The 141,775-nt window shown below is 46.4% G+C and overlaps 5 protein-coding genes across 5 annotated transcripts in view; all 5 read left to right on the forward strand.

The window, feature by feature from the left end:
- The first annotated feature begins 3,006 nt into the window (after positions 1-3,006).
- Positions 3,007-30,717, forward strand: SLC26A9 (solute carrier family 26 member 9). The gene is made up of 20 exons (XM_074936061.1): positions 3,007-3,131; positions 5,150-5,289; positions 5,909-6,019; positions 6,342-6,517; positions 7,437-7,601; positions 9,147-9,299; positions 10,629-10,711; positions 12,749-12,896; positions 14,693-14,806; positions 15,917-15,994; positions 17,347-17,442; positions 20,504-20,610; positions 21,290-21,359; positions 22,255-22,347; positions 23,522-23,641; positions 24,571-24,888; positions 25,404-25,458; positions 26,733-26,878; positions 29,571-29,648; positions 30,670-30,717. Exons 1-20 carry the CDS (start codon positions 3,007-3,009, stop codon positions 30,715-30,717), a joined length of 2,424 nt encoding a protein of 807 aa, XP_074792162.1.
- Positions 30,718-34,893: 4,176 nt separating this feature from the next.
- PM20D1 (peptidase M20 domain containing 1) lies at positions 34,894-51,384 on the forward strand. The gene is made up of 13 exons (XM_074936477.1): positions 34,894-35,092; positions 37,655-37,741; positions 38,403-38,635; positions 39,478-39,564; positions 40,332-40,465; positions 42,419-42,538; positions 43,432-43,507; positions 43,805-43,866; positions 44,174-44,252; positions 45,578-45,649; positions 47,126-47,294; positions 48,033-48,132; positions 48,997-51,384. Exons 1-13 carry the CDS (start codon positions 34,894-34,896, stop codon positions 49,124-49,126), a joined length of 1,548 nt encoding a protein of 515 aa, XP_074792578.1. The 3' UTR covers positions 49,127-51,384.
- A 17,713-nt stretch (positions 51,385-69,097) lies between these two features.
- On the forward strand, positions 69,098-99,529 carry SLC41A1 (solute carrier family 41 member 1). The gene is made up of 11 exons (XM_074936082.1): positions 69,098-69,187; positions 72,418-73,844; positions 83,402-83,509; positions 89,439-89,510; positions 89,836-89,980; positions 90,063-90,209; positions 90,867-91,014; positions 92,095-92,174; positions 93,096-93,230; positions 94,434-94,582; positions 97,205-99,529. Exons 2-11 carry the CDS (start codon positions 73,461-73,463, stop codon positions 97,388-97,390), a joined length of 1,554 nt encoding a protein of 517 aa, XP_074792183.1. The 5' UTR covers positions 69,098-69,187; positions 72,418-73,460; the 3' UTR covers positions 97,391-99,529.
- A 4,442-nt stretch (positions 99,530-103,971) lies between these two features.
- On the forward strand, positions 103,972-119,866 carry RAB29 (RAB29, member RAS oncogene family). Its single transcript, XM_074936131.1, has 5 exons — positions 103,972-105,432; positions 110,002-110,073; positions 112,386-112,567; positions 115,340-115,461; positions 116,540-119,866. Exons 1-5 carry the CDS (start codon positions 105,309-105,311, stop codon positions 116,655-116,657), a joined length of 618 nt encoding a protein of 205 aa, XP_074792232.1. The 5' UTR covers positions 103,972-105,308; the 3' UTR covers positions 116,658-119,866.
- A 3,045-nt stretch (positions 119,867-122,911) lies between these two features.
- The window catches only part of NUCKS1 (nuclear casein kinase and cyclin dependent kinase substrate 1), a 20,332-nt gene continuing 1,468 nt past the window's right edge, over positions 122,912-141,775 (forward strand). The window contains exons 1-7 of the mRNA XM_074936275.1: positions 122,912-123,097; positions 133,741-133,790; positions 134,745-134,850; positions 138,194-138,249; positions 138,714-138,863; positions 139,932-140,084; positions 140,604-140,753. Of these exons, the coding sequence (XP_074792376.1) occupies positions 123,081-123,097; positions 133,741-133,790; positions 134,745-134,850; positions 138,194-138,249; positions 138,714-138,863; positions 139,932-140,084; positions 140,604-140,753 (682 nt within the window). The 5' untranslated portion in view covers positions 122,912-123,080. The remainder of the gene's footprint in view (positions 123,098-133,740; positions 133,791-134,744; positions 134,851-138,193; positions 138,250-138,713; positions 138,864-139,931; positions 140,085-140,603; positions 140,754-141,775) is intronic.

Raw genomic sequence — 141,775 nt, forward strand, 5'->3', positions numbered from 1 at the left:
ACCCCATGTCTTCAGCTGGATCTAGTATCCTCCGCTTCCCATCCCAGACTGGTGTGTAGTGCTGATGTGCTCTGCTGAACTGCTGCCATCTTCTGCCCTGCATTTCAGTGGTCCATGTAGCAATCCTCATATACAGCCTCTAAAGCACCTCGCAGACTCTAATGATTCCCTTTTCCTGACTAGCTTTTTCCCCAGGCCATGTGCCCTTGTGTTCAGGTATTTTAGGAAGTGTCTCTCCGGATCTGTGGCCTGGATATCACATTGTTTTTATCCACCTCAAGACATGCCCAGACAGAGATTTTTCTCCTGGCCTGTCAGACAGCAATCCCAGTCCTACCACCCTGATTCACCCAGATTGCTCCCTTTTGCAGTCACACGAGATAATCTAGTTCCGTTCTGAACCCAGACTGGGCTACAATGCAGAAAATACACAGAAAGTACAAATAGCCAGATTCATCCACTGACTTCAGTGGGCTACCCCGGGGATGAATTGGGCCCAAAACATTTAACATTAACTGCATCACTCCCAGACCGAGGGTATGTCTACACTGCAAGTCAAGCTGTGATTGGGCTAGCGGTATCGGTGCTGGCGTGGCTGAAAATTACCAGCGTAGATGTGGCGGCATGAGATTCAGAGCAGGCTAGCAATGCGATCACGTGCCCAAGTTCCCCGGCGTATTTGTACAGCCCATGCTGCCATGTCTCCACTGCTAATTTAGTGAAAGCTAGAGCAGGTATGACAGGTTTCAGAGTAGCAGCTGTGTTAGTCTGTATCCACAAAAAGAACAGGAGGACTTGTGGCACCTTAGAGATGAACAAATTTATTAGAGCATAAGCTTTCGTGGGCTACAGCCCACTTCATCGGATGCATAGAATGGAACATACAGTAAGAAGATATATATATACATACAGAGAAGGTGGAAGTTGCCACACAAACTGTGAGAGGCGAGCAGGTATGTCTAACCAAGCTGCGATCACGCCTCAGATTGCAGTGCTGACAATATACTCAATGCAGCCAGCACATAGCTTTTCCTCTGGAAACCTTTATTCCTTCTCTCTGACCACCCTCTTCCCCCAGGCTTTCTCCGAGGATGGGCTCAATGTCATGTCGGCCTTTGTCTACACAGGGAAATTGACTGGAAGAGCTATTGTAGCAGTTCCTTGTTGCCTGCATGGCCCTATTTTCAGACGTTTTGCTTCCTGCCACCCCAGACAACATGGAAGATGCCACTTTGGAGCAAAAAATGGCGTTCTCCAGGCAGCGTGACCTTGCACACACCGTACGTGTGAGGTTATGCTGTGCAGAGCAAAATGGTGTCCTCCACACACTCAGGATAGTCGCAACTGCATCCGTTGATTGCATGACCCTCCGAGGTGTCACGACCCATCGTATGAGAACCCCTGAGATATTTCTATCATTGCTCTATTCTGGAATTGAGTGATTTTTATTCTGGAACCGAGTATTCTTATCGGGAGCTAGTCTGGAACAATTTTTTCAGCTATTAATATTCTGTTCAATTTCCCCATGCAAACAAGGCCTTAATCCTAGTTTACACTGGAAGCTCTGGATATTCCTAGGACCAGTAGAAAACAATTTCGAGACAGACATAAGGAGAATTTGTTATTCAAGTACTCCCAGAATTTTGGATGTAAAATGGCACTTGGTTCTAAACTAAAACGCAGCCAATGCACTACCCTAAACCAGTTTGGATTTAGCTGTTACACAGATGGGTCAACTCCAGAACCTTCTATTTGATTTCCTCTAAAATTTAGAGTTCTGGTAAAACAGGATCTGGATAAAAACCTACTCTGGTTTCGGTTCCATAAGGCCAAAATATCCACTGTCAAGGTTTTGCACAATCAAAACCTGACCCTCTTGTGCCCAATCTCTTGAAACAAAGATCTGGGTGTAAATCTACGTGGCTACATTGACGTCAATGGAGCTATAGCCGAGATTCTGCAGAATTCACACCTTTCAGCGATGTGCAGTTAATTTCTTGATAACTATTCCCTGAAATCCCAGTTGCTTTCCCGTCCTCGATGTGTGTGATGGGCAATGACTTTCTTAAATAAATGCCAGACAAAAATAATTATCCACATCCTTGTTTCAAATGTATGCATTCCCCCTCCTCACCCTCAGACTCATCAGCTCATAATGGTTCTCCCCTCTCCTCTGGTGGCTTTGTTTACACTAAAGTGAGCCATGGGGAGTTTATTATCTTCCCCTGGCGACACCTACATATTGCATAGGGCTGGTCAAACAGGACTGTTCGGCATCATTTTCATACAAATAGGTCAACAACTGTTACATCTCTGTGTGAGAGAAAATTGTTCCCAGCTTCTGGCAGGAATCAAGTATTACCCCACAGCTCTGAGCAGGACAGAATAGCAACTCTAAATGCAAATATGAAACACCAAGGGTGTTATGTTTGTAGATGAATTAATGAGGCGCTGTAGCTGGAACCTCTTGGATGAAAGCTGCTCCGTACCGGTAATGTTAATATTTCCCACTGCACAGTGCTTCACAGACATGCTAATTAATCCTCCCAACAGTGCTATGATGTATCACTAACCCCATTTTATGCATCGTGAAACTGAGGCAGGGAAAGATCAGGTGACTTTCCCAAGCCCAAACAGTAAGTCATTGGCAGAGCCAAGATTAGAACTGTACTTCCTGACACCCAGTCCTGTGCACATTCCTTTAGACCACATTGCCTCGCTTATGAGTTTCACTATAAAACAGGTGACAAAAATCCATTTAGTTCAAGAGGTGGTGACCCAGCCTGGAAACAGACAATCCCTTGCTCCAGAAGCCTGCTTGTGAAGTGGAAAGAAGACATTTCGGAGACAGAATACTCCAGAGGAAATCCTAAATGCCTGGATGAAGGGGGCTAGACCAAGTCTCTCTTCTTCTTCTCCTAAAACTTCACTTGGTGGCCAGATCTGCTCACGCTGATTCCTTTCTTCTCCTTTGTCTTATCTCGGAAGGATCTGAAGGACACCGAGATGAACCAAGCCCGACCTCGCTATGTTGTCGACCGGGCTGCGTATTCTGTCAACTTCTTCGATGAAGAGTTTGAGAAGAAAAAGAGAAGTTATCCACTTGGGGAAAAAGTCAAGAACCTTTTCAGGTAATGTGGAATGCTACTGCGTCTCGTTCGGAGCCTGTTGCCAGGTCAGATTTGGCTCAGCAGTGCGGTGTTTGAGGGGGTGGAGAGAGGGGAAGGAGAGAATGCGAACCCTGAGATCAATACAACATTTCCATTAAAAAAAATTCCAGGGGAAACATGTTTTTAAGCAAATAAATGGTCTCCTGTGGCATTTTACAACCTGGGCATTGTAGCATGGGGGAAGCAATGACAACCTGTTAGCAATTTTCTAGTCAATTTCATAATTAGTAGAGAGATTGTTTTCAAAAGCATGAAGGGCAGTAGGCAACCAGCTGCCCCTGAAGCAGCCCACGACCCTGGAGGTTTGATTCACACACACACAAAGGCTCTATCATTCAGCTCTGGCTGCATAAAAGAACCTTGAAATAATCAGAAATGGCCCCTTGAAAATACCCCCACGTGTATGGGGGCTCCTCAGCTGGCATAGACCTAGTGTAAGGGCTCTGCCCCTGCCCTGTTATCAGCTCCCAGCATAAGGAGCAAATCAGAGGCAAGGCTGGAGTGCACGGCATTATGGCTAGTCTTTGCTTCCTGGGGTCTAGCATAGGCCAGCCTTAAGGCTGCTTTCACTTACATTGGGTGCAGGGCCCTGCCTCAGAATATGGGGAGTGCAAAATTGGCTTAAAGCCACTTTAACACTCTTCCAACATGTATAGAGTCCTGGCCCTGCCCTCAGGACAGCAATGGACTAACTGAGAGTCAGGCCCAGCAAGCTAATAGCTAACTGAGCACAGATATTCGGAGTGGAAAGATTTCTGTGCTCTGAAATCAAGATGGGCAGCTGTTTGAGGTGCTCTCTGGGCTTTGGATAGGTGAAGCCATAGGCTAGAGAGCCTTTGTTAAACTCAACACATTGATGCCTCTGAGGCTGTGGCTGTTCCCATGTTGACTTTAGTTTTGGGTGGCATCCAGGTGCTTTTTAAGTGGAGAGAGTTTTTCAATAAGCCCCAGGAATAACTGCTCTCTCTCTCACTTCGCCGAAGTACAGAACAGCACCACCCCAGGGAGAAAACGCAATCACAGCCGCTGGAGATTAATACATCTGAGATAACCAGCGCTGAGTAATGAATATATATTTGATTGGGTTTGCACTGTAATTGAAAGGTAAATGGAGTTTATGGTTTTCACTTCAAATGAATCAGTCTGCAGTCAGAAATGAAGGCAGCCTGGCTGTGCTCAGAAGAATGCTTTTGCTTTGCATTTATATAGAAAGCATCTTTCACCCAAGTATCTCAAAGGGCTTTGCAGACATTAACTGAGGAAGCCTGTGCATGTGTTGTTAGATCCATAGGACTGATAGGTAAGCTGAGCTTCACTGACATGCTTAAAGCCTTATAATGAGTCAGTGGCAGAAAGGAGAACAGAACCTAGAGAAACCCTGTGTAGAGAAACCCTGAAAGTCCTATGTTCTAACCCACTGAAGAAAGAAACTGCCTGAGATCCCTGAACAGTTCAGGGGATGTAGATATAAGATCTTACTTTAATTTCAAAGCGGATATGTGTCTAAATCCCTGTGATTGCTTTGGAAACTTCACCTGCTCTTTCTAAAGTAGAAACCCTGTCCAACCATGCATTCTAGGGTAATATACAAATCCTAGAGATCCACTTCCCTTTTCCAACATGTGTGATGTTCAGCCTATGCTAATAACCAGGGGCATGGTTGTCCACTGAATGCATCCAATGAAGTGAGCTGTAGCTCACAAAAGCGTATGCTCAAATAAATTTGTTAGTCTTGAAGGTGCCACAAGTCCTCCTTTTCTTTTAGTGTGAAACATGCGCAGAATGCTGCCACATCAGACTGGTGATGCTTCTCACACCCAGGTTGGTTTTGTATCTGCTCCACACTAGTGTAAATGGCTTCCCAAGGCAAGAGGCAATGAAAATCAGGACCATTGTCCTTTGCATAGGAAACCTCGTAGTGAAGGGAAATGCTTCTTATCGGGACCCTCCTTCCTTACTTGTGTTCATTTCCTCTCTAGATGTTCATCATCCAGGTTCAAAGTCATCATCTACAGTCTGTTTCCAATACTCGTTTGGCTCCCTAAATATAAAATTAAAGACTACATTGTGCCCGATGTCCTTGGGGGAATCAGTGCGGGGACCATTCAAGTGCCACAAGGTGAGACCAGGTTTCCTTTCCCCAGTGGGGGTTAGGAAGTAACTTCCCCCCATGAGCAGCTGGGAGGAGAGAACATTCCCACCTTGCTCCAATTAAAGTTCGGACACGCTGTCGATGGCTGATTTTATCCCCTTCCTGGGGTTTGGCTTTATTAGTAACAACAGAACATAAACCCTCAGCCAAAGCTTTCTCCTCAAAGCTGGCTCGTCCTGGTTTTCCCTGCAGGGCCCCCCTGGCTCTGCCCCTAGTTGCCTCTCGCCAGAGGGTCACATCTCATATCCTGGGAGAGTTAACACGCTGCATTTACCACAAAGACCCCGCAGCACTGACCCAGCAGCTTTGTGCAGATTTTTAACTTCTGCTAACAGGATGAGTCGCTACTAGAAGAGTCGTGCACCCCTATGAAGGCTCATAGACCCTGCTGCCTTGGTGCAGTAGCCCACTCCATAAATGTCCCGTATGGGTTTTCTTGCATCTTCCCCTGGAGCATTTAGTACATTGCCAAAGACAGGCTGCCGAACTCGCTGGGCCACTGTTCTGTGCCAGGAGGGGAATTCCCAGGGCCCGCAGCTGTAACTGAGATGGAAGATCTGAAGTCAATTTCACTTGCATTTTTCAGGGATGGCCTTTGCACTGCTTGCCAATCTGCCTCCCATCAATGGACTCTACTCCTCCTTCTTCCCTTTGATACCCTACTTCATCCTAGGTGGCGTCCACCAGATGGTCCCAGGTAAGTTCCCCTTTTTAGTTCTGAAATTTGAATGTCTGTACATTCCAACTACGTTCATTGCCCGAGGGCACATCCTCCAGCTGTACCATATCTCCTGACAGGGCGCTGTTTTACCAAGCCTCCTCTCTGGTGCATTAGTCAATGTCCTGGATCCCTGGTGCCTGCTGTATAGCACTGCGCCATGCACTGATAAACCACTGCCGTGTTCTGCTACAGAACTGACTGCATTGCAGTGGTGGGTGATTCCCAATTTACGTTAACGCTTTTCAGGATGGGATGCTTTGTATACATGTAAGTCACCTGTTACTGTTTTGTCCTGTAGGCACCTTTGCTGTCATCAGCATTATCGTTGGGAGCGTCTGCCATGATCTGGCTCCTGAGTCCGATTTCGAATACTTTAACCATACCACCAATGAGATAAACATCAACAACACAGCCATGGAGGCAGCCAGATTGGAGATTTCCGCCACATTAGCTTGTCTGACAGCCATCATACAAGTAAGGACATCTTGGCACTAACGCTGCAGTGTCCACTGTCTGAGCTAAGCCTAACCCTACCCCTTGTATGAGGTTGGATTTTGTCATTTGTACACCCTCAAGGAAAGGATGGCAGTGCCAGCAGGTGCAACAATTGGGACTGTTTCCCAGTAGGTGATACCTGGAAACAAAAGGTTTGGAAGGGTCCTGTGGTCCTGGCTCCCACTTCAGAAACACTGGACCTCAGACACTATAGTGATTCCTACACTATAATAGGGATCTGGATAGATGGACCCATCCTATATTAAAGTTTCTGAACAAGAAAGAGACACATTGAGGTCTCTGTTCTTTTTCCATGATCAGCAGCTCATAGCAATTGCAGGTGTGTTTTTACTCCAAAGACACTTTCATGGGAGCACATGGGGTAGTAGAAAATTAAGCACGTGGCAATGCCCATAGCAGGCATGGTGTGTGCTAGACACATGGTCTGTATTTCCTCTGCCTGTGTTCAGAAAGGGTGTCTTGCTCATGGTGCAGGGCTGGGGGGAGGATGCAGTTGCCAAGGTGGTGCAAGGCTCACCCTGTGCACTCTCCCAATCCTGTGTGCAGAGCTAGTCACTGGTTAGAGCACTCGCCAGGTGACACTAGCGGACCCTAGGGAACAAAATGGCATCCCAGCCACACTTCCCCAGCCTCTATGTTGGCTCTTTGCCACCAGAGAATGCTCCCAGCCTGGCATGACTCTCCTGGGGCTAGTTAGGCTGGCTCTGTGTCCAGACCGCCCCAGTGCCCGGTGCCAAGTGGCTGCCCTGCACTGCAGGGGCCAGCCTGGCACACGCAGCAGTTCTCCATTAATGATCTCTGTGATGGCCCCTGCGGACAGGGTCTGGGCTGTTTCTAGTACGTTTACACTGTGATGCATGTGTCCGTCCATCCTTAGATCTGTCTGGGATTCGTGCAGTTTGGCTTCGTTGCCATCTACCTCTCGGAATCCTTCATCCGGGGCTTCATGACTGCAGCAGGGCTCCAGATCCTCATCTCGGTGCTCAAATATGTCTTTGGCTTGACGATCACAGCCTACACTGGGCCCTTGGCCATCGTTTATGTAAGTGAGCTCGCTGGGGTAGGGGCCTTCTCTCCACACCTCGGCCCAGGGGCTAGCATGCTGCAGACACTGCGTCGGCAAATACATGGGGACATTACTTAATGAATCCTAAATCAAATGAGCAGAGGGCTGAGAGGGTGTAAGCCCATGGCAGTCTGCTCCATTCCCAGCACTCTCAGCTTGTACCCAGGGTGCCTTGTGCCACTACTGTAATAAATAAAGCCACAATCAGACCTGAGCCCTGATAGTTTTTAATTATTACCATTGATGGGTCTTGAGGGAGTTTTGGAAGGAATATTAGCCCTCCTGCTTCAGGGCATGAGCCAGTCTCTAGCTGTTAGAGGTCAGGGGGAAACTACCTGTGGGTGCAGGTTATCCCATAAATATGACCTCTTGTGCCTTCCTTTGATCTATCTGGTATTGGCCACTGTCAGAGATCGGACACTGAACTAGATGGTCCCCTGGTCTGGTCCAGTCTGGCAGTTCCTCCGAGACAAGGTTCGGTTCATTGAAGGCAACACTGCTGGATTGACCTTAGCCTGTTTAGGTTTGGAATCACAGAATCAGCTTAGTCAGCAGAGAGTCGGGCATGTCAGAGCGTCCCTGGGGCCAATGCAGGAAAATCCAAACCTGCAATCCCTAGAGACGCCGCTTGATTTTTAGTATTCCAATGAACACAGGTATTCTGTTTGGGTTTAAACATTTCCCAGCATTCTTTGCAAGTCAGGCACTGCAGTACTGAGGAAGTGGATGAGAATTAGGGACTAGAAAAAAAAAAAGAGACCCATAGGGCTTGATCCACATTTCATCCCCCTCTGATTAAGGCAATGGAGTGACAATGGCATAAGACTGCTATGAGAGGGGAATCCAGCCCTGGTGAGCCTATTTTTGCTGTTCCAGATGAGCAAAACAACACAAAAAAGGATGCAATCGGCACTAACGATGAAAAACAAATGAGCGTTTTTCGATTGCTTTGAGTTTCAATAATCAAAGATGTAATTAGAGGCATGGGTAAGGGCACTGAATGTTTTTAAATATATAGGGCCAGATCCTCAACGGCTATGAATGGGGTAGCTGCATTGAAATCAGTGGAGATGTGCTTCTTTTCGCAAACTGAGGAGATGGCCCTGCCCCTCTATGGAGCTGATCCATAGTCCTTTCCATTGACTTCAGTGGGTCCTATGCACCTGGAAGTTTGGCTGCTTAACTGAAGTAGCCAGACACAGAAGCAGGCTGTCTTGGGATTTCTGGTGCTTGTTTCATTTCCCGGTGCCTGTTTCATATGCTCAGAGCAGGGGTGCTGGAACAATTTGTACAGTGTGGGTCCGGAGAGCCATTGAACCAAACTATGATGGAAACCACTTCAAACCAGAGGGTGCAGGAGCATCCCCCTGGCACCGCTAGTTCCAGCACCTGTGGCTCAGAGATGTCCATGGGGAGGCCAGAGTGGGCTGGGAGGGCGGGGTGTTCTCTGCTTTGCCCACTGGAATTTCAAGTAGCCCTTCTCAACATTTTGCCGACTGCTGTCCCTTCTCCCCCCTCTAGACATTTATTGATATTTGCAAAAATCTCCCCAAGACCAACGTGGCCTCCTTGATCTTCGCCCTGATCAGCACTGTGCTCCTGATTATTGTGAAAGAGCTCAATATGAAATACATGAAGAAGATCCGGGTGCCCATCCCCATGGAGATCGTCATAGTAAGTGACACCCGAGTTCCGTCGTCCTCTGTCCATTAGAGAGGAAACGACCATTCCCTGAAAGAGCCTTTTCCCCTCATCTCTTCCCAGCCTTTGCAGGAAGGTGCATCTTTAGGACAGGCAGAGGAAGGGCCTAGATTCCAAAGCACCCTTGCTTTGACACCTGTTGAGGCATGATGTCGGACTCAGGACACCTGCATGGCTTGGATGCTTGGGGAAGCAGGAGGCACTGGCAGCGTCACTCTAATTAGAGTTTTTGGTTTTGGTTCAGGTGGGGCTCACACCACTGAGCCCAATGCACCAGTGCCTGCTTCACATGGTCATTTACACCAGGACAAAGTGGGTGTAGAGCACTACACTTCTGATTTGGTTGCATTTTACACCTACCCTGCGCTCACTTTGCCCAGCTGCACAATTCAAGGGCAACGGGAAATCAGGGCCCCTGAGTTTGGTTTCAGTTTCAGAAATGCAGCAGCTCCCAAACCTCAGAGAGAAGCTGCTGACCCCACTGAATTTCATGTCAGAATGAGGGTTGGGCCTGAGTCAGAACATTTGGCTCAGGGACCCCCAAATCCCAGGCGTGTGTGTGATGGATTTAGTTATCCAGTTGTGGTTCACCTCTAAATGAAACCATGACAAACTATACATCTCCCCAGCCCACACAGAGCCACAGCGGGCTAGGTTCATATTTGCAGAGGCCTTGCCAGATGTATTCCTGCTGTGAGCTCTCTCTAAACCATATACGGGCTAAGTCTCCCCACAGACCATGTGTAGAATGGCCACAAGCTTCCATGAGGGAGCGAGTGTTACTGAGATTTTAGGACAGGAAACTAGGGGTCAGGAACCTTGGGTTCTATTCCTCACACTATCCCAGCTCGCTGCTATTACAGGGCTCTGTGTCAGTTCTCCAAAATGGGGATGACGTGACTGATCAACCTTGTCCTGTGTGACTCCAATAATACTCATCAACGGCTTGGATAACCTGTGATGAAAGGGGATAGGGAAGCCCAAGTATTTTTATATCCTCAGGAGGAGGAGAACCCCCCAAACCTTTGTTTCTTCCTCGTATATTGGACTGTCAGTGCGTTCCCTTTAATGTCTATGGGGGGAAACTGATCTGTGACATAAATGGACATAACTCCCATTGAAGCAGATGGACGTTTCTCCCCCTTGATCCAGGGCTGAATTTGGCTTTACAGGCCTCGTTCTCAGCTGTAGTAGGCATTAGCCACTATCTCACCATCCTTCACAGCTAGGTCAGTGCAACGCTGCATATGGATCTGACAATGCTGCTTCCACTTACGGCTCCTTCACTCTCTGTGATTTCAGGTCATAGTAGCTACTGCGGTGTCCGGCTGCTTGAACATGCCTGAGAAATACAACATGCCAATCGTTGGGAAGATTAAGATGGGGTAAGTGCGCGTGCGGGCCTGATTCCATTTCCAAGTGCTGATTCTCTCTGGACCAGTGATAGTCCCCTACCCACCCATGCTGCAATCTGGGAAACAACCCCCACAGGAGTGAGGGATAACGAAGGACACTGACTGCCGAAATGGAGAACTCAGTGAAAGGGACACCATTTTATTACTGCCTTCATCTCTTCCTCTCCCCAAATCTGACCCTCGCCCCGTTTATTGAGGTTCCTCCGTAGCTCTCCCTGAGCGATTGCCTGTCCCCAGCAAAACCTATGCCCCTAACAAACAGCCTCATGCAGAAGGGCACCACTGGGCACTACAAGCGGGTAGAGAGGGGTTCCACTGTGGCTCAGGTTCTGCACAAGGCAGGAGCTGAATGTCTCCAGTGGGGTATGTACAGTGACCGCACGAAACTTGGGTTCGCTTCCCAGCTCTACCCAGCCTCCCTGAGTGAGCTTGGGCAAATCATTTGATCTTTCCAGGCCTTGGTTTCCCATCTGTGAAATGTAAAATCGTCCCTTCCTTTGTCCGTCTTATACTTTGTGTCTGTACAGCACCCAACACAATGGGGACACAGCTTCTGCTGGGGCCACTAGGCGTTACCATAATAAAAGTTACTTGTAACAAGTCACAACAACAACAGCAGGGAGCGATTGGTAGCCAAAGAGGGCACTAATTTGCCTGAGCATTTGTCAATCCTCTTACAATATCCTAGGATAAGGACTAACCCCAGGCTGTAGCAATTGTCCTGCAGCGCTGCACTCAGATACCATTGTGCTGGGTGAGGCATAAGAACCAAAATAGAACAGAATCTAGGGCAGGTTGGAGTGGAAAATGTCTCCTAATCCTTCTTTCTTTACCTGAGTCAATGCATTAGTGGATTATAAAGAGCAGCATATAATTACCAAGCTATAATTGTGTAAAGCATACAATACTGCGCTGCACAATCTTATAATTACAAGGGACACACAGCACCAATCGTGTGTCAAAATAATAAACAAGGCTAGAGCCGGGATGGTATCTAGGATATTATTCTGCACGTGCAAAGCACAGTAAATTCTGTAAGCCTGGGGATCACACTGGCACTAGTGTTCTTTGTTGACATATATGCCATTTAGGTTCAACTGAAATGTTGTGTTTCAATTATTATATCAGCGAGACAAGGTGGGAGGTAATATCTTTTCTTGGACCAACTTCTGTTGGTGAGAGAGACAAGCTTTTGAGGCACACCGCTCCTTTTTCTTCAGTCCTGAAGCAGAGCTCTGTGTAACCTTAAAGGCTTGTCTCTCTCTCTCCAACAGAAGTTGGACCAAGAAAAAATATGACCTCACCCACCTTGTCTCTCTAATATCCTGGGACCAACACAGCTACAACACTGCATATTGTACTATATCGTATAAAATAAAAGTCAAAATGGAAAAGTTGTTTCAAAATGCGAAAGTCAAAACATTGTTTCAACCTTATCAAAACAGATCGTGCTGATCTTTTTTCAAAATGAAATTTCATCGAAATTGTCTCATTTCTGTGAAATGTTTTGATTTAGTCAAATTTTCTGACTCTTCCACTGGAAAATTTTTTTCTAATTCTTTGGTGTTGGTGATGCAGTTCCTGGCACTCCTCTCTTGGTCGGTTCTGAGCCAATGGCTCTGCTCGGCACTAGAGGGGGCTGTGTGGCTTGGAGGTGCAATCTTTCAGATTATAGATAGAGCAAAAGATGTGGTCACTTGGGGTCATTTAAAATCCTCTGGCACTTTTTGCAAAAGCCCAGCAACCTGACCAAATCCATGCTGGAGTCCACTGACCTAAATTTCCCCCGCAGTTTCATTTGGATATGTCATTCTTCACTCGTCTTCCTGAACAGCTGTGCAGTGCTGCTGTGCACCATTAAACAGCTGCTGTGTTCCTCCCAGAGGTGGCTGCATTTTAGTAGTGGGTGAAGTGAATCCTGTATATATAAAGCCAAATCCTGGTCCACAGGCTCCATCTCTAAACACCTGTGTCCTGACAGCTTTCTCCTCTATTCTTTGGCTGCAGCTTCCCAGTCCCCACACTCCCACTGGTGAGCAAGTGGAAAGATATGATTGGCACAGCTTTCTCACTTGCCATTGTGGGCTATGTGATCAACCTGGCCATGGGACGGACCCTGGGAACCAAACATGGCTATGACGTAGACCCCAACCAGGTAACCTTTATTTAAAAGGATATAGTCAAGATGCTGCTGGGTATAATGGATGTGAAAGTGGAAGCCTATTCAATAAGTTGGGAGCTTTAAAACACACTCTGTTTCTTTGAAATTTGTGTCTTTCTCTCCTGCGCTCAAACTTGCCTAGTGGTAGGGTTGCTCATGAGTCTGGGGCTCAGTGCCCTGGTTTGTTGTTGTCGGTAGATTATCTGTGCGCTAGAGGGAGATTGTACAGGACTGGGGGGAGTTTGGGGTGCGATCCCCTGCTTTGCTTTCCCTCCACAGCAGCCCCACCTCTCTCTTTCCTTCTGCCCAACTGACCGCATTGGGAGGCCTCCTTTCCCAGGCACTCTAACATCCGTGCTCCCTGCTCTGCTCGAGACCCATGCAAGGAAACAGTTGCACATGCTACCGAAGGCAGACCCCTGATCAGCTCTCTGTTCCGGCCGTGCGTTTCAGGCAGAGTGCAAAGGAGGGGAAGATTATGCCTGTCTGACTCATGCAGAAGGCACCCTTGTAAAGATTTTAGGGCATTTGGGATTCCAAACGTTTTTTTTATTCCTCGTTTTCCCTCCTTTTTAAAATGCCTCTGCAGCTGGTCGGAGACACAAATTAAGGCAGGATCTTTGGGAACTGGGTCCAGCTATCAGCCTCAGTGCAGGACTGAATCATCCAGAAGTGGTGAAACAGCTGGGAAAGGGACCTAGGCAGACCAATGACACCAGAGGAATGGGGTTTGACATGGAAAGGAGGACCAGCAACCTCAGTCTGTAGCACAATAAAAGAAAATGTCTTTAAGATACTGTTTTAGTGGTACCTCAAACCCATCAGGCTAAAAAATACATATAGATTGAATAGGGATCAAAGTTGGGGAAACTTCAGTGAAAGAGGAGATGTTATATATATACGGTGCACGTGTCCAGTCGTTAGAGAGTACTGGGATGCAAGCTGGCTCTCTGTTACCAAATGAACCTTTGGTAATTCTCCTAGGGCTTCCCAGCACAAATGGTTAAATGAGAGGGAATGAAGAATTAATCTCTCATCTGCTAATAGCTGCTTGGCTGCTGAGGCCTCCCTTGGAAAGGGAAAAATAGCCCAACCGTAGAGGAATGGTTCAAAAACTATGGGAGGTTGTGGTTATGGAAACACATCAATTACGTACGTAGGAAACAGACAGAGGACAGATAGATACTTAGATATTTGGTTACCTTTTATTCAATATTCAAAGTACATCCACCTGCAAAAAAACACTAGCACCTGTCCAGTTTTTTGAGTATTAATAAAATCGCTAGAGACGACACGTTATAGGTGTTGTAATGATGCTCACTCTGTAATGTGGTAACACCCTGTGAAACAGAAAAATCTGATGAATATACCCCTGTATAATGTCTCTTTCAACAAAAGCTAATGGCTATGATGATCGTTTTGTTTCTGATGTTTGCTTGGCAAGGATTTGCCAACTTGTTAAAACTTCCTAAAGACATAGTTTTTAAAGAGAAATCCAGCTGGTCTCTTGTTGCCAGGCACTGGCTGGAGTTGATGTGTCATCATGGGCATAACTTAGGGAATCCAGCGATGCCTCTGGGATGAGAAGGAGCAATCCTCTAGGTGAGGATGGCGGGTGGGGAGGAGGGGCAGGAATGAAGCTGTGTGCAGGGCGGAGCTAAGAGGAGGAGAATCCCTGTGACCTACTTCTCTCACCTTCCTTTAATTGTTGCTAGAAGAAACTAAGGGAGCCGGCAAAAGAGTGATGCTTCCTTCCTCCTCTGACAAACACCTTCCTCTTCTCTCCACAGGAAATGCTTGCCCTGGGCTGCAGTAACTTCTTTGGATCCTTTTTCAAAATCCATGTGATCTGTTGTGCTCTGTCTGTAACCCTAGCTGTGGACGGGGCTGGAGGAAAATCTCAGGTTATTACTTTCTTCTTCCTGGTGCCAAATTTCGCACTAGCAACCCTGATGACACCTCCACAATTAACGTATAGACCCCCACAGAGGGGGCACCTGAATGTGTCGGGTGGAGCCATTCTCTGCTAAAATTCAGAGCCAGAGATTCAGACTTCACTGTTGCTAATCCAGAGTAACTCCACTGACTTTAACAAAGTCACTCCAGATTGACACTGAGAGCAGAATTTGAACCTGAAGGCTGTTTTTCTGAGGGCCTAGCTGGCTCACATGATTAATGATAATCATAGACCTGTTACTCCCCAGAGTGCCAGCTGGAATCCAGACTGGGTCTCTACCTCACGGGAAGTTGTTACCATCTGATGGATGTCTCCAATGGCCTCTGTATGGGATGAGTTTGGTGAATCTCAACCCATTTTCCAGTGAGCAAGGGTCTACATCACTAAAACTACACTCCTGATTGGCTGCCGTGATGACAGACTCAGCAGAGAGGTCAAGGACACAGGGGCCACCGAGACGGAGCTTCTCTCTCTCCCACAGAGGGGGGTCCCTCCTGGTCAGGGTTGGGGCACATTCGTGCTGGCACTTTTGCTGCCCATACTGTGTAGCAAGCACCTGTTGATCTTGAAGGTTGTTCAGTGCAGGCAGCTCCCTGGGACTGCACTGGGCATTGTGGGTGCTCAGCACCTCCCAGGATCAGGCAGAAGAGAAGCACTTTGTTTCCAGTGCTGCTAATCCAGGAGATTTCACTCATACTAAATGCATTCAGTTTGAAAGCTCTTCTTCTCCATGCCAGCAGTTTCACTATTTAGCTGTTTTTGTTTCATCTGGCACCAACAGCAGTAACTTTTAATGGGGGCTTGTCACAGGGACAAGTCATGGGCAAAAGCACAGAGCTCAAGTGAACTGAGGGGCAGAGAGATTAGGTATCACGCCCCAGCCCTCACTGCGAATCAGTGGCAGGACTAAGATAATACCCCAGAATCCTGAGCTCCATCCCACTGCTCAAGCCATTAGATCTGTAATTGCTCCACTTAATTGGTCCCCAGTTTAAGGAATCACATAAGGTTTAAAAATGCCAGGTTACCTCTGTAATTATTCTTTTTGTTTCCTCAGATGGCAAGTTTCTTTGTAGCACTGGTGGTTATGATAACCATGCTGGCTTTGGGAATCTACCTCGACCCCCTTCCAAAGGTAAAACCACAAGCAACCAGGAGGGCCATGGAGGGTGGGGGGAATGTAAGTAGGGACACTGGGGTATAGGTCAACCCTCTGTTCTGGACTGCTCCATTTCCTGTGTCATCTATGTCCAGTCAAACCAGGTCAGCCTTCCTTGCTGTTTGTAAATCAAAGAGCAATCCCATGAAGCTGCAAGTAGCTCTAATAAACAACACTCCCCTCCCCACTCCTCTTCCCCATCCCATGAAACTCACTTGATCTGGGGTTTTCTCAAAACCAGGTCCACTGAGTGAATCTGGATCAAGTGTCAAGAGAATCTGAGCTAATTCCTGGTTTCAGCACAAATACGAGTGAAAGGCTTGGAGTGAACTTGAAGTTTAGAAATTGGGTTTATTAAAACTTGAAACCCAGAGGGAGCAAAGTGATGGGATTGGGACAGTGCTTAATTTGTGCCAGGGCTTGCCAGGGTTGAGCCCCGGCACCTCTAGGCTGGGCAGTTCATAGCCCCGGCACCTCTGGGCTTGCTGCATTAGTTATGAATGTAAAAAATTGTTTGAGCCCTGGCACCTCTTTCATTACAAATTAAGCACTGAGTTCAGGGAAGTATTAGACAATGCTGTCTTTTTCTTCCTGTCATTTTGACTTCATTTTATTCATAGGGCATCCCCCACCTGGACATACATAATGTCAAAATGACATTTTGACATTATGTATGTCCAGGTGGGGGATGCCCTATGAATAAATTATTTACTATTGTAATATTGTGATTATTTAGTAAGTAAGTATGGGCTGTGAAATCTGGCCCAAAGTTCCCCAGGCCTCTGGGGTTTTGGATTCAGAGTGTTGGTTTGGTCCATTTATTTAGACTGAAGCCAAGCTGCTCCAGTGTTGGGTGTGTTCAGAACAAGGTATTTGGATCAGGACTGTCTCTAATAATAATGACACTTTGTTGGTGTTAATTATTTATGATTATTGGTACTACAATAGCACCTACCAGCCCTAATCATGTACTGGGCTTCCCCTGTGCTCGGCGCTGTACAAACACAGAACAAAAAGATGGTCCCTGTCCTCTGCATAAAGCCCAGGTAAACTGAGCCACCCCATAGCATAGTTTCATAGTGTGAAGGCGCCACATCCACACTGATTCTCAGCAGGCAAAAGGGAACTGGTGGGGATAAAATAAATTATTTTGGATCCAGATTCAGCCATGATCTTTGTTAGCTTCACCACCCATTGCTAAACCCTCATCCCTGCCCCCTCGGAAATTGGCAGCCAGACCTGAGAGCAGGCGATATTTGCAACAAGCAGTTTTCCCTTGAGCAAGAACACTTTCATGTGTCCTGTCTTGGATACCGTCTCCTTGGCAGGCTGTGCTGGGAGCCCTGATAGCAGTCAACCTGAAAAACTCCCTCAAGCAGCTGGCTGACCCCTTCTACCTGTGGAAGAAAAGCAAGCTGGACTGTGTGAGTACCCCACCGCGAGAGACCTGGGGGAGAAGGAGCAGAATCTGATTACGTTTTTCAGTGGGGGTGAAACTCACGCCTGCGTGGTGGGGGCAGCCCAAGACATAGGCACCACCACTTGAGCACTCAAAGCAGGGCTTAAATAGGATTTAAGAAGCGCATCGGCCTCACGCTGGCCCCATGCAGAAGGGTGAGTTTCACCCTATAAGCACAATAATGCCTACGACTCAGTGCTAGTCAGCGTTTAGCTTGATGATCCCAAGTAAGGTGCAATGTAAAATGTGTCTGGTCTAGTCAAGCACGGTCGCACTTGACGCATGTAATGCAGAGATATGAACTATTACCTGCCCTATTTAAATGCCAATCAACCTTAAGAGCCTGTTTGTCAAGAACAAGCCAAACCGGCCCTACTCAATATCTCCGAGTCATGACTTAAAAACTCAGCCAATAGCCCTCCAGGGGAAGGAGAGGCCATCATGAAAGATAAGAATCCCAGGCACTGGTTGACATATAAACCCAATCTGAGAGCATGGGGGAGACAGAAAGGAATCTGGAAATGTCTGACAGTTAAAGATTTTGTTTGAACAGGACTTATGCTGGTGGGTGGTATCTGTGCAAACTGGGCCAAAATAGCCTGCCAAATCCCAAGGAAGCTGCTTTATCAGAGAAACAAGGAATCCAAAAGGACTGACTTGAGTCATCAGACAGCTTTCCTAAAATACTGTTCAAAGAGGTGCTGGAGAGGAGATGGGTGATCATTCCAGGCAGGGCCTTTTAAAGCAGTGTGAATAGTTCAATCCATTATATGAATGCACCACATAACAACGCATTAACAAAGTGTCTGAGCTACAAAGGGCTGATCTATATTTCAAAGCAGTCCCAGAAGACCTCTGGGTTAGGAGTGTGATTTGGTTTTGCATACTAAGGCCTGGTCTATGCCTAAAAGTTGGTTCGACCGCACCACATGGCTCAGGCCTGTGAAACACATTGCACCTTGTGCAATGTAGATGCAGCTGTAGAATATACTCATTCTCTACATCAATACTGACTTGGACTCTTAATACATTCCTTGGACCCTACATTGGACCCTTAATACTCGGGTGGCGTACCCGAGCCCACTTATCCACTGACACTTTTAAAACTCCCACACCCCAATCTGGATCTATGCTGGTTATGTGGTATGTATGTACCTCGTGAACCTTGTAGCTGATACTTGCAATCCCCCATAACCCAAGCCCGACCCCAGACGTACAGAACCTTCCCTCTTAACTTGTGTAAATTTGATTTTAAACATTAACTTTAATAAAATGTTTAATTCTTTTGTCAACATAGCTACCACCTGTCGAGTGGATTTACTGCAGTGATGGAAAAACCCCTTCCACCATGGTAGTAACTGTCTACCCTATGGTGCATCTGTGCCGCTGTGGCACCTACAGTGTAGACATATTCATAGTTATTCCAGTAAAAGCTCTGGTGTGGATGCAGTTCTATTGGCATAAAGGTGACTTATACCTGTATAGCTTAGTTAAATGCCTGAACTGAAATAAGCTATACCAGTATAAGCACTTTTTTATCCTGGTATAATTGCACCCACACCATGGCATAGTTAAAACAACAAAACCTTTAAGCATAGGCAGGCCCAAACTTTCTGTCTTGACTAGTCAAAAAGGTACGTTTCTAAACTGAGTGAGCTCACTTGACTTGAAACACCACTTTAGCAGCTAGTTTAGACACAATTTATCTCTTTTAAAATGGTGCCAGCTAGTTTTGTTGTAGCCTAGAGGAGAACCCAAAGATTTGTCTTGAACTATGAAAAGTATTTGAGTTTAGGTTGGCCTTAGCCAACTTGTTCACTAAACTCAATTTAAACCAGACCATTTTTCCTAGTCAAGACAAATTCGAGTCATATTACCTAACCCGGTTTTTAAAACACCTGTTTTCACCTTAGTCCATACAGACCCAAAGTTTGGATCCATCTGTGATCTTCCATAAAGTTCAAGAGGCTTGGATCCAATTTTTGAGTTCAGATCCATCTTACTGACATAGGTCCAAGCTGTGATGTCTTCTGGATCAGATAATAAAGCAGGGCTCTGGTCTCCTGTGGTCAAGAAAGGTTGCACTCCCCTTTTTTGTAACACAAGGGGTGTTGATCCCAGTATCCTAGCCAAATTTCAGTTAGGTTAATTGCATTCTGCTGACCTAAATTTTCCCTGGAATTTCAATTGGCTACAGTGACCTTCTCCACTTCCTGTCCTAAACTGTTGTCACAACATTGCTATGTGATACCAGATGGCTGTCATGCTTCACCTCAGAGCAGGCTGCATGGATCACTGTTCAGGTGTCACATAGTTTATAAAGGGCTTATGAGGAGGGGAAGTCACTGATAAAGTGAAAGGTTTGGGTTCTGCTTCTTTCTTCTCTCTCTTATACCAGAGTAAATCTGGGATTTGAATTCAGTGGCGTTACCCTGGTGTGAATGAAATCAGAATCAGGCCTATTATTCCTGTTGTGGGTGGGATGAGGATTCTAAAATGCTTCTCAAAGGACATTGCTTCTGCATCAGTTACATATCTAGGTCTTTTATACCAGCTGTTAAAAAATGTTTTCAAGTAGATTCACATCTCTACTAAAAGACGATCAGCAGCAGGGGCTTTCAGAAAGGCGTGAATAGTTATACATTAGAAAAGGCCTAAGCAGCAAAAGTCCTGTCTTGACTAGTCAGAAAGGTAGTGAGTGAAACTGAGTGAGCTAGTCTGGATATTGAGGGGTATCTGAAGTACTGTACAAATGTTCTGACACCTTTCTAAAGCTGAGGAACTTGAGTTTATGGCATTTGTGCCTCAGTGTCCCAAGAACAGACACTGCACATGAAAACTTCTCGTGCACCAAACAGCAATTTATAACTAGAAAAGTGTCTAAGCTGCAAAATTTAGATATAGGTTTTTTAATCCCCAGGCCATAGGTATTTTGGTTCTGGTCCAGCTGTCCTTGCAAACGCTTCATCAGAGTGCCCACTGCCTGTGGCACAGAGCAGTGACCTGCCATTCTCGTCTTCCCACAGTTGGTCTGGGTGGTGAGTTTCCTGTCGGCTTTCTTCTTGGGCCTGCCATTCGGACTCGCTGTCGGCGTGGGATTTTCTGTGCTGGTGGTGGTTTTCCACACTCAGTTGTAAGTAGCATCTCGGTGAAAAGCTGCAATATGGCCGTGCAACTGCAGAACATTTTCCAGTTACAAAACAACCTGGGGGTTCTTTGTATCAATGGCCTTCGAGCTAGATTTTCAAAGGAGGATCTGAGAGGAGGCCCTGGGAAAATGCAGGCTCCAAACCCCAAATGCAGGCTCCAAATCTCAATGTGCAAGCAGGAATGTCAGTTGTTAATTACTGCCTGGTTTCTATTCCTGTTCACAGTAACTCAGGTGCCTACTCCAAAGCGGGTGTATTTACCCGCCGCTATTTACCCTGCCCAGAAAAACACCAGCTCCATGTGCCCTTCCTTAAGGAATCCACTGCTCATAAAGGGTGAAATCCACCCCGTGCAGAGCCTGGCACAAAGCCTATGCACTACTTACTCCGCTCAGCATAGGCCTGAACTTGTGCATTGGCCTACAGCTGACCCTCCGCACAGAAGTGAATTTCAGCCAAAGAACAGAGCAGTCTTGTGAATTAACCTTGCTCTCACCAGTACTGAACACAATGAGGCACCCAGTCTTGCATGAGCCTCTAGTTGTTTCCATAATATAAATAAACAATAATCCTAGCGTGCTGCACACTTGCATGGCAGCAAGAGACGCAGCATTTTTCTTTCCTGTCTTAAATTTAATCTATCTGTTGTACTTTTTTCCCCAGTCGTAACGGCTCTGCCCTGGGTCAGGTAACTTCCACCGACATTTACAAGAACCCCAAAACCTACAATAAGGTAAGTGTGGAAGCTAAAATCCCCCAACCAAAAATGCAAGCCCCCCCGTTTCTCATTCCTGCATCACTCGACCAATAAGTGATTCAAAGGGGCTGTAGGCTCTGTTACTGTCTCTCCTGATTCAGCTCAGTGGGGTTATTTGCCTGTTATTTTCAGAAGCCATAACAGTAGATCTGCTCTTTGTGGTGGAGGCCTTTGTGATCATTTACTACCTGTCTGTCTCATTTTAAGCAGAAGGCCCCCATATTTGCCACCCATCTGCCCCACCTGCAGGGCTGGTTCTTTGGTTATATTATTATATTGTTATTATTATTATTATATTATTATTATATTATATTATGGTAAAGCAGAGGGAGCTGGCAGTTGTGTCTAGAGTTGTGCAAATAACTGATTTTTCAGTTCACTGGCAATTCCCAGAAATAATTGCTTTGGGTCGAGCAAAAGGTTTCCTTTCCATTTTGTCCATTTTTAAACATTTTTGATTTTTAATAAAAACGTAAAGAAATTTTGAAACAAAAAGTCATTTGGAGTCAAAAAAATTGAAAGGTTTTGTTTTGAAAATGTCAACATGAAATGTTTTGATTTTTTTTCTGAATTTTTTGTTTTAAGTGTTTGGTTTTTTTTTCCAGCCAAAACAATTTGGCGAAATGGACATGCATTTGTGAAATGTTTTGGTGTCGCCAAATCTGGATTTATCACCGAAAAAAGACTCAGGCAAAAATTTTCACCCAGCTCTAGTTGTGTTCCCCACAGATCAGCATTTATCGAAGGTTACCTGAGGTTTCTTTGCCAGATCTATTCACCGCACCTCTATTTTCTCTTGTTGCAAAAACCAACAAGCCCGTGCAAAGGCTTGAGTTGTTGTGCATAGTCTGAACTCTGATGTCTGTTGCAGGTCCATGAACTTGATGGGATTAAAATTGTGACCTACTGCTCCCCACTGTACTTTGCCAACTCAGAGATATTCAGGGAGAAGGTTATAGCGAAGGTAAGAAAACCCTAGCCAGCTTCTGTTTGCAGAGATGATGGAAAGCACTAATTGGTTCCAAAAGTATGTGGCTTTCAGCCTCTGATCTGACTGCCCAAAGCCAGCACAGCCTGGGAGCCCCATGGGGGATTGTGTGTTCAGTTTCTGAGAGCAGAGACCATGCCACTCAGCTAGGAAGGGAGCTTAGCTGAGGCCTCTGCAGATAAGAAGCATTGCAGGGTGTGGTCAACAGCAGACCACCTCCCAGCATAGCAACATGATCTCCATTTCCCTGGCTTAGCTGTCCAGTCATGTCACAAACACTCAGGCGTTTTAATTAATGTTTCCCCTGCAGGGGCCTGCTTTATTAAGTCCTTCAGGTTCCATAACATAAGCAATTCGTTTGCCCTCTCAGGTACCAGCAGTTCCTTTCCCAATCAGCAGGGTTTCATAAATAATCCCTTCTAGCCTTCCAGGGCATAGTCCTTTTCTTCCCTGGTCAGTGAGTCTCTCTACAGCCCTCCTCTGATGCACCCTCCTGGCTGCTGTCATGTGACTTTTGGTGTGTGCCAGCTGCAATGTAATCCCACTGTTACTATCACATCTCATATACCACATGCTGGGTAACAACATGAGACGATTCCATGCTTGTGAAACTAAACCGGCTCTTTATTAAAACAACTATTTCCAGAGGGGCTGCAATGGCCACTAGCATTCCAGCCCTGTGCACACAGACTGACTTCCTGCTGCCTCCTCCAAACTCTTCCCTCCTCCTGCAACCTGTGCTCCTCCATCCAAGTTTTGTGCAGGTTGCGATAAGAGCTTGGGACTTTAGCCGCTATGGGTATGTCTACACTGCAGCCTTCCAGCCCAGCTGGACAGACTCACACTAGCAGGACTCAAGCTGGCATGCTAAAAGTAGCAGTGTGAACATAGCAGCTGAGGCAGAGACTCACCCTGAAACAGAGAGTGTGTAAGCTGGGGGCACAATAGGTTCCATTTCAGCCCTTCTATTCCTGCTGCCTTCATATTCTGTGCTCCTGAGAAGGGAAGTGTTGTTGGACCATGTGCTAGCATGGGCAGTGGTCAGTTTCCCTTTCTGTTTTTCATATATGGATACAAGGCTCTTGAGCTCACGACACTGACCGATGAGCTGCATAAGCAAACCCAACTCACTATCTCTCCTTCTCCACAGACTGGGGTAGACCCCGGCAAAGTGTACTTAGCCAGAAAAAAATACGTGAAACACCAGGAGAAGAAGGCGGCATCACAAAAAACAACGAAGCTGCAAAAATTGTTCTTCAGGAACAAGAAGGTAACTCACTCTGGGTTCCTTTGATTGCTGTATGGCCTCATGTACGTCCTTGTGTCCAACCTCTCCGGGGCATTTCCCTCATCCCTCTCTTACCTATAGCGCATGCTACAGTGACCTACACAAAGGGCCAAACCATGCTCACACCAAACTTGGGGGCAAAAGTCCCACGGAGTTCAGTAGAAGCAGAATTCAGCTCAATTTGCCCAGAGTGACTAGATCAGAAATGACCAGCCTGGGAGCCCATGGCTTGTAACTGTAGGGAAAGATCACCCGTTAGTGATCTGGTCTCCTCTTCATGTTGTGGCTAGTGAAACCAAAATGACATCCATGATGGAAGGGGGTGAATATGGGCACAGTGTGTCCAGTCTTGATTATTAAAATGTATGTGAATATATATGCAAAGTAGATATAGCCCTTAGGAATAATTTGGCAAGTTGCCGAAGTGGCCTCCCCTGTTTCAACACAGCTGGTCAAGGTAATTGGTACCTGGGAAGACAACTTAGAGGATCCAGGCAGGAGAGGCTGTATCAGCCCTGGCTGCGCCTCCACATTGTTCTTCTACTGACTGGATCCTGAGGGCTTTCTCCATCTCACCCCATGGCTGCTCTTTTCATGGTCAGGGAGGCTGTCAAATGTCCTGTTGCCTGCTAGGTACGAATGGGCCAAGTGGGAGTGGGGGTGGCTTGGTGGCTGGAATGCAGCCTGCAGTTTGAGACATTGACAATGTTTGACAAACTGGTTGATCCTTTGGGCGCAGTCAAAAAGAAGCTCACGCCTGCTGTAACTCCACTGAAACTGGCCTGATGGACGTCTTTCTAAAATACATGCTGTAGCTCAACCGCAAAATTTGGGCTGGATGCTGGCCTCAGGAGGTAGGTTGAGAGTACTGATAATCGCATCCTGACCTGGTTGCCTTTGTTTGGCTGCAGACCTTGTCAGTGCAAGAGCTCCAGAAAGATTTTGAAAGCACCTCTCCGACGGACACCAACAATAACCAAACGACTGCCAATGGCACCATCATCTCCTACATCCCATTCCACCCCCCCACAAACAATGCCGGGCAGGTCAATACCTCAAGTGAGCTGGGCAGCATCTCGAGCCACCGAGGCAGCACTTGCAGTGTCAGCCCAGTTGCAAACATCGACCCGATGATCACAGCACCACCCTACGTCAGCTTCCACACTGTTATCTTGGACATGAGTGGAGTGTGCTTTGTGGATCTGATGGGCACAAAAGCTCTGGGGAAGGTTAGTTCTCTGCCACTAATTCAGCATGTGAATCCTTGGGCAAGTCACTTCTTTGCAACTCTGTTTCCCTGCCATGCAATGGGGATAAAGATGCTTCTTCTTCAAGTGATGGTCCCTATTGTAGTCCATTGTGGGTTCATGTGTGTTAGGGTTACCAGATAGCAACTGTGAAAAAATGGGACAGAGGGTGGGGGGTAATAGGCACCTATGTAAGAAAAAGTCCCAAAAAACGGGACTGTCCTTTTAAAAATGGGACATCTGGTCACCCTACCGTGTTTGCACCATGTGCCCGGAGCCAGTGAGAAGGAATACAGTGGACTACAGATAGAGACCACACATACTGAAAACCTCCCGTTACAGGTCCTCTTATCTTCCTCACTTACAGCTTGTGAGGGTGTATGAATTAGCATCTGCAAAGTGGATGCAGAGCCTTGGATTAAAGGCCTTATATAAGTCCAAAGCATCTCTAAATATTATTGTTTCTTATTATCCTCTCTCTCCTTCTTCCCATCCAGCTGTGTTCCAGCTATCAGAAGATTGGGATTAAAGTCTTCCTGGCAAACGTGCATGGTAAGCATCCAAGCATAGCACATTTCTTTGTGCTCTTTCCCCAGTTTCTCAGACACAGACGTAGTGGTGATATATTTTTTATATTGAATCAATGGAAAGGGTGGGATGAAACTGCAGAGAACCAAAGAAGTTTTCAGTTATCTAGTCCTCTCCTGTGACTAGTACAGGATTGTTCCCTACAATATATTCCCCAGTGCTACTATGAAATCTCCTAAGTGATGAGGTTTCCGGCACATGCCACTCCACGCTGATTATTTTAGGAAGTGGGATTTCGTAGCTCAGGGCCGTTGAGAATAAAGCAAGCGTGTAGCAAGAAGAAAGGGTTTACAGAGCTATTTCATTCCACAAAGGCAAAATGAAAAAGGGGATGGTTTTCTTTGTGACTGAGGCTTTTGGATGTTTTCCACTTGGAAACATTTATTTCAGGCCCTGTTGTGTTCTCTTTGGAGCTTAATGACTGTGGCTAATGGTTATAAACATGCAAGTTTATCGTCCCACAATAGGACAGGATTATACTTAGACTTTCCTGGGCTTCATTGTTCTCTGTAATAATGTGTAATTGACATGTCAGAGCAAATCAGAACAGATGGGACAGAAAAAAGGGGGGGAATATAGACTGGAAAAGGTCTGCGTTTGGTGTGTATAAATGTAGGCATTTTATCTGGGATTGGATATAGACGTCGTACCTCCATAGTTTGCACCTAAGAATACATATATATGCAGTAAATCTGTCTCTTCTCTCCCTTCCTTGCTCTCTTCCAACCACCCTGCCCATTGGACTCCTGACCTGCCTCACCCCAGGACAAAAATTCTGCCAGAATCCTCCCATCCCAAAATCATGGAAAACTGCCTGTCCAAGTCAGACCCTTCTCCACTGCTGCCCCCATGACCCGCTGAAAACCCTCCCTGGGATGCCAGCACAATCACCTTCCTCCTGCTCAGCCCAGCAAACCATCTTATTTCAGTCACGACCTCAGAAACCAACCATAGCACAGAACGCAGGACAAAGTTCTGCCCTCATTTACACACCTGCAAGCACATCAGCAGCAGTGGGCCCTCCGGCTTTAAATGGGATGCCAGTAATGCACAGGCTTTGGCAGGTACTCTGCTCTGTGTAGGGGTGAATTCCCAACCATTTCCTTTCTGATCTGGTCAGCGTCTGCCCACCGGAATTGCTACAGGTTCAGGAACTCTCCATCAGCCCCATTTACTTTCAAATAGCTCCTCTTTCAGTCTGTTTCTCTTTGCTCATAGCGTCTTTTCTCCTTCTGCAGCCCAGGTGTACCATGACATTAGCACAGGCGGAGTCTTCGAAGAAGAGGTCCTGGACCCAAGTCACATCTTCTTGACCATCCACGATGCTGTTCTGTTTGCGCTGGCAAATGCCAAAGGAGTCTTCCGTCCTCCTGGTTTAGAAGAGGTACGCCTGGGGCTTTCCACCAGGTTGCAGAACCGCAGGGCTGCATTCTGCCCTCAGCTACACACATGCATACACATGAGAGGATAAGAGCCTACTACTGTTATTCCATTAGCTCAAGTGCCAGAGACCCAAGCGTATAGACCAGACACCCATATGGGGGTCACTGTCCAACCCTGTTGAAGTCAAAAGCATTGCACAGGTGTAACTGGGAGCAGGATTTTGCTCAAAATTTGATTACCAACGGGGAGGCATAGATTCAAACAAGGGCAGAGATCAGCCCATAGAAACTAGAGGCAGAACACGTCCACCTCCCCAGGAAGTGACTACCAGTGGGAGGGGCAAGGAAAGTGACACGCAGCAGTGTGGCACGTGCTGTAAATACAGGGGTGACATAGGTTATTTAGTAAGATACCAGCTGGTTATTGCATAGTAACTCGAATGGAAACAATGGCCAGGCTGCCGAGTTTATCTCATGATAACGTGTTAAAACATCCAGACTTGCCACTATGCGTGTGCGCAAACAGCAGCTCAGCCAGGGGAAATACGCTACCGAGAGACGTTCCCCTTTGGAAACCCTGCTTCCCTTTGGGCCCTTTCTCCCAGTGTATTTCTACTGCCACCGGAGGGTTGGGTGGGAGTGGGTGAGGCAGCATTCTAAAGAGCCGCAAAGGGACTGCAGGACTCCATGGGAGCCTGGAAGGAAGAAGAAGAATTAATATGATGACCCTGGGAACTCTTCTTCCCCTCACTGTCAGTCACCACAGACTCCATTTGTGGTCATCCACGTATTATTTACATTGCAGTAGCTGTTAGAGATCGGGTCCCCATTGTGCTAGGTGCTGTATACACACATACTAAAAGACAGTCCCTGCCCCCAAAGAGTTAGCAACCTAAATAGACAGTCAGACACGGGGTTGGAGGGGAAACAAAGGCACAGAGAGATGAAGTGTTATGGGCACGGCAACAGTGGCAGAAAGAGAACTCAGGCCTCCTGAATCCCAGTCTAGTGCACTATCCACTAGCTTATGCTGTCTCCTGAAAAACACAAAAATTATGTGCTTTTTTAGCTCCCAGCACAAGGGCAAAACCTTCCTAAAACAATGTATGCCACTGAATCATGGACCGTGCAGTAATGAGGCATTCAGTGGGTGCGCACAATAAGTGCACCTTACACCCCAAGGGAAGTAGCAAGCAAAGCAACCGATAGGATGGGGTATGTTCGGGGGGGGGCGGGGGGCTGGAGAGTCTTTTAGGGTGACCATACGTCCCGTTTTGGCCGGGACAGTTCCTTTTTTAAGCCCTGTCCCAGTTGTCCTGACTTTCTTTTCCAAAAGGCGGAATTTGTCCTGTTTGCTCTTGCTGACTTGATCAGTTGGCAAGAGCAAACAGGACAAAGGGTGCGAAGGAATGGGGGGTGGGGGGCGCAAGGGGCGATGCCAGCCCTGCACAGTGTCCCATTTTACTTTGGGAAATATCGTCACCCGAGCACTGGCCTGGGGAAAGGGGCAAGGCCTGTCTGATCGGGGAAAGTGTGCTCGATATCTGTTAGCAATAGTCATATTGAAAGGGCCAAATCCTCAGCTGGTGTAAATTAGCACTGAAGTCAGTTGAGCAATGCCAGTTCACACCAGCTGAGGATCTGGCTCATACTTTGTTCCTCTATTTCTGGCTCCCTGACATCCCGTGTTGCTTGCAGGAAGGGAATGTGTCTTTTTTCCTGGCTACTCAGCGATGTCCCAGGGAACCGCAGGGCAGTTGGAATTTTAAGTATAGCATCTGCGGTGCTGGTGAGGGCATCAGCCGCACTCACGGATAGACACTGAGCTGTGCAATCATCAGACACCACAGTGATGAACGCTTGTGTATGAACCAGCACAGGCAGAGTGGCGCACACAGCTTTAAGTGACCGCTTCCGAACACCAGTCTTGCAGTTCACTGTTTCCTGAACAAGGGAACTGGGGTCTGACCTCTCCCTTGCCTACACTGTAACTAGCTGCTCACAGCCCTGGGCTGCTCCCTGCCCACTTATTTGCATTGCTACACCTGATAAGACTTCTGTAGCCCCAACCTTGGGCTGACACTAGGCAAGCGCTTATCACGGCTGCACAGCAATTATTTGCTTTTTAAGAGATTTGCTGAAGGTGAAACCGCCTGGCTCCCACTGAGATTGAGGACAAGGAAACAACTGACTCTTTTTCAGTTTTGTTTGTTGAATCTAAATGTTGGGGCGGGCAGGGGATGTCTTACAGGGTCCCGGTTAACGCAGTTGGGCCCCGGATTCCAGGTACTTTACTTTAAAGAGGTAGATTCACACTGGAACAAATATGCGTGTTTTTTTTAAAGAAGAGCCAAAAGGCAATAGGTCTGATTCTCATTTACATTAATACCTCTTTATACCACTTTCACAGCCAAAAGGGGCCACAAAGAGGCTGTGAATGTAAATGTAATGCCAAAGTGGTGTAGTTCAGCCCTCGTGTAAATGCAAATCAGGACCAATACACTTGCCCAATCATTTTCTGTATCCACTTTACTGGTTTTGGGTCTGATGTTTTGGTCCAGACCCATATCCAATAACAATTTGTGCTTCCAAATTGTATAGGGCAACTTCATAGGCTGTTCTTGGGTTAGCTACAGTTTCATCCTTTTCAGTCCTGTGCCTGCTAATCATTGATTTTGGCTTCTTCCCATGCAGAGACCAAGTCAGACAGAGCTCTCCATCTATGATGAATCTGTGGATGAAAGCAGTGCAGAATTCAAGAACTTGGAGGAGGTGAGGAATAGGACCAGGAATCACTTTGTATTGTGGTAGCACCCAGCTGCCCCAACTAAGACTGATGCCCCATTATGCTGGGAGCTGTACATATACATAATAAGCCCCTGCCCCATAGAGCTTAGAACACTATAGATGAGACAGACCAAGGGTGGACAAGAGGGAGCGGTGTTATGCAGTTTGCAGATGGGAGGCTGAGGCACAGAGTGATGAAGTGAGAGGCCTAAGGTCACACAGGGAGGTCAGACTGTGGCAGCAGCAGGAACTGAGCCCGGATCTCCTGACTCCCAGTCTAGTGCTTAACTGTAAGACTGTCCTTCCTCTGAAGAGAGACTCATTCGTCTTTTGCTGCTGCATCTGCTGCTTTTTATCTGTCATGTGCCTGGAGGCTGGTGGGCTATCAGTCCTCAGGCTTAAATGCAGAAGCTTGAGGGGTGGGGAGGACAGGAAGAAACCCTCACCCTGCATGGTATGGTATTACACACTGTGGTGGATGGTTTATGTCTTCCTCTGAAACATCGGGCACTGGCCAGTATCACAGGATACCGGGTTAGATGGGCTGTTGATCGATTCTAGTACAGGAACTCCTGGGCTCATATTGGAGATGGGCCTGTGCTACAAAGTTCAGATCCTGAAGGCCTCCAAAGTTTGGAGAGTGTGGAGCATGAGGCCTATCACTAGATCTCGGTCCAAGTACTCAGCTGGTGTAGATCAGCATAGCTCCATTGACTTTTATGGGGCTGCACTGTTTGCATCCGTTCAGGGTCTAGCCCGAGAAAGACGGTCATTGGAAAATTGACCCTTTCAGCCTATTAAGGAACAATGCAAAGGAAACCCTATGAACCAGGTAGCCACAATGCCAATAACCTTCCCTCTTGAGGTGTAAAGCTCAAGAGGAAATGAAGAAGGTGTAAAGCTGGATACAGAAATGGAGATTAAGTGCAGTGGCTATGCGGTTGGACACCAACATGCGAAAGTCATTGGTACCGTTCTAACCAAACCCATCTTGTTGTCCCTTTAGGAGATGTTTGGAACCATGTTCCGTTCGGAGGCCCAGACAGCGCTGTAAGTGCCTGGGGGAATGTTAAAGTGCTGGCAAAGCCTCCAGAACTGACTATTCTCACGTATTCCTTTATGAAGAAGTTTCCCCTGTCTGAGTGGTGCGCAGAACAGCCTTTCTGTGCTTCCAGCCCGGGGTAGCAGCGAGGCTGGGAGGCGAGGGACCGTCACACCTCTCCTCCTGACATCCTCTCTCCTCCTTCCCTCTGTGTGTGGAATTCAGAGCAATGGACTCTTGGAGCAGGTAGCAGAACACAACAGAAGCAGGAACTCAGGAAATAACATTCATCTACATGTAGAAGAGCAGCAACTTAATTTAATGGCAAGTGCCTCCAGGCAGAAGGATTATTAATATCCGTCATCGCTGTCAACCCTATCTCTGTTCCTCCTCCTCCAGAACCCACTCACATACCCAGCCATAAGGGTTGCGTAACACAGGCATCACCTTTGTTTTCCTTCCTTTTTCCAACGAGATGACATATAAGGAAATTTACAAGCCTTTCCTGGCTTTGATTCATAACCACAAGTAACCCTCTCAAGATGCAGTGACGCAGGTTTGCAAAGTGATAATATTTTAAAATGTGCACTGACTTTTTGGGAATCTGCACGCTGAATTTAAGCCTGTGAATTTCTTGGGGTTGCTGCCCAAAGCCACCTCTGTATTTTCTATTACCCTACAGGCCCTCCTGCGCTGTCCTGTCTATTACCAGGTACCATTTACTGAGCCAGTGCTGTGTTTTCTATTACCCTAAAATCCTTGGTACAACTGCATGGGAGTAATGCTGCATTCTATATTACATGCTCAGGCTATTTTTGGATATTAGCCACCCTCAGCTCACATGACCAAGAGCTCCTGCCAGCTCTAGTGGGAGTTATACTCACACACTGGCCTTCCCAACAGTTTGGGTAGTTAAAATAAAGCTTATTCAAAGCACCGGCAGAATTAGGGCCTGATTCAAAGCCTACTGAAGTCAAGAAGAATCTTGCCTTTTACTTTAACAGGCTTTAGGTCAGGCCTTTAATCTGGGAATATCATGAGAGCAGGTATTCCTGTGGTATTTTGATGCTTCCTCTTCCTATTCTCAGTATCTGGACATTGCTAAAAAGTTCAGTTTAGATTCAGCTCTAGAAATAGGTAAGTGTTTCAGGGTGAGCAGGTTTTCTTAACCAGTGTGCCCATCCCTAGCAAATTCAGGGACAGGGAGAGAGAGACCCTTCAGCTCAGTGCATACATCCAATGGTTCTTGATGATGCTAAAACTCAGGAGCAGTATAATTAAAGATTGAGCATATTTTGGGTATGCCAGGAGTCAACAGCTCTTGTGATACCCAGCACTCACCTCTCCAAGCTTGGGGCTTCAAGCTGAAGAGATTTTAGGTAATCACCTAAGTGACAAGAGAAAGCTCATCTGCTGGGATTGCTACGGTGTCTGGTCCCTCATGCGCTATGTGAATTTGAATAAAAATCACCACAAACTGATGCTACCAGGACAATCTACCTCTCGGGCAAACAAGCCTGACTCGATAACCCATAGACAGATGATATCTTTTAATTTTTTTTTTAAAAAACCCTAATACTTTTATATATAAAAGTGTGAGTGATGCTAATAACTATTGCTATTTTAGTTTTCTGTTATAGTTCCTTCCTTTCATCCCCATATTGATTCTCTGAAGCTTATGACTAGAGGAAATGCATTTAAAGTATATGTAAACGCTGAAAAATACAGTATGTTGAGGATTAAAGGGACACTTATTCGTACATTTAGGCCCCAAATTCAGGTTTTGTGAAAAGCAATTTTGCAAAAATTAAGATGAGCAGAATTTTTTCTATGATATTTTTAAAGTTCTGATGAAAGCAGTTTTTTGTCTAGATTTTAAACCTTCCGCTGTGGTGTTTCCAGCCTTGGGATAAAGCATAAGGGCCAGAAAATGAAACTGCTTAGAAGCAAATGTGAAACTGACTCATCTGTTTTTCAGGAATAAAAAATATAATGGCCTTAATAATGCAAAGGAAATTTGCTTTTAAAAAATTATTTCTGTTCTAATAACCTAAAATGTCAATAACGCTTTTGTGTTTTACTATATGGTTTTAAATCTGTTTAATTCATAAAACATTCTTAAACCACCCTGATAAAAGGGTCTTTGAGATAACATTATCGGGGAAAGAAAATGCAGCTGTACTGTGGCTCCCAGATAAATGATGCCCCACTTGCAATGAAAATAGAGCTGCATGACTCATCCAGGCTAGACAAACATTCCATGTTATAACATCAGAGCTGCCTGGGTTTTGTGTGGCACCTCATTAATTAAGTCACCACTGCTCAACCTCAGTCTCTGATTACATGGTGCAGGAGAAAATTATTAAACAAATAGAAGTACAGTTTTCTTTAGTTGGGAGAACACTAAAAAAAGGTTACTTCTCACTCTGACCTTAGAGAGACAATCACAATTTTGCTGGGACTGTCATGTCCTACAAGCTAAGATCAGAATAAACAAAAAGCTTGGCGCAATGGAGCAAGGGGCTTTTTCATTATAATAAAACCTCTGCGGTGACCTCACTTTAAATTAGTGATATTCCTAATTGCAATTCAGGAATCAGAGTGTGTCTGCTAAAGGTTCAGTTCACAGTCCCACAGGCCTGACAGCCAAAGTATCAGTTCAAATACAGGAAACCTCAGAGCGACAGATCCCTGTGCAAAGTATGTATTGTTTCCTTTGCAGTTCCCAGCAGCATGATGGATGGGATGTCAAGAATGATGCCATGAAAGTAGTGGCAATAATTACATACTCTGCCACCTTGAAGTCTCAGGTAGAGGGATACTTGGTTTCTGTAGCCCAGTGCCAATTCTGGTGACAAATGCAGCCCTCAGCAGCTGACAGATGGTATTTTTGAAGGCATAACTCCTGTCACCATTTTGCTACTGAGTAGCACAAATGTTTTAGATGCAGAACCCTGATAAGTCTATGAGTCCCAGAACATTAGTTTCAAAGGCGACATTCACCAATCTGTACAAAACAGAATGACAAGTTAGCATGACTTGCATTTCTCTTTCAAAGGTTCTATGTGGCCAGCTCAGAAAGCTTCATTTCCAGGGTATCTTGACCAGGGAACTAGAGAAACTCAGAAAGAGAGTCCGTTGGGGGTGGTAAATTCTAAACTTCCAATGACCTTTTATGTCTCTGAAAGTCTAGTGATATTAATATGTAATTACTTTGAAGCCTTATTTGATACTTGCATGATGCATAACAAGCTCAAAATGTTTGTGTAATTTATTTAATTTAATATTGGTTTGGTTCTTCTTTTTTTGATAATAAACAATATGTGACAGATCATATGCTTTATCTACTGATTTGGGAGTACACTTTCCCAGAACCCTTATGCCAATTCTACTTGGTACTATGGTGATAAAAGCTTTAGGCATGCCTACAGTTAATGTATTTTATCAGTGCTGTCCTAGAGTTTCTGTATGCTTCTACACCTTTGCAGAATTAATTACTCATATAGAATCCATGCTACACCACTCTCTTATATAAATCACATGGCTATTTATCAGCAAAGGATGCTCCTTTTCCCCAACAGTGCTCTCATTTTAGAAATAGTGTTAATGCATCGCTGGATTTCCTGGTCTGCTGTCCCCAACAAGAGGTACACTGCAATTGCGCTTATGTGAATGTGAACTGAGTTTTGTTAGAGAACAGATCTTGCCCTCCTGCTGCTAATGACAGCAACAAACACAATGCATGTAACATGACTTAGGCATACGAAATTTATACACTTCTATGGTGGTGTTCACTTGCAGATCCTGGTGTCTATTAAACAGTGTGATTAATTAAGCTTCAAAACATCCCTGGGGAGTAGGTATGATGACCATTTTAGGCATGGGGATACTCAGGTGAAGTGATTTGCCTGAGGTCACAAAGGGAGCCAGCAGAGACAGACCCCAGCCGCTGTGGTGGGCCCCACACTCTGCCCGGGGCTATGAGCAGGCCCCAAGAGCCCGGCCTCCAGCCCCCTGCTCTGGGCACGCCACGTGAGCGGTCAAGCTGCCGGAAACAGCTGCCAGGGCCAGGGAACTGCAACTCCCAGCAGGCCTTGCAGCGAAGGCCGAACGAAGCCTCCGATTGGCCGGAGTCTCTGAGTTGGGGGCTGGTGATTGGCGGGCGGCGCGCGAGGCGAGCGGAGCGGCATGGCGGGGCGGCTGCGTGGGGCGGCCTGGGCCGCCTGCCTGGGACTGTGCGGGGCCGCGCTGGCCCTGCTGGCCGTGGTGCTGGGGCGGGCCTACGTCCTCCGCCCGCCGCCGAGCCCGCCGCTCGGGGGGCGGCGGGCCGCGCTGGGCTTCGAGCTCAGCGTCCGCGACAGGCAGGAGCTGAAGGAGGCGCTGAGAGGTGAAGGGGCCGGGACCCCTCAGACCCCCATCCCCGGGGGAGCGCCCCGGCCCCCCAGGCCGGCCCTCCAGGCCTGGGACTCCCTGGCCCCCAACTAACCCCCACCCCGGGGGTACCCCCAGCCAAACCCCCGTTACCCCCCAACTAACCTCCACCCTCGGGGGGTACCCCCCGCCAACCCCCTCCCAGCCCCCAACTAACCTCCACCCCTGGGAGGTACCCCCCGCCAACCCCCCCAACTAACCTCCATCTCCAGGGGGTACCCCCCAACCCCCAACTAACCTCCACCCCTGGGAGGTACCCCCCGCCAACCCCCCAACCAATCTCCATCTCCAGGGGGTATCCCCCAACCAATCTCCATCTCCAGGGGGTACCCCCCCAACTAATCTCCACCCCTGGGGGGACACCCTCAAATTAATCCTTCTGATCTCCAGGGGGGACTGCCCCTGACTAACCCCCCCCCACCCCGGGGGCCCTTCACCCCAGACTAATTCTCCCACTAGACAACCTCTCACTCCCAGACTAGCCCCCCCCCCGGGATTCCCCAGACTAATACTGCTCCCAAGAACTCATGCTCCCAGACTAAATCTTTCCGCAGACACCCCCCCGCCACCTTACACGCACACAAATCTGGGGCAAAACCCCAATCCCCGGCAGGTGTCCACCAACAGAACCACCTCCACCCCTTGACAAATCCTGGAGATTATAATCCCATCCCAAATAACTCCTCCCATCCCTGATTGATCCTCCTGATGACAGACCATTTTCAGCCCCGCCCGTTCCTGGCTAAGCCTCTCCCCGCCCGGGACCCCGGAACTCCATCTCTCCTGAGGAGTACACCCCCTTGGATCCCTAAAGTTACATTCCCTAACTGCACCTCCTCTGGCCACCAAAACTCCATCATGACCCTCTCCCAAGCAACTTCTACCAGGCTGCCTCCCCCCATTTTCTTTGAGGCTAAGAGCCCATCCAAGGGCCCTCTTGAGAGTGAGTGCTCTGAAACCCCCCTCCACCCAGGACTCATCCTCCAGCTGAATTCTCTAGGGACCGAACCTGTCCTGAATACACTGAGCCCCCAGAAATCCCTTAAGTACTGATGCCTCCTCATCAGCTACTAACGCCATCCATTTACCGAGACCCCCAGAGCACTGACCTCTCTAGTCTGGTGTCCCAGGCAGAATTTCCTCAGTGGGCACTTCTCTCCCATGTGTACCATGCACCCTCAGGCACAGACACCCACAGACAGAAGTTGCTTGAGCATTAGCGCTCCCTCAAGTGACACTGCCCCCCCCCCGACGAGCATCTTCTTCCCATTGTGTCACTTTACTTTTAAGCATCTATTCAGCCCCTTATTGCTTGCTTAGACATTGGCCTGCTCCCCTCCCAGCACCTCTTCTCAGACACTGACATGTTCCCAAGGAAACCGCTAACCCATCCTCAAGCTCTGACACCCCCCACTGGCTGCCCTCCAGCAACTGAGGCAGCTGACACCACCCTGAAACTGACAACCTCCCTTTATCTCCATAAGGCACATCCCTCCCGCCCTGCTTCCATGACACTGCAGAAAGTACATGCTATGGGTGGTAGGGAAGGAAGAAAAACTGCAGAACAAAAAGATTGAAAATCATGTCTTAAAAAAAACAAACCAGGATTTGTTTCTTCTGCTGACAAATGAAAGAAAGGAATAATATTGTTTTAATAGCTCCTCTGTATAATTCATTTCTTGTTATCAGTTAAGATTCTTTAGCACTGGATGACACTGGTGCCTGTCTCAAAATACCTTGTATATTTACATTTGCAGTCATATACTTTGACCCCAACAGATATCCTAAGCAAAACCTGGAGATGTGTCTTGGAGCTAGTGGAAGACACATACACCTGAGTATCATATGTGTATCGGTGACATCTGCCTCTGACAATCTTGCTGAGTGGTCCAATGTAGATATTAATGAAAAAGAAGGAGAGGATATTGAAGGATTCCACAACCTGGGTGTCTCAGAGCAGTATAGCTGTTTTAGTTTATAAAGCACTTTGTGTTCAAAGAGGATCTGTAAATGCAAGGTGCTGTTGTTGTTGTTGGTTGGCCCCTTCCTCATCCTTTGTTCATAAACATAATATTAAGTCTATAGAAGAGGGACAATAAGGAGTAGGTGAATCCACGCGGCTGCACCATATTTGCAGTGAATGGCAAGGAAAAACTTGCCCAGAAAGCTGTATATATGTTTTAGAGTCTGCCAAATGAATGTACTGCAAAGCTGAAACGGGTCAGTAAATGAATTATTATGCTTTCCCACAGCGGATAGTCTTGTCTTAACTGGAACCAGAATTCCATACACCTGCAGTCTTTGTTTCCTCCCACTGACAGTCTTCTCCAATATCTCATCCCGCTGACATACAAAACGCAGTTTGTCTGTATTCTGCAGTTGTACATCTTGAGATGTCCCTTTGCCATACTAAATAAATTAGTGCCCCCTCTTCCTTACTGGCTCAAATCAGTTAAAATGACTGTCAGACTGATTGACATCATTGCCAAAAATCCTCTATTTCATATTTTCATTTAAGGTGCCATCAAAATTCAAACAGTTTCCTTCTCTCCAGAAGACCAAAATACAACAGCCTTGGCAGAATTTGGGAATTATATTCAAAAAGGTACAGAATTTACGTTCCTACATATTTTTAATAAAAGGGCAGGAGGTTGGCAACAAATTGAGTAGAAGGTTTAGATTCTGAATATAATGGAATAGTACTTTGTTTGGTGTAGCACTTTTTAATCTTGATTTTTCTCAAAAGAGGAATGGATTATCATAGGGGCCAAAATGGGACCTGCAGTTCAACTGTGGTGTATCTCCACTGATGGTAGAAACTGTAGCATAGACAGGGCATAGGTGTCTTTTTACTGCCATGTCATGACCCTGCTCTGAAGAGAGTTAGAGAACCTTGTGATAAAAAAGCCTAAGCCTGTCTGATGGTTCCATCGTCCAACACAGCTGCAGTGGTGGTGAGTTACAGGTCCTGTTTTTGCCAAGGGAGACAAAGCTATTGAGGGTTTCCACTGCAGATTGGGACAGTTTGGTAACGTTGTTTGAGGGAAGCTTGCACAGTTGCTGCCTGCAACGTCTCAAGCTTTGTAGTCTTGTTGCCATCCGTGTTAAAATTCACTATCGACCATGCTTCCATTAAAGTCAGTGGCAAAATTCCGCTAACAGGTTCATGTCATATTCCCAATAATTTTGGTGGTGGAACAGAAAAGACCTTGCTGATTTTTCTCCTTTGTATATTTCTCTCTTGTTTTGAATTTATTTTTAAACAGTCTTTCCTGCTGTATTTTCTACCAAGTTCATTCAACATGAGATCATTGGAGGATACAGCCATCTCTTCACTGTTCAGGGTTCTGACCCCCAGCTCATGCCCTACATGCTGCTTGCACACATGGATGTAGTCCCAGCTTCTCAAGAGGGGTGGCATGTCCCTCCTTTCTCTGCTGAGGAACTTGACGGTTTCATCTATGGACGAGGAACAGTGGACAACAAAAATTCTGCTATAGTATGTCTTCTCTGTCACCTCATTTCAGAAAAGCTCTAAGGAATGTTTTTGCTCAGGGTCTGATGGGTAAATAATTAACAGTCTCGTAGTTTTGTGATTTGAGAACTTCTCTTTTGGAACTAGTTAGCTATTGAGAGTGGCAGTAATAATCCCAGAAACAACTACATCAAAATTAACCATTACAATGTATGAGGCAAAATGGATGCTGGCAAGACAGCAGAAATACAAACTAACCACTGCTGATTAGACAATGACCACAGTTTAGGAAGGAAAAAAAAATAGATGAGACTGGAAAAAAACACAAGTGTTAACGGATTACAAAATTCATCCCCACTGTTCTTATTTTTCTCTTTGTTCTTCCTTAGTAATGTTTTTGTATAAAAAGTTAATTCTCATTAAAGTAATGGATTTGCTACAACTAGCGAGAGCCATACCATATGCAGTCTAGATGCAATTTAAAGGCTCAGTTAAGTGGGGGGTTTTCAGACATAGAGACCCCGATCATGCTCCCTTTGAAGCAAGTTGGAGTTTGCCTTGGCCTCCAGTAAGAGTAGGATCAAGCCCATACTGTTTTATATATTTATTCTGATATTATGTAACACACTGAGTTTTAAGGATTATTAAGTCTGTTGGATTGTATTTGCAAAAGAATATGATTATCATCAACTAGGTGGAGTGAAAAAAAACCCCGAAATAGTTAAAAGAATGAAGCCTGCTTGAGCACTGTGAAAGTACCGGATTTCCTTTACATCTTCATGTTCTTCGCCATATGAAGTAGCTCTTCTTTGCAACCTCAGAGAGCAAAACGACACAGTGACTAACATGCTGCCTCTGTTCCACAGGGTATTCTGCAAGCTCTAGAATTCCTGTTGAGAAGAGACTACAGACCTCGCAGGTCTTTCTATATCGGCATTGGACATGACGAAGAGGTATTTCTCTCGGTCTGTCTCTCTCTCTTGTTTCCTCCTATAACAGCAGCTTGATTCTTGGATAGCCAGTTGCCTGCATTGTCCCTGTACTTGACTAAATCAACTTTAGAGCATTGCAGTCATAGGTATATATTGACAGTTCAGCTCTCAGTGACCTGGGTGTCAGGGTTTTGCTCAGTGGAAAGAGAGGAGAAGGGTAAATCCATACTGTTCTTTGGTATGGCTTTTCTAGGGCTGTCAGACATAAAAAGTACAGTGTATGAGTGAAAAGTGAAAATCCAGGTTAAGATGTTTTTGACTGTTGCAGGTGAACAGTGTTATCTAACAGAGTCTTCTTTAATGACATAGGGCTAGAAATAGAGAATGATAGGGTAGCAGAATTACCATTCTTATAAAGACAAGAAGGGTGTTCAGTAAAATTGAAAGACAAGAAATGATAAAATTAAATACCTTTTTAAACAATGTCTAATTAAGATATAGAGCTCATTGCTGTGAGGTAGCATTGAGGCTTCTCATGAATAATGAGAACATCTTCAGTTATATTAGACTGGATGTAAACTCTCCTGCTTCAGAGCATAAGCAACCACTAATTGATGGGGGTTAGAAAGAAACTTCACCTTATGGACAGGTTATTTCATAATTGCTCACTCTGGGGTTTCTTGCACCTTTCTCATGTAGCACTGGTCACTGTCAGAGTCAGGATACTGTACTAGATGGACTGCTTGTGCGATTCAGCATGGCAATTCCTCTGATTTGGACTCTCATAGGTATCAGGTCGTAAGGGAGCAATGAAGATTGCAGCTCTGCTGGAAGCTAGAGGAGTGAAGCTTTCTTTCCTGCTAGATGAGGGAAGCGTTATCTTAGATGGGTTCTTGGAGGGAATAAAGAAGCCAGTAGCAGTGTAAGTAAGGAAAGAAGAGAATTTAACACAATGAGCCTGATCCCTGGCTTTATGGGTAAGTATGAGAGAGTCTTCTAGTTTGGACTAATGCAGGGGTGTCCATAATTCAACATACAGGCCCTCTATGGCATCTTAAAATGTGGCCTGCAGCTGCCCTTTTCTTCCTTGGTGAAGACACAGCTGACGAACTGCAGGGTTTTATTGCTGGTGATTTGATTGCAGTTTCTGTTCATCTCAGTGTAAATATAAATACAAGCAAATATTCGGGTTGTGTGCATGTTTAAGAATTAAGTATATTTACATACTTACATACATTTGTGTGTGGCTCTTAGGCTCCTGTCAGATTTTCATTGCAGCTCTCAGTGTTGCAAACATTGGGCATCCTTAGCTAATACATGGAGCACTTGGCTGGGAAAACCACCCTACGGTTTTCATCCCACCAATCACTGTATCACACTTCTGTTATACCTCCTTGTTTACTTGAGTAGGTGAGTTTGGCTAGGTTGCAGCTGAGTCACAGGGCTGAGGATGGAGATGCCCATATTTATACGTAGCTGTCTTCTAGGCTGTCGTTTATAGCTGCCCATGGATTTTATTTTTTTTCTTTAGATAAAAATTTAGTAACTTTGGTGTGCGGTTGAGGTTTTGGCAGCAGAACCTGAGGCTGGTTCACCGTTGTGGCAATCAGTGTTTCAGCCTCCTGACTGCCATTTGCTACTTTGCAAATGGCAGGATGGGACATGCAATCAATACTGTTTCTCTTTGGTCAGCTTAGATAGTGACCCTGATGTAGCTGTGAAGTGTTTAAAAACAAAAGTTTGTCTTTGGCATGCAGCTTGTAAGCTTGATTCATACCTTTTCTGAGGAAATGCAAGGGTGACCCTTTATCTTGAGAAGGAAAGAATGAGGAAATGGGATATCTGTTGAGTTATGAATTCTGTCCCTTTCCGTCTGTGGTAGACAATCCTCTGAAGACCTGGGATCCCTCAGTGGCCTCACTGAAATATTACCTGAAGGTTAATTTAGGAAGCCCTGTGATGAGTCAGTCTCATTTATTTGTTGTTATAAAAAGCAGGGAAAAGACAACCTGGTGCTAACAGGATTTGGAATTGTGATATAAAGAATTTGATGATAAAACAAATGTGATGAACACGGGCACTATCGGACACTGTTGGTAGAAGGGTCAGATCTGACTGCGTATAGGTGTTTCAGTTTTACAAATCCATTTCCTTCTCCAAAGCTGCAATTTAGTTTTTGTGGGAAGCATTCTGGTTTTCATGCAGAACTGTAGTCAAAAAGAGAACCCCATAATCTTAGTGTTGGCTGTGGGAGCATATAAAATTGACAAGTGCATGGCCAGTCTCCCAATGGAAAATATGATACCTATATTTTGAAATATGAATGCAGTTTAGAATTAATAAGACAGCAATTGGCCCTTGACATCAAACTAGATTTAAAATGCTATTGTTTAAGGTTAACACTGCATAGGATAAGTATTTCCTATTGTCAACCTCCACAGAGGTGTTTGTAATCATTAATTCCTTTTAATTACCATGAAACTGTCTTGCTGTACTTAAATGACATTTGTTTTTAAGACACTTGGTCTGTCAACTATACTGCAGCTGTGGTTCAACACGTAAGCAAAGAGCCTTCCGAGTGCACTTACTTTCAGTCTCTCACCGTGCTGTCACAAGCAGGGTACTGCAGCTGCGCCAGAGCAAGTGTGTTAGTTGTGTAATGTGAAATCTGGAGAAAAAGCCAAGACCCCAATGCTCCTACCACTCAGGTGTGGCTTTAAATGCTTTTTGTTGTTGCTGCTGCTCTTAGAGTATTTTTATCTGATTCTAAACAATAAGCGTATCAGCCCCCTCTGTCTACAATCTGTGGAGGCTGAAGAACTCCAGTTATGTAATACTTGGAATCGGCTTGATGAAGTTATTTCTCGTTCATCAGAATAGCTATCACAGAGAAGGGTGCAATTACAGCGAACTTCAGCGTGGAAAAAGAGCAAGGTCATTCCTCTGCCCCTTCTAAGGAGACGAGTATTGGTATTCTTGCAGCAGCGTTGTCCAGGTGAGAGTTTACCTGGCTGTGTAACAGACCCAAGACTGTCATGCAAAAGCTCCTTAAACAGACTTGACCTCAGCACTAGATATTGTACCTCTCTGAGGATGTTTAAAACTGAAGCTTATGACTCAGATAAGTGCTGATATGCAACCCCTGCAGAGGGGTTGTGGTCAGGGGAAGAGGGCATGGCTGGAGCACCTCTGCACTCCAGCTGTTCGCAGTCCCTGGAATGGTCCCTAGGGACCTTAAAAAGCCAGGCATAAATTAGAGCATCATCGGGGCTACTCAGACTTACACCAAGGGCCTAAATGTCATTCAGTAGCACCAGAATTTGGATATCTGCAAAGGTGACATGAAGCTATTTTTATTCCTTCCTTTTGTTTGTTGCCAGAATTTCTCTCCAAGAATCTTTCTTGACTGTATCTGCTGCCTACAGGTGATATCTATGCAGGCAAATAAACATGATGTGGTATCAAAATGTTATTTCCCGTAGGCTCTGGTACAAGATAGTGCTCCTGCTTCTCAGCCTCCCTGTCCTAGTGGATACAGAATAGATTGATGGGGGCAAGGGTGTTGTTTTATAAAGTGCCTGAAATAAAGAGAGACTTGCTATCTTTTTGGCCTACCATTTTTATAGATTTCCACATCTCCGTTACTGTCCCTTCCTTCTTATTGGGAGGCAACCTTGGCTATCTCTTCATCCTCCCCAAAATATCATCTTTGGATGAGACAGGAATGCTCTGAAATCCATGGTGAAGTTGTTCTCCTTGATTTGTGAGCTAAGAGAAATGTGGCTACATTTCAAGCTCTTGGCAAAATCCATGAATAAAAATGCAACCTGTTTTCTGCAATAATGTAAAATGAGGTTTTTTTTTCACATGCTCATTTGCGTGTTGTAGGTTGGAGCAGAATCCCATGCCCAATCTGTTTGGCCGTGGGCCAGAAATTATGATTCTTGAGCACTTGGCTTCAGAGGTAAGGATTCAACTGTAGCTTCATTCTCAAGTTTTACATTATTAATATTAATAAATTAAAAGTAGCCCCAGACGTAAATTACCTAGGGGGGTTTCCTAGTCTCTGTTAAAATCATTTAACTCAGAAAGGAGAATTCAAAGCTTAAATGCAATAGTTCTCCCTTTGCAGCATCCCTCTCATACTGTACATAGCAGTGATCCTTTAACCCTGTGTTCTGCACTGAGTAGTGACATCACTTTAGTCTCTAAAGCTGGAATTTTGATAATTGGTGTATTTTTGTTTTCTCTTGCCACTTAGTTCCGTTTTCCTCTCAATCTCATCATGACCAATCTGTGGCTGTTCTCACCTATCATCAGCAGGTAAGGGAACACATCTCCTCTTCCACACTCCCAGCCTCTGCCCCCGTGAAATATGGGAACTAATGTCCATTTAGAAACTTTAGTCCTCTAGCTTTCTTGCCAATCAGCCTGATCTTCCGTGGAAATCAGCCATCCTATTTCTCAGTTTATCAGACTGTAAAGCATTTACCTTGCTTTAATTAATAATTGAAACATACTGTAGCTGCTCTGTTAATGCATAGAGTGGTCTAATCAATTTAATTCTCACTGTTGTCATTTATATCTTTTATAAGTACAAAACTCCTTTTAAAAACTTATTTTCATGCAGAATTTTCGAGCAGAAGCCGTCCACTAATGCCTTGATTCGGACCACCACAGCAATCACCATGTTTAATGCAGGAATCAAGGTAGCTTCATGTGTGCATTTGATGTTTCCTCTACATAGCGTGAGGAGAACGCCTGTATTATTTAGAATGGTGGTTCCCACATACTGCTAGATGTACCACTATGAATGGTTTTCTAGTCTCCTCCTACACTTAATTTTAAACTCGGCCTCTATACTGGGCCTTCATGCTTTGCCAACCTCACTCCATCTGAAAATATAGCCCAGTTCAAACCTTAGGGTTTACAATAGAAAATTGTTTCATTGATGACCATATGTGTTATCCAGTTCTTTCTAAACTGGTGCTGAAAATGGTTTAAGTGCTAATGTAAACAGGATAAAAAACATTTTCAGTCCTATTACACGAAGGGTGATTGAGACTTTGGACCACCCATTTTCAGCAACAGGACAACTTCCTACTATAGATGGGACCTTTGTCCCATGATCACAAGACTGATATCCCTAAACTCCACAGTGGGTTAGAGCAAGCACAGCAGAGTGAGAGGCAGCAGGTTCTGGCTGGTACAGTCAAGGTCTTAACCTGATAAATAGGTGCAGTTACCCAGAACAGTTGAGAATTGCAGCTCTGAAACACAAATGAGAGCAATTAATAGTTTGGCTACTTTGTGCATTCCTCAAAGGAAATCTTTACTGAAAAGGATCACTTGTCTAGAAAACAAGATATAATAGAAAAGTCTCTAAAGTGCCACAAGTCCTCCTTTTCTTTTTGCGGATACACACTAACACGGCTGCTACTCTGAAACCTGTCAAGATATAATAGGTAAACAGTGACACTGAGTGGTGAGAAGAGAAATAACATGTTGTTTGCTTTGCTTTTTTACTGTGTGTGTTCAAAGACTGTGTAACTTGCATACTTAACAAAGTATAAAATATATTTTGTAGAAAACAGGAATTCCATACCTGTACTTATGCTGTTAAGTGATGTACATGGGTCATGTCTGGTGTGCTTTGAGGCAATGGACTCAGCTATAAAGGAGGATTTTTTGGAAGAGTGACTTCATATAAAATGAAGTTATTATTTAAAAAAAACTATGCCAAGCCCTTTCTCACACAGAGAAAAAATTCTAAATGAAAAGTGCCTATTCCTTATATAACTACCTGTGTTGTAAATGACTAATGTTTACAGCGATCAAATGGTGGAAGGTTTGGGCATTTATTTCAATGGGAGCTGGTGGAGGCCTTGAACGGTGAGCTCTGGAACTGCATGAGCAGTCGTTTAACTTTTTTGATAGCAGGATGATGTAATATTACAGTGGCAGTTCTGTGATTGGCCTTTGACTCTGCTTATGACTTTCTCTGTATTGTTTGTACCTCCTTTTTCCCCCCTAGTCCAATGTCATCCCACCTTCCGCAAAAGCAACTGTGAATTTTCGGATCCACCCATCACAAAAGGTTGAAGAGGTAATGTCTGCATGTTACACTTTTGTTCACCTTTTTTTTTCATCATGACATTTGTCCCTGACATGTCATTTACTTAACTTTCCTATACCTTTGAAATAGACAATTGTTGACTGGTCTGGAGTTTGCAAGCTTTCCTCTCTGTTGTCGACCTTGCCTCTGCAACCTCCGGACTGCGCGGTTGTAATACACTCTACCTAAGGTTCCATAGAAGACCCCTTAGAAGGTTCATGTAGTGCAAAATTGCCTGCCTGCATTTTGCAGATGTGAGCATGTAATATCTGTGCTCTGTGCTGGCTTCCTTTATGTTTCCAGGTGCAAGTCAAGCTACTGGTTGTCTTCTGTAAATCTCTGAGTGTAATGGCATCTGGCCAGCTGAGAATACCTTATCCCCTGTTGCAGCAGGCCTTTTCCATCAGAAAGCTCTCATTGTCTGTCCCCAGGTTTAGAGTCTAGGGAGAAGGAAGTGTTCTGCAATTTGCAGTCGCCAGAGCCAAATTTATCAAAGGTTTTTTTTTCCCTTTGAGCACATAGTGTAAGATGCATGTGTCCATTGTGTCTTTTTCTTTATTTGGGCCTGTAACCAGGGAAGATTGTCCCTTTGGGCCAGTTGTTTGCTTTAGTGTTTGTTATATGTGCCAGATATCACAGTGATGAATGCAGTATAAATGAGAGAGATCCTCAGTGGCTTGTTTTACAGGACTCTTTCTGAAGACTCACTTTGGATTCTAAACACTACCTTCTAAGTATGGAGGAGGACAGGAGACAGTCCGGATTCTGAGGGATGCCTTCTATGAAATGTAGACCTGCAGCTATATTAAGCAGCCTTTGGGAGTCACTCTTGCTTCAGAGTAACCCATAGACAAGTGGCTCCCACACTTCATTGGTTCACATACCACCGCCTTAAAAAAAACGTGACGTGAATTGATGAAACATCGAGCTCACGTACTGCCAGTGGTACATGGTGATCCATGGTTTGGGAATCTTGCCATGGACCATACATGCTTATGTAATAGTATTAAGGCTTATCTTCTGACAGTTGTAGCCACTAGAAGGTGACCTGATCTCTCACACTTGAGAAGGTCTGACATAGCCTATTATTTATGAATAATATCAACCCCCTCTCTCCGGACAATCATGCTGAAAGCTTTTTTGGTATTCCATTCACTTGACTGATCCAGTTACACAGTGGTGCCCTTTTGTACTGAAGGGGTTAAGGAAGGCCTTTTGAGGCACTGACGCATAAGTGATTGCCTTGGAAGTCCTTCGACCTTTAATGCCAGGAGCCATTGTGTAAGAGGAAAACAGACTTCCACCATGAGGCCACTACATGGTCCCTGTCCTGATTGTATGTCTTCATTTGGAGCCATAGCTGGCAATTGATTTACAAGGCAAGCCTTGAAACTGGCACCTACACAGACATCCACAAGGAAAACTCTCATTCCCTTTGCTTATTTGTTCCTCTGGGTGTGTTCATAGGTGCTAGAGATAGTCAAAAACACTATTGCTGATGACAGAGTAAAGATACACCTACAGGAAGCCTTTGACCCACTCCCTATCAGCCCCTGGGATAATCATGCCTTTGGAGTCCAGATTTTCCGAAGAACCCTACTGGATGTTTTCCCCGATGTCAGCAACATAGCTCCAGGTAAGCACCACTCATGATGATTATTGTTTCCTCTTATACTTCCACATTCCTGTGGGCCCCCCACCATCCCCAGTTGCTTTGTTTCCATTTCTGTGTATCCCTCCACCTCAGCTGTTAACGACTGGAAACAGCTGTTGTTCCCTCTTGTGTTAGGTTCCATCTCTCTGCTTTAAAGTGTGTGTGTGTGTGTGTTGAGTTATGGTAGAAATAGAAAAAGCAAACAGGAAACTGGCAGAAACAATGAACTTTGAATTGAGTCTCCCTGCAAAACACCCCAGGGAATCTCTTCAGGGATGTTAGGAGTAGCAGGGGAGGTCTTCTCATTTTAGCCTTTCAGTTTGCACTTCCATGACTGGCAAAACCATCTTTCATCTTCTGTGCTGTACCTGACTATCTAAAGTCCTTATCATGCAAGGTGTTCTACGCTGGTGCTACACAGCTTATGGGATAGGGACTTAAGTTTGAAATTGACACATAGAAGAATAAGAGCCTGATCCTGACAGGTGCTGGGCACCACAACTCCCATTGAAGCCAATGAGGTGTGGTGCTCCGCTCCTCTCGTTGCTGAAAGAGTTCCAGCATTCTTTATTTCCCGTGCTGACATGGGAACAGTAATTTATTTTCAAAAGGAGTTTGTTTTCAAAGCGTAGAAATGCTACATCAGCCAAGCCTTTTTCCTTGACAGCTAATTGGTTTCAATTGTGCTGAGACAACCTGACCCGTGGGTTTGTTTTCCAGGTATTTGTATTGGAAACACAGACAGCCGGCACTTCACTAAGCTCACAGATGCCATTTATCGATTTAACCCACTGGTCTTTAAACCGGACGATTTACCCAGGTATTATATTCTGCTTGTGGGGGGAATGCTAAAGGGACTATAGAAAGAAAATTAGCATGTGCTGGCCTAGAGAATGAAACCCAAATTTGTATGCCATGGTGTGGCCATATGGGTGCCTCAGAATCACAAAAGCCACCCATTTTCTGCAGAGTTGGGTGCTGCACTCATAATGGATGAGAACTGCTGTGGGAGAGAGTTAGCCCCGATTCATCTCTATTTAAAATGTAGACAGGACCTGGTTCAAACATCCCTTCCAGCGGGACAGCTGAACTTGCAGGGTTGGCTGGATCAGAAATACAATTCAGGATTCTGAAAGGTTTGGTTCTAGTGTGAAGCCCTTGTTTAATATGCATGTCCACATGCCAGCACAAACATGGTACTCCCACTTGATTAACTCTTTAAAGCTGGGAGTTATGTGAATAAAAAAGTATTAACCATGCTAGGAGTTGGTTCACTTGCTAGTGCATCAATTTTATTTTCCACGCGAGTGGAACTGAAATAGGAGCAGAGTGCCCAGGTGGCTGTTCTGCCCTCTGACTCAAAGGGCCTCTGATATGTCAGTGCAGGGACCTACGGTGCCTACTATACTTCCACTTGCCTGCCCTTTCTACCCACTCCATGGTCTTACCCACTGTGCTCTGGCCTTAGAATCAGTAAGCCATTTATGCTGGCCTCAGGAAAAGATCTTGCTTGGAGTGCATTGTTCTGTAGATTTTTATTTGTCTCACACTGTTTCCTACTTACGTCCTGACATTCCTGAGCCTTTATAAAGAGAACTGGGGAATCAGCAGCCTGGACTGGGTTTGCAGTTCCCATGTAAGTGGCTCATGCATATTGTAATGAAAAATATTCTCACTTTAACAGAGTCCATGGGTTGAATGAGAGGATCTCAGTTGAGGGCTATGAGAAACAAGTGGAGTTTCTTTACCAGCTGATTCAGAACTCTGATATCAACAAGCTGCCAGAGCCTCATGCAAACTCCCACGAGCTGTGAGACAAAAGAAATGGGGAGAGGAGCAGCTATCAAGGTGAATCATGGGATGGCAGCAACTTGGGGTATACAAAGCAGCTACTTATTGACATTGCACTTTGTTCTGGAACTAGGTTATTGCGGATGGTAATTTGCATAGAGATGAAAAGCAATGAGGCTGCTGTCAGCAGATACGAAGCCTGCCAAAAAGTAAAGGGAAACTTGAAATGGCCGAAGAGAATTGGAGCAATAGAAAAAACCTCTGATCTCCACACCACCTCATCTCCCTACCTTCACCTGCAGCCATTAGACACATGCTAACATTAAAGGGAAATGCTGTGGGATGGAGCTTGGGGGAGGGAATGTTAAGGAGACAACGAACAAGCACAACATAGAAAAACTGGTGGAAATGGCCAGAAAATAGAGATTTATTTTCTGGAAATATCCATCTCCTTTCATAACCCCACTCCTTTATTGTACCACGAAATTCACCCCTGTGGAAAGGGCCAGTGCAAGGCCTAGGCACTACCCATGCTTCTTCACATGGTCCTGTCTGGAAGGCTTAAGTCCCACTAAAGTAGGAATTTAATTAGGATTTAAGTGGTGCTTACACCTTGTCCCAGCCCTCTACACGGGCGAATTTCATCCAAATGGATCATTATTTGTATTCCCAAAACACTGAAGCACTGATCTGCAAGGTGCTGAGCTGAGGTCAATGGAAACTGAATTCACTGAGCACTTTGCGAGATCAAACCCCAGAAGCCTAAAAATCCTGGTGCTGTGTAGTTTAAAGACAGCATTAAATGCTGAATGTATACCCCCCGCAGTAGTATGTCTGTGGAGCATGCTGTGTAATGCCCCTGGTACTGCAGCAAGCTTGCTTTTGCCATTAAGTAGACTTTCCCTGATGCTCACATGCCATCCATTGTTTACATTTTTCCTGAGCTGTGGTGCATTTTACCTGTGTAATAGATGGATATATATGCCTGAAGGGGTGCTAGTTAACGTACCGGCAAGGCCACAGGAGCATATGCCCCCTCCTCAGCCCCCTCTGTACATTTACTGCCTGCTGCCATTTCAGAAAAGACTAGTGCTTTGGGGGGCCAACCTGGTACACTTTTCAGGGGCCCGGTTTTCAGAAGGTGGGTGTTCAGCACTTTCTGAAATCCCATTTAAGAGATCTCCCAGTCACTAGACATTTGAAAATCTTTGTCATAATTTACAATAATTTTAAAAAATCTCGGTTCCAACTGGTGGTGCACCAGATCTTGGAGGTGCTATTGCCCCTGCCTCTGATTTCTTTTCCTCTTTTTTTTTTTTTTTTTTTTTTTTTTTTGTTGCTTTCAAGTATTTCTGTCTCTCTTTGGTAAGCCCATGAGGCACTATGTGATCGTGGTGCCAGAATTATGAATTGCAACTTAAAGGAAAAGTAAATCAAAATTGTGCGTTCGTCTATTTTCCCTTTTCACTGAATAAGTTGATACCTAGGAGATATATTCTTCTTTTTTCGTCTTTAGTTTTCCATTCCTAGCTTGTTTCTGTATGGTGCAGAATGACCCCAGTTCCCTTCCAGTGCAGGGGGAGCTGAGAACACTCTGCACCTCACTGGAAAGGGATCTAGCACACTAAAACTATGTCTGCACTCACACTTTTCAGGAAATCACCCACCCTTGCCCTAGTAATGATGGTAGCCTTAGTACAGACAGGTCACTGGCATTTTTACTACCATGTTATCTAACCCTGCATGCTTTGCACTAGTGCACCCATCATTGTTACCACCCAGGGGTTTGCACCAGAGGGAGACTTCCCAGAAAGTGCTAATGTAGACCAGGATTAAGTATCCTTCTTTTAGGCTATTGCAAAAATGTTCCCTTTCACTAAAGTTGCCATTATTAATCAAATAAACAATTGCCAAGAAGGGGCATCTGATCCAGATGCTATCCCCAAGTGCAAATAGGGTGAAAGCCACTTCATACACTAACACAGGAAATGCAGTGCTGGAAACAAGCTAAAACCTCTTTCAGCTGCACTGTTCCACAGATGTTTGTCAAGTTGTACACTGGAATGGAAGGTTCTCTCTGTATTCTTGGTGAAGAATATATAGGAATACGGTACGGTACAATGAAATGTCATCTTGGAAAACATTAAATAATGAAACTGATTCTTGTACTTTCCTTCTTACCAAACTGTTTATGTCCACAGGTTTTTTGCAACAGATGTGCTAAAATTAAATTACTGATAAAAAATAAAACCTACTCTTGATTTGAAGCTAATAAAAATGGGATTGCAGATTCTTTCCTAGTCTTTATTTAATATTCTAACATGAATGTATAATTGCTGGGAAGACGTTCATCTCTTCCCTGCCATCAGTCATTTCCACACCTGGGTCTTCACTAGAGCTAGTCAAAAAATTTCCATCAAAACAAATTTTTGCCAAAACAGGGAAAAAAACCCACATTTTTCCAACCAGCCCTCATCTCCCCTCCCTGGTGCCCTCCTTTCTGTACAAAGCCTGTGTCAATTAACTTTGTCTATTTCCTTCCATAAACTGTTTAGGGGTCTGCTTAAATATCCAGCCGGATTTGCTACTTCAGTGACAGGAGGTTCCCCTTGAACCTGACACTCTCCAGCCCCACTGAGCTAGGTAGCAAGAAGCCTTTAATCAAGTGTATCTCTCCTCTGTGCTACCATGTGGCTGGCTTTGAGAAGAAACCTGTCATGCTTGGAGTGCCAGCTCTCAAGGAGGGAGACTACCACCCCAAAGTCAACTTCCACAAGCTACCTGTGTGGCTTTAGAAAGCTGCAATGACATAGCTTTTTCCCTGAAACCCCCTTGTCCTTTGAAATATCAGGCTGAATCTAAAATAGAGACTTGAACCATTAGTAATTGAACCAGCCAGGAGCCCTCAGCAGTAGAAGTGTTGTATCTGTTACATCAGTGATTCCCATCCACACACACACCCTTCAGCAGCAGAGATTGGCGCATTGAAGACCCACATGCACGTCTAATCCAAATGGTGATCTTATAGTTTAGGTGGTGTTGGGAGCACCTTTTTGTGGGGGAACCTAGTGGTTAACACGCTAAATTCTGGGCAAAGCTGCCATTTGCACTGGTGCAGGTTGATGCGGTTTCAAGCAGAGGGTGAGCTGCACCAATGCACTGTGGCTTATTGCAGTTTTGCTTATTTACACTAGGGGTTTGCACCAATGCAATTGCAAAAATGTCTGTAATCACATGTAGGCAAGGCCTCAGAGATGGAGGTGGACCACGTCTCTTACGGATTCAGACACACCAACTTGCAGCACCATTTAACTGTGCAGGAGCTGTCATGTTTCAAAGGGGAGGATTAAGAAGTGTAGAAACCATAATCACCACTTTCACAGCATTCTGCCTTAAGCCAAGGGCAACAGTTGTCCCTGTAAGGGACCAGACCCAAAATGTCCCCATTGATTTGTTTAGAAAGGAATGGAGAAAATGTTGAGGTTTAATTAAGTCTTTAGCGGCAGGGGTGTCTGATAAGTAGCCTTTTGTTTCTCCCCTGCATGTGCTGCTTTGTGTGGACCCCTCACCGTTTCTGAAGTGGTAGAGTACCTTTAGCTCTCCCTGGGATTTGGCCCTGTTTGCAGGGGGCGTGAAACAAAGTAAGACAATGATGTGCTATGTGGAATGTTAATCAGCTTAATGTAAATTAAAGAGCAGCTCCCAGCCAGACTTCTAATAAGAGTGCTTAATAGAGCATGTTTCATCTTCGTTTTGTTAGCACTAAATAGGCTACAATCCTGCAGTGAGCTGTGGGTGGGCAGACCTCAGCCTCTGGGCTTAGAACCATCGTGGGATCAGAGCCTTCATTAGTTTCTGCCAGTTCCTCTTCCCTGCTCCATCCTGATCTCCTGCCACCAGCACAAATCCAAATCATTTTCTGCAGCCTTGACAAATGCAATCTTGTCCCGGTCATATCCCTTCAACAAATAGTAGTTAGTTTGCTCAATCCAGTGTCTGCTGAAGTCAATGGAGAGATTTGCACTGACATCAGTGGGCTTTGGATCAAGTCCTCTGATTCTCACAAACACCCATCTGCAGTGAGATAGGTAAGTGTCATCCCACTTGACAGGGAAACAGCAACGGAGAGATGTGCAGAGGCCTGCCTCAGATAACTCTTACCCTTAAGAATTAGGTGGGTTATGGATTGACAAAAAATCCTTCAAGCTGATCATGTATCTGGAGTGCAACTTGACAGGTCCTGCTCTACCCCTTGATCCTCCTGTCTCTCTTTAATGATGGTTTAGGAGCTGTGCAACCATGAGTTCAAACCTTGAGGGGGCCATTTAGGGATCTGAGGCAAAAAAAAAATTGGGGATTGGTCCTGCTTTGAGCAGGTGCTTGGACTAGATGATCTCCTGAGGTCCCTTCCAACTCTGATATTCTATGATTCTATGATTAAATGTAGGCGTATAAGTACTAGAGTTTATAGATGATTCTTTAGGATATAAATATGAATATAATAAACATTAGTTATTGATGCTAAGGGCTTTACACATGTATATGGAGATAAGAATAATATATTGCCTGGCACGGGGGCCATCTTTCAGCTAAGTACCTCCGGATGAGTTACAAAGAGCTAATTTAGTCTCATAACGCCCCTTTCAAAGTTAGGTAAGGGGAGTTATTTCCCAGGGTACAGATGGGACAATTTAGATACAGAGACTAAGACTCCCGTTCAACAATGCACTTAGGCAGTGGACTAACCCTATCCCTGCTGATGCCAGTAGAATTTCTCCTGTACTTTGAGCAGGGACTCAAGTGCTTTGCAGGATCAGGGCCTAAATGACTCACCCAAGGTTCCATGGTGAAGTGAAAACAGAGCAGTCCCATGGTCTAACAATGTGAAAACACTAGCTCCAATTCCCCTTTCCCGCTAGCACACATCAGGAGTAAATGCCCTCTACTATAAGATGATACAATGAAGTAAAGCCGGTATAATGAGGTGTGTAGATTACTTTCAAGTATTTGTTGTGTTTAGTTACATTAACTCATTTTTAAGTGCCCCAAATTACTTGTGTCTGTGGCATGACATACTGCAATATATAAGGTTGGGTAGGAACTCACTCAAGTCGTCTGTCCTCCGTGTAACTCCTCTCCATATACTATAATGTCATTAATCCTGCACCCATTGTAACAACAAAATTAATACAAGTGTAGCACACCCCATTCCCTCCCTCTTCCCCCACCCCCAAAAGTGGGCCTCTGACAGGCCCCGGCAATGGTCTCTGCCCTGAAAGTTCAGCCTCTTGCCTTGGCATGGCATAAACAAAGTGAGTGCTACAGGTTTGCATAACCCTAACTCAGATTACATTGTTGTACAAACAAATACTATGGTCTGAAAAGAGGGGTTTGCCCCCTGTTGCCTGTAGAAATCTGAGCAAAAGGGCCCTGCTGGAAGCAAGGCAGGCAAAATGTCCTTTACATTTTGTAGTGTCTGGCTACCACACAAACCTCGCTTCCCTCTGCCTTGATGCAGGGTTATGTCTTTAAATGAGATTCAGTTAAGCGCATTTCACTGTGAGGAGAAGTGAAGGGCAAATAGCACTGGCAGGCAGGGCTGGTTGTGGCAGGCGCTGGGTGAACGTCTGCCACACCGTTCTGCCAGTGCACCTCAGGTCTGAGCCTCATTTTGGCCCTGCTTCTCCAGCCCAGAGCCACAGCTGGGATTGTGCAGTGTCTGTCCTGGATAAAGGTTCAGAGACACAACTTGATACCTCCACACTCAGGTGCTTTCAGTAGGCTTTAACCTGAGGTCTCTAGTGGTACAAGCCTGCAGTATTAACCCATTGCTCCAGCTGCCCCACTTCCTAACTGAGCTGCTTTTTATGGTGAGCGTGGGGTTTCCCCCATCAGTCAGGGCTCCCCTGCACCTATTCTCCTTCCCCCTAGTGCCACTGTTGGCTGTCATGTCTCGCTAACCTGTCTAGGTTTTTACAGGGTTACACATCACCCTGATAGCTATACATCTCTCCCTACAGAATAGCTTATCAATCACCCTGTCCCATACAGTCTTTCCCATAGGCTCGTTATATGTCTCCTAAAATGCCTCCCATTTAAATGGTATTTAAGATCGAAGGTAATGCATAAAGTGCCGTGTAAGGATGATGCATTGGCCTTCTTTGTAAAGATCAAATGTAGCCTGACATGGGTAAGTAATTTTTTTTATGTCACGGAACGCAGTATAGAAACCTAGCCAGATCGTATGGCTTCATTCTCTTACATGCTCTACTGAAATACTATGTTCTGTTTCTGCAGAGCAACAGACTATCATCCAGTAGAGAAATGGGCCTAAGCCAGAACTCCTGATCCAAGTACACATGAACTTTGGGAAACTTCTGCTCTGGATCTGAACTTCGTAGCTTGGACTCAGTTTCACTACATCATGAACTACTATGATCCTCTTATGTATGTGGAGAAGTTTTCCTCTCCCTATTGTATTCAGCTTTGCTCTGTCCTTCCTCCCTATCCCCCACCCCTGTGCATGAAGCTCACAATCCTCTGACAATAGTTACGAAAGTGAACATGAACATGCCTATGGTTGTCTAACCCCACCAGCCATCAGGTAGGCAGCAGCCAAGCAGGGCCTGGATCACGCCAGAGCATACAGGGCTGAACTGCAGCACCGCAAAGGAAAGGCCAAATTCCACATCTGCATTTTCTAAAGAAAGCTCTGTTACCGGCTTCTGTTTAAAGGGGCCAGGTTTATTTTGAGCCCTCGATGATTGTTCATGACTGTCAAGTGTTGAGTGAGAGGAGCAGCAGGAACAGAGTATTTACAAAAGCATTTCCTCCAGCCATCTTGCATTCTTCGCTCCTCTTTTGCCTTCTCTTGCCTTTTCTTTTTTCTTTTAAGATTGTAGAGCTTGTGAAACCATTTTTTCATGCAGATACTGTGGGAACTTCCCCTCTCAGCTTAGCCAAGGCCCCTCAATCCCAGCATGCAGCATCCCTTGCTATCTTAGAGCTGGGTTCGCCTCACAGCTCTGCCAGGGATCCTCAATTCTGACATGCAGCATCCCTGCTATTCTAGAGAAGGATTCCACACACACAGCTCTGCTAGTGCCCTTCAGTTCTGGTCTTTGACACTCCTGTTCTAGAGCATGGGGCCTGTGGAAAAGTTGCCAGCCCAACATGCCCCCTCCTGGATGGCTGTGGTGCTGCAGCAACTTTTGCCTCAGTTTCCCCAGCTGTCTTTTGGCCTACTCCAACTGTAGGAGAGTCCTGGTTCTCTGACCAGTCCACTTTGCAGAGTCCTGCCCCTTCCAGGGCCACAGCGTCATAGAAATATTTTCAGAGAACTATCCGCTACTCCAGGATCTCTTTCTTGAGTGGTAACAGCTAACTTAGACCCCATCATTTTTTATGTATAGTTGGGATTATGTTTTCCAATGTGCATTACTTTGCATTTATCAACACTGAATTTCATCTGCCATTTTGTTGCCCAGTCACCCAGTTTGGTGAGGTCCCTTTGTAGCTCTTTGCCGTCAGCGTTGGATTTAACTACCTTGAATCATTTTGTACCGGCTGCAAACTTTGCCACCTCACAGTTTACCCCCTTTTCCTTATCATTTATCAGTATATTAAACAACACAGGTCCCAGTACAGATCTTTGGGGAACCCTGCTATTTACCTCTCCCCACTGTGGAAACTTAACATTTATTCCTCCCTTTTTTCCTAGCCAGCTACTGACCCACGCGAGGGCCTTCCCTCTGTGAAAGGGTTCACTCACCATAGGTGACACCTCCTTGTCGTGCTCTGGGGATCAGCTTTCACCAGGTCTTCAGCCAGTTACTCAAGCTGTGACCCCTTTCTCTTTCTTCACGGCTCGGGGTGCTCCCTCTTCATGACTCAGCACTCCGGCCAGGTCAAAGATAGTCCTCCCCTTCTGGGGTGTCGTGAGGCAGAGTGACCTCCCTCCAAGCCTGAGCCAAGGGACCACTACACAGGGTAACATTGTCTCTCCAGACCAGCTGTCCAGTTGGCGTCTCTGAATCAGCCCCCGTGCCGGAAGCAGAGGGGCATGGTAGGAAGTATAAAGGGCTGGCCCTGCAGCTCACTTGGGCTGTTACCACAGGACGAGGCCCGTGTCTCCAGCCTGCTGCAGGGCTCCGGAGCTGACACTGTGCGGTGCAGCGCCTGGCCCCCAGAGACCACCGACCCGTGCGAGGAATTGCCCAGACTGCCGTCAGCCGCGTACGCTGAGACGACGGCGGACCCTGGGAATACAGAGCCCCACACCCAGACTGCGGTAGGAAGTAGCCCAGGGAAACCAGACTCTAGTCCGGTTTTGCTGCCAGAGCATGACACCGCGTATTCTGGTGGGATCCCTGCTGACCCAGTGGCAGAACCGTCTGCCACTGTCAGGGCTCCGGGCTGAGACCGGTGGAATCGGGGGGGCCTGGGTCCCCCTGTTGCCAGCACCACCCCTGGGGTGGTGGCCTATTCACCCCTAGGCCAGAAGGCCTGTGCTTTATTTGTGGCTTGCCCCAGCCGGGAGACTGTGGGCCCAGACGGTGTTTGCTGGCTGCCTTAGCCGGGAGGCTTAGGCAAAAGTCTGCTCCCTGCCCTGAGGGCCAGAGCCCATGACTGCCATTGCCACCTGCCCTAGCCCAGAAGCTTGGCCTAGGGACGGCTTCCTGCTCTGCCTGCCAGAGCCACTGACTGCCAATAGGCTGTTCGTTACCAGACGCAGCCATACAAAGTGGCCTCCCTCCGAGAGCGGAGGGATCACTACATGGGGTAACATGGTCTCTCCAGACCAGTGTCCAGTTGGCATCTCCAATGCTCCTGCGATTCCCAGCAGTTGATAGAGAACCCAGGCCCACTTTCTACAGTGAGCTGCGGCACAGAGACCCTATAACAAGCAGCCACGGTCTGCACAGTCCTACCCCTTACTGCTATTTCCCTCAGCTTCCTCCTACCTAGCCCCCTCAGGCTTCCTTTTCGTAAGACACCTCTGAGGCCTTCTTCTAGGGTTAGAACCCCGGGGCTTATTTTCCCTCTTGGGTTTTCTCCTCCCCTCCTTTCTGCTCCCAGAAATGGACTGCAAAATCTCTCCAGGCAGCCCCTTTCTCCTGCAAACTTCCTAGATTTATAATCCTGCCTACTCCTGCCCAGCTGGGATTCTTGTTCACTTAGGCCTGGCTCTCCAGATCCATGGAGGTACCCTAATTGTCCTCTCGGGCCCACATTAACCCCTTCAGGGCCTGTGTGAGGGTACACCCCCATCACACCCTTTTATCCCATGACTCCTTATTTGCTTAAGAGCCTCATCAAAGGCTTCCTCAAAGTCCAAGTACACTATATTCACTGGATCATCCGTATCCACATGCCTGTTGATGCCCCCGCAAAGAAATTTAACAAATTGGTGAGGCCTGATTTCCCTTTACAAAAGCCGTGTTGACTCTTCCCCAACAAATCGTGTTCATCTCTGTGTCTGATAATTCTGTTCTTTACTATAGCTCCAACCAACGTGCCTGGTATTGAAGTTAGGCTTATCGGCCAGGAGTTGTCAGGATTGCATCTGGTGCCCTTTTAAAAAATCGGCATCACATTAGCTATGTGCCAGTCATCTGGTACAGGTTCAGCCTGGCCTATCCTCCATGTTCAAACAGGCAGCTTAATTGACTTCTTAGATCCATATTAACCTTTCTCACTGTGTGTGGGGTAAACACCCCATCACAGCTCCCCATATGAATTCTTGCCAATGCACTTCAGTCCTGATCTGCACTCCTTCCTGCTATGCCAGTTCTGCCATTCAGGGATATAGCTGAGCTAGAAATCTGAAATGTTTATAGCCACTAACTGATCCATTGTCCCTGCTACTCACGCTCTACATATAATCTCCCAAAGTAACCATGCTGTCGTGTCCGCTAGGCTTTCTTCTGCAGTGCGGTCAATGAGATGCCGAGAGCTAGCAGGGTGTTAACAACAGGGCCTCCTATGGAGCAGAAATCCTGCTAATGGCCATCAGAAATACTCTCCCAGGGAAATTTTTTCAATTACACAGCCAGGCATATGCCCCGCCTGCACCACGCTGCTGTGTGGGAGACTTGGGTTCATTTTCCAGTCTCATGGCTTCCCCGGGACAGCAGGGGCTGCAGAGATAATGAGCTCAGCATGGTGGGGAAGGGAGTGCCCTGCGTTATTTAATAGAGACCCCTATGACTGATTTAAGAGCGGTGATGACGGGCTCCAGAGGAAGCTATGTCCAGTTCTCAGCAGGAAGGAAAATGACCGCATTCAGGGGCGGTTAAAGCAGGGAGGAGTAGAAAGAATAAGCACTCTTCAGCAATGATGGATTGCCTGGGGCGATGGGACGTGAGAGTCAACATCCAAGCCACCAAAGATGACACTGGCAGCTTTTCATACAGTTTCCATCGTGCTTTTTCTCCAACTCCGTTGTGCTTTGTTACAGCCCAGGGGATGCTCACAAACGTCTCTTGGAGACAGTGTCCCAAACTTGCATTATACATACAAGCATGTCAAGGAACCTGGTGATAATCTGGTCACATGCTAACTTGGTATCTAACAAGCCAGCTCCAGCTTGTAGCGCAGACCGGTCCTTGGCTGCTCCACAACCGAGAGCATGACTAAGTGGTAACCATGTGGCTAACTGGATGCTAGCTACCCATTTGGCTCATGATGCAAAGGGTGGGACAGGTTATTTTCATACCTTGCTCTTATGTGGAGCAGACCAAAGAAGGAGAGCAGAATAAGCACAAAGAAATTTCTATACCAGATCACACTATGCAATGCAGCCTCCTGTCTCTGACAGAGGTCAGCACCAGCTGCTTCAGAGGAAGATGCGCAAAGCCCAGGAGATAGCTATGGGATAACCTGCACTCAGGGGAAGTTTCATCCTGACCCCCATTAGTGGGCTTTTACTCTGAAGCAGGAGAGTTTATATCCTTTCCAAAGCTCATGGGTTCTTCATCCTTATTATTACCGTTCTGGGTGCTCTCATTATCTACATCCTTGGTGCTGACCCAGGGCATCACAAAAGGTTAATCCAGTACTGCTCCTTGGGGCCTTTGTGGGGAGGTAGCAGCCCCATCCAGTGGGTGGGATAAGAGGGATTGAACAGCACTGCTGTTATTTCCAGGCTCATTAATATCAGCTCCCCCACCCAGTCATCCCCGATCAGGCCTGTGAGTTCTCCTGTGATAACATTCTGTTTCCAGCCCATTTTATGAATCTAAACGAGCTCTCAGGCTGCATTCAGATTGAGGCGAAGAAATGTTAAGCATGTCCTCAATTTCTACGCAACAGGTGGCCACTTGGTTGCCAAGTCAGCAGCTGTTGACACAGGAACCCCTGGCTTCACGGAACACAGGAAGTGAGGGCCCTTCCCGCTGTGCTCTGCCCAGATGCTTCAGCGCAGGGGAAAGCACTGGACAATTGCGTGGGAGATGCTTAACTGTATTCGTCACGCCCTGCGCAGCACGTGGGTCAAAGCTGGATACACCAGCACTGGGCAGTCACATCCCAACCAACCCCTCTGCAAAGAAAAGTTGCTTGGTGCTCCCCTTTGCGTTGCGAGCTGGTGAACCCAGCCCCCAAGTCCAGTGTTTTTCTGCAGAATAGGGCACACATCATACTATGCTTCCTGCCCATGTGAATTGACCCTGTCCTGGAGTGACCCATCTAGGGGTAATTCAGGCTCCATGGCCCATTCAGCCCTGCTGAGACTGCCAGTTTTGTGCTAACCACAGTGGGGTTTGTTCGTGATATAGACACCTGGCCCACAAAGATTTAGACTGAGCTCTAGCACCCTCCTTCCACACCCAGCTCTCGATTGACCAGAATTCTCAGTCACTGTCAGCCCAGGCTGTATTCAGTCTGGTGACTTGGAACTGTAGGAGGGTCTTGTGACTACGGCCCTGAACTAAGACACAAGAGATGCAGGTTTAAACCATCTCTCTGCTACAGGTTTCCTGTGTGACCCTGGTCAACTCACTAAATCTTTCTGTCCCAAATCTTCAAAGACCTGGGAATTGCACACCTCAGAGGCCTGGGAATTAGGTACCTTTGAGCATCTGAGCCTCAGTTCCCCATCTGTGAAATGGGGATAATTATACTTCCTTTCTGCTACCTACCCTTTTTCCATCTTGTTTATTTAGCCTTTTAGATCTTCACAGCAGGGACTTTCTTTCTGTTTGTTCCTAAAGCATCCAGCATAATGGACCCTCCATTTTGATCCAATTAGTAGCTAACAAGTCCATAGGCCATTACTAAGCTCCTGCACAATGCAGTTCTCCAGTGTCAACAGTTTAGTACTGATAAAAATTATGTGGCTGGTGTAAAATGCACGGGCTTAATCTTCTGAGATCCAGTGTGGCCAGATTGTAAATTGTTTCCTTTCCAAAGCATTTTGCTGCCTTTTGTACCTGCTGCCCTGCAACTGGAAACCCATTTCCTGCCCTTTCATCCTCCTGCTTGTGTGATCTCTGCACATCAGTGCAGCCGTTTTGGACTTTATCTATTTCTGTTTTCTCATCTCAGGAGTTTTTTCCTTCATGCTTCCACTTCCTGAGCATGCAGCTGGCCTGGCTGTTAATAAACAAGGTCACACTTCTGTGTGTGTTGTTTTTGTGTTCGGTGGGGAGGGCAAGCATTCAGAGCACATGGATTTTCAAAACCTGTAAGGCCTAGATAAGGGGTAAACAAAGAGAGTCCTAAAAGTCAGGTTCTCTTGAACAAAAGAAGTAAGATGATCTTGTGGCCAAGGCATCAAAGCAGGAGTCAGGACTCCTGGGTTCTATTCCCAATTCTAGGATGAATTTACGATGTGGCTTTGGGGACGACTTGGCCTGTCTGTGCCTCACTTTCCCCAGTTGTACAATGGGATTCATACTCCCCTCCCTCACAGCGGGGTGGAGGGGTTGTGAGGATTAACTAATTGGCCTGATCTTGCACTTCTATGCATTGTGATTTTGAGTGCAATGGCAGGGTGGTGAGCGAGCACCCACGGCCCCCGCTGAAGTCAATGGGAACTGGTTATTGAAGGATTACTACTGATCCAGGGCTCTGATGATTTACACCTGCTGAGGATTTGGCTCTAGCACTTGCAGGCCCCAAGGAGTGAAGTCTTTGCCAAGGGCCTCAGTGCTTTGCTATAGAAGGTTAGAAAATCTGGCATGGTGTCATTTTAGCTGAAATAAATCCAGACGGTTTGATATTTTCATTTTCTTTTTATTGTTCCATTAAACACTGATTCATTTTGTAACATGACTGCGAAGGAAGCAATTCTGAATCAGTTCCCTAAGGGAGGGAGCATAAAATAGAACTCAGCTTTGTCTTACACAGAGAGGGGGCTGGAAAGTGGACCTGCATCCCCTCCCATCCAGAGTTTAGAGCTGGAGGTTTGATATGGCTGGCTGACAAGACAAGGGAGGAAGAGGAAGTAGCCGGTCACTCTACACAGGAAACCTAGGTTCAAGTTCCTGCTCCACCACAGACCTCCTGTGTCACTTAGACCCAGATCCTCAAAGGTACTGAAGCTCCTGACTTCCATTGATTTCAATGGAAATTAAGAGTCTAAATACTTGGGAGGGTCTGGGCCTTAGTTCCTCTGTGTTTCTGTTCCCACATCAACAAAAATGGGAATAATACTTCCCTACCTCTGATGTGTGTTGAGAGATTATTAGGGTAATGGTGCTCAGATAAGTGCATAGAGAGAACTCTGATTCCAGTGTATTTAAAGGCAAAATTCCCTTTGACTTCAGTGGACACATGGGGCTCACCTGTGAAGTTTGGCTCCAATGTATGGCATTCCCAGTGTTCAGGGATATTTGGATGTAGGGTTTTGATTCTGTCCTGTGTCTAAGACATGGGGCAAATTCCCCTTTCAGTGGCACCAGCAATGCTGTATTTTCCTCCTCACTGTCAATGAGAGCAGGATTGTAAATGCCACCAGCTGTCTTTGCCACCTCCAGGATAAGCTGCTGAGTTCCTTCCCTGCTCCTCATTTGGTCATTCAAGCACTGCATGGAAAAGAAATGTATACACTGTACATATACTGCTAACTCCCCGAGCCACACACACCTCTCTTGGCAGCGACATGCTTCCCAAATCTTGGGCACAGAGCAAAACAAGGCGGGTGCATTCTCAGCCAATATAGATTTATATTAACATTTACATTAACTGCCATGTTGATAGATTACACTGTTTCCATGCGTCATGCAGCTGATTTTCAAAATGACAGTGTACACCCACTCTTCCACTACTCTTTCCAGATTAACAAAGCGAACATAAATCCTATGTGGATCTTTGTAAAGCTGGGGCAAACTCATGTGCAAAGTTTAAACCGCAGACTTCATTTTTCATGCAGTGTGGGAGTGGCACTTTCCTAAAATGGTGGGGTGGGCCCAAACTGCAAAACCAGATCTGAATCCAGGGCTGAACTTCCCCACAGCTCATGGATATTGGGATTCAGGTTTTTATTCAATGCCATTGCTCTTTTTAAAAAAAAAAAAAAAGAGAGAGTGAGAGAGAGAGAGAGAGAGGACAGATCACCACTTCACATGAGTCTGGCAGAGCAATCAAGAAAACAGGAGTTGACCAGGGTCAGCAAGTTTGGAGATCAGCAAAGAGCTAATGGGTGAGATCCTCACCTGGTGTAAATCGGTGTAGTTCTACTGTGATCACTCCATTGTGATCAACGGAGCTATGCCGATTTATACCAACTAAAGATCTGACCTTCCAAAGTCTCCTCGGTCTTCATATCAGATTCCAGATATCATGAGGATGAGCACTATAAAAAAAAGTAGATAGGTAGATTAGGTGGCTATCTAGGGCCCACAGTAACTGCCAACTTACCACAGGTTAGACTAAAAAAATATATATATATATATATAGGCAAGGCATCCGTTGTATGTTTTCTGACCTGATCAGAATCCATTGTTCTCTGTTCAGACCATGGGTGCATCAGCAGAGCTGTGTGCAGGAACCCCCGCTGGAATAACAATAGGTGTTAAAAATTGGAATTGAGGTGCACTGGCAGAGCTGCGAGCGAGGCTTCAGTGGCAATGTGAATTAAGTGCTGGGACCAAGGTGCATGGGTGGAGCGGTGCATAGGTACCTGTATCAAGATCGACCTTCATCAGTGGAGCGCTGTGGGAAAAGCTTACCTGACACCGGACAGCATGGTGCTTAATTAATACCAATCTCACTTTCAAGTGTGTCCGATTCACTGTGCCCTTCCAAAACAACCATCCCAAATACTAAAAGAAAAACAACTCCTTGTAATTCTCTGAGCACAGAGGGGTTAAATAACACAAAACATAACTCTTTAGAGGTCTCCATCAGAACGCCTCTCCTTGCTCCACAACCTTGACGGCCTTGTTTTCTTTATTTTAAGAGATGAGGTCATTAGCTTCAATAACATTTGACTCACTCTGTGTGTGGTGGGGAAGCAGACCAGAAGCAGTTCCTGTGTTGCACCCCTGCCCCCGTCCTTTCCTCTCCCTCGCCCTTGCACTAGTGTGCTGCAGAAGCCATTGGTTCAGGACCTGTCTCTAAGGCACCAAGCCTGGGATCACGTAATCAGTTCTAGGTAGTAACTTGCCGTTGACCATTTCCTGGGAGGAAAGGAAAGGCAGGAAGGAAAAATAACAGCTGGTCAAAAGTTCCACTGGTGAGTTTAAAAAAAAACAAAACCCTGTCTGAATCAGAGAAGCTGGTTTCATTCAGAGAAATTGAATCCTATAGAGCAGTGAGTAATGAGTTCTCAGCTGCAGGAATTACTGCATTTGGTGTATTTTTGTCAGGGGGAGGAGGGAGTTTGCCATAAACAGGATTTGGGAATGAGAACATGTATCTCCTTATCAGTACATTTTCCCCTTTGCAGCTATACTTGACAGAATCAATGGGGTCTGGTGGATGGAGCCAAGGAGTGGAAGTCAGGACTACTTCTTCTTTCATGCCACTTCCCTGTTCAGGATTGGAGATTTTTATAGCCTTCATACAAAACTCATGAACATAGGCCAGGCTGTCGTGCAGATTGGCCTCTCTGAGGTCTACTGATATCCAGTCCACATACCAAATCGTTGGTCTTCCCCTTGGTCATCTTCCATCCACAATTATTGCAAGAGCCATCCTACCGATACAGCTTTCCGCTCTCCAGTGGATAACCCTTACCAAGGTAGCCTAACCTCCCTCAACTTGTCTTCTATTGGAACAAACTGCATTAGGCCCCTTAAAATTCCATTTCATATCCTAACATGGAGTGTCCAACCATTTGACCATCTCAGTAACTTCAACTCTGTGGTGGAGAGCACACTGACTTTCTTTCTTGTGGCTAGCTAAGTCTCCGTTCCATTAAGATGGGTCACATTACAATTTTATACCCTCTATCTTTTAACTATATTGGCTTCTTTTTGTCACAGACAACTGAAGTCAGCTCCCACCACTTGCCCCACAAAGCTTAGTACAATGCCAGGCATCACTCAGGAGGGCATCAGCAGCAGCAACCATTGATCCGAGGTATTTAAAGTCTTTCAATCTTCTTCTAAGGTTTCTGCCTGTGATATCCTTCATGGTGAGTTCGCCTTCCTCAGTGATCATAGCCTTGGTCTATCATCATTCACGCTAAATCCAGCCCACTCAAAACTATGTCGCCACTGTTCAAATTGGCTCCCAAGGTCTCACCATCTTCTGCACCTATCACTAAGTTAGCAGAGAACAGCAAGTTCCAAGGCAGCTGCCTTCATATATTCTCACTTATCATATCCATGACAATTGCAAACAAGAAGGGGTTTGACGCTGAGCGCTGATGCAGGCCAATGTTTACTGTTAATTCTGTACTGCAGCCCTATTTAGTCTGGACGACAGTAGTCATTCCATCATACCTATCCTGGATAAGCTGGACATAGCTTTCTGGCACACCTTTCCATCACAAACTCCACCCAATTAATTCTCTTGGTACATGACTGTACGCCTTCTCCGGGTCCACAAAGTCCATAGCCAGTTGCCATCTCTTTTCTCTCAACTTCTCCATGAGGATTCGTAGCACAAATACAGCATTAACAAACTTGTAAGATAAGTGATGCTTTCCCTTCTCAGTGACTTTGCCAGGAAGCCAGGACTCATTATTATTATTTCATTGCAGTAGTGCCAAAGGTCTTCAGCCCCATCATGCTGGGCCCTGGACAAACATAAGACAGTCCCTGCCCTGAAGAGCTTAGTCTAGAAGGCCTTGTCTACACCATGCATTGTACTGCTCTAACTACCACAGTACAGTTAAAGCAATATGATTGCCCTAGTGTGGATGTCGTTATACCAGTGGAAAGGGCTTTATACTGGTATAGCTATTCCCATATAGGAATGGGAATACTTTATACTGGTATAGGGCATCTTTTTGCCTATATAACTGCATCCGCACTTGTGGTTTTATCACTAGCAAATGACAGCCCTAACTGAAATAGTTATACCATTTAAAAAATGCATGTAGACCATATCTTAGATAGGTGGGTTCTATTCTCAACTCTGCCACTAACAATTGTTCAGTGGCCATGGGGCTGTGTCACCTATCAGTGGCTCATCACCATAGCCCTTTATAAAATGGGGATAATAAACCTAATACCTTCCTGGTACAAGTCTTTGGAGACTTAATTAATTAACGTTTGTAAAGCATGTTGAGATTCCTATATGTAAAGAGCTATCGAAGAGCAATATATGGGCTTGGGGTTATGGCATGGGGCTGGAAGTCAGGAGAGATGGATTCTACTGCTGGCTTCACCTCAGTTTCCTCCTCTGGGAAACAGAGATACCAGTGACAATATCCCATGCCTTATTAATTAACGTTTGAAAAGTGCACTGATCTATTGAAGAGAAAGGTGCGATGTAGGGATAAAGTATGATTGTAATAATTCTGTTTTCTGGGATGTAACAGTGCAGTCATGACCCCTGTTTACTGTTGACCCTTGTTCTGCGTGGGGCCCAGATGGCACACCAAGCACTGACTAATCCTGCAATAAGAAAAGAAGTACTAGTGGCACCTTAGAGACTAACAAATCTATTTGAGCATAAGCTTTCATGAGCTACAGCTCACTTCATCGGATGCATTCAGTGGAAAATACAGTGCGGAGATTTATACACATAGTGAACATGAAACAATGGGTGTTACCATACACACTGTAACGAGAGTGATCAGGTAGCAGATTGACAGAGCCAGAAGAGTACCCAGAAGTCACCTACTTACATGACAGGCCCAACAAAGAAAATAACAGAACGCCACTAGCCATCACCTTCAGCCCCCAACTAAAACCTCTCCAACGCATCATCAAGGATCTACAACCTATCCTGAGGGACGACCCATCGCTCTCACAGATCTTGGGAGACAGGCCAGTCCTTGCTTACAGACAGCCCCCCAAACTAAAGCAAATACTCACCAGCAACCACACACCACACCACAGAACCACTAACCCAAGAACCTATCCTTGCAACAAAGCCCGTTGCCAACTGTGTCCACATATCTATTCAAGGGACACCATCATAGGGCCTAATCACATCAGCCATACTATCAGAGGCTCGTTCACCTGCACATCTACCAATGTGATGTGTGCCAGCAATGCCCCTCTGCCATATACATTGATCAAACTAGACAGTCTCTGCATAAAAGAATAATGGACACAAATCAGACGTCAAGAATTATAACATTCAAAAACCAGTTGGAGAACACTTTAATCTCTTTGGTCACTTGATTACAGACCTAAAAGTTGCAATTCTTCAACAAAAAAACTTCAAAAACAGACTCCAACGAGAGACTGCTGAATTGGAACTAATTTGCAAACTAGACACAGTTAACTTAGGCTTGAATAAAGACTGGGAGTGGATGGGTCATTACACAACGTAAAACTGTTTCCCCATGTTTATTCCCCTCCCCCCCTTTTCCTCAGACGTTCTTGTCAACTGCTGGAAATGGCCCACCTTGATTATCACTACAAAAGGTTCCCCCGCTCTCCTGCTGGTAATAGCTCACCTTAAGTGATCACTCTGGTTACAGTGTGTATGGTAACACCCATTGTTTCATGTTCTCTATGTATATAAATCTCCCCACTGTATTTTCCACCGAATGCATCTGAAGAAGTGAGCTGTAGCTTACGAAAGCTCATGCTCAAATAAATTTGTTAGTCTCTAAGGTGCCACAAGTCCTCCTTTTCTTTTTGCAAATACAGACTAACACGGCTGCTACTCTTAATCCTGCAATAAAATTCTCAATTACCTTCAAAACATCACCTCAGTCTCTCGGGTCTAGAAATGTAAAGGGATGCTGCCAAGAATTCTTCTATCAGTGGCAGAACCAGACTACAACCCAGGAGTCCCAGCTTCCAGGACTAACCCCCAGACTTCACCTCACTCTCCAAACTGGGAGTACAACCAGAAGACAGGCCTCCCAGGGCCCCTGCTTTTACCACTAGATCTCATACCTGTCCCAGCACTGGGACTATAACCCACGAGTCCGGGCTCCCAAATCCCCCACATTGGGGCTCGGAACAGAACGCAGGCGTCCGGGCTCCCAAACCCGCTGGGGCTGAGAAGAGAACCCAGGCGTCCGGGCTCCTAGCCCCCACCCCCAGAGACCAGACCACACTGCTCGGGGAAGCGACAGCCAGACACGTGCGCACCCGCAGCCACCAGCCAGGCACGGCGAGCTTCGCAGGCAGCCCGTGATTGGCTCCTTCCGCCATGAAGCCCCGCCTCCCTGTGACGAGGGCAGGCCCCCCTCGCTCCGCCTCCCCGGCCTCTTTCCCCGTTTCGGTTGGCTAGCGCTGCTGCCAATCGAGCACTCCGCCGGCCCGGGGGCGGGCTGCCTGTTGCGTCAGCAGGCGGCGTCCAGTGACGAGGGGGCAGAGCCGCAGGCGCCGAGCCCCCATTGGCGGCTGGTGATGTCAAGCTCCCTGCTGCGGCCGCGGCGGCTTCGCGGGAGCGCAGGCTGGGCCAGTGGCGATGTAGCGGCGGGCGCGCCGGGGCAGGGGCAGGGACGGCGGCCGGGGGCGGACGGGCCCCGGCAGCAGGGGCAGCAGCAGCTCCCAGGGCAGGTCAGTGCTCGGCGCGGGGGTCCCTGCAGCCGGCCGGGAGCCTGGCGCAATCCGGGGGGGGGGCGCGGGGTGCAACCTGCTGGCGGGTCACCCGCGGGGGGATGTGCCCTGCCCTGTTCCAGGGTCCGTCCCTACCCCCCCCCACGCCCGCTCCTGCTGGCACTGGGGACTCTTATTTGGGTGGGGAGACCTGCCGCCTCCGCGGGGTTTACGCAGTTCGCTGGCGGGGGTGGTGTGTGAAGGAGCCGCCCCTCGATGCAGCCTCCTTGCGGGTATGTCAGGCTCCTCCTCAGGCTGCTGCGAGCGCCGGGGGTGGCCACAGGTGCTGGAGCTGGGGGGTGCTGCAGCAGCCCCCCCGGCTTGACGTGGTTTCCGTGAGATACAGGGTTTGGTTTCATTCAGCGTCCCCCCTGTACAGATTGCCCCGGCGCCCCTGGGGGTGCCCCAATAATAGGACCCCCCCCTCGGTGGGGCTCCGCATGGGTGGTGCTGGGGTGCGTTCTCCTTCGCAGGGTTGCCAAGGCATGTACGGTAAGGATAGCGCGCGCCTCGGAGAGGTGAACGTGACCTGGGAGTGCATTTGTTTTTCCTTAGGGAAGGAGGCTTATGGGTCAGTCTCCAGCTTTTCCTCTAAATCCCAGACTGGATGCACCCTTTCCCCGCAGGGGCCTTGCGGGTGATAGGGTGGGGGGGGGTAGGCTATGGGGGTGATGGACTGGGGGTGGGCAAGTCCCTTTAAAATTGTGTCTGAATGGGATATGGCTGGGGTGGATATTAGATGGTACTTGACTCAAAAGGCATTTCTTCTGGGCAGGAGGGTTTTGCCGATGCCATTGGGGGTGTTATCGGTGGGGTGCTCTAGGTATTACCTAGAGAGAGGCAGGAGATTAATGCATGGAGAACTTGACACCCAGTGAAGATGAACAGTGTGTGTGTGTGAAAGTTCCTGTTCCGCTCTTAGACTGGAGGTTGTGGGTAATAGACGTAGTCATCCAAACAGCCAGGGTGGTGAGCGGGGAGAAGTTGAGTTTTTTGAGGTGTGACTCAAACATGTATTTGGACTGGAGCTGGCTGGATTACTCAGATTCCTGAATCGGAGGCTGGCTGACCTGTGCGCAGTGTCATGGCTAGTAATGATAATAAATGATCTGTTGCCTGAATCAGTCTGTCAGAGGGAGTGTGAAAAGGAAGCACTAAACGGCAGTGGTTAACGAAGCAGCAGTGTCCGCTGCTTAGTGTATTGATGCTATTACTGGGGGTGGTTTTTAGAATGAGCTTTCCTCCACCCTCAGTAAAGATTCCTGCAGCGGAAGGGACACTAAACTGGGAAGACTTGTCAAGGTAGCAGGTTGAAACTTTGTAGTTTCAGGTGAGGTTTTTCCTCTTGGGGGCTTAGGGTCCAACTAGCTTTGCACTCAGCACTGTACCCTGTGTTCAGGGTATGCCTCACAAGCAGAGTGGCTTGTCATAGCACTGTCGTTGCAAGATCCATTCAGCAAAGCTGGGATTCACCTTCCAAACTTAGTGATGGTTCAGTGTGGTAAAATGCCTTCGCTCATTACACACTCCCCCTTCCGCATATGATACCTAATAGATTGTGTCTTGGGAGGAGGGCGGGTGTTCGGTTTGTATTTGAGCTCCCAGCCAGCGCTGAGTAGAACTTGGTACTCGCTAGGGGTTTTCGTACAACAACGAAGTTACTTAGCTGTCCTGCAGTAGCAGGGAGAGAACCCTGACCTTCCAGCTCTCCAGCAGTCCAAGGCCCATCTTGTCCATGGAGCACTTGTGATTCTGTCCAGCAGAGGGCAGCAGTGCGCACACCCCGGCCTGCTCAGGACTGTGCCCATTAACCATGGTATCCTGCTATGGCAGGGGTGGGCAATAATTTTCACAGGGGGGCCACTCCACGAATTTTTGTAAGTCGTCAGAGGCCCCACATTTCTACTATATTAATGGAGGGAGTGTGGGGTCTGGGAGGGAGTTTGGGTGCAGGAGGGCTGTGGCGGGGGATTGGGGTGCAGGAGAAGGTGAGGGCTCTGGGAGGGAGTTTGGGTGCAGGGGGTGGTTCTGACCTGGTGCGGGAAGGGGTGCGAGGTGTAGGCTCTGGCCAGGAGGCGCTTACCACAGGCGGCTCCCGGCTGGCGGCGCAGCAGGGCTCAGGCAGGCTGCTTGCATGCCGTGGCCCCACGCCGCTCACAGAAGCAGCTGCAGCCAGCTGCTGCTGGCACGTCTCTGCGTGCCCCTTTGTGGGGAAGGAGGGCAGCAGGGTCTCCGTGCGCTGCCCGCACCCCCAAGCACCACCCCCTATAGCTCCCATTGGCTGGTTTCCGGTGTGAGGATGGTGCTGGGGGCAGGGGCAGCATGTGGAGCTGCCTCTTCCTCCCCCCACACACACACTCCTGGGGTGCGCAGAGTTGTGTCAGCAGTAGCCGGCTGCTTCCGGGAGAGATGTGGGGCCACAGCAGGCAGGCAGCCTGCCTGAGTGCTCGCTGCACCGTGGGACTTTTAGCGGCTCGGACTCTGAGATCGCGAGGGGCAGAGGAGGCTGGACAGCAATGTTAGATGGGCCGGGTCTGGCCTGCGGGCTGTATTTTGCCCACGCCTGCTCTATGGCTTGCTCTTATGTTTATTGCAAAGGATCAGGGAAATTTGGCTCTTGAACTCGGAGGCTGCCGACCCGCGTGTCGGCTGGGGAAATGTTCCACTCTGCTGTCAGGCCTGTCCGGAGCCTGCAGCCAGCCGTCTGGGGATGTGTGCGCATCCGCTGCCTGGCGTTGCAACGGTGGCTCTCAATGGCTGAACAATGGTATTTGTCCTCTGGACTGAGCACATCTGTTCACCCTGTCTCATGACTTTGGTGCATGAGCATCCCAAGCAGGACTTTACAGGCTGGGAGGAGGTGATGGGAGATGTCTGGGCTGGGTGGGGGGAACAGAACAGGGCAGACCATCCACCGCACATAAGCTGTGTGAGCTGTGCCTCCTCCCCATTTCTCCTCTCTTCTTCTCCCTCCCCCGCCCCCCCAATTTGACACTGTCCCATTGCTGTGTGTGCCAGGAGTTGTGAGGGAGGGTTAACTAGCTCAGCAGCATAGCTCTGGAGAGCAGAATAGTAAAGCCATTGAAGGCCAGTGCATGGGAGGGAAGCGTTGCTGAATGAATGTGCCATTGTGCTGACTGCAGAAAGGTTAGATAAAATATTTGTATCGCTTGTTTCTCTCCTGTTTTAAGGTGAAAGCGTGCAGCAGTCCCTGGAGCGTGGGTGTGAGCCAGGCCGTCTCTCAATGCCAGCATCCCTGCCAGCACAAGCTAGGCTCACCAAGTAACCCTATCTGGGAACTTCCTGTTCCTTTAGTTAAGAGTCATCCTTGCCACGTGGTGTTAGGTGAGAGATTCCCTTACACAGGAGGACAGCCGAGGCTCATTGCTGCAGTTGGAGCTGACTGGTGACCCAGCTGTTCTGCAGAGAGCAGGGAAAAGAGGCTGTAAGGCATGAAAAGGCCAGTGCTGTCAGCTGCCAGACACCAACCAAGACTTCTCTGCACTGTCTTCCCCTGAAAGCAAGGTCCCCGGGAAGAAGAGAGCAGATCTGTAGCTCCAAAGAAGAGAGCTCATTCAAGCGGTCCTTTATTTTTAAACTCTGATCCTCCCAGTTCCTTGCCTGGCTAAGTAATTAAACTGGAATGACCCAAAGAGCTGGAATCAGGGGAATTTTATTTATTCTTTTAAAAGGATAGAACCCAAATTCCCCCCACCCACCCAAACTTTTTTTTTTATAAAATCCTGCTTTATAACACCCAGATTTGAAAGACTTTGTTTCATGTTTTTATGTTTTTCCCTGCTTCGCCTTAAAAGCAACTGAGCACAAGTCCAGCTGCTGGAGCCTGGGCTGGGTGGGGGAATGTGGAGTGTTGGAAGAAGATGCACTAAAGTGTGAAGAACCAAAGAAGAGAATCTGGGAGACTGCGTGTGCTTCTACAGCCCCTTCTTCTGGGAACAGGAGAACTAGAGCCAAGGGATTGTATCTGGAATCTCCTCCTTCTTCTCTGCTGGCTTGGTGGTTGGTGTCTCCCGTTTCTGGATTGTGCTTGATGGGGATCTCTGCTAGGGGATCAGCCTCTGCAGTCAAGGGCAGGCACGCAAGAACAAAGGAGGTGGCATCTAGATGCAAGAAGGGTCATTGGCTTGAGCCCTGGGCAGAAGGTCTTTTCTGGGACAGCTGCCTGCTGTAGCCCAGCCAAGTTGAGGGTCAGGGGGGACATCTGCCCTTCAGCATGTCCTCCAAGCTGGAGCAGAAGGAGGCTCACCAGACCAATGGGGTGGTGCTGCCAATCCTGGCTGTGCCCGTAGACTGCCTGGCCAGTCCGGACCGGCAGCAGCTCGTGGAGCCCTCGGAGTTCTTGGAGCCCGACGGAGAAGGAGTGGAGGTGGTGGTGCTGGAGTCCCATGCCAACGCCAAAGGGGTGCGAGAAGAGGACGCCCTGTTGGAGAACGGCAGCCAGAGCAACGAGAGCGATGACACCAGTACAGATCAGGGCCCTGAGCCTGCCTCCCCTCTCAAGGAGACCTCCTTCTCCATCGGGTTGCAGGTCCTCTTCCCTTTCCTGCTGGCCGGGTTTGGGACGGTAGCTGCTGGCATGGTGCTGGACATAGTACAGGTAAGGCTAAAACCCACTCTTAGTTTGGGGACACTGCATGGCTTGGGCTCCGAATCCCATTACCTGGCTTGATTCTGTCCCAAGACAGTGGTGACTCAAATGCTGGGACCATGGCGTGTGGTGGTGGTGGCCTGTGTGAAATGAGGCATTGCTGTCCAGTTCCTGGGCAGAGTAGTCCACAGTGCTAGTTGGGCTGGGCGTGTGGGCTAGCGAATGAATTGGCCCAAGTTGCCTAACGGATCTGTCCCTAGTCAAGGCAAGAGCTCTCTGGCAAAGGAGGATGTGAGAAGCTTTCCCTAACCCAGGGTATGCTTCTCTGTGTACAAAGAGAAGGTTCAGTGGTTAGGGTGTTAGTCTGGGACTTGGGAGACCCAGGCTCAATTCCCACCTCTGCCACAGACTTCCTGTGAGAGTTTGGGCAAGTCACTTAGCCTCTGTGTGCCTCATTTTCCTATCTTTACAAAGGAAGTAAAAGCACTGCCCTGCCTCACAGGAAGGGATAAATGCATGGGACTGTGAGATGGTTGGTGCCCTAAAAATAAAGGGAAGGGTAACCGCCTTTCTGTATACAGTGCTAAAAAATCCCTTTGGCCAGAGGCAAAACCCTTTCCCTTGTAAAGAGTTAAGAAGCTAAAATAACTTCGCTGGCACCTGACCAAAATGACCAATGAAGAGACAAGATACTTTCAAATCTGAAGGGGGCGGGGGGAAACAAAGGGTTTGTCTGTCTGTGTGATGCTTTTGCCGGGAACGGATCAGGAACGCCGTCTCAGAAACTCTGTTAAATTAGTAAGTAATCTAGTTAGAAATGCGTTAGATTTCCTTTTGTTTAATGGCTGGTAAAATACGCTGTGCTGAATGGAATGTATATTCCTGTTTTTGTGTCTTTTTGTAACTTAAGGCTCTGCCTCGAGGGATTCTCTGTTTTGAATCTGATTACCCTGTAAGGTATTTACCATCCTGATTTTACAGAGGTGGTTCTTTTACCTTTTCTTGAATTAAAATTCTTCTTTTAAGAACCTGATTGATTTTTCATTGTTCTTAAGATCCAAGGGTTTGGGTCTGTGTTCACCTATACAAATTGGTGAGGATTTTTATCAAGCCTTCCCCAGGAAGATGTCTCCAAGTGGGCTCTTTCCCTGTTCTTTGTTTAACACGCTTGGTGGTGGCAGCATAGGGTTCAAGGACAAAGCAAAGTTTGTACCTTGGGGAAGTTTTTAACCTAAGTTGGTAAGAATAAGCTTAGGGGGTCTTTCATGGGGGTCCCCACATCTGTACCCTAGAGTTCAGAGTGGGGAAGGAACCTTGACAGTTGGCTACCGTGGTGATGGGCGCTAGAGAAGTACCAATGGCAAACTTCTTTCTCTAGTGCTTTAAGGTAAACTCATAACTTGGGGAGGGTTGGAATTTAGGCATCTGCTTCCATTTCTGGAGATGGGAGGTCTAGACACAGCCACGTCTCATTCTGTTCTGAATCTGGAATTGTTAGAACCAAAGAGCAATGCTATTCGAGAGCCCTAATGTGTATTGGAAGGCTGGGGGCTAGAGTCAGTGTAGCAGTGACTACGTGTGCAGCTGTTGTGGAGTTCACTCTCTGCTGTGCTTGAATGTGCTTTTTCAAGAGCTCCCATGGTTCGGCACGTGGTTACTTAGGGCTCTCGTTAGCGGCTGCACCATGTTGCTGGATCTCTCATCAGAGTTGGACGTCAGAGACTCGAGTCGCTTGTTGCAGTTTGTGGGGGATTATTCTTTGCCTTAGCACTTAGGTCTGTGTGCGCAGCCTGGTGGAAGTATGATTTCTCCAGTCGTGGTCCACACACAACAGTTAGACAAGGGGTCATGCTGAAGGCCCCGTTCTGCCCTTGGTCACTTGTCTGCCGCTCTACTTGGAGTTAGCTGTGCAGCTCCAGGCGTGCTGTTTAGCCGCCACATCACTGATTCATGGCTCCTGTAGAAGAGGCCGGGCATGCTTTAGTTAACGGTGGGACATTTTCCATGAGGTGGCTCTTCAGAAGGGATGGTGGGGTGGTCGGCTACCTGATCCGCATTAAAACTGGGACGACTTCGGGGGCTATGGGCAGGCAGAGAACCCCCTCATTGTCCAAGGAGACTGGCTCAGTCCTGATGTTGTCCCAAGGGCTGGTTGGACCCAAACTGATCTGAGCAGAACTGAAATATAAAATCAATCTTTCCCTGAAAAATGCTCAAGGGCTGAGTTGGAAACAGCTTTCTGGGAATGTGACTGGGGGGACCCTAGTTCTAAAACTCAGCAACTCTGGATGCTCCGTTTTGTGTGTGGGTGGGTTTGCCCTGCGTGATTTTGGCGATACATGTTGGAGTCCTCTGACCATTCAGTAGTGACTCCAGCAGAGCAGGGGGAAGGCTTCCCTGAGAAAGCTAGAGCATCTGATTTTATTGTAGTGTGCTATCAGCTACCTGAACCTCTTGGACTTGTATCATAACAGCCCCTGAGAGTGGTGACTTGCATTGCAGGGGGTGCAACCAAAATGAACAAGCTGTGCAGTTTGCTTGGATTTTATGTGGGGAAGGTGACCTAGCTGACCATAGATCTGGTGCCAAAGTCACACACTCTGACCCTGACGTTCCTAGCACTGGTGTCCTTGGCAGCTGATCAGCAGCTTAACCATTTCCCAGCTATCCTGAAGGGCTGCGGTTGTGAACCAGCTTCCAGAACAAGATAGAAAAGAGACTTCTTTGATCTGTCTTTTGCTGTAATGTCACATAGCAAAAACATGCATCAGTTGAAGGGAAGTAAAAACTGATGCAGGGAATAAGGCACTAGTTCGTTGTGTGTATGTGAGGTTATTTATCTGAGCAAAATACAGCAATCCTAATGAAGAGCTGCTGTCAAAATAAAAATCCGGCTTTGAAAATCCCCACACAGACATGAGCTGTGGTGTGCAACGCCGCTTGTTCAGGGAAAGCCCCTGGCGGGCCGGGCCGGTTTGTTTACCTGCCGCGTCCGCAGGTTCGGCTGATCGCTGCTCTCACTGGCCACGGTTCGCTGTGCCCGGCCAATGGGAGCTGCGGGAAACATCGGCCAATACGTCCCTCGGCCCGCGCCGCTTCCCGCAGCCCCCATTGGCCGGGCAGAGCGAACCACGGCCAGTGGGAGCTGCGATCGGCCAAACCTGCGGATGCGGCAGGTAAACAAACCGGCCCGGCCTGCCAGGGGCTTTCCCTGAACAAGCGGTGTCCCAAGTTTGGGAAACGCTGCTCTAAATCATTCAACATGAAAATACTTTAACCGCAGTCACTTATTGCTATGGCACAGCATGGAGACAACACACCCGGTATTTTCAGTCTTGGGTTTAGTGTACTAGCTCGACCATGTCTGAGCTGCCGGGGAATGTTTAAATCAAAACAGAAATCCTGGTTTTGTGAGCCTCACCTACCTGGGGTTAGAACGATATTTCTCCTTCCCACTGTCCCTCCAGTTCACTGCAGACCTGTCCCTTAAAGCCATTTGTGGGCCTCCCTTCGAAGCAGCTAGTACTGCCCACTGGACGGACCCTCAGTCTCATCTGGTGTGGCAATTACTATGGCTTTACTGGGACATTTATTTTTAAAATAGCCCAAACCCTTAGTCACCGGTTTTGAGTCCCTACTCTTTTTGAAGCCCTAAATCAACCTGAAGGTTCCTCTAAACAAAGATCTGCCCTAATGACAGTGGGGGTGGAGGTGGGAGTAACGCAGTGCAGGGGGGAGGCGGTAACACGGCAGCTCGCTGGATCGGTAGCCCTCTTTTATTTCTGAAGTCAAACTTCATCATTCCTCAGTCACCTGGCAGCTCAACACGTAACTATGCAGGGTGTGCTGCCAACTTCTCAGTAGCTGCCTTTAGCCTTGGTATTAAATGATCGATCGAAAGGCCATGGGACAAAAACCCAGGCAGTCTGCCTTTTTGACTTGCGCTCCTGCAAGATCCGGGGGTGGCCCTCTTGGTAAAGGGCAGTGCCTTTGTTGTCTTGACGAGACTGCCCGCGGTGCAGAGGGATTGCTCACCCATTGCACAGAGCAGTTCCGGAGGGGGCCGTTGGGGAGGAAAGCTTCTTCCCTGCTGGCTGTATTGGTCTCTGCCCAGTGAAAGCTAGCGCTGCGGGCTTGCCCTGTTGAGCTGTTCCTGCTGCTAACAAGGGAGCGTGCTGAGAATTTGCCATTCAGCAAGGGGAGCCCTCTCTGGGATCAGAGAGGCCTCGACCCCTTTGTGCTCCTGGAGGGCAGGGTTCTGACCAGTGGGCAAAGCTTGTGGCACTCCTACAACTGGAAGCCACTGGGTCCAGCCCCCTTCTATCCGCAGAGCCCTGGCTTGTTGACCATGCCATCTGGGCGTGCTGCAAGGCTTGTCTGCTCCCCCTCGGGGGTGGGCTGAGTGGGGAGGGTCGTGTCTTTCTGGGGGTGGACGTCTGTTATGTTGCTTTTGATGTACACGCCGTGACTGGCTGTAGTCCGGCGAGAGCATCTCCGAAGCCCGTTGTTGGCAAGAGGGAGGGTATGTAACTGGTGGCCCTAGATGTGGCATGGCCAGTATGTTGTATAATAGGAGAAATACATAAGAAGTAACCTGCTCTTTGATGGAACATCGAGTTTGGGAGCTGGTGGATCACGATCTGCCCATGTGGCTTGTAACATGATCTAAGCACAGCTTGACTCTGCCAGCGGGGATTGAGCTGAAGAGGGGGGTGTGAAGGAGAGAGGGAAGGAGCTAGGATGGGCATCTCATGTTTACTCTCCTTGATCATTGTCCAGCCCATAGAAAGTTATGTAAGAGATGGAATGGGGCCATGGTCCCTGCACATGCCTGTAATTAACGAGGAGAACCGTACATGACGTGACATCTCCTTGTCACCTGCATTTCGCACACACGTACCCTGAATTTTGGGGTCAAGTGACTCAAAGCAAAGTGGTGTTGGAACAACTGTGTTTTTCCAGGTTGCAGGTGGCACCAAGTATTTACTGGCAACCAGGGCCTGATTTCTGGGTTTGGTTTGTAGAGATTGGGGCCCAGTCCCTGGACCTGACACTCCAGGGGTGGCATGGGGACAGAAGGCAGAATATGCCAAGTGTCTTTACTAAGGTGCTCTCTGGCCTTGTGTCCTCCCCGGGGTGCTTCACCCCTTCCTTTCAAGGGATCACTAAACATCATGCTGCTGGAGTCTCCTCTGAATGAGGAGACCCTGCTCCTGCTTAGAACTGTGCTGCTCTGAAACACCCAAATATGGTTACCCAAAACACACGACGGAGTTTTAGATGCAGCTGTTGTCCTTGAAGTAACAGCACTTTTGCACAGGCCTGGGTCATCTCTTGTTCAGCAAGACTGTTGCAAAAGCTCCACTTGGCAGGTGGGTGACTGTTGATGGCATGTGCTAGCTCTTGAACTTTACAAGTATAGTCCGTGACCTTAAAGTGCGGCTACCGTTGGAAGTTTGTGTGACTTGAAAATTTAAAAAAGTTTGATGTGGTTCTATATTTATTTTCAAGGGGTGGAAATTCAGTCTTCAGGCACTCCTACTTTCCTAACTGTTAGGGCTGCAAATACATCCTGTGGTCTGACCATGAAGCAATTTATCTTTTGTGTCTTCTATGACTGATCACCCATGATACTCTCTGCTGTGGAGCTTAACTGACAGTGTAGCATGTGAAGTGGAAAGAGTCCACGTCTCACTCTCATGTATTTTTAGCCCTTGTTACTACCAAGAATTTAAAAGCTTGACTTGGTAAAACTTTCAAAGCACCTTACTTCCCAAGGTGCTTTTCAAAATGAGACTTTATTTTCAATGAAAGTTAATGGGATTTAAGAACATAAGTCTCGCTGACTTTCGTTTAAAGTTGGGTTCTGAAGTGCCTAAGTCATGTTTGAAAAGGGATTTAGGTTCTTGTGCTTCTGAAAGTTTTACTCCAAGTTCAGTGTTTAATTTGTAACGAAAGAGGTGCCAGGGCTCAAGCCATTATTTTGCATTCAGAATTGATGCAGCAAGCCCGGCGGTGCCGGGGCTATAAACTGCCAAGCCCTGGCACAGATCAAGCACTGCCCAAAATTCAAGTCAGTAGATGTGTCAGCAGACAGCTGAGACTGCCAGGATTTGTTAGGTCTTTCTGTTGACTGTCTGATTCCCCTCTTCAGCCTTAGAAACACTTTCTCCTCATGCTGTTGACGGGGCGAGAGGGAATTTGAATGACTCTGTCAATGGCATGGGTCTCTGCTGAAGTTCTGTGCACAATAGCACTTAAGTGGGGGCGGGGGAGTTGCATTATCCCCTAAAGGCCTGTTCGTTGGGCACACTCCACTGCTGTGAGCTTTGTGCCCCATAGGAGCTGATATAAATATGACTGTATGTTGGGCTTATGTAACATCTTATAATAAGAAAGTTGGCAGGAGCCCATGGGTCCTGCCCTCTGCTGCTGATGCAGGTGAAAAGTCTTGTTTTCCCTCCTTGGAAGTGGCTTCCCTGCGCCCTCCTCCTCCCCCCCCCCCCCCCCCCCCCCCGGAACATCCCTGGCTTGGCGCTGTGTCTGCCCTGCTGAGGGAACGTGCTGTAGCAGGTTCTGGTTACAAGTTGCAGCCGCTCTCTTGGCACTAGCGTACTGTGCAGACTTTTAAAGGTCAATGTACAATGGCGATATATGTGGTCAAGAGAGGGGGAGGGCTGGAGGTTCCTCTTGCTGCCGCCTGGACCTCCCGCTGTCGTGTCCCTTGGGGCAAAGGCAGGGCTCTTGTATAATTAATACGAAGGGGTGCTGGATACAGACTGACCCTGTGGCCCTCTCTTGTTCTCTAGCTCCCAGGCTAATACTTGCTCTGCCTACTGTTTCCACATGTCCTGGCTTGGACTTGGTCGATGGGGGAGATTTTTAAAAGCCCTGGAGCTCTCCCAGAGCAGCAGTCCCCTTGGCCACACTGGGCCCCAGATGAAATAATAAATAGCTGAGCTCATTTTCCAAAGTGCTTGATGAGGGAGGCCAAGCGTGACTACTTGACCTTGTTGCCTCTCTAAAGATCCTTTTGTCAGAGTGTGAAGTGCCCAAATGTCTCGGTGTATCCATAGGCTTATTTTTTAAGCCCAGAAGGGACCCTTCAGATGATCTAGTCTGACCTGAGTAACACAGGCCATGGAACTTTGCCCAGTGAGTCCTCCTTCTGGTCCAACTTGTGATTGAACAAGAGCATGTCGTCTTCCCTGAGCAGCCCCAGTGACACCAATCACTGCAGTGCTGAGAACCTGGTGGAGAAACTGTCCTCCCAGACTCCTGTTGTCCCAGCACTGAAGGTAGAGGACACAAAAAATGGAAAAATAAACAAGGTGATTGAAATCCTTCCCCGCGGGAAGGGGTTACTAATGCAGGTAAAGAGCTCTCTATTTGCCGTAAGTTTTAAGTGTGCAGGGCTCCTTGTAATAGACAAGAGCACACATCTGGCCAGCTGTTGGGATTTCTGCCAGTCTAGAGCTGCACCAATGGCAGTGCAGCTGTGGGAGATCTAAACAGCCCATCGTAGTCAAGGCCTTAGTGGATATCATGAGAGCAGCAGGAGCTGTGGTTGCAAATACGTTAATTGTGGGAACATCTGGTGGCAGCCTTTCTAGAGAGCACGTTAATGCTGGTGCCGTTGCACCTGTCTGAGTCTTGCCCAGCCTTTGCTGTTACTAATTTGTGTTACCATAGCACCCGGAAGCCCTAGCTATGGACCAGGACCTCCCTGTGCTAGGCTCTGTACGAACAGAACACAAAAACACTTCTTGCCCCCAAAGAACTTACAGTCCAGGTATTAGACTTGAGACAACAGGTAGGTACAGCTCGATGGGGGAGTGCCAGGACACAATGAAACGGCCTTCCATTCAGACTTGGTTTTGACCCGTGCCCCTGTCTTTGAGATACCAGCGTGTGCCACCATGGGAAGGGAAAAGCATCCTGTCTGTGTCCCCACCATCCTGTCGGGAGAGAGGCAACTCATGGTGTTCTCTGTAGTGTTGCCTAAGGGAAGCTGCATAAGATACGTGTTGTTGGGAAGGCAGATGGGCCTTTCTCAAAGAGACTGAGACACCACCATCGCCATGCGGATCTATTCCAATGGTACTTAGCTCTCCTTGTGGGCAGGCAGGAACTGAGCAATAGAGGGAGCAAAGAAGCCTTTTGCTCAGCACTTACGAAAGTAAAGCATTGACCCCTTGAGGTTTTTCCAGGCCTTCTGTTTTTCAGCTGTGGTCTGGGTGGTTTGTTTCCCATCCTGCCTTAGGAAGCCAGCTGCTCTGCTGTTGGTCTCTTTACCCTGAAATTACTCTTCATCTCTTTCCTGAACAGCCCAGTGTTCAGCTCTGTCTCGAGCACAAGGAAACCGACTTGGCTGTGGGGGCGGAGTAGGCAGCAGCGTGTCTCCTAGCAATGCAGGTTCCAGAGCGAGCAAGGGAGGGCGGGCTCCCTCCCTTAGCAGGATAAATCAGTCTGTCCTGCTCCGGCAGAAGCCCAGAGCATGTGATGCTGTCTTTTTCTGGGGTTGGCGGAGGAGGAAGGCAGTGGAAATTTTGGCAGCATGACGTCTGTGTTTGCACCCCATACACGGAGGGGATGGTCTTGTGGGTGGGGCACTGGACTGGGACCGAGACCTGGGTTCAATTCCTGGCTCTGCCAAACACTTCAAGTGGCTGTCCAACACTGGATCTGTCTGTGCCTCGGTTTCCATGTTTGTAAAATGTCTTGTCTGTTTAGACCATGAGCTTTCCAGGGCAGGGACCCTCTCTTACAAGGTGTATATATATGCAGCCCCTCGCACAATGGGGCTGTGATCTCGGCTGGGCCTGCAGAGGCTACTATCAAGCAAATGAAAAATCAGAATAACGCTGCAATGTCCCAGGGAAGGTTTGTTCTAGTTTTATGTATTCACGGGCCACACGGAGTCAAAATGTCCAACTGTGAAAATAATGAAATAGCTTTCCTGAAATTCACTTCTGAACGAAGGTGTAGCACAGGTAGGCGATAATTGATCGTGTAACCTGTCTGCGTCCGTTCATAAGAGCAGGGCCTGTTGGTCTCAGTAGATAGACACTTGATCAACAATAAAACAGGCTCCTACCATTGACAAAAAGAGGCACAGTGTTCAAATCCTGCCCCTGCCCTTCATGCTCCAGTAGGAGGTGGAGGATGACTCCAGTCATTGCTCTAGGAAAACAGCGGCCTTCCAACACTTGGGTGCACTTTGCAAAGAGCTTGGCTGTCCCGTGGTCTCGAAACAGGGAAGGAATGGAGCCATGGCTGGGGGTAGAGCCAAAGCATTTGGGGTTGGGGAATTACAGTTATGACCAGTTCTCTGTTTCACTTGCCACAGGTGTACTTCTGAAGGAAGGAGAGCTAGAAATTAAGCTCCTCTACAGTCTGGCTGGTATTGTATTGTAGTGCCTGGTAACTCCAGTTATGGAGCAGGAACCCATTTGCGTTAGGTGCTGTCCAAACAGAACAAAAAGGCGGGGCGGGGGGGGAGAGAAGGGGGAGAGAGCGAGAGAGAGAAAATATAAATGAATACATAAACACTTTTTGTCTTGCAGCACTGGGACGTTTTCAAATATGTGACTGAAGTGTTTATCCTGGTTCCTGCATTGCTGGGACTGAAGGGGAACCTAGAGATGACACTGGCATCTCGTCTTTCTACAGCTGTGAGTATCTAGGACGGGATGGGGAGGGACATTCCATGTCTGCTTGTGTTTGTCTATGGAGAGGAGGGGTAAAAGAGAGCTGTTGCGGGGAAGGCCTGCCATGTAGCCCCTGCCCGTGGACTCCTTTGCACCTTTCACTGACTTTGTGGTGGCTTAAATCACTGATGGATTTGCCTAGATACAGACACTTCATTTTGCAGTTGCTCTGAACTGTTTCATTGTGGGCTTGCCAGTCTCAAAGGCTCCACCAGTTTTCCCTCTCTCTATCCCAGGCTGCACCAGCTCTCCCCTGGCCAGTGCCACTGCCAGTCCATTCATTTGGTTTGCCCTCCGAGGTCAGGACTCGTTGTGCTTCTCAATGAGTTTTCAGTATTACACAGTAGCGAGTGTTCCTGAAATCCGGATAAATGTTACCCTTCCTCTTCGTGATTCCATCCAGTCAGAGCAGTCGAGACGTTTCCTGTCTGCCCCCCCCCCCCCCGTCCCTTCTCTTCCCCCTCTCTCTCTGTCCCTGAACTATCTTCACAGGTGTCCTGTGTCCAGGACGCCCGCTCACACAGCTCTTGCACCTGCCCTGCTTCGATTAGCGGCGTACTGAGTCATGAGAGAGAACCACCCCTTTTTGGGGTGAGTGGGTGGAAGAGAAGAACCTGTTTTTAAGTATCTCCCATAAGCAGGGGGCCTTCAGGATCAAGTGAGATGAGCAGTCGGCAAAAGAGGTGCCTGTCACAGTTCATGGCAACTACACCTGTATTTCCCCTCAGTGGTCCAGCAAGGGCGCACACACAGGCTGTTGCCATGTGTGGATGGAGACACACGTCTCTCCCTTCTGAGAGTATCTTCAGGCTGAAGGGTTGTAAGCAGATCCCAGCACAGAGACTAATAACAGAGTAACTGACACAGTTAAGCTACTACCCAGCTCTTTCCATGCACTTATTTATTTTTAGGGTAAAAACATTACAGAGAGAACCTATTAAAAACAATAAAAGAACCTACACGCATGGTAATAAGCTTCCCAGGGATCACCCCAGCTCTCTAATGGCCTCTCTAATACCTCCTATGAAGCCTATTTCATACACATTGTCACACTTTTTTTTTTTTTTTGAAGTTCCTAACATTTCCCCAGGGTTTACATTAGTCAGTCTCCTGGAAAAGTTACATGCAGTCCTACAATGACACATCAACAATTGCATGTTTAATATGATGGACCCTGAAGGTATTCAATTTAATTTGATAGGGCATGTCCAGCATATTGCGGGAAATTGCCCTCTGTCACCGTGGCCACTTTGTCAAGAGCCTGGCAATTCAGGAAGGGATTTTGAATACGAGTCGAGCAGGAAGACTGTTTAAAGTCCTAATGCCTGGTGCACGGCTCTCCCCTGTCCTGAGTGCTGCTCTGTGCTGGATCCAGAAGAGGCGTGGGCGTGTTTCACTGGGAGAGTTCTGATCTAGTTGAAGGGGATCTGATTTGTGCTTCAGGAAATTAAATACAGAAATGGCCCAAAAGCAGGCTGGGGAAAGCCTGTGGCAGAGGCTGCAGGGATTTGAGAGAATCGTGCTGCAGGGGCCTGTCCAGTAGAATCCTGCAGAGAGCACTGGCATCCTAGCTGAACACCTCTAGAAGTCAATAGAACGGCAAGATCAGGCATGGCCTCTGTGTGAGTGTAATGGCCAGATCCATAAAATAGTGAGCTTCCCAACTGAGATGGGGGCAGGCGCACCAGACTGCTAAGACCGGACTAGGCTAGGTGCCTGAATACCAAGTTAACGCAGTTAAAACTGAACTGAACTTCTGGTCAGTGCTCTGGCACTACTGTAGCGGTCTGTCCCTGTAGCTGAGCCGTGCAGGAGGCCTGGAATCCTTTCCTGTTAGGGATTGGAAATTCTCCTCCCTTTCCATAAAGCACATTCCTCCAGGGTGTGACAACAGGTGACTGTTGGATGTTTCCATGCCTCACAGCACACCCCACAATGGGTCCACAGCTGTGATTCTTAAAGCACAAAAGTACCAGCTGCCTGCAGCTCAACTCTTAACTCTCTCCACCCCCTGAATTAACACATTCAGCCCGGACCTGGTCTTCAGGGTACAGAGGCGCAGGAACCTGTGCTCAGAAATTGCTGACTCAGACTGCTAGCCAGGGAGGATTTTGGGACAATGCACGGGCAGGACTTCCTGGACCACGGTCAGATTGGAGGGGAGCAGTGAGCACAGCTGGCAGAAAGCTTTGGGAGAGTTGCGTGTCTCTCTGTCTCGGCCATGCCTCTTTAGTACCTCTGAGCCCTGAGCTAGGGGAGTAATGCCAGCTGTGGTTCCGAGAGCGGCCTCCTCTCCTCTGCCTGCTGCCCAGCATGTGTCCTGCGGGGCCCTGCTCCGGTGCACAGTGAGGCTTGGGTTGCCATGTCACGCTGGCTCAGTGTTTTGGAGGCGTCTAGTTTGCAGAGAGGTGGGTTGCTTAGTCTCTAGCCCCTGCATCAGAATCGGGGCTCCCTGGCCAACATCAGGGTGGGGAGCGAGGAAGTGGCTCTATCTGGATTAGCTCTTGGTTCAGCTCTGCATGTACGGTGAAGCACAGAGGGCATCCTGCCGCTACAACCCCCCAGCTGGTTACCGCTGACTAGAACAACTCCTCTTCCTCCTTGAATCCAGCCTCTGCAGCTCTTGGCCCTGGTCCCCTTGCTCCTGAGAAGCAAGCAGAGATCTGGCCGGGAAATGACATTGCCAACTACCAGCTGGCACGCTGCGCCTGCTGCTGAGGCTGACAAGCCTCCTTGTCTCCAGCTGATGGTGGGAACAAGCTTTCCCCTCCTCATTGTGCGAGGTGGGAACAGAAGCCAGCTGCGATTCTGCCAGAGGCAAAGACTGAGTGGTGAAGCTAATGTCAGTGCAGGCCAGACTTTGTTTGCTCTTCCATTTCGGGAAACAAATCCCTTTGTTTCGTCCTTATTGTTTGGAGCATGTAAGGGCTGTGAGGTCTTTTGTGGGGCTGGGCTGGGGTGGAGGAGCAAGCAGTTTCCTCGGCAGGCTGGCTTGGCTCTGTCCAGCCAAGCACTAAGCGTGCCCCCCTCTCACCCCCCCCCCCCCCCCCCCGCATCGCTGGGATCAGAGCTTAGCTCTTCTGGGACCAAGGCAGTGTGTCACTGCTTCCTCCTTTCCCCTCCTTCCCAGCAGTGGTGCTGGCCCAGGGCTGGGGCCTTGGCAGGGAACCAAGACTGCCCATGCTGTGCAGAAAGTCACGGGAATGGCAAACTTTTCTATCTCCCTCTGTGTCCACAGCAGGGCCACAAGAGAACCAGGGCACAGAGAGAGCAATGACCCGGCCTATCTGCCTCCCGCTGATGCTCTGTGCCTGAGAGCAGCCCTGCCCGTGCCAGCTGGGTCTCCTTGTGCCACCTGCTGACATGCCATGACCTTGATCTGACTAGTGTGGAGAAATTAGCTTGGCTTCTGGCCCATAAAGGGATCTGTTATAGCTTGGTGTATGGTGCGGGGGGATGACACGCTGCCTTTTAAACTACTAAACTCCCTTCTGGCCTCCTCGGGGTCCACATGTGATGGGGTCTGATGACCTGTCTGGCTTGCTTTTTATTCCCCTCTTGCTCTGCGCCTTCCTAGGCATAAGAGACCACCTGTAGAGTGGCAGCGGAGAGCCCTTCTTAAAGGAATTGCTTGGGACAACATGATCACTGTGCTGGCTCTGCAGGACAGCAGCCTGGAATGGCTTCCGCAGGCTGCACGCTCCTCATTAACGCTGCATTAAGGCTCCCCAGCCCGTTCCTTTCACCATTAGGAAGCAAAACTTTCCTTTTAGGGGATTAAAATCTTGTTCCTAGTGACTACAGCCGGGTTATGGTAATCCAGACCTGATGGCAGGAATTTAAGATCCAGCTTCATACTGAGCTAAAATACCTGTGGGGTATGTGCTGAATGTCCCTGGAGTTCTCTCTTTCTCCCCCTCTAACCCCGTTGAACTTGCCAGACTGCAGTAATTCCTGAGAATGCCCCTTAAACCCAGGCTCCCTTCGCGTCTGAAGACTTCTTTTCAGGCATGGATGCTCTTCTTTCCTGAAGAGAATGGTCCTGTATCCTTCTACCCATATGCCATGTGCCCTGGTAACTTGAGGCCTGGGGATAGAATTCAAATGAGGCACAAGACTTCTTCGACACTGTAGGTCGAATGCCGCAAGAGGAGGGGTGTTACCCTGGAGTCACGGCCACGTTCCAATGAGGGCAACTGTTCTCTTTGACTTAATTGACCCGGCCAACTCAGTTAGCCATGTTGTTTTTCTTCCCTTCCTGTCCTGAACAGTTTAGAGTTGCCGTGCTCCACCCCAGAAATGGCTGCACTTCAGTGGATGAAGTGCTTTGTCAGAGCCTCTGCAGTTGCTGGCTTGGAAGGTGCTCTGGAAATGTACAAGAAGTGGCAGGGACTGGGCAGTTGGGAAAGCATGCTGATTTGAGCTGCTTGACCTTGATTTCTCTCTGGCACAGAAACTGGAGGGAAGGAAACTCCACCACATCCCTTTTACCTGTTAATGGCCTTGCTTGTGCTTTAGGGAATCCTTTCCACACTGTACTGCTGGATCTGCATAGGCTCGTGGCTTGAACCGGGGGCTAGCAGTCAGGACGCTTGGGTTCTATTTCTGACACTCGGTCACTCTGTCCTTTGGCTTGTCGCTTCCCCTCTCTGTGCATCTGTTTCTGTTATGAGAGACAGACATGTCTCTACACCATCAGCTCCGTGCGGGGCGGGCACACCACGCTCACCCTGATCTTCATAGTCCCTGGGGGTGCTGTGATACTTAATGTCTCTACATCGCATAGAGACCTGCAAGGGACAGGATGGCAGGGCCTTCTGCAGTAACTCTGCTCCAGTGTCGCAAAATAGCACACTTGTCTGCTGCCAGATTAAAGCAACTTTCAGTCTGTTCTGTTTAAGCTGATTAGTGTCTTTTGCAGCCATTCTGGTGCCAAAAGAACCCCATATGCTGTGGCTGCTTCCCACCACTCACCAGGTTTCCACGGGGCATTAGCTTTGTTTACCTAACGTTATTTAAAAGGAAAAACTCTCATTGCCATCACCCTGGCCTTCCTTATCAGAGCTTAGGGTCCGATATGATAGCAGGGCTGGGGTACTGAGCCCTTTGGCCAGCTGCAGGAGCAGCGTGACCCAGATGGGTGTGAGCCAGAATTGCCTGTGAGACGTGGTATTAGGAGCTCCATTGGGAAAGCATCAGCAATGCCTCATTCCCCGTTCCAGCATGTGTTAAAGGGGAAGGGAGGAGGTCCTGCCGCCATCCCAGATTCGCTAGCAAAGTCTTTGTAGACCCTGGTCTCCAAAGCACTTGGCAAACGCTGAATCTTTGCTCTTCCCTTGTGGCATACATGTTAACCCTGCTTCTGCAGCTAGGAGAATGGAGGCAATTAAGGGGGACTGGAGTGTGGCTCTGGGCTTAGAACTTGAGCATTCCTGCCACCCGGTCCTGTGCTCAGGGCAGTAGACCAAGACAGCTCCTCCTTCACTGATCTGTCAGATGTTGGGTGCCAGATTCTCTTTTGTCTGCAAGAGTTGAGGACCTTGGGAACCCCGAAAGCAATAGAGGAAGCCCTCTTGACTCTGCAGCTCATTTCCCCCCTCAGCTGGAGGTGGGAGGTGACTGGCCACCTTGCTAGTGTCCACATCCTGCTGCTCTGTTCCTGTCACGTGGCTGACGCGTGGGGCTGTTAGGAATGTTGCAGAATGGGGAGCCTTCACGAACAGCAATGGAATGCTCATTTTTTTTCTTCCCGAGCCACCATCCCAGAGGGCTTGGGTCTCGAATTGTTCTCCCCTGCCCCATGACAAATGTAACGCCACTGTGATCAAGTTCCCTGAGCACTAGCCATCTGAGAGGGGTTCAGTGTAACCGATACCATGGTCTCTTCCTACAGGCTAATATCGGGCACATGGACACGCCCAAGGAGCTCTGGAGGATGATAATGGGGAACATGGCTCTGATTCAGGTAAACTGGGGGAAATGGAGGGGGGTGGGGGTGTGTGTTTGTGTGTGTGCGCGCAGGGGTGGAGGGGATGTGTGTGTGCGCAGAAGTGACACTGGAAGGAGAGTTTAAATACTGATGCTGAATGTCTGGTGGAAAAGCAAACGGTGACTTCTTGTGCCCTAATTAGTCCTCCCTAAAAGTCCCTTTTCTCTCCCACCTCCCCCCGCACTGGTAAAGTGCAGTCTCTTCTTCCTCCCAACTAATCCAGGTGGGACTGGGACTGTGGTTTCTCTCTCTCTCTTCCCAACCCGTGTCTGGTTTAACCCCTAGTGTGTGCTTTTGCTAGGTTCAAGCTACAGTGGTCGGTTTCCTGGCTTCCATTGCTGCCGTGATATTTGGCTGGATCCCAGACGGGCACTTCAGCATTGGCCATGCCATCCTGCTCTGTGCCAGTAGCGTCGCCACCGCCTTCATAGCGTCACTCGTGCTGGGTAAGCCTGAACCCTCGGCCGCGCTCGCTCGGTCTGAGCAGCGGTGCCCTTCGGCTCATGCCATTTCTTCCTCTCGGCCTAGGAATGATCATGATCGGCGTCATCATTGGATCCAGAAAGATAGGGATCAATCCGGATAACGTGGCCACGCCCATTGCTGCCAGCCTGGGGGACCTCATCACCTTGGCGCTGCTTTCGGGGATCAGCTGGGGCCTCTACATAGAGCTGGGTGAGATGTGAGAGATGTCTACCCGCTCCTCACCTGCTCTGCAGCATTTCCTTTGCCTCTTGCCCTCCATTCTAGTTGTTAAGGAGATCTACTTAATGCCTGACCTTGAGGCTGCCTCTCTAAGGCACATTCAGAGATGACTGGCGGGAGGGGAGAGAAATGTAAAGGATCTTCATAGACCACACAGGTGCGGAAAGGCTTGCGGGTGTGCTCTGGGTGCACCCTCCCAGTCAGATAAGCAAGGGGTGCTTTTTGGCAAGTGCCAGAAGCTAGAGCATCATTGGCGTAAGGCTTGAGAGGGTCCCTAGTAGCACAGCTGTGGCTGTCTCCTTGGTTGGGGCATGTCTTCAACTGCATTCCAAGGAGAGGGCAGGTGTGGCTGCTAGGTTTTGCCCAGCAGTGAAGGCTGGACAGGGTGAGAGGCTGGAAACGGGGCTTTTCCTAGAGGGCACGTCAGCAGCAGCGGTCAGAGCTGATCCAGAGAAGGCAGCCTGGACAAGAGCGTACCTCCTGAAGGCGGGGTGGCCATATCTGGCTCTCGCAGATGCCCAGGGCCTGAGGTCAGAGGGGAAATGGGACCAGGTCTGCTGTCCAACACTGCTGGACCCCATGACATCCTGCTGGGAGGGCTTGTTGACCTGTTGCCTCTCTTTTCAGAGGACAAAGCATACGTGAATCCTTTGGTGTGTGCCTTCTTCATAGCCCTGCTACCGCTCTGGATCATCATTGCCAAGAGGAATCCAGTAACCCGGGAGGTGCTGTACTCTGGGTGGGAGCCAGTCATCATTGCCATGGCTATTAGCAGGTAGGAAGGCATGAAATGACTGTTTTGCTCCAGCCCCACCAGAAAGGGACACCCTGGCTTCCCTTCAGGCGCTCGCCCAAGTGGTGCATGCTGGGCAGAAGAAACGGAGGTGGTGGAACTGAACCCCTTCAAATGTTAGAGTTCAGATCTACAGCCCAGGCCCCTCTCCAGTAACAGACCAACAATGGCACGTCCCTTCAGCAGAAGTGAGCTAATTCTCCTCCTAAACCTATGCAACTGTCAGAGGGTGGAACTGAGAGCACGATTTCACCCGCTGTATGTCAAACAGATTTTAATGTGCACCAAACAAGTATCTCCTAAAACAGGTCCCCAAGTACCTGTCTGTTGGCTGTCATCTTAGCATCTAAGGGTCCCACCTGGGATCAGGACCCCCCCAGGCTGGGCATTCTACAAACCCATAGTGAGACAGTCCCTGTCTCAAAGACGGGGGGGGGGAAGGAAGTATTGTTATCCCTGTTCTACAGGTGGGGAGCTGAGAGACAGTGACTTGCCCAGAATCACAGAGAGAGTCTGTGGCACAGCCAGAAAATAAACCCAGACCTCCTGAGTCCCAGTCTAGTGCCTTCACCACAAGAGCCGTCTTTGGGAAGTGACTGCCCCAGACGCGTTCGTGACAAAGGCTCTTTCTACACCACATACACAAGGATTTACCATCTCTGTTCCTGTTAGGGAATTTTATCTGACTGAAACTTACATACCAGCTGGTGTGACGTGTGCCAAAATGCAACTTGCATCATGGGAAAGCACCCCCTGCCTGACTCTGCGGCTCCAGCCAAAACTGTCTTTTAATATGACGCATGAGTAACTCTTTTCCCTCGATGCTCTGATATTATGCACCAGCTTTAAGAGGCCCCAGTGTCCATGTGCATCTGCTGCTATTGCGTAAATGGGTAGAATCGCTGTGAAGTGTGTACAGTTGCAGTAACCAGCCTCACAAACAGTGGGCACTGTTTCTCGTGCCGAAATAAGTTTGACCCTTGTAATCACTTGGGAGTCTCTGGATCTTCTGAGTGGTCATTTTCTCTTGGGCATCAACTCCTTCAATGTCTTCCTTTGCAGTGTTGGAGGGTTAATATTGGACAAAACTGTGTCGGATCCAAACTTTGCGGGGATGGCCGTCTTTACGCCAGTGATTAATGGTGAGTTCCCTTCTGCTCTGCCAATGAGCTTCTCGGCAGTCCCTGCCAGACAGTGGGTAGAATCTTCAAAAGCGCCCAAGGCCCATTTTCAAAAGTGATTTAGGAGCCTGCACATGTTGCTGCCACGAGGATTTGGGCTCCTCAGCTTGAGACAGGGTGTTAGAGCAACTCAGCTGCTCTGTAGGGTGGTTGCTCCTCCTGGTGATAGATTAAGATGAGGGAAGCATCTCAAGTGATCTACCCTTGAGTTGATACTTCAGCGAAGATGCACCTATGCACGTAAGTGTCTTTGAATATTTTATCCAGTCTGCCCCTTCCCTGTTCCTTGAGCGTGGGTCTGAAACATCTAGTGTCTTAGGCTCCTCTGCTAATAGAACTGTGGGGTCTGCTCATTATGTGTATGTTGCATACTTTTTAAAAAATGCTCTGAATCTCTTGCTCTTGTGGCAATGAGTTCCGCAGGTTATGCGCTGTGTTTCAAACAAAATTCTTAGCAGTTTTAAACTTACTGCAGTGACTGGCCCATTGTTTTTGTGCCCCATGCACAGCACTTAAGGCTCTACAATAATGCAGTTGCAGCAGGGGTCGCAAAGGGAGGTCGTAGAGCAGTGTCCTTTCTCTCTGGCTTTTTGCATCCGGCAAAAGTGGAGTGTGGGCCAGAAATACTGTCGTGGTGCTGACAGCTTGGTCTGTAACTGAGCCAGCTGCAGCTGCTTTCTGACAACACAGCAAAAGAATTCTGCCTGTGAGGAGCAAGAGAGGACTCGTTCACCTGCTGGTCTGAATGTTCTGTAGGCATGAAAAGGGTTCAAGTTCAAAGGTCGATAGAGTTGCACTTGGCTCCAGAAGTCTCAAGTGCGCCCGAGTTCTGCAGGGGGTGGGTTAGGTACCCGCTCTCACTGCTCCCCTTCTGGCCTGCAGGTGTCGGTGGCAACCTGGTGGCTGTCCAGGCTAGTCGCATCTCCACTTACCTCCACATGAGCGGAATGCCGGGTGAGAGCTCAGAGATGGCCCCGCGCAAATGCCCCACCCCCTGCAACACATTCTTCAGCTCAGGTATCTGTTCCTTTTACCCAGCACCGTGCCCTGGGGCTTTCCGAGCTAGGGGATTTCCAGTTCACTTCACCGGCATCATGAAATGGCTTGACGATTAGCTGGCTCAGCCTTCACTGAGGGAGGGGTCACTAAGCAGCAAGGAAGGGAAATGGGAGCTGAGATCTGTTGGGAGGCAGAGAGACCACGCGCTGGCCTGGCCTGCACTCTTGCTTACAGAGACCGTGTTAGTGCTGTTTTGGTGAGGTGGAATGTCCCCGTTGGGCTAGGAAAACAAGGCTGCCTTCGTGGCAGGTGTGTCTTTGCGTTCCCAGCATTGGAATGGCTTCTTCCCCGCTTGCCTCGAGGCTGCCAGCCAGTGGCTCGGCTTGGACTGGCCGGCAGAACTGAAGCTGCAGAAAAGGTTCTTGTTAATAGAGGCTCCGTAATGTTTCCATTATTTAGCTGCAGACCCGGACGTTTCAAGTGAGGATGGATGTGGTGGGGGGAACATTGCAGCAGGAAGCCTGATTTGCATTTCATGCAGTGCATGTGCTGAGATTTTATTCTCTACCATGCCTGGGGCAGCCCGTAGCCTGGGAGCGGATCGGCCTGGCCTCTGGGGGCAGGGCAGCCCCCAGAAGAGTGGCCTCGTGGCGCTGAGTAGGGTGCTTTGTGGTCTCGGATGTCACATTATCTGTTGCAGTGTGTGTGTTGGGAGATGTCCGGTGAGGCTGCGCTGGACAGAGAGTTGGAAAAATGAGCCCCAAAAGGGGGCAGGTGCAGACCCTTGGGAGCACCAAGCACCCTGCTTTAGTTGCTCTTATGAATTCCCCTTAGTAAATTCAGCCTCCCAGTGAATTATGGAAAGCAGTGTACTGAGCACCTGCCGAAAGGTACCACTTCTATAGCCACGGGGATCTGTGTAGAGCCTCTTCGTTCGCCTGTCCCTTTTGACCCTGTCTGTGCTAGGAGCAGAAGTGCGTTATCTCTAGCTGATCCCAGGACGGGTGGGTCTCTAAGCCAGGGTTCGGCGCTCTGGCGTGTTTCTGTTACTCTCCTTGCACTTAGCACATAGAGGTGTGGATCCAGTATGCTGTGGCACGTGATCGACTAGAGCGTAGTCTGCTGATTAGTGGACACATCCATGCTGGCACCCAGGGAGCTGGCTGCAGAGTTTCATTATCTGTTTAAATCCTGAGCTCCATCCTCGCAATTTCCTTCCAGATGTGAATTCCCGCTCTGCCCGCGTGCTCTTTCTCCTAGTAGTTCCTGGGCACTTGGTTTTCCTCTACACCATCAGCTCCATGCAGGGCGGGCACACCACGCTCACCCTGATCTTCATAGTCTTCTACATGACCGCTGCACTTCTCCAGGTAAGAGCTGGCTTTGCCTGACCCGTCTCCTCTGTGTGAATCGTTGTGTGGATCGTGATCCCCGTGCTAGAATAACAGACACTAGTGCACCACCTGCAGTAGAAAACTGGCCCATGGCTGTGATGGGTCACCCTCCCATGCTCCTGAAAATGGGTTTTGTCTCATTTAGAGTCGCAGAGAAAACGGTTTCAGCACCAGGTCAGTGGGACCCATTGGCAGCTGCTCCTCAGTGTAGACAAACCTCACAAGTGGGATGGAGTGAGGCACTTTCTCCTAAGTAAGGGGAATCTGCATGGTGGAGAGCTACAAGTACAGATGACATGATTCTTGCACCTGGGACAAATGCAGAATATCCCTTTATTATTTGCACTTAGTATAATGCCTGATAGCCCCAGTCATGATCCAGGACCCCATTGTGCTAGGTGCTGTATATAGCCGCAGCACAAAGACTGTCCCTACTCCAAGGAGCTCACACAACATACCCCTTACCTTGACTAGAGAGAGAGCATGAAATGGGCATCTCCTGGCCCCGATCTAGCGCTCTTCGTGCATCCCAAATGCCCCGCAGAGAACAGAGAAGTTTGGGATGCGCAGCGTGCTCCTTACTGTTCCAAACACTCCACTGGCCACGCAGCTCTCCCTCGAGAGGGGGCGAGAGCGAGCCGCGTGTGACAAATGTCCGTCACCTCACTTAATGCGTGACTGGTAGGCCTTTGGATACTACAGTGCTGCGGGCAGCCTAAGAGCCTTTGTAGCTGGAACAGTCAAGTGGGGCTGGCTGGTTCAGGGTGCCCCGCTCAGTCCTCATCAGTTGTTACATTCCTCACTACAGCACCTTCCCTGCGGGGGACCCACTGTCTCACAAATGGCTGTCACAGGAGTCGAATTAAAATTCCCATAGAACAGAGCAGCACATGATAAAGCGGGGCGCTTCTGTCTGCTTCGGCGACCCTGTGAAGATGAGTGCATTAGACTCCCTTCTGTACTCAGGGTACTTATTCCACTTTCCGTAGCTTTGCAGCCTACGCTTGGCTTTTAAAAGCCTCAGGAGCAGGAAACTCTCTTCCTTGGCTGTAAAGAGCCGTGAGCGCCAAGTGGGGCCGGAACAGTGTCTAAGCAGCTTGGCAGCGAAAACAGGGTGTGAAATGTGCAGCATCTCCCATGACTCGTGGGGCTCTTCCTCTCTTCGCTGGGCCTTTCTCACACAGGAGACATCTGGCTGGGCTGCCAGCGTTGGGCTCCCATGCTCCTCACCGATTCTGGGTAAAATAACCCTCAGTGCTTGAGGTGAGGAGCGTGCACTCAGAGATGTAAGGGGTGATTTTTGGCATTTCAGGAAACTCAGGCAGCCAATAGATCCCTCCCCTACTGCACAGGCAGACAGAGGGGAGACTGTGGCCAAAGAGTTATCCTACTAAACACAGCCACCTCCTGGTGCTGGTGGAAGTTGTTGCTGGTTTTAGCATCCCCCTAAAATCAACAACCGAGCTGAGCTCCAGGAAATGAGTCAGAGCATCCACAAGAAAGAAAAACAGCGCGCGCTGGACAAGGCCGCTACTCTAAGTCGCGAGCCCCTGCTCTGTGCTTGACACGTGAAGGGAAGCTTCCTTTAGCCACCACTTTCTAAAGTCCCTGGTGCTCTTCCCCCTGCAGAGAGCTAGCTGCATTGTGGGAAGCTACAGGCTTGCGAGCAGAGTGGGGGCTCATGGGTAATTAAATGGATTGTAGTGAAGGAGGGGGCCTTGGCCTGATCCTTCCAGCCCTCACTCCGGTCACAAGTTGATGGCTTTAAATGTCTGTACCTGATCTGCTGCTAGATGCATTTGTGAGCATTTCTCCTGGCTTTGCTTAGGACTCAGTGTGAACTACTGACTCGGGATACCCTCAGTGTTGTCCTAGAGCAAAGGTGGGAACCTGACCATCTGGGGATTCATGTCACTGCTCTGAGACCGCTGTCCTGCCCCCAGGAACCCAGGACTCTGCTGCTCCAACTCTGCTCCCCTTTCGCTGGGCTTTCTGCTCACCTCTGAGTCACCCCAGTGTGAACCGTGGATTGGATCCTGCCTCTACTTCCCTGGCTCTGGGTCCACTAGCTCCTCTCTCTTATTTTGGTTAGAGTTGTGATCTGAGCTGCAAAACTTGGATCTGGGTCAGAGCCTCCTCATTTTGGAGGCTTTCAGCCCACATGCAGTGAACTCTCTCATACACCTAAAATAAACTGATGGTGATGCATTGGGCATAGAGCAGTAGGGAGGTTTTCAAAGGCACATTGGGGAATTAGAAACCCAACTCACATCTTGTGCCCCCTAAATGCTCACTTGCAGGCATGCCCCTCTCCCACATGCCCACAATCTGAAATGTGCCCACCATCAAATCTTTGGTTTTCCCTTGTTTGAGGATGTTCCTCTTAACAACCAGCCCCATCTCTTTTTAGTGTTCTGACCAATCCGTAGGCTTGAATGGGATTAATAGGGGCTCGCTCTTCAATCAGGCTGAATTGCAAATGCCTGAGTATACAGGAACTTGAAGAACCCAGGTGGAAGGCTTTGTCCTGGGGAAGAAAAGGGCGTGAAAGTCTGCGTTAGTAGCTAACATGGCTCTTCCGTCTTGTCTGTTTTCCAGGTTCTCATTCTACTCTACATTGCCGACTGGATGGTGCATTGGATGTGGGGTAGGGGCCTGGATCCTGACAACTTTTCCATCCCTTACTTAACGGCATTGGGTGACCTGCTTGGGACAGGTCTCTTGGCTCTCAGTTTCCACATTCTCTGGCTCATCGGTGACCGGGACACGGACGTGGGAGACTAGCTCTCCCCATCATCCCCTTCTTTCCTCCTTCCCTTTCTTCTGTCTCTCTTGGGACTTCAGCTTTGATACCGGATTCTCATTATTTTCAATGGGAATTTTACGTGGTTTATATTTCAAGCCAAGTTTGTACAGAGAAATCTAGTTTTAGGAAGGACAAAAAAAAAAGTGTAAGAGACAATCACCAAGTGCAATTTCATAGCCGCAGCATCTGAACCAAGGTTATATTGGAAATGTTGATTGAGTAGTCGGATCATAAAGGAAGCCCACACCCATCACAAGAGGTAAAGGGTCACTTTTGGTTCATAAGCATTCAATGTTGAGGATACAATTCAGGTTTGTTTTTAATTATAAACTGAATAGGCACCTCCCAGGAGGGAACACCCTATAAACTAGGATTTGGGGCATCCCCAGATCCTCCCCCAAAGCCCTACTTTATGCCTGGGTTCTAAATCAAACAAGATTCTGGTTAGGGAACTAGCCTGAGTGTGCCGGAAAGATCCCTTTTAAACATCCACTCCCACCCCCAGATGCTTATAAGGCGTGCTCACCTGGTTTATTTGAGGCTTTAAAACATAACCCTAAAGTTGCTGGATTTTTAATTGTATGTAGGACTTTAGTTTCTCTCCTTCCCCCCCCCCCCACCCCCTTTTTAAGTCTGAAATGCATTCCTCGTTCCAGAACACACACCCTGCACCCTTGTCGTGGCCCTTATTTTCTGATACTGGGTCAACTTCTGTGTCTCTCCCACAAGCTCCTTAAAACAATGCTGTTTTTCTCCTTTTTGGCTCTTCCCAGAGAGCTGGGTGTTACGTTCAACAAGTGGGAAGTGATCCTCAATGTCTTGTGTAGAATTTTGACCTTCTTCACCCTAAGTGAGGCTCGGTTTCAGGGGGTGATTGTTGCTGCTCTGAGCAACCTCAGTATATTGGCTAGCTGCACTCTACCACAGCCACGTAAGTATGGCTGTCTTGACTGCCTTGGGAGGGAGTGATTTGCTTGGAAGACCACACCACCTTGCCCTTACCGTGGGCTGAGCAAAACAGCAACAGCCCAGCCAAGTGTATCTGTCATGACCATCAGTAGTCCCATGCTGCAAAATTCCAGTCTGGAATTGGCTTGGCACTTTCCCTGCAGTTCAGAGCTAGAGACCTGGTTTAAGGCCAGGCACGTTGACAGGTTTGAAACTAAAAGAGGAGTTCCATCATGGACTGATGGGGAAACAATACCAAAAAATAGAGGAACCTATATAGATGTCAGAACCAAACCACATTTACTGTTTTGCATGCCAGAAAGATAAGAGCTGAGGGACCACTGTCTAAAGGTACTTGTAGAAGAATAGTTTCCTGTTTCACACTGTTTGAGGGACGCCTCTTTTTTATGGCCTTAACTGTACAGAGTATTTGGGAGACCTGGCTTACGTAAAGATTGCCTTAAATCACAGAATTGCAGTTCTTAATAGAGTGCGGTCTCGCAGACTCTGCACTAATAGGGAGTGTGTTTCCAGAGGGCTTTCATTCCTATGTTAGAAGGCCTCGGAACTGCTCTCTTCAAATGTCACTTGTGATCATAGCTCTGAAATTCACATCTCTTCACCCCAGCGACGTCTCACAAATCTAATTTGTCCAGGGCTTCTGTTGAAATTTTGCTGCACTGAAGTCCCAATTTCTTGGAGACCTTCTCCTGCACCTCGGCGTTAACCGACACAGAAAACAGGTCACTTGTTTCCATGCCCAGTATTGAGGGATACATTGGAGATTTCCCTTCCCTAACACTTAAGCTTTTAGTAGACCCCCCCCCTTACTATTTTACATGCCTCATCAGTTCCCTATCTAAAGACTTGTGCCAATGAAAGAGAGAAACCCTCCATGGCCTCAGCTGAAAAACTGAGGGAGGTAGAGGCGATTGTTTTAAGAGCCATAGTTCTCCTTGGGTGAGGTACCTAAAGTTTTACCAGGCAGAGGGAAGGGAGGATGGGCGGGGAGGGTAAGAACTTAATTTACATTTAAAACGCTTTGAAGGACAACTTCTTTTTTTTTTTATTTTTCACCAATTGAACTTGAATGCATGTGTACTTTAGACCTGGCTGCAAATGAAGAGAATGTTGGGTTCCTCTTTGTATGAAAATTAAAAAAGACTGTCTTAAATATTTATAGTTGATATAACTGAATTGACAAATGTCAACTTAACTGATTTTTAAATTATATTTGGTAAAATAAAGATGGCATTTATTTATGTGGATTGTGACCCTCTTTTTTTTCCTTCAAGCCACCATTTCTGAACACTGCTCACCCTGTCTATTAGTTGAAAACCCTCCTCCTGAACTAGGACGCTGTGTGCTTTCAGCTAAGGGGCTGAATTTGTTCACACCCCTACCAATTCTACCCTGATACATCTTCAGTGGAGATATTTACACTCTTCTGTGAACAGGAAGTGAGAGAGAAATCTAGTTCAGAGGCTATTGCTAGCCCAAGGTTACAGGTTTGACGCTGACCTGTACAGTCTTGTCTGATAAGGAACTGGCCATTGAATAACACTAGTATATGCTCTCCTGCAGCATAAAACTAGAATAGATCCCCTTTCGTATGAATTAGTTGTGAGGCAAATTAGTGCAGTTGTGGAAAAGCAGCTCAATCACCGAGAAAGCGCCCTGCATAGCTATATAAGCTTTGCATGCTGGATTGGGTACAGACAAAATCCCTGAAAGTTGGGAAAAGGGAAATGTAAGATGAATATCAAGGAAGATTTCCCCTGCGCGGGAGACTTTTTAGAGTGGTGTACTCTCCCAAGCGAAGTGGTGGGAACCCCATTGTCTGAGGCACTTAAAACCGGACTCCATCCTAGAAAATGCAGGGGACATCTTTGTGTTGGTAGGGAACTGAACTGGATGGTCCAGTCTTAACACTCTTCATCCTATGAAACTCTCCAAAGAAAGAGACTGAATCACAAACTGGGTTATGCTCCCTTACTTTGACAAGGATATTGGGAAGTTTAAAATTAAATACTTCAAGCATGCTGTGGCCTAACCATGTAAAAGCTTAGTGATACAAGGCTTCCCTGCAGCACTGCTTTGGCTGAGGAGAGGAAAGGCGAGGCTACAGATAAACAACTTGGATCGGCAGGCTAGCAGATGGAGGTCTGGGGAAATTCTGTTGCAGTTTCTATAGCAGAGTCCATCCTCAAGGATCCCAAAGAATTTACACCATTACTTCACATTCAGCTACCACAGGGCTGAAGGAAGACACCAAACCAGCACACGCAGGACATCTTGGAATGCCAGGACAAGCCCCTACTCTTACAGATCATGCCAAGATGCTCTCTGATAGTTACATAATGCAGACAGAAGGCCGGCTGAAAATTCCCCACAGGACTAGATCCTACGAGCTCCTGATATCCTTGAGGAAGGGAGCTGCCTGGCCCCTGCTGGAGCAAGGTCCCATACAGGCAACAGTCTGGATCCCTACCTCTGTTTTAGAAGGGAGAAGCATGCAGCTGTCCTTGCTTCCACCGGAGACACACGTAACTAGTCGAAACATTTTCATGTTTTAAATAGAAATGGCTTTTCAACAAAATGGGAACTTTCTCTCACACACAAAAAATCCCACTTTTTAAAATTCCGGAGGGGTTGTTGAAAAAACAAATACTTGCGGGAGGGAGAGGGGGGCATACTCCATTTGGGGGGGCGGGGGGGGAGTGTATGTGCAAGACAGCTTGCCAATCAGCTTTAAGGATAACCTTTTGGTTCATGGATTATAAACTTGAATGAGGAAGCGCTGACAGCTTAGCCACTTTGCTATCCCTGTGGCAGGGTCACTGAGTGGACAGCCAGGAAGGTGATGTTTCTTCTCAGTGGATTTCAAAAGGCAGGAGTTCCCCCGGTTGGTCGAAGGTTGCTCTCTTGTATCACTCTGAAACCTGTCTCTTGTCCTTGTTTATGCTAAGGGGTTTGCATGAGTGTCTTATTCATGCGGCACATCTGGCTTAATAATTGATTTGGAACACGATACATGGTCTGAATTAATAACATCTTGCCTAGTACATTGTGCTTTAATGTATGTCAAGTCCAGCAGCCTCTTGATTAAAGATCTTTCTCTGGGCTCATCTTGGCTCTCGCTAAAGCTCTCCAGCAACTCAGTGTTGTAACGATCAATGGAATATATGTAAAAATTTGTATGCATAGCAAGCAACACGTGTCCCATGAAAAAGATAGATTGTAGTCCACCAGCCTCTACCCTCCCAGCCATAGCTCTGTGTTCAAATGGCTCCCTGTAAATTCAGCAGGAGTTCTAGGCAGAGAATGCCAGGTTTTTTTCAGCCACATGATGTGCGTCAGAACCCTTTGCTGTTTTTGTAATCACAATCTCTGATGGCAGGGCATCTCTAATAACATGTATCTCCTCTTCTCCCATCATCTGTTTGTCAAGGTCTACGCCAGCTGAAGACTCTCAGGCCCATGCACAGTGAATGCTAAGCAACCTCCCAGACCCGCTGGTACTGGAGCCTGCAACCAGCACCACGTTCCCTGCAGCTGCAGCCTTTTTCTTGTTTTTTTTTCTTTTTTTTTTTTTAAAGACCATGGACCATTTATTATCCTGCATGGATGTGCTTTTTGACTGCTCGTCTGAGCAAGGGTCACCTTGTGTTGTCTGAAACCAACCCAAGCTGTCTCGCTGCATTAAGGACAAGTGAACACCAGTGAGACCTCATTTACTCCCGCAGTCTCTCATCTGAATCTGTGTCCTGCTGCATAGCTTGTCGTTCTGGGTTCTGATTCTCCTCTGTATCAGTGAGTGAGAGAAATTTTACATTTGCAGCAGGCATTTGCAGGTGAGAAGTAACTTTGCTTTGCAAAGCCCCCTTTAATTGGAAGTACCCATCACTCTGCTTCTTCTAACAAACAGCCCAACATGAATAAAAGCCAAAGCGATTTCTTGCCGCTGTCTATTTATTCACTGGAATCTGTGGGAAGATTTCTTAATGGCTGTTTTTTCAGACAGAACCTTGCTTTTGGTTCCCCTTGCCAGCCTTGAGTGTTCAAAAATCTTGGGTGAACGCCTGCCCTTGAGCCAGATTCCTAATAATCATGAGAGATTTTTTTTCTAATGTTGAGTTATTTTTATTTGCCTTCTAGTTTTTCAGCCATTAGGGTATTTTTTTAATTTTTCTATACAACTGCAGGGGCTACAACTTCAGATTTCATTTTTTTTAAAGTGAGGTTCTATGATCACATGACTCCAGAACCTGGGGCCAGATCTCACAAGAGCTGGCATTACTGTGAGCTGCTTGCGTCTTGCCCATGCCAGTTGGTCTCACTTTCCTCTGTGTTGTTCCTAGTGAATTGAACATTAGAACAGGTGGTCTGATATCTGATTGGAAGCTGGATGGAGCCAGGCCTGAGACATGGGAGTAAAACCTACAAACTTGCTCGGTTCTTTCTTCTTTACAACAAAATTTTAACAAATCAGAATTCCTTTATCCCTGACCCATATTCTAGGAAAACTTTTTTCATGATTATTTCTTCACTCCACCCTTTGTGTTAAATCATTATTTAACATTTAGAGTGTAATAGTCTGTACAGGTCTCAACCAGGGAAGGACTTCACTCTGCAATAGAAACATACAATGAAAAACAGTCCCTGCCCCAAACAGCATACAATTGCAGTTTATACTTAATCCTAATGAATACTGAAATTCCTGGTCTTTGCCAATTTGAGAGTTTGTAGCCCGGGTCCAATGCAGTTCCTCCCGCTTTAAATGCAGAAGCCCTTACCCTCTGAGCTGAAGGAGAATCTCCATTATCTCTTAGCAGTATAGGGCCTATGACTGCATGCTACCCAGCATAAGGGCAGTGGCAGCAGTTCATTACAATATGTGCTTACATCGTATCTTCTAACAATTTCCATACCTTTTGTAGTTCTTAATTAAACCTCACTTCATCCCTTAGAAGTCAGTAAGCAATGTGCTTATTGAGCGCTATCTGTGTACTTAGGGGCATACACCTATAGAGGCTACTATGTCTTTGAAGAGCTCACAGTATTTACTGTCAACTGGATATGGCAAATACAATTCAGACATGTGATACATGGGCTGAAGATATCATTTTATAGGAGCCCATTAATTAATAGAAATGACTAGAAAATATGGGAAAGAAATTGGGTAATCTACCTTTTTTGGTCAAAATTTGAACCAAACAGTTTTTCATCAAAATTCAGAAAATTTTGACCAGATACCAAATTGGAAGAGAAGCAGGGTGAATTATTTGTCACTTTTTTGGGGAGGAGGGGTGTGTGATAAATTCATCCTTTTTTATATTTGAAATTTCAATGTTAAAAAAGTTGAAAAATCAAAGTTTTAAAAATGTCAATAACTGAAATAAAAAAATTCATTGGGTGGGGTGGAGGTACATGATCACGCCTTTGTGGAATAAATGAATTTCGGCGAGGAAAGGGAAGTCACACAAAGGACTTCTTGAATGAAAAAGTCATTAAACAACAATCGATGCCTATTAGATAGATCTTTTCATCAGTAGCTCTCAAAGCACTTTACAAAGCTGGTCAGTGTCATTATCCCCTTTTTACAGATGGTGAAACTGAGGCACGAGGCAGGGAAGTGGCTTGTCCAAGGGCACTCAGCAGGCCAGTGGCAAGTCAGGAAAAAGAATGCAGGAGTCCTGAGTCCATCCCTTGCACTATCCCCTAGGCTGCAGCAAGGGAGCAACAGAGGTGAGATTAGATCTCATGAGTCTTGGCCCCCCCATTGCTCTATCTATAGGCTACACTGCCTTTCAGAGATGGAACTAGAACCCAGGAGTCCTGGCTCTCTGCCTCCCAAGTGTATTTCTGCACCACGCATAGTGCTGGTTAAATGTCCTTAATGTAATCCTGTGTCGGGGCAGCTCTTTTACTAAAAAAAAAAAAAAAAAAAAAAAAAGGCATTGATCCAGCAGTAGAGAGGGAGAAGTAGCTTTACAAAAATCACAGCGTGTCCCTTTAAGAATAGACAGTGGTCCTGCTTCTCCTCCCTGCAGACTACACTTCCCACCAGCCCCTGCGCCCACAGACTCCCCTCTGTGTCTCACTTTTCTCCGCGGTGCCTGATGGGTAATGCAGTTTTCTTGGTGGGGCGGAGCTAGTGCAGCCACCTGACCGTCTCACATGACAGCAGCTGGCAAAGGGGCTGGTGGCTGCTGAAGGAGGAGTAGCTTCTGCTCTGTCCCGCTAGGCGGAAGCAGGGCTAGGTCTTTATCTCCATCAGCCCTAGTAGTAAGCAGAGGAAGCAACCACTGCGGAGTGTGGAAGACTTTCCCCCCAACCTGTGTGATGAGTGTGGCAGGACTCAGCTGTCCCTCCAGTGCAACTGCATGAAGATTGAAAGGCTAGGAAACGTTCTGGGTTTGGCTGTTGATTTATTTTATGTTATTCTCCTTCATCCTGTGGATAATTCTTCTTTGGGACTAGTTATTTTTTAACTTGCTTTCACTGCAAGCCAACCAGAGGGGTGTGCGTCTGCAAGAGGGAGCAGAAGTTATTAAGAAACTAATTCTGTCTCTCTGAGCGGTACAGAGAAGGCCATGTCTGCAGGAGGAAGCAGAAAGTTATGCACTGTAGCTAGGTAATGGTATGCCCTTCTCTTTAAGTGAAGGGCATTCTGTATAAAACACTGTATCTGCAAGGAAGAGCAGAAAGTTATACAGAAACTAGACCACTCTGTCTGCGTGTGTTGTGCAGAGCAGATCGTGTCTGTGAGAGGCGAAATAAGTATTTACAAACTTTGGCTAGCACATGTGTGTCCACTTCTGTGAGAGTTTTCCACAAGAGAAAGTGGTTTTTGGCTCCCTCACCCCCTTGAGTTACATGTGCTCAGATTAGACTAAAGATGCTTGAATAATAAAGAGAGGGTGGTTGTGTTCAGTTGGTATAAAAATGGGGCACAATGACCATATGTTTAAAGTTCTGATCGTTGGAGATGCTACGGTTGGGAAGACGTCGCTGGTGCAGCGATATGCCAACGACAGCTTCAATAAGCACTACAAATCCACCGTGGGAGGTGAGTGATCATCAAAAGATAGCTGCATGCAGCAATCTATTTGTAAGGAGGAAATCAGCAAAACTTTCAAATGCTGCTCCATTCTGTTCTAAACTATATGTTCAGTGTCTCTAAATATGGAATATTTTCCCAGCTGGGGATGTGTATTTCCCTCTCCTCTTGCTATATGTTTCTGTGGATTGCATTGTCATTTGCTAAATTATAATGTTTGTGCACTGCTTTGAAGGTTGGAAGCACTGTGCCACTGTGAAGTATTATTAAGCTTATTACAACATGCTGGTTTGTAGTTAGAAGTCCTTTATGAGACTTTTCTTTCCTTGCTAGGGCTTCCATTACCTTCCCATCAGTACTGTCTTACTGGGGCAAATTCTGCAGTATATATGCTGGCAAAACTCCTGTTGAGGTCAGGGAGAGTTTGACCTGAGTAAGAGCTGCAGGATTTGATTCCCAGAAAGATGGTAGTGGGCGACAGCTATCAGAAAGGAGAATGCCTCGGACATCTTTTACCGTTGCATGTTTGTCAGCAAGGATTTTTGTCAACAGGGCGAGCTCTCGCCTTCATGAGAAGGCCAGGAGTTTGTAATGGACTGGTCTAATGAAGGATTGAAGTGTAGAAGGAATTACTATTGTCACAAAGGAGGAAGGTTGGTTGTATCTTAGCACTTACTATGTGAGTGGACCACTGTGGCACAGTGTTGTTGTTGTGCCATTAAATAGCTGTTGTGTTCCATGTTCCACCCCAGAAGTGCCAGCGTTTCAGTGCTGGTTGAAGAGATCACTGTATCTACTTTGTGGTCTAAATTTTCAAAAGAGATTTTGGGTGCAAAGAGACCAGATTTTTAGAGGGTGGATGCCTGGGACTTTCTGAAAACTAGGTCCTTTTATACTGGGCTCCCAGAATCACTAGTCACTCTTGAAAATGTAGGCCATAATTTATCTCGTGTTTGTAAAGTGCTCTGGGGTCATTTTAAGATGAAAGCTGTTGTAGAAATATACTGTATTATTCTTATTTATTGAGGGTCCTTTGCTCACAGACTGAGGTGTGAAAATTGTTTCTCCTATACCTTCCAGCAGTAAAAACCTGAAGTAACTCAACAAAAGGAGCACTTTTCAGCCTGCAAGTATAATTTTGCATTTCCTTCAGCATCATACAACTGAGGACCTCCTGTTGCTTTACACCTGTTATTTAATTAGGCCCCTGTTGACAGATGGGCTAGTAATTTTTCTGATCTTACAGAAAAGGATCTGGGCAGCCTGACTCTAGCCAGCCACTTGAGCACAAACACATCCTGATGAGGTCTAACTCTGAGGCCTCTGATCATTACAAACTGCCCAATGAACCTGAAGCAAGCTTCTCTTTAAGGCCCTCTCTATGCTGGGAGCACCGGCTACGGTTGGTGGTTGGGTATGGAAACTGCTTTGGAATACGTTTTCCAAGGCGCCTTTAATCACTGTGGGCTTGTTGCCCGTGGTGGAAAGGAATATTGTTTAAATGGCCGTCCTAGCAGCATGGCTGCTACAAACAAACTTGCTAGCGAGTGTATGTTACAACTTCTTAACACTGCTAGGCAACAGTTTGAGGTCCTATCTCCACTGTAGAATCAGCTGTGCTGGAGGACCCAGTGATGACACCTTAGGCCTGGTCTACACTGGGGGTGGAAGGGGGGAATCGATCTAAGATACGCAACTTCAGCTACGAGAATAGCGTAGCTGAAGTCGACATATCTTAGATCGACTTAGAATCACTTACTTCGCGTCCTCGCGGCGCGGGATCGATGGCGGCCGCTCCCCCGTCGACTCCACTTCCGCCTCTCGCCCTGGTGGAGTTCTGGAGTCGACGGCAGAGCGATCGGGGATCGATGTATTGCATCTACACTAGATGCGATAAATCGATCCCTGATAGGGATCACTACCCGCCAATCCAGCGGGTAGTGTAGACGTGGCCTTAGTTCCGTGACATGGTTAATGCTTGGCCTTGGCCTTGTTTCCCTAGTTTATAACATAGTTGAAGCCACTCTAGCAGAAACTAAATTTCTGCGTGCAATGAAACCATGCTAGTTATGGCCAGGTTGGAAGACCGGTGTCAAGAATGGTATCCATACTTTGAACACATTTTAGCAAACCGGGATATACAGATCGCAATAGACTTTCATCCTGAATTCCTCAGAGGAGAGATTTTGAATGAGCACAAGGTTAGCACGATTGGAGAACACAGTTAAGAGTGTTTGACACTTCAAAGGCTAAGTGGGTCCTTGAATTTTTAGTGATGGTACCATGTGTTAATTAACTCAGTTGTAAAGTGTGATGTAGATGCAACCCAAATATTTGTTCCATGATGCAAATGTCTGAGTCCTGTTTATGCTAGAATTTAAGGCTGTGTTATGTAACATTGTTAAATCACTACTAAACATTTAAGTATAGACTTACACTAAAATGGAACTGCGTGTTAATTGTCTTGGGGACAAGCGCATCATAACAGAGACTCGCAACACAGTTGACTTTTTTGCATACAGGACCTTAATAGTGTGTGGAAGCAATCCTGTGTTTGAAAACATCGTCCAGCACACCTCTAAACGCTAACATAGCAGGGTTGAATAACAGGCCAAGTGCAGGAGGCACTAAGGCTCCATCCAAACGGTGTCCGAGTGGGACAGAATAATGGAGGCCAGTGTTGGTGCTTTTCCTCTTTTTCAAAGCACACGCTTACTTTAATCTCTCTGCTGGTGAATCCAAGACGAAGAACTCGGTCAGAGGTTCTTAAAATGGGGGCCTGCACCCCACTGAGGCCATGATGTACAAAGTGCCTGGATTTGGTCTTGTAAAACGGGCACTTACATACAGCTTTTGATCACTTGCAACAGCGGGGGGATGCATTTTCTCTCTGTGTTCTCAATCGTTAGAAAATGAATCCCTAGCTTCAGAAAGTTTCAGAACCGCTGAACTAGGTATTAGCTCAACTGGACAGCCTTCCTTTGGATTGCAGCCTATCCAATTTGTGTCACTCCTGAGAAATGTAGGTCAGGTGTGTGTATTTATGCTCACTGGGCACTTGTTGGGATTGGCTTGGTTTGGAGTGGGGAGGTTGTGTGTGAAAGGAAAAACTGTGCCCCAAATAACAAAAAACACCTCTGAATTGTTTCAGGCAGCACAAAATGGAGACAAGTAAAAACAAAACAAAAAACTGGCTAATTTTGTACATTCTTGGGCATTTATGAAGAACCAGCACGAGCTTCTGACAGACGGCCGTGCTTATTTTTAATGCATTGATACATTTTGCTTTATTAAAAGAGTATTAAACATAGCTGTTTGCCATTTTCTTCAGTTTTGATCTAGGATCAATAATTTTTTAAAAAGGCAAGATGAGCAAGGCTGACCTTTCATTTCAAACTATCCGCATTGTGTATATTGGCCCCTAATCAAAATGAACTGATTAGTTCTGCCTGCCATTGAAACTGTGTATCAAGGGCACAAAGTGTGCAATCCAAATACACATGAGTGAAATGAAAAGTAAATCGAGATGATTGGGGGAGGGGAGGTCTCCTGTAAAGCTCTCTGTGTAATAAGATTACCTGTATCTTTTTTTTTTTTTTTTTAAAGTTTACATTGTTATTTCTCAAGATCAGGTGCTGGAGAGGGCTTATTCTTCAGAACTCTCCCTGCGAATTTAATTTTCCTTTGATATTGATATTATTTATGATTTCCTCTACTGTAGCGCCAAAGTACCCCAGCCATGGCCCAGGACCCCGTTGTGCTAGGCGCTGTACACACAGAACAAAAAGGCTCTCTCTACCCCAGAAGAGCTTACAGTCTCAAGCCATGGTGCTTGCCCAGCACTGCTAGTTGAGCATGAGACTTGCAAGTGGGGTTTTGAGTCCCATTCTGCAAATCAAAAGCTTTGGGTGGGATTTTCACAAATGTTCGTGGTGGCCTGAATAATGATCCTGTTGAAGTCAGTGCTGGCTTTGGCGGGAGCAGAGTTAGTCCAACAGCGAGCTAATCCCACCTTGTTTGCCTCTTTCCTAAAGGACAGCATGGCTGCATTCTGTGCCACAGTCTGGGGCATATCTTGCACCAGATCAGCCCCAGCAGTGCTAGCAAGTAGGAGTGCTATAGTACTGAAGGCACGGGGGTCTCTGCCATTGTGTTGTAATAAGCTTAATAACCCTGCTCAAAGTGGCTATGAACAACATGGCAGTGAAAATCCGAGTGCTTTTCTATGCTAGTGCTCCTGCTGCAGCCACTGCTGGTGGAGCTGCAATGGCAGAAACTTCCCACAAAATGCTGATGTAGACAAAGCGATAGCCAGCGTGATACACCGACAGCAGAGGGAGCAGGATGGACATGGGGTTGGCTGTGCCCAGGGAAAGAGTAAATGAAAGCAGGGTGTAGAAGGAGAAAAGTCAAGTGTGGCATTCATGTTACGGTCCACTACCAATTGCCATTGCTAGTAAAGCACCCATCAGTTGTAAAGCAAGATGCCTGTAACCACTGATACAAATGGGTGGGGGAAACGCACAATGGTTTTACATAATCCCTAATCCGATTTCCTCTCTCTTTGGGGCCTTGCAGTGGATTTTGCTCTGAAGGTGGTGCAGTGGTCAGAGTCCGAGACTGTGCGACTTCAGCTATGGGACATTGCAGGTGAGCTCAGACAAGCCGCTGGAGTAGGTCGAGACAGAGTTTCCAAGTGTCCAACTTATTTGACTTTTTTTTTTTCTTCTTCTTCTTCAACAAAAGACCCTTAAAAAACCCAACAACTTTATTTTGGGCTGGCAAAAACAAAGATTCTGTTTTGTGGTGTATGGTTTTGTGTTTTGTTTTTTTCAACGGTGATTAAATGTTGAATCATGTGGCTAGTCTAGAGAGAACATATCAGCGTGGATTGATAAATTCCACAGCACGCTTTCCACTGTTTTAAAGGAACAGAGACTGAATGGGGAGAGAGGGAAGGTGATGTGTATCAGGATGGAGCGTTTTATCTCTCTAGGTCCCCTGTCTGAATACAGCAGGGGCTGGTTGCCATGAGTAGAGTGCTGATTCTCCGCTCCCTCAGGGCTAAATCAGGAGTAACTCCCACTGCTATGAGAGGAAAAAATGGGCCCTGAAAGTTACCATCTGATGGCTGTTTGGTGGCCTGTGTGAAAAGAGTAGTGGTTTCCTAGAGAATAAGTGTCCATATTAGAGATGGGGAGGCCAGCAATCAAGTGCTCATGGAAACAGGATTCTCCTACAGGCCCTGGAGGTGGTGGGTCTGGGTTGGGGTGAGGCGCATTGTTTGGGAGACAGTGGAATGGAGAAAACTTTCATTGCAACTGCATCTGCCGCTGTAGAGAACCAGAAGAACTCAGCTTCCAGCACTATCAAAGTTTAGCATCAAAAAAGAAAGGAGACAGAGCAGTGTCGGGGGGGGAGGGTGCAGGCAGGGTACGGGGTTGGAGTGTGGGACTGGGTGACTGAGTGAAACTCCTAGCTGTGGCTTTATCCTGTTTCAGTATTTCCGTATGTGTGTGTGCGCGCGCGTCGCAGGCATCAATCTAATCATTAAAAAAGGAGAAGTTGTGCCAATCGCATCAGCATGCAGATTTCAGCTGAAAACCCAAGAAGCCATTTATGGTTTGTGGGACTAATGGCTGCTGCATTGTTGTTTAACCCCCAGCAATGTGCTCAGGGCTGTACAAGACGCTCAGATACTGCCAGTCCCTGCCCTGCTGTGCTTACAGTCTAAAAAGCACACGGGGAAGATAGCAGTTGAGAGGTAAGTAGAGAGTGTATTGTTGCTAACCCCTTGCCAGCATAAGAGCCTGTAAGTGCTAGCAAATCTTCAGTGCTGTGTTGTTGCAACACAATCATCATCCACCCTGTGGTATATAATAGGTTGCCTGTGTCGATTTGACCAAGTCCCATTTCAGTTGTGTTAGTGAAGCATGTAACAGGAATGGTTCATAGTTTGGTCCTGTCTACAAGGCGGGGCACTGAATAAACACAGATTGTGGCTACCTAGAGGGCTTATACCAATGCAGCTGTACCAGTGCAGCTGTGCTGCTGTCAACTCTCTAGCAGAGCCGCTCTAAGCGGATGGGAGAGCTCTCTCGTCAACTTAATTAATCCACCCCTAACGAGCGGCAGGAGCTACGGTCAGCAGGAGAAGCTCTCCTGCTGACGTAGCACGGTCCACGCCGGCACTTAAGTCGGTGTAAGTTATGTTGCTCGGGGCAACGGCTTATTCACACCCTTGAGCGTCACAAATTCTCTCGACGTAAGTGGTACTGTAGACATACGGTCGTTTTGGTAGCATAGCGAGGCCCTAAGTGCTTGGTCAGCCGGTGGTTAAACCTGTACCGCACCAGCTGCGTAGTTAGCAGGGTCCTAGCAGTTCCTTTAACTAACATGGATAGGTTATTTTCTGAGAACAGTGCTCATAACATTACAAGATGTATACAGCACGTAGCCTATAGCACTGTTGTGCTTGCACACACTTCGGAAAAAATCCCTGTGACTAGAACCCTCCGAACAGCTGTGTTTAGACCAAGTATTGCTGCTGTTAGCCAGGCTTCACCGTGGATGAGGTAAAGCTGCAGGTGGGAAATGAGGTGAGCTTAAATGGCCACGAAAATGACCATGAGAGGAAAGTGGTTGGAAAACAGAGGCTTGGGAAACATGTGACTTGAGCACATTGGTGGTGGGGGAGGAACTTCTAAGCTCTAATATCAGCTACGCTGCTGAATTGCGTGGGCAAGACACTGGTCTCCGTACCTCAGTTTTCTCATCTCTAAAATGGGGATAGTGATACTTCCTTCTGCAGGGGGTACTTGGAGGCACAGTGTGAGGTGGCTGGCCCTAGCTGGCTGCAACTGGGGCAAATCCTCAGCATGGACCAATCCAAAAAGGCGATCTTTAAAAAAAAAAAACAAAAAAAAACCTTTCCCCTCTTCTCTCACTCTCCGCCCATGCAGGGCAGGAACGCTTCACATCCATGACCCGGCTGTACTACAGAGAGGCATCGGCCTGCGTTATAATGTTTGATGTCACTAACTTCAGCTCATTTGGCAACAGCTGGAGGTGGAAGCAGGATTTGGACAGCAAGCTCACGCTGCCAGATGGAAGCCCGGTGCCCTGCTTGCTGCTGGCTAATAAGGTGAGCAAGTCTAGATGGACCTTGGGTGTATGCGTGTTTGAGGAAAGGGGGTTTAAATTGAAGTGAGGAAGATGGCCTTCTCCACTAGACTTCGCCAGAGCTGTTACATATCTTGTGGTCTCGCTAATCCCTTCCCTGGTCATTCACCTTTATCTGGCAAGGATCTTGTGATTAAAATGCTGAGCCAGGGCAGTGCTGCTCCTTACCTGGTATCGTTTTTACTTAGCTTGTAAAGTTTTGAGGACGGTGGATCAGTTCAGGAGACCTGGTCGTTCCTTGGCTGGGCAGACATTTGGACAGTACTGGCTTCTACGGTATGTCTGTACTGCCCAGGAAGGTGTGATTATGACACGGGCATTTAACCTATCTAGCGCAGGTAACAGTAGCAGTGAAGGTTCATAGAATATCAGAGTTGGAAGGGACCTCAGGAGGTCATCTAGTCCAACCCCCTGCTCAAAGCAGGACCAATCCCCAATATTGCTCCAGAACCCTAAATGGCCCCCTTGAGGATTGAACTCACAACCCTGGGTTTAGCAGGCCAATGCTCAAACCACTGAGCTAAGATGCAGTGGCATGGGCTAGCAAGGGTTCCTAGCTGCCTTGTCCTCTGGCTGGTTGCCCACGCTAACGCCCATCCACTGCATCTCCACTATTATTGTTATCAGTGCAAGCTAAATTAAAGCTAGTATGGGTATACCTGCTTGCACTACAACCACCCCTTCGCTTGCAGTGTAGACGTACCTCTAGATTGAAAGTGGCATTTTTTTTTCCCCTTCCCCTCTGAGATAGTTGATCCCAGGAACAATCTGGGTACAGGGAAGAGTGAAGAGCAAGTGGGGCACAGCTGGGAGTTTCTTCAAATTCCTCCCAAACCACTTGTGTTTAGGTAGGTGTTAGATAAGCTTGTGAGGTGGAAATCATCCAGACAGATTGGTTAGTCCTGCAGGAACTTTTTCTTCCCGATGTGTGTGTGCAGGATCAGCCTCTGCATAGCTAGATTTCCTCCCTCTGGTCTGATTTGTGACTGGTTCCCCTGTTAGCGTTTCTCACTTCCACTTTGTTTACAACTTGGAGTTATTTCTTCTAGCCTGGGCTAAACACTGGAGAATGTGTTCGAGGAGACAGTCCTGCATTGACAGGAAGGATAGATTGAATGGGATCTAATAGACCCCCCTCCCCTCCCTCCTTGGGGTTTATACTGCCATCCATCACCATAGTATCTGAGCACCTTCCACACCTGGTTTCCATGATTCTCCTTGTGGAATTGGTGAGTCAGCAAAATGGTTCATTGAAGATCCGTCAGAAGAGACGGATTGTTATGTCCTTTTGTGAGCAGATTTTCAGATCATACCCATGCTGGGGGCTTGGACTGTTTGCAAAACCATCTTGAAAAGCACTCTGAAACCAGTTTAGGCTAACGCTTAAAGATGGGTGGGCTGTCCATTGTGGATGGAGCCGTACCATGTTTAGACTGGGCTCTAGCCTCACTGGCCGCTTAGGCTACAATGTGATTTATAAACTGAGCTTAAAAAGGGTCTCGTTGGCCAAGTTCTGTGTTGAAACAGAGTCAGTCGGACTTAATACAACTCTTTGAGGTTGGTTAGTCAATGTCAGTGCGAGCCTTATATAGACAGAGCTTTGGCCGATGCCTAATATTCTGAGTTGCTTCCTCATCCTCCGTTGGAGTGTGGTTTGCTGTGCGCTGTCAGATGGCTGCTGTCTCTTGCCCCACGGGCAGCACCAGTTTAGATTGCCAGGTATCACTTTCAGAACCGGCAGCAGAGAGTTCTCCTATGAGGGCTCCGTGTCTGGAATCTGCTGCGTGATCAGAGCCAGAGCGTGGCGGCTTTCAGAGAGTTGCAAAGCTTTTCTGTCCACACAGATCTTTAATTTGCACCAGGTTAGGATGAATATGTATGGCAGGGCAGGGAAAGGGTTAGTATTCTAACGAGGTCACCTATATGGGTGACCTGAGACTTCCCTTGCTGAGAGAGATGCCATCTGTGTATTGCTGCTCAGTGTCAAGTTTCATTGTTCAAATCGCTTGCTGCTGCTTTGTTTAATGATTTATTTCTCTTGTATTTAAAAAACCCCAATCTTCTGTGGCTACAGGGGTGTCCCTTCTTTGTGCTGATATCAGCTCTGTGGCCCCTTCAAGGTCCAGATTGGTGAGGCTTGTCTAGTTTGAGTGGTAAGGTCAAAAATTCAAGATTAGCTAAGAGCTGATTATCAAAGGCATGATAAAGGGGACAGCATGTTATACAGTCATTCTCCTTCTCATTGGGGAGAACACCTCCTCCTGGTAGCAGAGTTTAAAGAACGCAGGCTCTGTCTACACTGAGGAAATCTGCACCAGTGCAACTAAATGAGTGTAACTGTGCCAGTGCAAACCCCTAATGGAGATGCACTGCACCTTACTTCTCTATGTTAGCATCAGTGTAACTGCATGAGTGTAGTTAGGTTGATGTGAATTTTCTTGATGTAGACAGAGCATTTCCTAGCCTGGATGAGTGAGAACATTTCTCTTCCCCACTGCTTGCTGTCTCACTCTGGACAGATCTCCAGCACATGCATGCTTGTGCCAGATTACTCTCAAACCAGATAAACATATTGGCTTTTACATTATCCCACTAGGAACCCCTATCTGATCATGCTCTCAGGGATGGGAAGGGTTGGCACTCCATGCTATCTTTTGTTTAAAATAAATAAATAAAACGACTCCTTTTAAAGTGACCGACTCTTTTTTTTTTTTTTTTTTTTTTTTTTTTACAGTGCGACCTTTCCCCGTGGGCAGTGACCAGGGAAGAGATTGATCGGTTCAGCAAAGAGAACGGTTTCTCTGGCTGGACTGAAACATCTGTCAAGGAAAACAAGAATATTAATGAGTCTATGCGGTAGGTATGATGGCTTCTCGGAGTGCCTCTAAAGCAGGGATACTCAGATTGAGGCTCAGAAGCCGCAAGTGGCTCTTTAATGTGTCTCCTGTGGCTCCTTGCAGCACATGATATTAAAACACCGTGTGATTTAATTATTAACGAATCAAAGTTATTATCCAATCAGGATGTTTTTACTATGTTGTTAACCAATTGTAGTTGATAACCTAATACTTGGTTAGTCATTTTGCTCTGAGAATTATATAAAAACAGAAAATGAAACCGTGAATTCACGCAACTGTTGCTCTTTGGGGTAATGTCGATTGCTTATTTGGCTCCTGAACCACTGAGGTCTGAGAATCACTGCTCTAAAGGGTTAACCTCCTAAGGAACTGAGCACACTGTTGGCATTTATCATATAGCAGTAATAATGTGTAAGTTAGTCTAAAGGGACACTGCAGCTGGAAAGGTCAGACGTTATCGTGCCCATGTTTAAGCTGTGACAGGCATTGGGAAATACAGGGTTTAACAAAATACAGTAGATATTTTTCATCTGCCGGTCTCTATTGGGAGAATGGGAGCGGGGTGTAAGCGACTGGAGATCTGTTTGTAACACAGTTATCCTTCAGTGGAGTTATCCAAGCAGAGAACTTGGCCCTTTTACTTTTCCTAGGTTTTATGAAAAGGTGTTGGATTCTCATTCCTGGACACCAAAGCTCTCTGCTCTCATAATGGCTATGGCAGGAAAATGCAGACTTCCCCATTGAAGCCTGCGGCTGTGCCTTGATCCGGAACAGGAGGGGCTCACCTCCAGAGGTGGGGAGGGTACTTCAGTCTCCGTGATTTGTTCAGTCACTGGCCTCTCCACTGATGCTGCCAGCATATGAGCCAGCTCGTGTCCCTGATGGTGGTTTGTGCTGGGGACACTTGTCCCCAGGAAATTGGATTGAGAGCTGTAATTTGTATTACCTAGTATTGTCCCTTTAAGTCCACAGCAGCCAGCTCTGGCCCATAGGAATGGTGGCTATATCCAGTTGTGTACCAGACTGTAGGGGTGTAGTCTCTTGCTGCTTGTTACATCATGTATGTTGTTTCCTAGAGTCCTTATTGAAAAGATGATGTCGTCGTCCATGGGTGATGGAGACCTCTCTGTTTCTGGCCGCGGGGATTATATTAACATAAAAGATGCTTCCCAACCTGGCTGGGGATGCTGTTAGCTACGCTCACTTCTCCGTCTGCATCAGAGCAAAAGGCAATGTCTTTTTCACTGATACTGGCTTTATAAGAAGAATTGTCTCCTGTTCAACACACACTGGCTCTCAGTAAAGCATTGCAGTCAATGGCTGTGGGAGAATTCCTCTTTATTCCAGCACAGTAGCCACCTAAAGCTCTCTGCTGCTCCTATCGTTTGCTTTGTGTCTCCTGATTCCTGACATGGCGTTACAGTAACTCCTCATTATTTCACGCTCTGGATCTGTGTCTGACTAATTTATCTGTTGTGGAAATGCCCAGGACTCTGTCAGCTGTGGCAATCATGCTTGGGTTGAAAGAGGATGCTTTCGGGTCGCCAAAATACCTACTGGGGTGTTGCCTGATCTGCAAAATGGATTGGTGTGAATTTGAGAGATTCTATAGCACAGCTTTCATGCGTGTACATTGACTGCAGTGCTTAGTTTGTCCCTGCCTTCTGCTCTGTCTCAAGAATTGCCTTTTGCCAGTTATCCCTTTTTGTCCCTCTACCCCATACATATAACTCTTCTGATGCCACTTTATTAGGGCATCCAGCGGTGAATGAGAAAAAGGTTGTAAACCCCCTTGTGTTGTAGAACAACAGTACTCTTTGCTTTTATTGCACCTTCCATTCTGCCACCTCCAGTAGCTTCACAAATGCTGATGAATTACTTCCTTGTAACCATTCTGCAGTGGTGAGTAAAGCCTTTGGTGGTAGTCATGGTATGGCTCACTGAAAGCCCAACTGCTGCTTTTGGCGATCTAAGGAAAAGCAAAGAAAGGGACTTAACTGGTCAGAAGGAAATAATGGAGAAAACTCCTCTTTGCCCTTTTGATGCCTGTTATTCTCCCTGCATATTCTACATGTGATCATGGCTGCTGACTGACTTTGGGGCAAAACATTCAGATGGTTTCATAAAAGCACATATTTGGCAGTTTCCAATAAAGGAGTTAATATGGATCTTGGCCCAGTAAAGCAGTGGTTACATGAATTGAGGTGGTTCAGTTTTTAATCCTAACTTAAAATAAGGGCAAAATGAATCCTCTGAAACAGGGGTGGCATTTTTCTGTGGCAGATTCAATAAGGAGGCTGTTTGGAGGAAGGATATTAAAGGGCTACTGTCAAATAAGAGAATGATCTGAACAGAGGACTGTAAGCCAGGAACATATGGGATCCATTGCTTGCTATGGGAGTGATCTCTTCTGTGGCCTTTAGTAAACCACTTCACCCTTTGTTATATATATATATATATATATATATATATATATATATATATATATATATAATATAAAAAATGGGACTAATTACCCTGATACCACAAAGAGCTGAAGACTAATGAATGCTTGTAATGTACTTTGGACTTAAAATGTTCTATATAAATGATGAGTAATAAGGAATTTAGGCCCAACATTTTGTTAAAGGATAAAATCCATAGGAGAAAGGACACAAGCAAAATTCAAGGATTTTGTTGTGTTAAGTGCATTTAAATATTCCATCACTGTGCAGTCAGGATTCACAGTGAACCCAAACTGTGCAGAAGGTATGAGAGAACTGGAAAGAGGAACTAACCAGCAATGAATTGGAACTGACCAATCTAATTTTATTGTCTAAACAAAGTATAATACAAAAAGTAAAAAGCCTAAAATATAAATAAATTGGTTTTTAAAAACCCTATTTCTATTTTTAGCAAGTCTAAAGATTAAATAGGAAAAGTAAAAGGTCTTGTTTTTAAAAGGGTTGATCTTGACAGCGTTCCTCATGATGTTGATGATGATACCTAGCACTCTGCATCCATAGATCTCAAAGTGCTTTACTAGGGAGATCACTATTAATATTCCCATTTCACAGATGGGGAAACTGACGCACAGGGAAGGAAGTGACTTGCCCATGATGGCACAGTAAGCTAGTAGCAGAGTCAGGAATTGAACCCAGCTCTCCTGAGTTAAGTCCAGTGCCCTACCCAGTAGGCAATATTGCCTGGAGGAATAGATTTAATCACACATGGTGATGCGCTTTAACCTGATATTCAGCGACAGCTCTACAGTGCCTGGGTCTCTTAATTTTGCATAGGTAACTGCCTCTCAAAAATAAGCAAAAAGCTTGAAATCCTTAAAGGTTTCTCATATGCAAGACATAAAGATCTGCCCAAGAGCCATGGAATGCTGGTATGTGCACAGGTTTGGGGGGTTTTTTTGTTTTGTTTTCACATATAATTCACTGCTTGTTAACTGCTCAATAGGCGCAATAGAAAAAATGAGTGTCAAAAATCAACCCAGTGCAGCAAAGAATGGTCTTTGTTTGTTTTCCTGTTTGGCTGAGTTTTTAAACAGCTCTCAATCTGACTGTGCAAATTTGTGTTTTTCAGAGCTGTGTCTCTGACACACAAGGCACTTAAAACAAAAAAGCAAGCTTGTTGTTAACCTTTGTTTAGTTCTTCTTTAAGACAAACTCTGGTTCAAAGTCCCCATCTAAACTCAGGTTTTGCTATGTTAGGCAACAAGTCTTAATGTTTTGTGAAACTGTTTCTGCTCATGTGATTGTCTTGTCTTGTCCATTGTGGTTGGGAGACTTCAGCTTAAAAGTTTGATGGGTGTTTTAATGTGAGACCAAGGTTTCTAAAAAATTATTAACAAAGTTATGCCCCATCTATGCAGGTTTGTATAGCCGTTCTAGGAGAAACATGGTAGGAAACTGTTTTTAAGCAAAGAGACTGTGGATTTTCATCTTATTGGTGCTTATTATGACTTTGTACTCTTTTTTTTGCATGATTCTGTGCCAGTTGACCTCTTTCTCTCTCTCTCCTCCCCCCCCCCCCATGTTATTGCTTCATGTCAGAGATCTTTGGTCTGTACCCATGGGACTCAGATTGTTAGATTTAGTTACACATTTTGAAATTGTGAAACTTGGATTACTACAAATCTACCAATAACTAGAAAATTTTACTGCAGTAAAACTTCCAGGTGATGAATACAGTTCAAAGAGCCAGTCAACCATATAAAAACTCTTGAGTTCTTTTATTGTTTTTTGTTTAAACTATTTGCTGTTATGCATAGTCTTGCATGGACTTTTTTTTATAGACAAGATTCTGATTAGTGTTTCTTAAGTTACAGTATTACTTGGTTTATATAAAAAGGAAAAAGCTGGTGATTTCTTCTGTAACCATCAGTAACCAAGGCAGTATTGAAACAAATTTGTAATAAACATTCTGACATTTTTACTCTTGCTTGTTTAGTAGTTATTGGTTTTTTGTCTAAACAGTCCTAAGTCAGATAAGTTCACAAGTCCAAAACAAAAATATTTCACTGTCAACAACTGTATCTGCAAAGAGAATTGTGTGTGTGAACATTGAACTGTTCCCTCTCTGCCCCAAAAATAAGGTTTCTGTCCTACAATGCCAGCAACACAAATGGGTCCGTTTCACGTAAATACACTGCTGTTATGATATTGTGTTAAGGGTTCTGTTTGTTAACTTTTGTTGACTCTTAGGAATCCAGAGATTTAAACTTTCAAGTACCACTCTAAGCCTATCTATGCTACATCATTTACAGCGGTACTGCTGTAGTGCTTCTGGTGAAGATGCTCTAAGCTGACGAGAGAGCTCTCTCATCGGCTTAATAACTCCTGCCTCTGCGAGAGGCCCGTAGCTATGTCGGCAGGAGACACTCTCCCACTGACATAGCACTGTCTACACCGGCGCTTAGGAGGATGGCTTATTCACACCTGTGAGCGATGTTATACTGAAGTAATTTGTTATGTAAACATAGTCTGAGTCTTTCAAGCTCTGCTGTCTCCAGGGAGTCTGCAGCTTCACCTATAGTTTTCTTATGTACTGCATGGGTACACTGTGATGATCATAGCTTGTGTCCCTTCAGCTTTGTTTATATTGGGGAAACTGCGATATTTAGGGGAACAAAAGTAGATGGAGATGAGTCGGCAGGTGTACCCACAGGTCAGGAGTAAAGGCAGCATTTTTCATCCCTGTTCACATTTGAGGCCCAAAGCCATTTTATCCTTGGCCAACAGTGCCTGTGCATGATTTTAGATCACATTACTATTCTTTTGAACAGAGCAGTATTTGCAGCTGTTGAATTTCACCATGTGTTTTGGATTCAAATGAGCCAAGCACCTGCAGCCCAGCTTCCTGCATTTTGCCTAATTTCTACCTGCTGTCAAGGTTATGCTTACTCCCTACTAAAGCTGAGCTAGCTTAGGAAAATATTACCCACCACTGGTGCAACGATGAAATCCAAACCAGCCACAATTCATCTACTTGCAGCTTTCCACATGGAAAATTTTATACACGGAGGCCTTGATTCCACATGGACCAATGGATGCAAATCAGCAATGTGATGTACTGATATAAACTTCTCTTGCTCAGTGTTGCACCATAGCTATTGACCATATTTCATAAGACCATCCAGCAGACATTTTGTGTTAGAGTATCATTTGAGGGGGTGGAGGGAGATGAAGATGTAAAAGGATGCTGTCAACTTAAAAAGTTGCATGACTCTAAAGCTAACGAAAAAATTACCCCTATGAGTTTGCGTGCTTGTATTTCAGTGATTTAATTATGAAATGTTCTATTTACAAATAGGGACATGGCGTTTTTTATAGATTCTGTTTGGCTGGCAAGTGGTAAGCTGGATTTTTGCACTTCTGGTGTCATCAGAAAAAAAGGTTCTGCCAGTCATCGTAGGTGCTGATTGCTTGATACTGTAGCATGTGCGTGCCTCCCACCCATTAAAGTATCCTTCTCAAATAGGGATGTACAATTATTGGCATTCTAAATGCGGAGAGACTAAGTGACTTGTCAAAAGTCACACAAGGAGTCTGGTATAGCAAGGAAATGAACCTGCATCTGTTGAATCCTAGATAATTACCCCAACTACTAGGTAATCCTTCTGCTCAGGAGGAGACATAATAGCAAATGGGTGCAACACCAGGTATGTAAGATAGGCAAGGCCTAACACCATGTGTGCTGTTGTTGGAGAGGTGGGAAGAAATCAGGGCTGTAGCAGAGGTGTGAGGGATCAGTTAACGGGAGCCAAAGAGTGAGTTACAGGTGAGTTAGCAGGAACTCAGTCATGCTCCTGTCTAATCTTTACATTAGGGAGCACACAACAGCCCAAAACAGAGCTGACAGCACAGGGAGGGATTGAAGTTTCAGGGCTATCACACAGGGCTGTGACAGAAGGAAAGGGATGAGGTAGTATAACAGCAGCCATGGGCCTAGAGCACCAGCCTAGGCCTTAAATGACCTGGGTTTTATTCCCAGCTCTGCCACGAGCTTGCTGGGTTACCGTGGACAGGTCACAGCCCTGCTTTGTGCCTCAGTTTCCCCATCTGTAAAATGAGCATGACAACTCCTTTGTACAGTGATAATGAAAGGTGCGCTGTAGGAACGAGGTGATTTTGTTATTAACAGCGAGGGCGAGAGACTGGCAGGCCCTAGGTGAAGGGGCAGCAATCAGCAAGGTATGGGCCTGGGGTAGATCTGGGGAAGGGAAGGAGGCGTGGACGATGGATCGGGACTGAGAGGGGCTCAGGGCCTAGCCAGGCTGTTGCAATGCTCAGGGACTGGGACCGTGGCATGGGGGTTGGGGGCGGGGGGTAAGGTATGGGAGCATCAGGGTCGGTGTGTGTGGGGAGCGGCTCAGCCCGACTACATTTTCCCTCCAAAATCTACGCAAGCCAGGCCGCGTGCCGAATCTGCTGATCCGGCTCCATCGCCCGGCCCGTCGCAGACCCCGTGCCAGTAATAAAACCGGGGCCGAATACACCTGACAGGGCCGGGGGCCTGTAACTGGGGCCGGGCCCCACCGCAGGGCTGCTCGACTGGCAGGGCGACCCGTGGCGAATCTACCGCCGCAGAGATCCCAGCTTGGGCTCGCGGGCTGTTGTCGGCTATTCCCTCTCATAGCAGCTTGAGTGTGGGGCGTCCTCCTCTCCCCCCCACCTCCGCGGGGAGGAAGAGGTGGAGCCGAACCGCCGTGATGGTTCGAACGGACCAATGGCGTTAGACGGGCCGCTCAGTCGGCCAATGAGAGAAGGAGGAGGTGCCAGCGGGCTAGGTTGTACCGCCTCTCCGTTCAGCGCATATCCTCGGCTGGGCGAACGCGACCATTTTGCGGGGGGGGGAGGGAAGCGGCGAGTGGCGGGGACCCAGACGGAGGACGTTGGGAGAGGGGAGCGGGGACGGGGAGCACCTTCCGGCGGGGACGGGAGCGGTGGCTGCCGCGGCGGAGGGAAAGGCGGTTCCGGCGGCGCGGCCCGAGGCTCTGGGCCCAGGGATCCCGCTTGCTCCCGGGAGGGAGGGGACGGGTCCGTCACCGAATCGAGGCTCGTCGGGTTCCCTACCCCCCGCCTTGGCCGACATCGCCCGCTTCGGGCCCCGATTGGGTTGGAGAAAATGTCCAGGCCGGTCAGGTGAGTCTGTGGGGGGGCGAGCGCGGCGGTGGAGGAGGCCCCACTCCCAACCCCCGTCTCGTGCCCCGCGTCCCTCCAGTGCCCCCCACCCCCCTCTGCGGGGAGCGCGGGACGGGGGGGCTAGGCTCGGCTCCGCTGCCTCTGGGACGGGACGGGCAGGAGGCCTGCTGCAGGCCACGCCGAGGGGAGGCAGGCATGGAGGTCGCGTGCATTGCTGCGCACTTTGGGGGGGGGGGGCACATCTTTGCAGCGTGCCCTTGTGCACCCTGTAGGGGGAGGCTGCTTGCTCGGCGGAGGGAGGGGCGGATACATGCTTGCAGCGTGGTGCTCTTCTGCACCCTGTGAGGGGCACGGGGAGGCTACATGCGGGTTAGGGGGGAGGAGCGTCTGTCTGCCCTTCTGCCCCCTGGACGAGGACGGGGGGAGGAGGACTCTGGAGCTTGCAGCGTGCTTTGCCCAGGCTGGGGGGAGTTGCGTGAAGACAGCATGCTTGTGGGGGCGTGGGCATGCATCATACCTTGTTGCACGCTTGATGGAAGGGTAACGTGTAACGTGCGTTGCTGCAAGCTTATTGGGTGGAGAACAGGGCATGCAGTGCGCTCACTGGGAGCTGTCCCTCATGTTATTGCTCGGGGGATGAATGGTGCAAATTTGCAGCATGCCATGACCCACTTTAAGGGGAAGCATGCGGAGTACGTGGATGCAATGTAATTGATTTAACACGTTCAGGGAAGAGGCATGCAGTATACCTTGCTGCATCTGGTTAGGGGGGAGGAGGAGAAGAATGGCAGGGAAGGGCAGACCGTGCTCTACGGTTTTCTTGCGAGGGGGACATGCATGCAATATGCCATAATGACCGCGGCTCCGAGTCCGCTTCCGCTAGACACTGCTGCCGCCAACTGGCCTCAAGTTTGGGGGAGGAGCCAGGAGGAGCCGCCCACCTGGGACAGGCGGGGAGCGGTATTTGAACACACTCCCTTTATTTTTCCTTTGCCGTAAAACAACGTTCCTCTTAGAGTGGGTTTCCTACTATTCCCCAGTCCCCGAGAGACCTGTCATTAAATTGTGGGCTCGGGAATGAGGAACCAGTGAAGTTCGTCCCTAGTCAGGCTTTCTTTTCCCCAGTTCAAAGGAAGGTAGGTGGTGATGCTTATACTCATGTTAGATGCGGTTAGGCCTGGGTTCTGATACCACAGAGTTTCCGGGGAGTATAAACTACAATGCTGAATTGTGATACGGTGGCAAATGTAAAATTCTGTGAAGTTTTCTCATGGTAATGATTGTAGCGTGCCCACAGTGATTAATATTGTGCATAGCATTTGAAATTGTAGTGTAAATTAATGATGGTGTCTTTCCAGTCTTAAAATATGGCAAATGCTTAGTTTGTGGAAGAGGATTGTAATATGCATTAGCTTGACTTCTGATTTAGAATAACAAAGATAATATGAACTATACAGGTTTTGTGCCTTTTAAAGGTGGGATTCAAGTTTGTCTGGTCTGCAAAGCTTTTTGCTGAATGTCCCCAGATGGGGAGGATAAAAGGGACATTCAGTACACTGATAGTTGAAAACTAATCTTAGCTTTCAGGTCTCTTGTGTATTTTGACCAGTAAGTTGTGCATGCCAAGATAAGGGTGATTATATCTCATAGGTCAGGTCTGAAAGTAATTGTCCAGGGTCCAGAAGGGTTTTTTCCTTTTGCTTTATGAAACACTTAATTGCCCAGCTACATTAATAGGGTCTGAAGCATCCTTGGCCTTTTGCAAGACAGGATGCTGCACTAGATGGATTAGTGGTCTGAGCTTGAATGACAATGCCTCTGTCCTGGAATACAGTGATGATACTACTTTGATGCTCAGTGTGATATAGTATACATTCTGCTGGTGACTTAATTGCCAGTACTGGAACCTGACTACAGGTAAGGAACATGTGTGTTTTTAAAAGTATGGTTTCTAACGTTTTTTTTATATTAAATAACCCATAATTCTTTATTATAACCAATTTTAAACAAAAAAAAATTGGGAAACCATACACAGTTGTAAAAGGTGCAGCTTGGCTTAATATGTGTAAATGGATGTTGGTCTTCAGAAGAGTTCAGTGGGATGTTAATAACAGAATACCTGCTGGGTTGTTGCAAAATTGGAGCCAGCAATCCACAGTCTGGCTGGTCTTAACAGGCCTATGAAATATAGAAGATAAATCTTCAACTGCAAATGTGTTCAACATACCCCTCCAGTGTTAGTTAATTGGAAAACTGTACATAATTTTAAACCTATTGGGTTGAAATATGTAGGATTTACCTGAGGATTGGATCTGTTACTGCACTGTTAATGAGACTAGGGGGTAAGGTAATATCTTTTAGTGCTCCAGCTTCTGTTGGTGCAAGACACAAGCTTTAATTTTTATGCAAAGCTCTTCTGGTATTGTTAATGGGAGATACAGGTGAACTTATCCAAGGTCAGCAATGATGGAATATTACCGTGTTCAGTGGTCTGTGTGAAATGAATTCATGGTCTCAGTTTGCTTCTGGCCGAAGACGTATCCATCTAAAAAATATCACCCTAAATGGAATATGGGGATAACCAATAATGGGGGAAGCTTGAGCTGCCACTTTATTCTGCTGGTTTCAGAGTAACAGCCGTGTTAGTCTGTATTCGCAAAAAGAAAAGGAGTACTTGTGGCACCTTAGAGACTAACCAATTTATTTGAGCATAAGCTGTCGTGAGCTACAGCTCACTTCATCGGATGCTGTTTCTGCCGGGGATAGACCAGGAATGGAGTCTTAAAACTTTTAGTAAGTAATCTAGCTAGGTATGTGTTAGATTATGATTTCTTTAAATGGCTGACAAAAGAATTGTGCTGAATAGAATAACTATTTCTGTCTGTGTATCTTTTTGTAACTTAAGGTTTTGCCCAGAGGGGTTCTCTGTGTTTTGAATCTAATTACCCTGTAAGGTATCTACCATCCTGATTTTACAGAGGTGATTTCTTTACTTCTGTTTATTTCTATTTCTATTAAAAGCTTTCTTGTAAGAAAACTGAATGCTTTTTCATTGTTCTCAGATCCAAGGGTTTGGGTCTGTGGTCACCTATGCAAATTGGTGAGGCTTTTTATCCAACATTTCCCAGGAAAGGGGGGGTGCAAGTGTTGGGAGGATTGTTCATTGTTCTTAAGATCCCAGCATGAAGTGAGCTGTAGCTCACGAAAGCTTATGCTCAAATAAATTGGTTAGTCTCTAAGGTGCCACAAGTCCTCCTTTTCTTTATTCTGCTGGTAGTTAGAGGACTTTGGTCTCAAAGCCTAAATCAATACTAAAATTGACTTTTAACAAAAAACTGGTTTTTTGTTAAATTTGCAAGTTCTTCCTTTTCACAGGCATCCAAAAAAACTAGCACCAGACCTCGTGTTTTTTGGTGCCCTGGAGTGAAATACTGCTTGCTTACTTGTATTGATTTTGTTAGCATCCTTCTTCAAAAATATGCATATATGTATCTTGCGGGTGTACAGTGATGCTAATACCAATATCAATAGAACATTGCAAAGATCAAATAGTAAAGGATGTTGTTCTAGGATCTTTACATAATATGACAAACAATTTCTAAGTAACATCCAGGCCATTGACAGCACATGGTTATATCATCTCATATTTATCTTATCTATTCTGATGTGTAAATTCTTAGGTGGTGTTAAATTAGATGGCTTCTGTAGTTCCCTGCATTATTAAATCTTGTATGTGTGTTTTGAGAATTTAAAATTCGGTTTGTGTGTGTTTTTAAAATTAATGCAGTGCACTTCTGGTCACTTTTAGTCGCACGTACAATGTTATAGAATAAAATGCTGCAGGCAAATATCTAAATCCAGTGTGTATTAAATAAGATCTTTTAAAATAGGAACATATGTATTGATTCAGAATTCTGTAAAACTTTGAATTTTACAAACATTAAATTTTGGACCCAAGTCTAACATTCATGTCCCTTCAATGGTGAATATTACCCTAAGGCTTTTGTTCGTTTCGTTTCGATGTTTACTGCTAAGGTGGTGCTCTTGCCTGAGTGATAGGGGAAGTATTCTCCTAGTTAGAGGTGTTTAATGTCAAAGCTTACATGCGACCATGTAACTCCTAATACTATACCTGGGCCATCTAAGAGAAAAATGCTCAGACTAAGGTGGAGTGCTTCTTGAAAACTAAATTATAGCTTTCCTGCTCCCCTTTTCCTTAGAATTGTCCCTTTCCTTGCTTGCCCTTCAGAGTGTGATTGATTATTTGTGGTAGTGTCCACAATGGGCCAGTTACTCTTCTAATAGGAAAAAAAAGACATGATCCCAGTGCTGAGGTGTTCATGCTCTAAAGAGACAGGCAAAGGGTAGTGGTAAGTGGGTACAGCATACATAAAGTAACACCCAAATAGCACATGGGACTGAAAGGCAGTTGTATCTTTCCTGTACTTTTATCCTCATAATATTTCTCCTTTGTTTCCTAAAATGTTCTTCTCAGTAGTTGGCTTAAATGGAGGATGTGCACCAGGCTGCTTCAACTGTTGCTGCATAAATCACTTAATTTTTTTTTTAATGGAGTTGCAAGTCAGACATATCCCTAAAATTTCAAATACCACCATCAGTGCCCAGTCTTAGATGGCTTGTTGCACCAAGTCCAGTCCTAAATGATCACTTTGTAGTTGGAGACCTCTAGGCTGTCAATCTTGTTTGAGTACAGTTATGTCATTTTAAAGAGAATTGTACGCACTAACACTTATGTCGGTATAACTGATGTCACTTAGGGATGTGAAAAAGCCACCCCCTGAGCGACATAAGTTACGCTGACGTAAGTGCCGGTGTGGACAGTGCTATGTGGATGAGGGTGCTTCTCCCGCCAACATAGCTACCGCCTCTCAACGAAGTGGATTTATGCTGATGGGAGAGCTCTTTCCCACTGGCATAGAGCATCTGCATCAGCAGCGCAGCTGGATTGTTGCAGCTGTGCCCTGTAGCGATTCTAGCATCGATTAGCCCTCACACTAATAATGAGTTGTCTTAGGCAATTAACTGTTGTTAGGCATAAGCATTGGAAATAAAGATTTGTTATAAGTTTGTCTGTTTAGTTAAGGCCAGAAATATAGCATTATATTCAGGTGTGGCAAAACAAATACATAGAGAAATATTTCTTAGACATAAAACAGCAATATGGGAACGTTTCCCTGTGCTGTTGTTAAAAGCAGTCTACAGCTGCCCTGTCAACTGGATGAGAACCGGAAAGTGAAACTGAACACTCTTCTGTTTAGCAGTCTAAGCTGAATGGAATCCAAAAAGGCAGTAGCATAAATTGGTGAAAAGCTTACCTATGTTTTTATAAATATTTCATGTTATTTATAATGGTGTTAGCTGAACGCTGAATAATATTTTTTTGAATTACTTACCTTAACAGTCCGATCAGTCTACCTAATTAGTCTCGCTCATATTTTATTCTCTGGCATCACCTGAGAGGTAACTGAGTGTTTCAGCCAGCACTTATTTAACAAATTTGCTAGGCAATGTTGCAAGTTGCTGGCTTTTTAGGATTTACTCTTCCCCAGCTGCCAGGGCCATCCCTAGGTGGTGTGGGGCCTGGGACAAGAAATTCATCTATATGCATATACTTACCTAGTGAGGCAACGTTCAACACTATACACAAACATATTGTCCTGTGCCTTGGACGTATTGGAATGCCTTCTGTGTTCTAGCGCCTTCTGTCTTCATGACACCCTTGCCATTTTTCTGCCAATGGCTGTTAGAGATTGTATTTATGCTCACCTTAGATGATACAAACATGATGAGGGGATGGTAGATGTAGTGAATGTTGGGCCCAGAATAAGAATGCTAGACTGAAGAACAGTTTGTGTTTGACTTGAGTTTGTAGAGACAACAGCTATAGTTAAACAGTCCTTGAATGTTTGTGTGCGCTCTTTGCACCTGTTCTTTTGAGAAGACTCCTTTCCAGAAGTTTCTTTTCTGTATCTGCCCTCTTATGTCTCTGTAGTCATTCTCTCCTGCAAGGCAAAAAGGAACAGCCTTTGCTGTACAGTTGTCTACAGATTTCTATCACACTTCCTCTAAAAATCAATATTGCTGTAGACAAGGTAATGAGGGAGCACAGTAGGGACCATCTTGCTAGCCCAACCTGTAGGGCTTAGTACTTGAAAACATTCTAAGCTTCTTTCCTGCTTCCATTATTTGCCTGACATAATATTTTGCATTTTACATGTGTATCCTACATTATATTCTAATAATATGAATAAGCTAGGTGAAGCCCTCTGTGACTGCTTGTTTCTTTGCAAGGTGCTTATCCTGCAACTTAAACTGTGCTCAGTAGGTCAGTGAAATGTGAAGACAATTGTCTTGTGAAATTGATAGACTGAGTGTGCCGCAAAATTACCCTCTGTTTTTGTTTTAAGGGGGAAATGTCTGTTCCACTCATGCACACAAAATAAGGGGATGTGTACCAGATTAACCTTTGTCATCATGTAGTGCTCATGCTTCTCTTTAAGTATTTTAAAAATATAAATCCTTGTGCCGCTTCACAGCAAAAAAGCTGAGTTGGGCCTAAGGAAGGCTAATTGTTGAAGCAGAAATTAGAAGTTGAGTGTTTGTGGCCTGGCCTCTACCCTTCTCAGTGAATCTTGCCAATAGTGTTATTCCCAAATTCATATTTTACAACAGTCAGACTATAGATGAGAGGGCAGTGTGATATATTGCAGCTGTACTTAAAATCCCCTCTTGTCACTTGCATTGGATTCAACATGGCAAAAGTCTGACTGTCCACCTCTTCAATTTTTTTTTTTTTTTTTTTTTTAAGGGGGTGTTTTAGTGTTGGTTTAACTGAATTCTGGTACTTCCTCTTTCTCTAAGGCTGTTCCTAATAGCTATGAATTGAGGTTCATGCAGAGAAAGGAAGCTTAGAAGGAATTTGAAGGGGTTGACAGCTGTAGTTAAAGTATGCTTTTAGGGGTATCCTTCTAGCAAAAAGCCTTGCCAAGAGTACACTGTATTAATCTCTAAGTGCTGCTCCTTTCTGGAAAGTGCATGTAAAATGGCATTGTGTGTTTCTGTTTGTTTTAGTGGCTCCACATCAAATTTAGGAGGAGGATGGGAGGAGGGAGTTGTGGTTCAGGTGCAGGATTGAGTCTCGGAGCTGCTTTCTAATTATAGCACTCTTCCAGTCTGTGTAATATTGGGCAAGTCACTTAATGTCTTGAACATCACTTTTGCCATCTGTAAAAGTGAGATAACTACCCCACCTCATAAATGCATTTGTGAGGATAAGTTCCTCATAGCTTTTGGATTTCTGATACTGCGGTGATTGTCATAGAAAAGCCTATGCTTTTTTAGATTTATTTGTTTGTTTTGTTTTTTTTAAAAGGACTTTCCTAGCTGCTGCTTAACCTAGGATCTAAGTCAATCACTGGTATTAGATAGCAAAGTCAGAATCTGGACTGCAACTGGAACTTCATTAAGAATATTATTTTATGAGCCTGAGTAGAATCCAGTGAGTACTTGTGTACTTGTATTGGTTGTACAGGGCTAATAGAACTGAAAAGTAGTAATACCTCATCGCTAACATAAATGGGTCAGATGCTGAATATGATCTCTACTTAAATCTCAATAAATGCCATTTTTATAGCGTTTTTTAGACTTTGGTCTGCTAAGTACAGGTCTCACATTTTCTAGGCAAATGAAGAGGAATTGGGAAGTGTCTGCCAAGTCATTTCTATGGTATTAGCCAACCAAATCTGCCAAGAATTGGCACTCATAGTTCATTGTTACAGCTATAACTACTTAACTTTTCTAATCCAGCATAATGGTCTTTTATCAGACTTTTTGAAACATGCCTTGTACCTCATTTTGTTTTGTCCTTTTTGGTGGTAATGTACAAGGAGAACCAGAAAGGCTTTTCCCAGAAAAGTTTTAACACAAGAAATACCATGAATGTACGGTGTAGTTGTCCCTGACATTGCTGGGGGTGTGGATTAGGTATGAGGGCAAACCTTAACTAAGTGTTTCCTCAGGGGAGGTTGCCAGATCTCTGTCCCATAACTTCTAGGAAGGATAAGAGCCATGGGGAAGAAAGTGAAACTAAGATGCAGCATCCATGCTCACCTCTCCACTCAAGCATATTATGAATAGCTTCTTAAAACTGTCTTTTTTCCTTTCTGGGGCTGTTGATAATCAGTTCACCACAGGAGCAGCTCATATTTGCAGGGCTACAATCTCAAAATAGCCAACTGGCAGGGCCCATTGTATACCCAGAGAGCCCCTAATAGAAGCCACGCTGAGCTACTTGTTCTCTCGCTCTCCAGAAGACTGAGTAGGGAAGTCTCCACAGGAGAAGCTGTGTGGGGAGTGGGGCACACCTCTGTCAGAGTTCCGATAAAAAGTTGCTCCCAACTGCAGTTTCAGTCAGTGGGAGGGGTAGCGATACGTTGAACTCACAAAGGTCCAGTGTAATATTTTTTTCTCCCAAATTTTTACTTTATCACTGAAATTAAGTTGGTGTTAACCATGAGAAATGAACATTTTAAACATGACTCAAAAAAACCCAACTTTCACTCTTAATGTGTCAACTTTCAGTTTTGCCTCATTGTTCTCTAGTCATTATGAAGCCTTAAAGGATAGGTGGAAGCTGCTTTGCTTTTTTTAAACCTTTCAGGCATTCTTTATGTATCCCAAAAGAAATTAAAAATGTTGGGGAGGGGGCACAAGTCTTTTTCTCTTCCTTTTCAAGGACTGATTTTCTTAATCTTGAAAATGCTATATATGTCTGCTTGGCATATTCAAATATTTTGATTGTAGGAAGAAAAGGAGTACTTGTGGCACCTTAGAGACTAACCAATTTATTGAGCTTATGCTCAATACTTAACTTTACAGACTAACACGGCTGTTACTCTGAAACCTTTGATTGTAGGCTTATTCTGTGAAGAAACTTCAAATATAATGGCCAAAGCACTGAAATGACAGGCTTTGTCACTGTTATCTTTTATTTAAAAAAACAAAAATATTTACAGTTTTCCCCCTCACTGTCCTGTTTAAAAATTCAGTTGGAGATCACTGAATTTTGTGGAAAGAGCAGCTAATGCCCCATGGGAAACTTTTTATTTTTGTACAAGCAATTCTCCCTGTCTTGATGACACCTGTATTAATGGCATGTGCATGACATTGTGAGCATCGGTTCACCTGCTCAGTGTGTACCTGGAGTCAATCTTTGATACTATTTCTACAGCAGCCGTTTCACGTCTGAGGCTAAAGATTCGGTGGGGTATACAGATGGATGTAGGAACTCCTAGGTCTGGTCTAAACCAAGTTCCAACTGTTTCAGGCTATGCCTAAGGCCTGTGTCAGTAAAACTTGGTCACTCAAGGGTGTGAATGTTCCACCCTGCTGAGCGACATAAGTTACACCGACGTAGGTGCTCGTGTGCAGCACTACATCAGCAGGAGAACTGCTGCTTGCGGGGGTCGGCTTTTTTTATGAGCGTCTTCACCAGATGCGCTGCAGCGGCACATCTGTATCGATACAACTACAGCTACATATAGACATACCCTAACTAAAGGTGTTTGTGGTTTTTTTAAACTATTTTAATTTAAAAGAGTGCAACTTCTGGATGTTGCTAAACCCTAATACATAACTAGTGTAACAAATGCAGCCTCAATAGGGAGGTAGATAGAAAATATTATATTTCTAACATTGACTAAACTGAATGTTTCCTGACCTGCAAACATGTTTTTTTAAAAGGGGTAGTGAAAACTCACTTTAATCTTAGGGTGCTACCGGTGTGTTAAAGATGGTTCTCAAGAACTGTGGCTGAATAAACTACGGCAACACAATACTGGATACGATTTCATTGCAGAGTAGAGGAACTATGTATGCACAGGTGAGGGTGGCTCTGTTAATCGTGCTCCTAAGCAGCACAAAGAATACTGTTCAAAAACACTTTAAAAAGGAAAGTGGTGGATACCCGATAGCAATCTCTAATAGAAACTGGAAATTTTTACCTTTTTTCATTTAAAAAAAAAAAAAAAAAAAAAAACCTCATCCAGCCTTATAAATCCTAATGGCTCCAGAGGAAGTTGTTAGAGCAGCAGTTCTCAAACTGCAGGTCGGGGCCCCAAAGTTGGTCGCAGTCCTGTTTTAATGGAGTCACCAGGGTTGTTATTAGATTTGCTGGGAGCCGAAGTCCGAGCCCCATGGCTTCAGTCCTGGATGGCAGGACTGAGGTTACAGGCCTCCAGCCTGGGGCTGACGCCCTTTGGCTTTGGCCTTCCCACCCATGGCGGCAGGCTCAGGCTTCAGTCCTCGCTCCTGGCATCATGTAGAAATTTTTGTTATCAGAAGGGGGTTGCAGTGCAATGAGGTTTGAGAACACCTGTGCTAGAGCGTTGATCCTGCATTCATTTCTGACTGTTAAGATATAGATAGCTGAGTTTCTGGAATTGTTTTTAGAGTTGCCCGTTGGAGGTGTTGGTGGGTAATGACTTTGCAAACTGTGAATTCTGCATCAGAAAACGAGAGTGGTGGTGGCTTTTTGCTAGTTTCAAAGGGCTGTCTTTACGAGATCATAAATTGTTAATTAAACTTAACCCTTTCTTTTTCTTTTTTTTTCTTTTTTTTAACAGGAACAGGAAGGTGGTCGATTATTCACAGTTTCAGGAATCAGATGATGCTGGTAAACTATTATATTCTTTTTCAGAAAAAAATTACAAAATTTTCACTCTTTACCATGGCCGTGAATTGATAAGGGTTTGAAAATGTAGTGTAAAACTATTTTAATGCTTATATTGTGACAGCTTCTAAAGACCTTTCTTGATTTGTAATTGGCAGAATCTTCCTGAAATTACTTCCTCGTATTTTACCGCAGCCAATTTATTAGTTGAGCCTACCACACAGGCTTTTCTGTGAATCATCTTTTTTTAGTTATTTGCATATTCATGTGAATTAGATTATCCGCATGGCTTCCAAAAATGTCATCATGTTTTATTTTCTTGGAAAGTAGACATGCTGCGGCTCTGCTAATTGAGGTTATGTTGACACTTAGTGGAAAGAGAATGTGACTGAAGTTTGCCTAGTTCTTAACTGCAGTACTATTGGTTAGTATCCTGTAATCGTTGTGCATAATTTGGTACTTAAACGATTTTATGAAAGACCTTACACCTGTCTGTTCTTGTCATCACAAGAACACACATTCATAAATATCTAAAGAGTGGGGTTTTTTTGGAGCACCTAAGATAAGAAATAGGTGCAAATTTTAATGGATTTATGTATAATTCTGAATATAAAAATGTAAGGTTCTGATTTTCCATAAAACTCAGATCAACTTTTCTCTTGTCGTGAAGCGTTTTCTGCAGTATTTCCTATGACTGCTGCATCTTAAACTTGTTAACTTATTATATGCAGTTTGTGGATATACAGGTTGAGTATACGTTGTCACTTTTGTAAAGTTGAATTGAAGTTTTGAAGACTTGGGGTTTTTGACAGGATGCTGGTCTGACCTCCGTAAAAATGACATGGGTTGGTAACTTTAAATATACTTGAAGAGGTAGTATTCTATTGGCTATTTGGATTGCTGGAAGTTATGGTGTAGTTCACTTTTCAAACCCATTTCCTCTGCTGTACTGTCCAGATGAAGATTATGGAAGAGATTCAGCCCCTCCAGCCAAGAAAATCCGTTCATCTCCTCGGGAGGCTAAAAATAAGAGGCGGCCTGGAAAGAATTCTCAGGAGGACAGGTAAGAAGTTGTTTCTGTTACTTCTGATAGCCCAACATTAGCTAAACCAGACTTGCCATGTAGGTTGCAACAATCGTAAGTGATGTGCACGTCATTGCACTGAAGCCTTCAATGCTAGCTGGTATGGTGATGGGCTTTCAAGGCGTTCTAGAAAGAGTAAAGAAATCTTAGTCATGGAATGGTTCCTTTCCCTTGCATCGAAGGCTGTTACTTGAAGCTTAGGGTGTATAGGCATCTCCAGTTAAATAGTATCCTAGCAGTTTGAAGGAGGTCTGGCAACGTGTGGTACTTTTTTCTCTTTTTCACCCTATTCGACGTTCTTCTACTCTTCAGGTGTAGAGAATCTGCCTCCAGATTCTATGTGAATTTCCACTTGCAAGTGACTAACTGGACATTTGAAATTTATTAATGGGGTCTGCTGTCTAAGGCAGTGGTTCTCAAACTTTTTTTTCATGGACCACTTGAAAATTGCTGAGGGTGTCGGCGGGCCACTTAATAATCTTTGCAAATGTTGTTTGTACCATTAGCTAACTATTGTAAAGCACTTTGGATAAAAGTGCTATTAAAAAAAATTATCAAGTTTTTTTGTTCTACAAATAGAAGCACACAACTCATTTTTTTTAATAGCAGTAATACCTTTCTAATGCGATGGATGTACCATCTCTCACCCGCCGCGGCAGCCCCCAAACTGGGGAAAGTCACCTCTTTCTCTGGCTGCCGCAGCCCTGCACATCCCTAATTCCTCCCTCCCACCCCCCCTTCTCACCCCACTGTCCCCTCCCACCTACCTCATATTCCCCCTCAAGGCCACCACCTCACCTTACATGTGTCTTCTCCAGGGTCCAGGCACCTAATTAGTGGAGCCACACCTGCGTGGCTCCACTAATTAGGTGGGTGGCCCTTCATTCTCTCATGTGCGGCTACCCAGGTGCACGCCTTAGAGGGAATTGTCTGCAGACCACCTGAATGGAGCTCACAGACCACTGGTGGTCTACAGACCACAGTTTGAGAACCTCTGCTCTACGGAATCCCATTAATGTGGTTTCTGGGACTTTTTCTCCTAAATCCTGAAGGCCTGATAGATCCTACAGCCTTCTTGCTGAGAGGGGAAAAAAGGGCAGAAAGGTCCCACAAGAAGAGCATGTTATGTCTGTGCTACATGTGGCAAACCCATTCTGTGAATCTGGAAAGGTGCAGACTCCATGTTGTGTAATAGCAAATCTTATTCGAGGCATAGACCTCCTAGATCTCTTGGACCAATAGATGGGGCTAACCAGAGTCAAAAGAGCATTGGAGCAGCCCATCTACTGTAGAGCAGAAGAGTCTTCAGCAGAACTCTAGGGTCTGTTGGAATGCAGGACTGGATCTGTGCTGAGTTGAAACATTTGAATGTATTGAGGGAGCCAGGTCATAACGCACACGATTGTGGGTAGGCATAGTCTGTGTAAGCTTCTAAAATGGCAGGACTGTTGCTGACCAAGCCAGCAAAAGGGGATTGGACACTGAGGTTCTCTTCCTCATTCAAACGGGCATTGAAGCCAGGCATAAAGCATAGGTCACTAGTGCTTTAGCATTAAAATCACTTTCCAGAGCTAGGCAACTAGAACAGGGGCAAGTAGAGTCGCATGAGTTACAAAAATCTTGACACAGGACAAGAGTAGGTGGGCTACCAGTTTGAAGTATTTCAGTCTCTCCATAGTTTTATAGTGCTTTACAGTCATTGTTGGATCTGATGAAAAAGCCCCTCAACTATTCTTAGCAATGTTTTCTACAGAAGTGGAAGCATTAGTAATAGTGAAGACTTGTTAGTTCTCCATTTTCATAGTTTGTCTGGCATTCAATGTGCTTCCAAAACAAAATATCTTACTTTGATTACTGAGATTTCCTTTACATTTCTGAGCAGCCAACCCCTTAAGGGAAGACCTGTTGAAAAATTACCTGCATCTTACCAGACAAGACAGAACAAGTCTCTTGACTTCTGCTGTAAACCCAAGGCAACCATCACCAAGAAGTAGTTGGCCTACCATGACTGGTTAGTCTTGGAAATCAAAAGTATGCCAACTATTTCTTGGTGATGACTGCCTTGGGTTTATTGTAGAAACTGAAGTCATGCCTGTGTTACAGCAGTGCAGCCGCAGTGCTGTAGTGTAGATGTTTCCTACATCGACAGAAAGGGTTTTGCCAAATTCACCTCTCCAAGAAGCAGTAGCTAGGTTGATGGAAAAATTCTTCTATCAACCTGGCTGCACCTACAGTCCCTGTTAGGTTGATGTAAGTTGCACAAGGTGAGAATTTTCACAGCCGGAGCAACGTAGCTCAATTGATCTAATTTTAAATGTAGACTAGGCCTTAATCTTTTTTGCCTGATCCAAAGGGATTTTTAGTGCTGGCACTTCAAGCACTTTTGTACGACTTTCCTGGTTGGTTTTTGTTTTAGCCTTTGCTTGCGGGGTGCAGTGTTGTGAGAACTGCTGCAGTCTACTTGTGCTGCTGCTGTGTTGTCTACTTACCTGTGCTCCAGTAGCTTAGAAATACTGGAGGTCCAGATTGCTGTCCAGGAATTACTCCCAAATATTACCTGAATCTAGATATTTTCGGCCACTTTCAGGTGATATAATTTATGAGAGAAGCAGATGTGAAAGCACCTAAATGTTGATTGCTATGAGAGCTGCTAGTTCTGTTCCTTCTCAGTGTGTGGCAAATATGAGTATCTGTGATACAAACTTAATTGTTGGTCCCACAAGACTTGAACTTGTAAACAAGCTAGCTTATTCAGGTAATCAAAACATGCTTCAGAAATGTGTGGTGGTAAATTTCAGATTTAGAACTAATTATGTTCTACAGTCCCCTAGCCATTCTTGCCATTGGCACAACCCTTCAGTAGTCTGGAGCATATTTGTTTCACCGTTACTGGCTTTTACCTGTGTTTTCACCAGTCCTATTTAAAACTGTTTACTCCTAGGCTGGGTTTGCTGTGTTGGCTTTACATCCTTTAGCATCCAAAAGGAAGATCCTTTCACTCCATGTTGTTTCTTCTAGCTAATTATAATAGTAATTACTTTAGATTTCAGAGTTAAGTTTATTGAGCTGAACTGTGCAGCTCATTTCTCAGAGCTGTTGTTTCAGCTGTCAGTCAGTTTACACTTGCTTCACAATTTGAAGGTGGTTATTTTTACAACCATAATGACTAGATAACTTTTTTTTTTAAATGAGAGCTTAGATTCTGAAGCACAAAGTGGCAGCCTCTTAAAGTACCAGTTCACCCAACTACCACCGGCTTACCTAGTACAGCAGGTCCATCCTCTAAAATACTGATAACACTTTCTCCTTCTCTCCTTTGCAGCGAGGATTCAGAAGAAAAAGATGTGAAGACCAAGAAAGATGATTCACACTCGCCAGGTAGTTACCCAGCTGCTAACATAACCAAGTAGGCTTGTTATAGGAATATCGTCCTTGTAATAAGAATATTACAAGGATTATATTCCAAGTAAAGAACTAACTATGCCGACAGGAGTAGCGTTCATAATACATCGCTCTGCCGTTGCACCTTAAGTTGGACACTATCTTCACTTCTCCTGTTCTTTCTAATTCTGGTGGACTAGACTACCAGATTTTCTTCCTTTGTGATATAGTACTACTGAGACAAGGTGGATGAGGTAATACTTTTATTGGATCAACTTCTGTTGGTGAGAGAGACAAGCTTTCGAGCTATAGAGCTCTTGCTCATGTAATGCTAGTGTAATACTTGGAGCAGGGAAGACCAAGAATGTTAGTCCACTGTGCCTGCCACTCCCTTATGTCTCCAATGTATATGTTCCATTGAGAAGTATTTGAGACTTCATTTTGTCATCATTTTCTCCTAGATGAAGACTTTGGCAGCGAGGATGATGACTTAGGAGCAGATGATGGCAAAGCTGACAGTGACTATGAGAGCTCGCAAAAAAGTAAAAAAGCAAAAAAAGCCAAACCTGAAAAGAACAAGAGAGCCTCCAAATCCAGGAAAAGGGCTGCAGGTAAAGAGCGTAAAAACAAACATTTTTCCCACTGTTAAGCAGCTGTTTCAGGTATGTTGCCCTGAAATCGGTACTGAGCTGGCCTAAATGTTGTGACTGAATGCCAAAGATCCAGAAAGCAAAATCAGAAGTTAGGAACTAAATATACTCTTTGCTCCATCCCTCTTGCAAGTTATGTATTCTTCCTTCCCTCCACACCGCCTTTAGATTAAAAGTATGAAAACTCCTGCTGTCCTATGCCCCCATTTCATTTATCCCTAAGCTTTGTGCAAGTGGCTCTTACATGGGAGGAGGGGAAGGAAGCTCAAGGATCGCTGACTGGTGTGAAGCTGTTCCCTGACCTCACTCCCCTGCATTAGTACTGAGAGTCTTCTTCTTTTCTGCATTTTTATTCAAGCTTCCGTCTGTCAGCTGGATGGAAATGAGAAGGGTTTAAATAACTTACTACAGTATTTCCCAGTTTATTCTGCTCTAGAATCACAAAAATATCTTTTGAGCACACAGTCTATAACCATCGTGAGTGAAATATTTTTTACAGTGAAAAATATACCACTGTAATGCAACATTGACTTGAACAATTTGGGTTGGTGTTCAGTTATGTTCACTGTGGGAACCATAACTGTCACATTGTACAGATGAAGTAATCTGTACAACAGCATTTGCTATTAAATTTACGTTAATGATATCTGACATTTATAGAGCACCTTTCATTACAAAGGATCTCAGAAGCACATTTTCAGTAAACAGCACTCTGCTCTGTATTAAGAATGGGTCGGTGGAGGATGCTGGGGAAATATGCCTGTTATGAAAAAGTGTCCTGGGGTTCTTTAGTTCATGGTTAATGGACAGGACCTCGAGGTTGAGCCCTTTCAAAACATATGCTTGATGTAGGGAGAATTTTGACCACACTCAAATAACCAGCTGTGGTAGTTGCCCAGCAAGCCTCGCAATTCTCCTGCTTTGTCGGGAATGATTTGGCCTTCATTTTGCTCTTAGCCAGGAATAAAAGCCAGGAATATGTGGTATGTTGAGTGTCTTCATTGCAACATGGTGAATTTTGTGTTACAGAGGACAGTGAGGATGAGAAAGAAGACCACAAAAACGTGCGCCAGCAACGGCAGGCAGCTTCCAAAGCAGCTTCCAAGCAGCGAGAGATGCTTATGGATAATGTGGGCAGTGAGGAGGAAGAGCAGGAGGAGGAGGAGGCACCATTCCAGGAGAGTAAGTAGAGGGGGATTGTAATGAAAAACATACTAAAGCAGCTGTTTGGAGTAGTGTGACCCAGATGTAGTTAACTTCTTGGGCCTTGGATGCAGACAGCTCACTAATACATTCAGTGTTAAGGCATATCTGGTCAAGGGATGAATTAAGTTTCGCTGTAGTGTAGAGTGCATTTTTTTTTTTTTTTTTTTTTTTTTTTTGTCTTTAGCTCAGGGCAAAGAGGTGCATGACTCGATACACTATCCATTTACAAATTCTAAGTCATCACCATAAAATAGGTATCTTTACAAACCTTGTCGTCTGCTATGAAATATTTACAGATGATAAACTGAGGCACAGTGGTAAAATGACTTGCCCAAAATGGCACAGGTATGTGACAGCTTATTGAACTACGGTATCCTGACTCTTACTCCTCTTCCATCCACCAGTCTAACTGCTAGACCACTCTCCTTTCTTTGCACTTGGAAAAGATTTAAAGGCTTCTTCACAAACACACACTTCTTTTCTCTGTCCCTGCAGAAGATTCTGGCAGTGATGAAGACTTCCTCATGGAAGATGATGATGATAGTGATTATGGCAGTTCAAAAAAGAACAAAAAAAAGGTGGCTAAGAAATCCAAGCCAGAGAGGAAAGAAAAGAAAATGCCTAAGCCCAGGCTAAAGGCTACAGGTGAGCTTACTGGACGGGAAGCCACTTGCTTCAAAAAATGAGTATTTTTGCAGCTGTAAGGATCAGTTAGCAAAACTGTGTCTGAGTGTGCAAATGTCACTCTTTTTCCTAACTGTTCATCTACTTAAAGGAACACTAGTCAGATGACTTTCCTCATCGCTTTTTTGGAGAATAATAAAGCATAATTGGATTTTTAAACTGCGTAGCACTTCAAAATTAACTAACAGCCTTGTGAAGTAGATAAGAATTAAATCAGTTTTACTGATAGGGAAATTGAGACGAAAAAAAAAAGATGAAGCCAGTGGCAATGTTGGGATGAGAACTCCTGAGTTCTTAGCTTCCAGTCCTGTCTCTAGACCACTTGTCCTGTGGTGACTTAAAGTAGTTGACAGTTGGGCCTAACAACCTTGAATAACCGCTCCATTTATTTCAATATGCAGACCTCTGGATGTAGGCATAGCTATATAGAGGTGCACAGATATTCAAATTACTGAATGCATTTTTATTCCACTTTTCTAGCTGACTGTGAGCATGAGAAATTTTAGCCTAAAGGAAGCTTTTCCAGGCTTTTTTAATTTGTTGAAATAGGAGTCTATGATGAAAGTGCCTTTGCAACCATAAACTATAGCATTACTACTACGACTTTACTGCACCCTCTGTTTTTCACAGCTACAGAGCATGTTGCAGAATTGTGCTTCAGAATTGCAGCTTTCTTAAAAATAAAAGCATGTTTTGTAACTTACACGGTTGTGGAGAAAAGTTCAAAAGATACTTGGTTCATAAGGTAGTGTTGGCTGCTGGGAGCTTGGATTACTAGCGGTGGGATTTGAACGGTCTTGTTTTTTGGGGGGAGGGGATGCCCATGAGCTCCATTGTTCTGTGGAAGTGAGTTTGTCACTCTTTCCGAGATGCCATGTCATTCAGCTTTTGTGCTGCAGGTAGCTGCTTTCTTTTGATGCCACAGTGCTGCCATCCCGCAGCTCGTTACGTCTTGCAATTAAATGGTTTTTAAATGTTTTTTA

This window comes from Natator depressus, chromosome 21, assembly GCF_965152275.1.
Source record: "Natator depressus isolate rNatDep1 chromosome 21, rNatDep2.hap1, whole genome shotgun sequence".
In the NCBI taxonomy this organism is placed as follows: Eukaryota; Metazoa; Chordata; order Testudines; family Cheloniidae; genus Natator; species Natator depressus.

Excerpts from the sequence above, each read along its gene's own strand:
- SLC26A9 (XM_074936061.1), top strand. The coding sequence starts at position 3,007 with ATGAACCAAGCCCGACCTCGCTATGTTGTCGACCGGGCTGCGTATTCT. Across the intron at positions 15,995-17,346 it reads ACCTCGACCCCCTTCCAAAG|GCTGTGCTGGGAGCCCTGAT; the intron begins GTAAAACCACAA and ends TCTCCTTGGCAG. Across the intron at positions 17,443-20,503 it reads AGAAAAGCAAGCTGGACTGT|TTGGTCTGGGTGGTGAGTTT; the intron begins GTGAGTACCCCA and ends GTCTTCCCACAG.
- PM20D1 (XM_074936477.1), top strand. The coding sequence starts at position 34,894 with ATGGCGGGGCGGCTGCGTGGGGCGGCCTGGGCCGCCTGCCTGGGACTG. Across the intron at positions 35,093-37,654 it reads GCTGAAGGAGGCGCTGAGAG|GTGCCATCAAAATTCAAACA; the intron begins GTGAAGGGGCCG and ends TTTTCATTTAAG. Across the intron at positions 42,539-43,431 it reads CTTGCAGCAGCGTTGTCCAG|GTTGGAGCAGAATCCCATGC; the intron begins GTGAGAGTTTAC and ends TGCGTGTTGTAG.
- SLC41A1 (XM_074936082.1), top strand. The coding sequence starts at position 73,461 with ATGTCCTCCAAGCTGGAGCAGAAGGAGGCTCACCAGACCAATGGGGTG. Across the intron at positions 73,845-83,401 it reads TGGTGCTGGACATAGTACAG|CACTGGGACGTTTTCAAATA; the intron begins GTAAGGCTAAAA and ends TTTGTCTTGCAG. Across the intron at positions 83,510-89,438 it reads CATCTCGTCTTTCTACAGCT|GCTAATATCGGGCACATGGA; the intron begins GTGAGTATCTAG and ends CTCTTCCTACAG.
- RAB29 (XM_074936131.1), top strand. The coding sequence starts at position 105,309 with ATGGGGCACAATGACCATATGTTTAAAGTTCTGATCGTTGGAGATGCT. Across the intron at positions 105,433-110,001 it reads CTACAAATCCACCGTGGGAG|TGGATTTTGCTCTGAAGGTG; the intron begins GTGAGTGATCAT and ends GGGGCCTTGCAG. Across the intron at positions 112,568-115,339 it reads GCTTGCTGCTGGCTAATAAG|TGCGACCTTTCCCCGTGGGC; the intron begins GTGAGCAAGTCT and ends TTTTTTTTACAG.